The following is a 143,330-nucleotide window of genomic DNA, read 5'->3' on the forward strand; positions in this document are numbered from 1 at the left end:
CAGTACAATGCCCTGAATTTCTAAATTTTTCATAGCTAGAAGTGTAGGGCAGTAGCCATGCACATGAGCTGAATTCGAACATCTGAAGGTAGGCTCAGACTGCAAATGTCTGATTGCCTGATGTGCGCAGTTATGTGCTGCTCCATTGAGTTCCCTGCTTATGTGGTAGATCTGTTGACGCAAGCCTCTTGTAATCTTCTTATGTTGCGCAATGTAATTCCTGATCTCCCAGGGAACCTGTGGATCTGCCGTTTTGGTTGCCGCTGCAGCTTTTGCAAGTGTTAAGTTATCTGTTAGGAATGTGGCCTGGCGAAGCTGTAGCAGATTTGCTGTATTAGATGCAAGAAGGAGCGCCAAGGATTCAGCATGCAGCGGTGACAGAGCTATTCCGGATGATGCCTGGACAAAGATACTTGTGACTTGATGATCCTGCTGAACTTGACAAAACACTCCAAGACCTGTCGTTCTCCTTCCATCTGCTCCAGAAACTTCAGTTGTTTTCCACGCCGCATCTGAATATATCTTGGGGCCTTCTATTGTAAGATCCGTTGTAATTGTTGTGCCTTGTTTTGGTGCTTCTTCTTCTTCCATACGCTCCTGCTTGGAAGAGCCCAGAATCAGCCCTTTCACTTGGCCATGAACCTGCATAGATGAAAGTGATGTCCTGCATGTGTTGATTTGATTAGTAGGGGCTTGGCTAACATCCACCATCTCCAGGCTATGCTTTATCGCCTCCGCCATGTGATGAATCTGGTTAGGGTGGCTTTGTTTCCTGTTGAACAAATTATCGTTTCTAGATTTCCAGGTGCACCACATAAAAGTTAAAATATTGGATAAAGTGGCATGCGGATGGTTCATATTTAGCAGATTCAGAATCACTTGAGTGAGAGAGGTAGTATTTGAGATCAGAGCATCCGTTCTAATATACCATGGCTCAGTAAACCAAGCTGCTCTAATAAAATTGCAAGTAAAAAACAAGTGAATTTCAGTCTCTTCCATGCCACATCTGGAGCAAAGCTTACTTATGTGTTTAGAATACTTACCTGCTCGAGCACCTGTAGCTAGAGCTTTTCGAAGAAGCCTCCAGCCAAAAGTTTGCACTCTTGGAGTAACCTGCTTATTTTCCCAGATCTTGTTAAGCAGCTGGATTGTTGCAGGATTTACTTGTCTTGGTGTTGGCTCTCCATGTTCCTGCAAATTTTGTAGGCATGCGCGATATGCAGTCTTAGTGTTGCATTTACCCGTGGGTGTTAGTTTCCAGCATAGAATGTCTTCATCCTCTGAGCAAATGATTTGAGTGTTCTTAATTATGGATGCCATCGGAGGCTGGAACAAAGTGTCAATGAGTTGATTGTTCCAGGTTTGCTGATCTGGTATCCACAGATCTCTGACTTGGGCCGGATAGGTAAAGCTGCTGGGCTGAATGATAAGAGCATCATAAATTTGAGTCCAATTTTGACACCAAGGGGTACTCCACACTGAAATTTGGCCTTGTGTAATTTGGTAGAAAGAGTGGTCCTTGAGAATTGGTAGAATTTTGATGATGGAGGCCCAGAAGGCTGATCGAGGAGCGTTTGGATTTGGGCGCCAAATAGAAGAGTCTGGAAAATACTTGGATTTTAACACAGCATGGAGAAAGTCATTTGGATGCTCTGCAATTCTCCAAGCGGCCATGAGTATGAGAGCCTGGTTTGTGGCTTGGAGATTTTTAATGCCCAGGCCTCCTTCTTTTTTTGGTGTGCAGATATCTTTCCAAGCCCTGAGACAAAGCGATTTGGCACTTGCTTCTTCTCGAACACCAGTCCACCAAAATGTCCTGATAATGGCGATGAGCTTTGCAATAAAAATTTTGGAGAAAAGAATATTGGACATGTAATAAACTGGGATAGAGGCAAAGACAGATTTGATAAGAGCGAGTCTTGCAGCATGGGAAAGCTTGTCAGCCTTGTAGGTGTTTAATTTGGATTTGAATTTGTCGAAGACAAAATTGTAGGCTGAAGCTCTATCTTTTCCTGGTAAAATGAGGGGGTGGCCTAGGTGAACAAAGTTGTTGTCGATGAAAGGCACATGAAATATCTGTTTGATAGAATGAATGGTGGTAAGAGGAACATGTTTACTAAAAATTATTCCCGATTTGCTCCAGTTCGGAGTTTGTCCAGATCTTCGACAGAATTCCTGCAGAATATTCTTCATTTGGGTGGCTTCATGCATTGTAGCTTCCCCGCAAACCAGCAAGTCATCTGCAAATAGTAGTGAGTGGATCGGAGGGCAGTTTGGCCCTAAAGTTATACCTGCAAGACGCTTATCCGACATAGCTTCTTGAAGAGCAATGGACAAATCATTTATTGCAAGAACAAATAAATAGGGAGACAGGGGACACCCCTGTCTAATCCCTCTATGGCCATGGAATCTCGCAAACGGCTGACCATTAATAACAATAGAAAAAGTTGGCGAGGAAACACACGAGTGGATCAAATTTATAAAATGGCCATGCAACCCTTTACGATTAAGAGCAGCAACAATGAAGTTCCACTCAAGTCTATCAAAAGCTTTTGCCAGATCAATCTTAAGCATGAAACTTTGATTTTTCCAAGAGCTCAATGCAAAAGAGTGAGTGATTTCCTGAGCAATAATAATGTTATTACTTATCCGTCTACCTTCTATAAAAGCTTGTTGCGAATGATGCACATAATCCGGCAAGTGAGGTTTTAGTCTATTAGCCAGGCATTTCGCAATAATTTTATAGATGACATTGCAAAGACTAATGGGTCTATAATCAGCTGGAACAAGAGGAACAAGCTTTTTGGGTATAAGAGCGATGTGAGTGTCATTGATATGAGCTGGCATAATACCTGTTTGGAAGAAGTTCCTTACCAGCTGCACCACATCTTGTCCTATCCATTCCCAGGTTGCTATGTAGAACTCAACATTGAAGCCATCTGGTCCCGGCGACGCATTCCTTTTCATGTCCTTCAGTGTGTCAAATATCTCTTGGTTATCTGGAAGAGAGTAGGTGTAGTCATGTGTGTCTTGTGGTGGTTGTGTTCCCATGAATGGCCTGCCAGTGTTAGCATTCGTAGATGCAAATATGGATCTAAAATAATTGACAAACGTGTTGCTGATCCCATCTGGCATATATTGCATTACACCATTTTCATCCTTAACCGAAACAATAGTATTGCGTCTCTTTCTTTTTGCTATAGCATTATGAAAAAAGGAGGTGTTTCTATCTCCATCCTTTATCCATTGCTTTTTCGCTCTCTGCATATAAGAATCAGTTAGCTTAGTCATTGTCTGTTCATACCTTGCAACAAGAGATGCCTCTAGAGTGTGGTCTTGCAGCTCTAAAGGTTGAATCTGAATTTGCTTGATCTGTTCCTCCAAGTTGTTGAGCTCCTGATTCAAAGGTTTTTTCTTCTTACACCAAATCTTAAGAGTACCTGCAAGATGGTTAGTCCTAGAAGAAAAGGATTTGTTTCTGGTAGAATTCCAATCAGCTTTTGCACAATTTTGGAAATCCTGCTCTTTAAGCCACCAATTTTCAAATTTGAATGAACGTTTAACTCTACGAACAAGTCCTTCAGTTGAAAGCAAGATGGCAGCATGGTCACTAAGACTATGAATAATGGGCATGTTGTAGACATTTGATATAGGAAAAGTAGCACACCATTCACCATTAACCAAACATCTGTCTAATCTTTGAAATGTGGGTTTAGAGGCAAATCTTTTATTTGTCCAAGTGTAGGCGGGACCACTAAAACCCAAATCAAAGAGACCACATTGTTTTACAAAAGTGCGAAAAGCATACATGCGAGGGCGATTTATATTAGGGGAGTTCTTATCCAAATCATATAAAAGCTCATTCATATCCCCTATACATAACATAGGGAGGTTAGAATTATCATACACAAAAGCAGCAACCTCGTTCCAGATTTGGCAAGTTTGGCGATGATACGGATCACCATAGATACACACTAAGCCAAACTTCATATTACTAGTACTATGTACAACGGTAGCTAAGATAATATGAAAGCTAGCACTATGAACATGAATATGCAGATCATTGTTCCACATTAGCCAAAGCCCACCCTAGCGACGTCGTGAGGGAACTACTATAGCATTGTCCATGTTGAATCTAGTGGTGAGATCAGAAGATTTTACCTTCGAAGATTTAATTTCAGAAACAAATATAATCTGAGATGGCTGTGAGAGGAACGAGAAAGTAAAGTAGACAAACCGCGGGTAGATTTTTAACGGCCGACTAGGCAGGGATTTGCGTCTTACCCCACTGTTGTGTTGCAGCCACCCTTTTGAATAATCTGTACGGTCGCGTGCGCTCTCTGGAATTTTCTAGCTCTCTCACACGAGAGTGTGCATGCATTTCTACAGTAGCTAGCGGCCAACTAGAAATTAAAGCGACCGCGGTAATGGCGCAGAAAATATTAATTATGAGAAACGAAAAACATGAGAAAATCGTTTTAAATTACATGGAGCAGCTTGTATTTTCTTTTATAAATATGTCTTACTGTTATTGGATCTCGATTTTTTCTTTCGATTTTACAAATAGATTTTATATTTATAGTCTGAGCAATCGAACTTTGTATAGTTCTTTGATTTATATCCATGAACAACCTCCAAAGTGCAGTATTATTTTTGTTCTGGAAAACGAGGGTCAAGTTGCCATATTTCTCATGTTTTCTGAATAAAGTCATGTTTCCCACGAATATCATTTATTAGTAAGTGGAATGGCTCCATTTATCATATTTAAAATTAAAATTCTTAAAATTTAAATTTCTACAATACAAAATAATCAATGTTTTAGGTTTGTCCTGAGTAAAGAAAAATCAAATGCGACCAGATTTGTAGAAAAATATGTAAGCATCAATAATGTCAAACCTATAGTACTAAATATAATTTACAATAAATCTAATTAATTTAAATTGTCATTTATATATTGATATATTCAAGTATATACTCGGATAAACTTAAAGTTGTTTGGCTTTCGACTGTCCTGAAAATAAAATATTTTAAAATGGTGGAAGTAATATTTATGCGCATTTACTTTGACGATAAACTCCGTGAGATTAACATATCTAGGCACGTGTTAACAGAAAGCACTCGCAGATGTGAGAGTATAGTATTTATTATGCATCTTTCTTAAAAACTAAGTTAAATACTTTTAAATATCATCTATTTATCTCAACATGCGAAGCATGTACCCTTGACTAGTATAGAAAAAAGGCAAAAATGTGGCGGGAGAAAGTGGCGGGAAAATATGGCGGGAGAGGGGGAGAATATGGTGGAAGAGAGGTGGCGGGAAAAAGTTTGTCGAGGAAGGCGGGAGAGAATGGCGGGAAAACGAACGCCAGACTATTACCAGAGCACGACAATGCAGTGATCATGCATATTGTCGGAGCCTAGCAGGCCACTCGCCGATGGCTACGCCGATTGACAGGTGGGATCGGACTGCCGTCTGACGAGCTGTCAAGGACCAGACCGGACGACGGCCTGATCGGCAATCCGCCGGCCGATCGGGCGACTAGATAACCGACCGAGTTACATTTCTGAAATTTTCTGAAAATGTGTATCATTCCTGAAAAATATTAAATAATTCATATTGTTTTGAAAAAAATCACCAGCAACTTCATAGCAACAACGGAAATGATTATTCACAAAAAGGAAAAGGAGGAAAGGACTGACGTTGATGTCGCTATGACCAAACTGAATCAAATTATTGCGCTATGGACCTCTGGTTGCATGATATCTCTTCTGTACGCGCTGTTTGCTCACATTAGCTCGTTTCGACTTCGTTCAACAACCAGAGTCTAAATAAAAGTCGGCTCCCGTAAACTTCACAAGTCTAAATAAAAGTCGGCTCAAGTCGTAAATTTCACGAGTAGCTTGCTAAAAACTGTCAGCAAGCAACATATAAGAATGCATCATGCAATTTTGAGTAGCTCGTTATAGTTCACTTGTAGTTGTCTCCGAAACAAACTTGACATGGCTCCAGCACGATTGGCTAAAGCCTCCGAGAGCACTCAGCCTCACTCACGCTGAACACTCCAGGGACGAGACTCCTCGCATTGACCTCACAATGTATGCATTATCGATTTACCTTCCGGGATTTACGCCATGATCATCAGTCACAATGGATGGCAGAAGTACGAGCACTTTGTAAATGAGAAGAGGAAAGGCGGATGAAGAAATGTTGAAAATCAACCCAATATGAAACCAATAAAATGCTCACAAGCTAGAATAACATCTGGAAATCAGGAAAGCGGTCTTCGTTGGGCACTCTGCACCCCAGCCACAAATCTCTATAACAAGGTCTAATAAAAAGTAAAACCTCACAATGCAATCGTACTGCAGGCACTAGGCAGAACCGACTTTCTGTGAGGTGAAAGCAATAACACTGGTGTTTCAGCGTTACGAACAGGGTGCCAACTGTGATTAACCAGTAATGTCCATAAATGGCTCGTGAAGTGTCGCACAGCAAAAACACAGCGTGCCTAATCTGATATGGTATTTCTTCACTTGCCAAGTATCTTTATGTGCCCATCTTATTTTGGCTGTTCTCCTGCGCTACAACTCTTCCATGAGAATCCTGAGAAAAATATTGACATCCCAAAGGTTGCTAATTCTGTAAAACAGTTTAATAATCAGACACAGACACAGAATAACCCTGCACAGATGCTAACATGCTGTACCAAGCAATGACAAATAAAGGCTAAGGGCATTTCCTTTGGATTAACTAATCCTGGGGGGGGCGGGGGGTGAACTTTCCCGCACATGAGTGTAGTCAAACAACCCTAACTGCGGCAAGGTTTTTAACTCAGAAATCACATGAACCATATCATGAACTGGGTGAAATGGAGGGACTGGATTGCAGGGACATTTAACACTGGCATAACAAGATGGATTGTAGTGCACTATTTCATGAGTGATCAAACATCATAAAAACAGAAAGTAAAATTGTGCAGTGTGTATTAACAAGATGGTATTCAACTTGGAACTCTGATATCTAGTGGTGGACGGCTGAGCACACAGTACTGAGAACAAAACCTCCTGGGTTCAAGTATAATTGGTCCTCTAATGTGAGTGGCAGAGATCTTACTCGATTTTCCAAGTTGGGCATTTAACTCAGTTGTGTTATTTCCAAGCCCTAAACTGGAACTTTGTGTCTCTCGATTGCATAATATGATTTATATAAACCTAATAACATGCATACAAGTATAATATTCAACAATGAAATAAGCGGGTTTAACATTTGACATTGAACTCGTGGTAATTTGTATTCGACACTTACCACAGATTCTATTTTTTCCTCAGTAAGGAAGGATGGTGTGGGACTTGTGCAAGAAACTTAACAATCACTGCCTTAGATTCACTGTCATAAAATAGAATCTTGGTGTATCATAGCTCATTTTACTGGAAACAAATAGCTTACATCCATATGTTATTTTTTCTCTTCACCGTCAGAATCAGACTCTGCAAAGACAGTTTCTGGCTGAGTTTGAGCATATGCTGGCGCAATAAACTTTGGGTCATTTTTCGCAGCATCGGCATATTTCAGAATTGCCTCTCTTGGATCTTCATCCATCCAGGTCTCCTTGATTAAACCACCTTCCTGTAAAAATTAAATTGAGCGTGCTGTCAAGTTAAAGTAGGTATACTTTGGGAAGAAACACAAAAACACACTTAGGAGTACAAAAATAACCTAAGTTCGCCATACATATATAAGATAAGGAGCGATTAATATGTATATTACCTTCATGAGATACTGTGTCAGCAAGCTGCCTTTTGTTGTACCAATTTTACCACCAAATCCTGGACCATTAACAGGTGCTTCTGGCTTGTGCGATTTGAGGGGGTCTTTCATCATCTTCTCTCTCTGGCGTTTACGACTTGGTTGATCTCTGAATAGAGGCAGTGCATGTGGATTGTGTATTAAAGGTTGCACCTCATAATCGTCAACAGACTTTTTCCTCGGTGCTCTTCCGACACATACAAGAGCCCCCCTCTGACTTACAGATGGATCATACAAGATATGAGTCCCACCTTCCTTCTTGTCCCCAACTGTTGCAAATACCTGCAGAGATAGAGATGTTCAATAACTGAGTAATATCCTCAAAATGAATTCAGCCCCAGTAAATCTGCAAGTACTAAGCAATAACCTGATTAATCCTTGGATGCCAGAGAGACCTTATGACACTGTAATGTGGTGAAATTCCCACCCTTGATACAAGCTCTAGTTTCCTTCTATCAAAGAAGCAAAGTAGTCCTCCGTTCCTGCCATCTTTCTCAACAGAGGTTCCTGTAAAAACAAGCTGTTCGTCTGGGCTAAATGATGCATTTGTCTCTGCGTAGTTATTTGGCAGATCTTCGAACACTTTCAAAGGAGTCTTCATTTTCCTCAAATCCCATATCTACAAAATATTTCCAATGCAATTTAGAAATAATATATCCCAATAAGAGGAAGAGGACGGCAATGCTGCAGTGCTTACCATTATCATATATTCACATGACAACAATACAACAAAACAACACAAAAATAGCTAACCCAGTATATTAACTGAACACATTATGCATTGCTAGGTTGAAACTGAAGAACTAGTAATAATCATGGCTAGTAAACCTCCCTTTTAATCCACAAGGACATTACTCGCAATAATTCAATGCTTCAGGAACATAGCAATGTACCTCCACATCTATACCCTAACATGTACATTCAAGTCCTCAAAGAATAAACAAGTGGACAGCTCAAGTACTCAACTAAACCATGCTTGCTACCAACTTTCATTGTAAAACATGGAATATTCAAGATCAAGCAAACGTATATTTTTAAGAGGGAAATGTAGATGAAAACGCAAGGCTCGCTGGAATGATACTTAACCTAAATACCAATCAACTTTTTAGTGTGTACAGGTATGCATGGTAGGCCCATATCATGTTAAGGCAGTTCTGCGAAAAAACATTTGAAGCCTCAAAAGTTCAAATCCTAATAGGTGCAAGACAAATTACCTTTAGAGTACTATCCATACTTCTTGACAGAAGAATTTGCCCATCTGTAGAAATTTTGACCCCAGTGATATCTTCTGTGTGTGCTTTTTCAACATGGATATCCGGTCTACTTCCCCATCCAGTCTTTATGGTCCAGAGCTACAGAAGACATATCATTCAGGTCATAAAACATATTAACCAAACTGTCCGTCTAAACACAAAGTGATAGGGGAGTTAAAGAAATTTTGCAGTATATATAATGTACCTGAATGGAGCCATCCCCCACCCCAGCAACAATACGCTTGCCTTCATGATCCCATGCACATGAAGTAACTGGGATACGCATCGGTCTTTTTAGCTTAGGTTTGATGACCTGTTGAAAATGTAATGGGGAAGTTCAAGTATTCAATACTAGAGAGGAGCTGGGGCTTTAGTCATGCAGAATAACAAGTAATTCACTTTAAACAACTGATCTGGTGCAAAAATAAACAAAGGCGCATTTTTATCTAGTGAACAGAAAAAAATAGTTCAACTTACCTGCTTTTGACCACTAAAGTCCGAAACATCCCAGAGACGTAACGACCCATCTTCTGATGAAGTTAATATAGTTTCTTTTGACTTGGGATTCCATTCGCCAGCAGTTAGTCCAGAAATGTGGCCCTTTGTGTTCTTAAGATCGCGGATGTACATATCACCCTTCACAAACTCACCGAGAGAAAGCCCGTCCCGATCGTATATCTGATTGGAAGCATAATGTAAATGACATGTTATTAATCCTAGGGGGCGGCGGTTTTCGGAAATTCAGGAAGATAGCAAAAATGAATACCTTGGCTTGAGCTGAACCAGTGACACATAAGAATCGATCTGATGTTGGACTCCAGCTCAGGCTACGAACTTGATGTCCCTCACACGGTTCCAATTGCCTAAATGACTGTAGCTTCGAGTTCATGCCTTGGAAGTCATACATCCGTACAGTATAATCATAGCTGCCAGACAGCACTCGGGATCCTGTAGGGTCAACAGCAAGGGCTGAGACAACCTGCAAAGGAAATAAAATGATTATTACGCAGCTAAATACATTTGAAACTATAGCAGCGTGATCCGGACGACTCTGGATAGCATTACAGGAGGCACCTTTGAGGATTACACGAAGAACATGCTAGTCCATGTTCGATTCTAAATTTGTGGATGTATCCAACTTTACAACGGATTGAACATTCAACTACTACTAACTAACAAGAACCGGCAAGCTGGACAATGACCAAAAACTCATTCTGCTTGAACATATTTAGAGCTGGCATGGCATACACCAAATAGATTGGCGAACAGTAAAGAATTTCAGACTTCTATTCCTGCCTCCTTTGGGGTCTTAATGATAGAAATTCTCTAGAGAAAATTTATGTGGTATATGCATGTAAGACACATGTAGAGGAATGTTCTAAATACGTGCTGAGTGTGAATTTACACATTTTGTCTTCCCAAACCAGTTAATTTCGGCTATTAAGCGAAACAAATAAGAAATCTAAGAGCTGCCACAGGTATCCAGAAATTATAGAGCATTCGAGCAAAGCTAGCTGTAACGATTCCAAAGGTAAACCAATTCGATGTGGCAAAGGAAACAGTTTGTGCGTGCAGTTACCTTTGTGTGCCCCCGCAGAACAATTTCGTTGCTAAGAGGAATCCGGCCGAAATCCTCCCCATCATCCTCCATATCGTCATCGTCGTCGTCGTCGTCGTCATCCTCGTCGTCGTCATCATCTTCGTCCTCATCCTCCTCGCCCCCCTCCTTGGGCGGAGGAGGCCGAGGCGGCCCGACCATGTCGCCGTCCTCGTCCTCACCCTCCTCGTGCACCGTCGGCAGCTGTGCAGGCGGCCGGGGCGGCCCAATCATGGGTCTACTCTCCTCTTCATCCTCCTGGCTACGAGCTGAGTCCCTGGGCGGCAAAGGGGGGCCGACGAGGACGCCGTCGTCCTCCTCGACGGCGGAGGTGGAGGAGCTGGAGCTAGGGTTTTGGGGCTTGCGGAGGGTGGAGGAGTGGGACGCGGCGCTTGGGCGGGAAGGCGCCTTGCCGAAGGATGTGGGAAAGAAGGTGCGCATCATGGCCTCCTCGTCCATCTCGCCGCCGTCCGCCATGGGGGGCGCTCGCCGCCGGTGCCGGTGAGGTCGGGATGGGAGATTTACAGTTCGGGAGAGTTTTTTTTTCTTCCGGGAGCGCACCGGGTCTGCCTGGGTTTCCTGGTCGAGCCGCTGCTGCCCCGTAGGCCGTAGCCAAGGTTTCAAGTTCGAGGCGTCTACTCGAAAGAATTTTTGTACTCACTAGTAAAATGCCCGTGCGTTGCCACGGACGAAGGGAACAATACATATAAATAATTTAAATAAATGGCTTAAATATGAACTTCGCATCACAACCTATGGCTTTTTTCTACAACAAGAACCAACAGCATGAGATGGAATAGTGGAAAGGTGAGCCATGGTGTACTACGCAAGCGAAGGGAAACATAGATATCAAGTTGTATCATGGACCTTGACCTTTTACTGAATTAACGCTTGAGACGGCCAAAACTCCCTCACGGTCAAGCGAAGCACAAACATGGGCTGCTCCATTGTGAGTGGCCAAATATACTACTCAATAAAATGATATTAGCATGTCATACTATATAATACCCTTAAAAAATTATATAATTGCCTCATTGAGATATCCTCACACACCAAACTGATTACTTCATAAACCGTGTGACTCCCCCTCTAGTCCTCCCGTTCCAGCACATGTGTGTTGCAGCAACATTCTGCACACCTCAAATTTACAACATATGGAGAGCTCAATCTTGATGCCCTCTGGCTCCTTACTGGCATATAGTGTTACACATTGATTTGCTTATGCAACCCTCAATGTTGACAGCACCATGGCTTTGAATCATACATCCAACGGAAAGAGGTTGCCATCATTACAAAATAGAAGCTCCTCCTTGGTAAACATATGCATACTTTCCTCCTCTCTCAACTTCATTATGCATAGAAGTGAATGGAAGCATGACATAGCACTTTCTTGCAAAGGGCTCGAGGACAGACTGCATATTCTCAATTAAAGATCCCATGATGAAGGAATTCAATCATTACATTTTCACAAGTTCAAACATGAAAAAATTGGATCGAAGCACTATTTAAATACAAAACATAAAACAAAAGAGGACCAACTCAGACAGATGGATACAGTCCACCAGTGATGCCCATGGTCGAAAGCCTTGGCAAGCGCCCCCAAGTGAGGACTACCATAGAAAAGGAATTCTTAGTACTACAATGTCAAGTTGTACATACATCTCCTAAATTTATGCACCATATCAGTTGAGGATATTTAGTTACATATCTATTATTATTGTACCAAGGAACCCATCAGTGCACACTGCTACTAACCAGGGGACAGTATTTGCAAAGACATGGACCTCAAAAGTTGATTTTCCTACTACATAGACAGTCATCTTCAATAACAGGAAATTAATTATTAGAACTACAATGATAGAGTAAATACATCTCCAGAATTTATGAACCATTTGATATATGTACTACTCTCCGGTGCATCTATGAATCGAAGAGAGTATGTTTGGTCAAGATTTGGATAGTCCACAACAAACTTATTGGAAAGAACAAACAAAATTCTGGTGAGAAACCCACAACCCTGCGTGCGCCAACCCCCTGGCCTTGGCGCAGTACATCAGTTAGGCACAAAGCCTCCTCCTCCTCCTCTTCTTGCCGTCCTCAAGTCTCTCATTTTCTTCTGTACTCCCCCACCTCCGAGACCACGACATCTACCTCACTCGCCAAGCTCAAGGCAACTTCTCATGTTCAGAGTCATCCCCATCACAACCTCCATGTCCACAGATGGGTGTCCAACCATGTGAACCTGAAAAGGAGGTCCGACCATCATAATAATCAAATATATGTACTACTTCTAGGTAAAAAAAAAAAGTGCACTTGATTTGTTTTGGTACGAGCAACAAGTTTGCTCAAAACAATATCAGATCTAGAGCTCTCATCCTGTCACTTCACTATCTATCTTCTCACCTACAAGGACATCAGATAATCACTACTACTGCATATGGTTGGGGACAATACTAACTATGATGGCAGCAAGCTTTTTAAAACACAACATGAATGTTCTACAATGGCCTCTACTACTTTGTAAGAAATCAAATATTAATGATAAAGAATAATACTGGACCTCAGATATGTACCACTTGTCAGTAGCCAGTGGTAAAGAGAATTAGTCTGTTTCATATGAAACTACTAACAATTCAACATCATTGGATGATGCTCCCAACATGTGATAAATCAAAGCGAATTTTGTCTAGTTTCTACACACACGGAGAAGTTCTGGACCTGTATATGCAACATAATCAAAAACACTAAATTACTTGTGACAACTTCAGAATGAAGAAGAAACTGAATTGAACACAATAGGTGGATTTATATTTTGTTGACGAAATTTAGGATCAAACATTTTTCTTGAACTACGTGTTAGCCTAATAAACTGGTACGGAGGAAGTACTTTGTAAGAAATCAAATATTGATGATAAACAATAATACTGGACCTCAGATATGTACCACTTGTCAGTAGCCAGTGGTAAAGAGAATTAGTCTGTTTCAGTGTAATAAATGGCTCTGAAGATATCTCACTGGCAATTTTGGCAATTTTATCTGAAACTACTAACAATTTAACATCATTGGGTTATGCTCCCAACATGTGATAAATCAAAGAGAATTTCGTTTACTTTCTACACACACGGAGAAGCCCTGGACCAATACAGGCAACATAATCAAAAACACTAAATAACTCGTGACAAATTAAGAATGAAGAAGAAACTGAACTGAATACAATACGACCAACTTACCAAGCTGTGGCATCTTACCAAAAACATAATTAATCATCTCAATTTTCACTTTTGAGTTTTGACCCTGCAGTGCCCACAGCCCCACACAGATAAAAGAAAGATATCGTGCTATGGACTGCGGGTGCAAGATGCAGGAATGCAAGTACTGAAGAATACATCGCAGCTTATTTCTACATGGCCACCTTGTGCATTGAGCAGTATCTCTGTTTTGAGTGTATAAGGTACAAATATTCTCATTCCTAGTAAAATTAAGTCACAAGGAGATATTAGAAGATGTCAGAAATGAAGAATACATTATTTAACATTGATGGTGGATAAGCACATGTTCAAAACTTTTCGGTACATAACTCCCACTGTCAATCTTTACAAGTTCAAGATAATATCTCTCAGCAGTAAACATTAAGCATGAGGTTCTTAAGGCGTCACTACATGTCAGAAAAATTTACCAACCAGAACATATGAAAATTTTAAGCATTGTACTTGATGTACAAACCAAAAGCTTTGTAAGCATGCCTCTCTTATGATTAGAGTAGCCATGGTACAATCAGAACAAAATGTTTCAAAGCAAAGTACATAAGTTAAAGACCAAAATATTAATTGATTTCTAGCAGCATTGATTCCCTAAGAGGTTGACACTTACCCATGAAAACTGTCCACCATGGAATTTGTTGTCATTCCCAGCCAAGATCGAAGCAAGTGGACTGAGCTTCAGCAAGCTAGGTCTTGCCATCCTATTTCCCATCTTGTGCATAAAAGCAGTGCAAATGAACACCAAGTATATGTATGTCATGCCTAAAATGTACTTCCCATCATAGGTAACATCCACGTGAGTAGTTGGTGATCCAAGCTCAGGTAACACTGTCTTCTCCATTCTCGTCGATCATCTTTCCATCCACAGAACCAACAACAATTGAATCATTCCAAGTACTTACAGAGACTGGAAGTTGATCCCCTGTGATAACTGATGTCAGTGCGAACAATGCAGCACCAGTGACTCGGAGGAGCTACCCGCATCCCACCTGCAGAGCAAGTTATCATCCGGTCCCAAGAAGGTTGACTCAGAGGGTTCAACCTGCACGATTTTACTGTCGTTAGTAATGTCTCGCATCTTGATGTTAGTTCCATAATTCTGGAATCGCCACCCCGTGACAACCTTCCCGGTCTCAATGTCGACATGGTGGACGCTGTTGGAATAGGGAGCGCTCGTGTCTCCAGGACTCATGAGCAGCATCAGCACGGATTTCTTCGGCATGGAGTAGGAGCTGCCCTTACTACCACCGCAGCCGTCGGAGATCTTCCCTGAAACGCCCTTGCCGTGCACGCCGTGGTGGAAGTTCTGGACCACCTCTATCCCAGCGCCACTGACCAAGAACATGTTGTCGAGCGCGCCGAGCCTCTGGCTCTGGATGTTGATGTCGTCGCCAGCCTCCTCCTCGACCTCCTCGATCAAGTCCCTGGCCGGGGCGGCAGGCGGAAAGGGCTGAAGCCGTCCTCCACGCTCTCCCAGACGGCATCTATCTCTGCGAAGAAGGTGTCAATCTCGGCCAGCTTCTGGTTCGCTATGGCCACGGGCCACCTCTTCCTAGTCCCGAGCTCTCCGCGAGCTTCGCTGCTTCGTGACCCTGCGGCGTCTCTGCTCCTCTCGTCTGTCCCCAACCCGTCGACGCAGTCAAGCTTGGACAAAAAAAGAGGAGCAAGCCGCAACAGTGACGAGCCGTCGCGGATGTCACTCCCATATGATACCTCTCCGCGCGCTCGGCCGCACTGTCCATGTCGCTGGGTGCAGGCCTCCGGCACGGCGTCTGTGGGAACTGGGGGAGGCGGCGACAGGGAGATACGGTACACGGACTCAAGGCAGCAGCCGTTAGAGGAGGTCGTCGCGGGCGGCCGCGTAGAGGCTCGCGTGGTGGCGCGCGGTGCAGTTGAGGCGTGAGAAGCGGCATAGGCGGCGGCAGGACGGCGATGTGGGAGGAGGAGGAGGAGTTTTTGAGTGATGAGGGGCGACGGAATTTGAGGAAAGGTTGGATGGAGCGGGCGACGGGATCTGAGGAAAAGTTGGACGGAATGAGGACGGACCATGGTATTGTCTGACGACGGAACGTCTTCCCATTTTTTAAGTAGTAGAGATGTCAGATTCAGGTGTGATTTTGGTAGTGCACTCTCTCCAGAAAATGAAACAGGAATTTGATAAACTGCGAGGATTGTTGTTTAGATCGAATATGCAGACCAATAGTGAGAAGAAAATGCTCGATTATCAAATGTTGATTGATGCCTTTATGTTTGTAGCACTCTAAGACTATCGATCATCTACCCCTTCAATGCTCTTACCTTAGGACTGTTTACTAGTTTTAGATTCTCAAGAGGCTAAATCACGGTGCATTCCTTATTATGACAAGTGCCGCAATTTGGCCGGGATCTATTCAGATCCATGGAACAAAATGATCAAACTAGACTATACCTCCGTCCACAGTTCAAGAATCACACACCATTACACACGTATTTTAACTATCACATATCTTAATTGATAGACTCGATCACGCATATGAGCGGAACAATCGAATCTTCAAGAACAACAGTAGGTGGAACCTTGTGGGGTTTTATCTTATTTGTACCTTTAAAAGAGTTTGTCTCACATGATCCTTCTATGTAGTTGTCCATAACTTCTCAACATCTTTGCATATGAAAAAAAGATGTCCCTCATCCTCGAATAGTTTATTGCACACCACACATCTTGTATCCAGCTTGACTCCACGTCTAGCTATATTCATTCGTAGAGGGTGGATGTTGTGGGCAAAGCGCCACATAAAGTGTCGAACCTTGGCTAGGTAGTTCAGATTTCAAATAAAGTTTCATGTTTTTTCTCTCCACTGATGTCCGAAACTGCTCTCTTCTGTAATGGTATCTTTTCGCGCCATAACATTTCAGTATGGACACGATATGCTGACCTGATAGAGAACAAACCAAACCTTTCTGATCAAATTGTCATGCAATGAAGTTATCATGTTCCTCACTCATTGTGATGCTAAGGATGTCAGTAGCATCTCTTGCACTAAAAAAGTTTGCCAAACTAGTTGCTCGTCCCATGTTAAGATACGTGTGTAATGGTGTGTGATTCCTGGACTGTAGACAGAGGTCTAGTCTCGTCACTTGATATCCATGGATCTGACCAGATCCTGATATTCTCCCTGGATCCAACTCTCCCAATCATCCTTTCTTTAACTACCTCGGCACCCTTCAAAATACTACGCCACATATAACTCATCCTGGGTACTGCGGTAGTTTGTAATATGTTGCCATCTGGAAAATACTTTGCTCATAACACCTATGCACACAAGGAATATGGTGACCGGAGTAAACAACAAGCCTGCCGTGCAAGCATGGCAAGGTTAAAAGAATGGAGGTCTCTAAAGCTGAGTCCCCCCTTGTTACTTTGGCAAGGTCATCTTCTCCCAGCCTAGTCAATGCGAATGGTGCACATCGTCTTGCTGGTACCACCAGTAGCGATATATCATGTTGCTAGTCTCATCACACAAATCCTTTTGTCAAGTCAAAACAGGACATAACGTATGTCGGAATGGCCTCAGCCACAACTGCGGTTAAAATTTATTTGCCCGCCTTTCAAAGAAAGCGTTTCTTCCAGCCCTGAATGTGTGCCCAAATTCTTTCTTTAAGATAGTGGAAGCACTTTGCCTTCGGTCTCCCAATGTACATGGGTAGACCCAGATATTTCCCATCCGAAGTTTCATGCTACAAACCCAAAATATTCATCAACTCTTCCTTTCCTCTTCTCATTGTATTTTTGTTGTACAAAATCGATGTTTTAGCCCTATTTACCACTTGAACCGACATAGCTTCATAAGTATTCAGGATTTGGATCCCATTGAAATGTTTTCTAAGGAATTTTTTACGCATCTAAACGGGGTCTTTTACACTATATTTCATAGGAAATTGCAATCATTTAAACCTCTTGGTAAGAATCTTTTGCTTTTTCTACAATGGAATCAAACTTCGGCGCAAATGAAAACCTATAGAATCGGTACAAGCATGACATTAAAATGAAGGGTGTTTTCTATTTATAGGTTGGAATACTGCACATCAAAGAGCCGTATGCAGCTTAATGTTCTTAGTTTTGGGTCGAAGAGGGTGATGATTTAGATACGAACTTTGATCTTTGTTATTCGTCATAGTTCGCCCCACAAGTTAATTTCGAGATGATGTGTGCTAATTTGTTCCGTTCTGCTGACTGTTGCTCTATAAACACAAGATAAGAACTTATGAAGTAACAACCTGCGAAGATGGTGAACTTTACAAACTCAACAGAGAAGGTACCATCTTCACAGTTCTCGTTGTATAAATTATAAAATATGAAGCTCCAGGTTTTAGGCGGTAGAATACTACCACTGCTGGGTGTTAATCAGCAAAAGTTCTGATAAAGTTCTCAAAAAGATAGAATAGTGTCCGGTAGCCTCTCTCTAGGCACCTCGAGGGTCACTTGAACTCTTACTCTGCCTCGTTCCCATTAACAGTTGTGCCCTGCTGCAAAGGGTTTATCAAATATGGTGAGTCTTTGTACTTGGCATATTCTGGTAAATCTAGGGCTTTCTCTGCTATTCTCCCATCCTCATGAATCCTCTCTATCAAGCTCTCAAGCGATGGAAAGTTGGCCTAAGCATTTGAGAAGTAATGTCACAAGTTAGCCAAAATGAAACTTATTTTTGCCAGTATAAATGTCGTTTGGTCCTCAATCACCTCAGGTCGGATGTACCCAACAATAGCAAGGCGCAGCTCCTCTCCATAAAAGTCCTCATCAAAACCATGAAGCAACCATGGTTCCTGAAATTAATGCCATTTAGAACAAATTAATATAACTAAGCATGGAACGGCTTGTGTAAAGAACACTCACAATGGTCTTCTCTGTGTTGTCAAAATAAGGGTTCCAGCCAATGCTCATGACCATCTTATATACACCTCGCGTTGAAAGTCCAGCCCAGCCAAAGTATACACCTGATGTATGCTCTGACAGTATGTCGGAAAAGTTTTCTGCCGGTAAGTTCGCTACAAGACAGACAAATATAAAACTATCAGTGATCAGGAGTGTACTGCTATTAAAAAACCAAAAACGTGAACTAGAGTATATATTTAATTCCAACAGAACGTATTTCATCCAAGATATGATGAATTTCTCAGTGTCACAGGAGTCTCTTTTTACTGTGTGAAACCCTTTTCATACAACATTTCCAAAAAATCTTATCGAATAATCAGATTATGCATGCATAGTAAACTTGATTAATTAAGTAAACTCAGAAATGCATTATCATGAAAATAAAGGGACAAGTGGCTATATAACATCCATTTCATTTAGGTGCTATAAACCAGCATGAAACGATTGATGCATCTTACTGAGTCAGTTAGACTCTTAGAAGCATTGGTTTGTCTAGCGGCTTTTCAAGTAACTCAAAAGTCAAAACACATAACTGGTAACAGGAAGTAGGACAGCTAGAATTAAAAAAAAAAACGAATGAACAAAAAAGGTCCATGAATGAACAAAACGAATAACACAGTATCATGAAAAAACCAATTGTAGAAGTCGCATGTGAAGTCACGTTGTACTCTTCGGAGTCTTAAAACATGCTAGTGCAATTTATCTGCAACTTGCATGTTCTACCATACCTGTTGGTATTCCTAGTACTTTAGAACCACGGCCAAAACCTTTGATCACAGGTCCACCAATAAACCATGGTTCTATTGCCAAGGTACCTTCAATCCCTACGCAGAAAAATGAAAAACAGGTAAACTGAGTATGTCCATAATGTTGAGAATGATAGACAGATAGTCCAAAGAATTAGAACATACAATCATTGAAGGGTGGCAAACCCCACTTTTCAGGCCTTAAGTCAAGGAGGGAATTGATAATCTCATCAGCAGAGCTGAATTCATCAGTCCTTTTGGGTACTGAAGGTACAGCTATGACATGCATTCCTGCAGCTTTACCAGCAGGAACACCTGGCCTGGCACAGTCATTAAGTGACTATGTTAGAGTTATATGGTTTCTATGACACTGCAGGCTAAACTATAAACAGCGAAGCCAGTAATGCTAGTGCAGATCAGAAAAACAATACAATTATAAAGGTGGTGGATGTAAACCTAATATATCTACAGAATGAAGTATATGGAGCGCCAATCCATCTACATCTTTTAAAATTATCGGTGTTGCACACAATTTCTGAGATTTATAACTAATATTATTAAGTGAATTAATCAAGTAGTACAACTGTAGGCTGTTATGAATTATGATGTGGAAGACCAGTCATATCAGAAATTATCTCTGTCAAGTAGACGGACAAAGTTCTTTTCTTAAAAAAAAGCAAGAAATGCATTTCTTGATTTTCACAGAAGCTATCAAATGGTTACTGAAACTATATTTTCGTTGCACGCAGCCACACATGTAGCTTTCAGAAATGAAAACCAAATTTCCATGCCAATCAAAAAGTGTTCCACCAAAAAATGTCTATATTGCAGAGTGTGACATATTGTAAATAGGTAACCATTCCATGCACAGAACATTAACATAAATAACCGAAAGTTAGCCAAGGCTAAACTTACAAGGAATCCTCAATTACTAGGCAGTTCGAAGGGTCAGCGTTCATTCTTTTTGCAGCTTCCAAAAATCTTGAGCAGAACAGGAGCAACTAAATGAGATAAATATGACAAATCCATAGGGTATCAGCAATGAAAACATTATATAGCACATTCTCTTACATGTCTGGTGATGGCTTTCCTTTCTCTACTTCATCTGCACCAACAATTGCAGAGAAATACTCTTTCCATCCTATACATCATAAGAGTTATTTACTTGATATACCATTTCACTAAATACAAAGAAGAACATGAAGATTTCAGAATTCTCTGAAGCAGGGGAAACCGGAAAAGGGTACCTTGATGGCAGGAAATTTTGGAATCAATGTTTGATCTTGAAGAGTTGGAAGCTACAGCAGTTGGTACCCTGTTACTCTTCAAATGTTTTATTAACCGATTAGCTCCTGGAAGAGCTTTTATATTGCCCCATCTGCGATATGAAATTAAATATTCTACTCATTAATCTGAAGGAATGTGATAGCAAGCGGAAAATACATTGAGATTTTTTTCAGGACTATTTACACACATTACATCATGAGAAAATTTTACTGCTTATGTCATCATGCCCAATACCAATAACAACCTTACCAAAAGTGACTAAGAAAATCGTCATAAAGAGCTTTAAACATGGTTCATTACAATTAGAATGAGGATATTTTTTTTCCTTTCTACTGAAGTACTTTCTGCACTATACCCGGATTTCACTTCGTTGTTTAAATTGCATCGAAGGGGCTTAATTAAGAGCTACTACACGTAATTCTGCTACTCATTTGCAGAATTCCTTCGCCTGTGATTTGCCGTGCAATTTTAAAGCATACTAGAGATAAATGTGAAATTCCTTTTTTTTCGCATTGAAACCTCATAATGGTAGTACCAGATGCTTGCTTGTAGAGGAGCATGAAAGTAGCATAATATGCATGTACTAATAAAACACGGAGATATATTAAAGTCACAACCTATATAACATTGTATTATTATCGTTTCCATGAATTATTCAGTCCAGTACAGCCAAGCATGCCGTTGTTAATGCATAACAAGTGCATATGCAGATGCAAACACAAGAACATAGACACACCTCAGCACGGCATGATTTAAGATTTCTAGTAGCAGCATTTGAGATTTTTTTTTTTTTTCAAAAGTAGGCTACCAATGGTATTCGGTAACTCAAAAGAAAGTACAGGGAGAAAGAACATTGGCAATAAACATATACTTGCACAATAAAAAATTAACTAACCAATCTACTTTATCAAGTAAATGGTCAAATGCAGCCAAAATGGAATAAATGTCCCACTGCAGTTGCATGGTTAAAATATGCGGTTTGCAAAACATCGAGAAGTACAAAGGGGTTCCAGTGACATTACTGCTCGCTGAACATTGGATTTATCAAAGAAAGGAACTCTTCGGTGGAGTAAGGGAGTCCGTAATCTTCTAAAACAACTGCTGCAGCTTCAGAAGGTGTCTTCCCAATAAATTTGTGAGCTTTCTTACTGTCCCACTTTTTCCCATTTTTTACAAGAAATGGTTTCAGCACTTGGCTTACGACGCAATCTGCCAAATGGTACAAACAAGGTACGCAAAGATGAGACTTCAGAGTTTTAACTTGGAAAGATCAACTCTGAATACACGAAAACTTTGCAACTCCCAGTCACCTGTATTTAAGAGGGTGCCATCCAGATCAAGAATGACGTGAGAAATAAGCCTAGAAATGGGCTTTGGCGCTGCCATTTCCAAGAGCAGAAGAGCTTAATGTAGCAAGAGACCAGTTATTTGGGAAGACCAACCTGTCATATAGCCAAACAATTCAGTCACACACCACATCAATGGTCGTAAACTGTGAAGTGAGTCCAGCAATGCATTTAAAAACGGGTTTCATATCTATAAATAACTACATATATTATATTACAAAACACTGAACAGATCCTACCGTTCGCTTCTAAACCTGAACTGGAAATTATAAATAAAACCATTTCTTCATCCATGCTTTGGATAGTATAGAGCGCCATTTGCAAGAACATACACAGTTCTGGTGTTTGGATGGGTGTATCAGGTTGAATTTGGTAACCTCCTCCCAATTGGTGATGAAGTTGTCTCTACTCCCTCCGTTAGGGATTATAAGGACGGCGCGTATCCCTAGGTCGTAAATTTGACCAACGTGATACAAGGTATATATTACAAAACATATATCATCAGAAAGTTCAGATGTTCTACTTTCTAATAATATAATTTTTGTGATGTACAATTTATGTTATGTTGGTCAAATTGATGATCTACGAATATCCCTAACAGAGAGAGTACTTGTGTGAAAGGAAATACAGTAGGTTCCAAGGCTCATACTTACAACAGGATAGGTTGGCAGGGTGAGCGTTTCATCAAACAGTCAGTTCGCAGGCGCATAACACCTCTTATCAAATAGTTGGTGTGCATACTAATAATTAGAGCCGGCAGTAGAGCAGGCAAGCAGCACCAGTAACACAGTTGGTCAAACAGTCGGTGAGCGTAGCACAGGAGAACACAGAACAAGAACCAAACGAGAGGCGCCTCGTTCCAGTTGCCGATCGAAAGCGCAGGCTATGCCCGTGTTGCCCGAGAAGCGAGATCACCAACATCAGAAACTAGAAGGAGCTTACCAAAACTAGATTTTCAACGAAAATTGAAACTTAAACCGAGACAGGAACGAGCCAGGAGAGGAGGAGTACCGGGGCAAGAGGGGTTTTCCTTTCTCCGGCGCCGCCTGTCGGCCGCCGGCCTGCCGCGGGGCTCTGTGGTTGGCTGCTCCGAGCGCCACGGAAAGAGGGGAACAGCGAGTCCTATCGCGAAAGAACAATGATGTGGGGTGTGGATGGACAAATGGGACTAGGATTCAGGTACTTCCGTACTTGCAAACCTGGCCCCTTCTATCCAGCGTCCAATACACATCCAACGGTCCACAGCTACCTGCCTAGAACTTTTTATCTTTTTATACACTAGGATTCACTTTTATCTTTTTAGCACAAAAGATCCATAGTTACATGTGCATGTGCCAAAGCATTGGACGGAAATAACAAATACCCCTTCCGTCCCATGAAACATGTATGCAGTTTTTATTGGGAGATTGGATGAAACTTTTGAGGAGGAGCATATAGTGATGGATGATCCTTTGACCCAAACAATTTCATGTATGATCTTCAATAGGAAAGGAATATTGTGTGTATATGGTTTAAAAGTTTTCCATTTACTAAATACAAAGCCAATGCCAACGCACTATTTGTAAAAGAGATGGGCCAGATAAGCACAACAAATAATTAATTGGCTATTGCTCCGGTGTCCCCCCCCCCCCCCCCCCTAAACTTTGTTCTATTTAGATGGCTATGTTCTACTGATACCCCTTCGTGGATTGACTTAACATGTGTGTTTGGTTCATGGGCAAACATGTACAGGATGGGATGGGATAAAATATGTTTAATTAACGATTAATAGAAAAAGATAAATATGCCATTAACACACCGGTTAATAGTAATTAACGGGTCCTTTTTTTCTTTGTGGTGGAGGCCGGACCTAGCGGGCGGCCGCCTACCCGTGCCTAGCAAGGTCACTACCCGCACATATTTAGCGAGGCCGTTTTTGTTGACTGGGTGTGGTGCAGACGTAGCAAGCTCGTTGCTCGCCGCCGCCGAGCTAGGGAGCCACGTTGAAAATCAAGCCCGCCGCTTACCGCGCCCTGGAGGCCGCCGATGTCGAGCTGAGGAGCCACGTGGAAAAGCAAGCCCACCGCTCGCCGTGACATGGTGGCCGCCGCTGAGCTGGGGAGCCACACATACGACGGTGGCAGGTGTCGGAGTCGCGTCGACGGCCATGGATTCTCAGGCGGCTAGTGAGATTAGTCATGAAATTCACGGATCATATGGTCCAGCCTTTCTCAGAAATATTCGGCTTTTGGGATGGGATCATCCATATTTTCTGGTCACGAACCAAACACACGTTTACCACCTGAACGTCGTTCGTAGTGGGGGACACCGGAGCATAGCCCTAATTAATTAGATGCCACTACAGTTATTGCAGATTTGAGAAATTCAATTGCAATTTTCATTTTTTGAAAAATGCCACTGGAAGGCTGAAAGTAACACGTAATAATTGTAGTGGCATATATCAACTTAATCCGAAAAGGTATATTAGACATGCAAGGGAAAAATATGGAGAAAATCCTAAAATAGAAGTTATGCTTCTTTACAAGAATCTCTCTGACAAATTTCTCAGTTTAGAAATAAATGATGACTCCAAAGAATATTGTTTGTTGTTAGAAAATGCATTTGATTCCGTCGGTCCAAAGCTAGATTGTAAACTCAATGCATATACTAGTGCTACGAATGAACCAAGCAACGAACAAGAAAATGTTGACCCGAATATGTAACAAGCAACTTACTTTCTAAATGCTGCACAACAGAGGGATATTTAATCCAAAAAAAAATATGGAGAGAACCAAAAATTGGATTGCAAAGTTGTGAAAGAGAAAGCGGAAGTCAACATAAGCCACATCAACAACAAAAGGATCAAATATATGGTGCAATCTAGAAATTCCTATATGATCTTATCATTCATCCTACACTAATTATTTTATTTTTCATTGGCAAAAAAGAAGAAGAATGATGTCAACAAGAAAGGAGAAAATGTGGTGCATGAATAACACATTGTCATTTTAGCCCCAGATCCCACTTGTGATGATAGTCTTTATATATGATGGAAATCTATTCTAGTATCTAGAACTTGGTTAGTTAGGATTTTGGGGCTAACTTTAGTATTTTGTGAGTATTTTGGAGGTTAACTATGTTTTTTTTTATGCCAAACTGTGCAAGTGAAATGGCCTAATTGTGAAGCACACAGAACCATTATTCAATGATAGTTCTCGGTGGTACATATTTTAGTGGTATGTGCAAACTCCATTAGTGTCAAGTGTTGGAGAATTTCAGTGTTAAATTGTTCTTCGTATAATCTCTATTCAGTTTGAATGTATGGAGCATTCTTTTGTTGGGTTCAGTTTTGCTTCAGATCTGTATTTCAGTTTTTCTGCATTTTTTTTCTCTTGTATGCGTTACTGCCGGCGAAATGGGCGAGGTGCCGATGATAAACTGGTTTACCCCTGGCGGTTATTAAAGTGCCACCGGTAGGATGATACCACCGGCGAGGTGATCGCCGGAGAACAGAAATGCGCCGGCGGTAAGACAATTCCTAGTAGTGTGCTGGTTAGATTGTTAGAATCTGAAAGCTTGTTCAGGGGCAACATAGTTTAAATTTTTCGGTGTAAAAAACGGCCCTCATTTCCCCCCACCAGCTCTCACCGCTCTACAGTAACTGGTAGCCTCTCTCCCGCGGCCGGGCCGATCCGAAGCCTCTCCGCCGGAATAGCCGGCCGGAGACGGTGGAGGTGGTGCGCCGGAGTAGTCTAGGTTTAGTTTAGGTTGTTTTCTGGTGGCTTTGCGGCTGTATGCCGCCGTTTGGGGGCTCTCCCCGTAGTGAAGACGATGGCCGAGATCTCCGCCGCCGGATCTGGGCCAAGTTAGGGCTGCTTCTCCTTCTTCCTCTGCTCCGATGGCCGGAGGGAGGAGAGACGAAGAGCAGCAGCGTCTTCCCCAATAATCTGGTGGTTGAGAGCGCTTCTTCCCCCCTGGATCTCAACACAGGTAAAGCCTTCCTGGCCGGCCATGGTGGCGAGGAGGAGCTGGAGAGAGGCTGGCCGGTTTTGTCTCTGGTGGCGGGATCCTGCTCTCTCTGCTGGTGTAGTAGCTGCTCCAACGAGTCGCTCCGTTCTTCTCTGGCTCGCCATGGTGGCGAGAGGAGAGGTGGTGATCCGACGAGCTGGGACCCTGCTCATCAGCGCCTGCCTGCAGGGTGCTATGGTGCTTCATCGTCGAAGCTTGTCTGTGAGGAACACGCGTCGCTCCTCGTCGGCGGCACGATCTTTGGCCGGCATGGCGGCCCATCTGCAACCTCCAAGACGGAGGCTCTTCTTCGCTCTGTTCGTCGGAGCTCGTCGACTCTCCGCCGCCAAGTGGTTCGTCCCCAGTGGAGGAGAATCGGCCGGCGGTTCAGCAGCATCGCCGGAAGTATGCTATCGAGCATATCGGCATCGTATCTCGACGGCAGCGTCTCGAGGTCGCCGGCGGTTGGTGGTGGAGGAGCCCAGGGACCCGATTGCTTTTTTACTTTTTGTCTCGGGGTTCTTTTTGCAAATTTGGAGGGCCTTACTTCAAATACTGGTTTATCGGTGCAAGAGAAGCTAGAGGTCCTCTTTGTAATTATGTACCCACCACGTGTAATGCAATGATATCTCTAGGGCCTTCTAGGCCCTTTCCTTGTTCAAAAAAAGTTTGAAATTTTCATTCGGCATATGTATATACATGTTTTACTTTATGTTATGTTGGAATGCAGGTGCAATGTTTTTTTATTTTGCAAATGAATATTGTTGGACTAATGTTTGTAGACCTCACCTTTCCACATAATATATGTATCTAAACGTATTTCATTGTGTCTATTCACTCATTTCAGATCTTTATGCAGTCCACCTTAAAATATCCAAAAAAAAAAAATTGAAGAAGTATAATTACTTGGAGGTGGTGTTTTGGCTCATAGGTACATATGAACCTACTATTGAAAATGCATAAATATTACATCTCAAAAATATCAAAAAAACTGGAAGTAAAATTTCACGTGTACATATGGACATTCTATGTTCTCACACAAGCTTGCGCGGAAAACGAACATTTTGCATTGTTTGTATAAAAAAGACAAAAAAATGTTAAGTTAATAGTAATGTTGAAGCATCAAAATTTGTCTTTTTTACATGTGACACAAAAAATGTTATTTTTCCTAAAATTTGTGTGCCAACATAAAATGTCTAGATATACATGGGAAAATTTATTTCATATTTTTTTTACATTTTGAATTGTATTTTCACATAATAGGTTCATATGCACACCTATGACCCGAAATGCATTTCTCTAATTACTTGCACTATACTCATGACCACTATGAGACTCTTTTTACGATGATAATGTGGAGTTAGAGCGGGTGTACATGTATACTATTGATTCCCAACTTCTCCTTATTTGTTCCCCTGGCTGGTTTGTTACTTTGATCTTTCTTTACACCAACTTTTCTTTGCCTTCAAGAAATATTGGCCTCATTTTTTTCCTTTGGGCTTATGGCTTCAGCCAATTGCTCCTCTCAAGCAACTTACTATATGTACATACTTTTATTATATATAAAAAATAAAATAAAAATACACAGTGGGTTGCCTCAACAAAAAAAGTTGTTGCAGTGGCTTGATCAAACTAGTAGAGATAGGAAAAGAGAGATGATCTGATCTGATCTGGCAAGAGGTGGAGACAAATTGGATGTGGATCGGATAGTGTCCTTTCTATATCTGTTTTCATATTTTCACAACGAATACGATGCGGATACGGATGCTAATGAATACGAATTCGGAGCAGATGTTAATCTAATAGGAATATGGGTTAGATGTTTTCTCAGTTCGGAGGCGGATACGAATATGAGGAAATAATAAACGCGTGTCCTATAATGAGTCAGCTATAATGATAGAGATAAATATACTGATATAATATATGCATAGTAGTTTTTAGTTGAATCACATAAAATAACATCTGATCGATTTGTTAGTTTCTCTAGTTTAGTTAATTGGCATATTGGGGTCAAATTACTGAAATTATCTAACATAATCTTATTCGGATATGAATACATCCCGTTTCATATCCACATTTTCTTCAAAATGCAATACCACATTTGTACTTGTTTTCTAAAATGGATCCAGATATTTACCATATCCATTTCCACATACGTCCATATTCGGATATTACCACTTCACTTTTTGATTTCTCGAATACGAATGTCGGATAATATGGACTATCCACTACCAGTTTTCACTCCTAGATCTGGCAGTGCACTCCAACTGAGGTGTATTCTGCATCTTATGGAGGTATTAAACATGTCTTCATACCAGCTATGTGGAAGCTTAAGATACCACCTACGATTCAGTGTTCCTTTAACTTTTTTTCGCAAAACAAAATCATGACAAGAGATAACTTAGAGAAGGACACACTCTTTGGCCTTTACATGACCCAATATAGAAATGCAACGCTCCTGTGAAATTCAAGTTATTTGTGTGGAAAGTGGTGTGGAACCGTTGTTGGATGGGCGACATAAGATTTCGCCATGGCCTATCTAATGACGACTCTTGCACCTTTTGTCTTCAACACTCCGAGACAATTGAGCATCTTCTTCTGCAATGTCCTTTTTCGAGGAGCATTTGGTTTGAGGTCTTGTGAAGTCTAGCTCGGTCCTCTCTTGCCCCATCTGTCGTGGATGTGCTCCTTGTTTGGTGGTCGAGTGTGCTCAACACATGGCCCTCAAAAATCCACCCTCAAGCGCGGTCCTTTTTCCTCCTAGTGCTTCGATCTATTTGAATTGAGAGAAATAATTGGATCTTCAAGAACAAGTCAAGGACGGAAATGTTTTTGTTAGATGCCATCATTGAAGAGGCGGACAGGTGGAAGCTTGTGGGTATGTTCCCTTTTATTTCTAGTGATCTATGTCTGGGGAGTTGTAAGAGTGGATATTTTTATTTGGTTCTTCTCCTATCTATAAAAGAAAAATGCATGTTTTCTCGCGTGTTCCTAAAAAAAATCTCTAGATTTTGTTTTCTGCAACAAATTAGAGTCAGTGCAACATTTATTTTTTGAATGCGTTATAGCTAAACATATCCGGGGAGAAGTAAGAGTGATGTTTGGCTTAGTAACAAAAGATTTAAACAATTCTATGTTACTTCTACTGTTGTCTTGTGGGGAATTTGGCTTTTTTGAAATAACATGATTTTTGAATCTAACCAATGGATCGGTTTGCATTGATTTTATGCTTTAATGCAATGGAACGGGGGTTCAACCCCTGTTAATCTAGAAAAAAAAATACCGTGAAGCCATTTTTCGATATTTCAGTCCCTGTTCCACTGTGTAGAAATCCAGTTTAAAAAACACACAAGTAGATAATCGGAATCAGATGGAATGGCACTAGAACACTTGAAGTACATTATAGACAGTTCATGACGAAAATACCGCAATGACAGGTTGTCACTACAAGTGACCAGAGAACTATTTCCAGTAACAGGTGAAGAAACGCATCAATCAAATCAAAACTTTAGTTTTTAATTTGATCTGAATTTTTGTTTTTTTTCAAGTTTTTCATCCAACTTTGCTATCACTGAAGGACTGGACTATCCGGCGGCGCCGCACATTTGATTTTCCGTGCGGCGGTTCCCACTACTCACATGCATGCGTAATTAATTAGTCTCTTACACTTACATGTATGCAATTATTAGTCATCACACTCACATGCATGCCACTAATTAGTATTCACGTGGAGCCATCTCACCTTCGTATGTACGATGCATGCAAACAATGATGTCATGCAATATTCTCTCACTTCTCAAATTTTGAAATGTTTTATCTCGTAAATCATCTGCCCAATTGATGTTCTGTTTTCAGAATCGGCTTAGTTGCCACAAGATTTTCGAAACTAGATCTCATGTCGCTATGTTTTGATAATTTTTTTTCATCAACAATTGCCAGATTATTCTCTCATACTTTCCAGATTATCAATTCTCAGACTAAAAAAAATTGTTTATCGATATTTATAAGATCGTCACATATTTGTTGGGTTATGCATGACTAGATGCCGACAGTTGTTAGATTTTGTGATGTGTTTGTCATATTTATTCGCTACTTTATTGTCGGATTGAAATAACGTATTTGCCAATTTTATTACGCCATTCTACATGGATGCAAAATGCATGATACATGTTTTTTGTTGCATGGTATCATCTCCTAGTTGCTGGACACATTTCAAGGCTCGCTCTCTAAATTTTGTAGATCATTTCACTGTCTAAAAATATGGAGTATATGCACATAACTGTGATGGCAATTGTATGTTGATAATCTGGCAACCGTGTTAACATAATCTGAACCAATAAAAAAATTCATCCAAACATAACAATATGTGATCTAGTTTTGAAGCCCTCGTCGAGACGAATTTCGTGGTGAAAACGAATCACTAATCAGATTAATGGTTTAGGAGATAAATCATTTTCAATTTTTGAATCTAGTAATTAATGCGATGATGTCAGCGTTAGATTACTGCATGCATGCATGTTACGGCTCCTATAGGGAAAAACATCCAAAACCTGCCGTCGCACATGTTTGAGTTTGTGCGGCGCTTCTACATAGATTTTCCCTCATTGAATTTCAGTGATTTAGGTAGACATCAAAATAATTACCATTCGATCGAAACATTTTAGACCTCTCGGAACTACACATGGATCATAGCGAGAATTAGGACCTCTTTCCTACTTCTTGAACCACCAAATCCGCTTCTGCCAAGATTTTGAATATTTTTATAAGTTTTAAGAGAAAATTCTCAGTCCTCGCGGGCACAGCAGAGAGACCCTGCTGTTTGGGGCTGAACGGGTCTGCTAATCCCCGAGAGAAACTCTTGGCTTCGATTTGTTTCCTCGGGGAGTGGTACTAGTGTGAGAGTGAGGCCGTGAGGAGAGTCAAAATAGGGGAGAAATGCAAGGGGAGATGGATACTTTCAGCTGCAGCCAGTGATTTCATAGTGATAACTAACTGCGTTGGGCTGATCATCCGACTTCAAATAGTAAAAGTAACTTCAGAGTGAATTTATCCGTGCAAACCTCGACTCTGATTCTGATTCCAATTCAGAGTAATCACACAAACTAAACATTATTTAAACTGATGCGTTCCACAAATACGAACTATCAGCCAGTGATTTCATAGTGATAGGCTGATAGCTAACTGCATTGGGCTGGTCATCCGATCAAACCACTCAATAGTAAAAGGAACTTCAGAGTGAAATTATCCGTGCAAATCTCGATTCTGATTCCAATTCAGAGCAATTCAGAGCAATAATTTCAGAGTGAAATACCTTATTTTAACTGCTTAGAACACAAATACGAACTAACTCTGTAGGATAACAAGCTCAAGACGATCTTCTACAAACTACGGAGTAATATCTAAGATAAACTCCTACAGAGTAGGGAGTAGTAATCCGTGCGCTTCGCCAGATTGCGTATAGTAGTGGGTGGTGATCTAATAATGTTTTCTGTGACGTTTCCGTGGCTCACTCTGATCTCCTGGCTGCTGCTGCTGCCTTTCGACATGCCTCTTCTTCTGCTGCTGCTGCTGCGGTGGCGCCGCAGCCGTCTTCCTACGCTGATCACGCGACCTCTTCACCATCGCAGCCATTGCCGGAGTCGCGTAGGCCCGGGCCGACCCTTTGCTCTGCTTGATAGGCCGTTTGTACTCCACAGTCCGTGAGCGCAAACAGTCTCGTAATCCTTCTCCGTCTTCGTCTTCTTCAGCTTCTTCACATTCATCCTCGTCGTCCTCATCACTATTGTCTAACTCTAAACTAAGCGGTATGCTCTGGCTCATCAGCTGCATGCCGCCGGCGCGCTGCTGCCTGTGCGAGCTCATCCCGGACAGGAAGCATGCGCGTCCTCTGGTCTCGTACTCATCTCGGTCTTCCACGCGAGCGATAAGGTCACGCAGCTCGCCCTCCAGGGCCGTGAACGTACTGCCGCCGGACATCCGTACCGCCGAACGCTCGACGGCCTCAAGCCGGCGTCGCAGTATCCCTGCGCCCTCGGCATGTTCGTTGCGATCAGCCGCGTCCCGTGCCGCCGCCATGTCTTCAGTTGCAGCCACGCGCAGCCGCTCACGCTCGACCTCCACGGACGGCTCCTCGTCGGTCACCTCAACAGGCCTCTGGACCACGACATCGTCTCCAGTGACGTCGACCGCCTGCCCCGTAGCGGCGTCTCTGTAATTGCAGCTCAGCTTGATAAGGCCGGTGACGCCATCATCGGCTCCTGCAGCAGGTACGTCCAGGAGTACCAGAAAGCGCCTCTCCTCGTCGGCGTAGAGCTCGCCCACGTCCACCGAGGCCGCACGGCCACCGGCGTCCACGCGGTTGTCGTAGCGTCCGGACTTGACCTCCCGGACGCGCACGCCAGGATGTAGGCACGTCATCGCGATGCGGGCCTCCTGGACGGCGACCGTGAGGAGCCCGCCGAGGCACTGCGCGAACGAGTCCTGGAGGACAGCCTCGTTCTCGATGAAGGAAAACGTCCCGGCTGTCATCTCCGCGATTGTGTGCATCGCCGCAGCGTCGTGGTCGGCGCCGAAGCCAAACGTGTGGACCGCCGGAGGCCGGTTGCCGGCGCCGCTGTAGGTTAGCGAAGATGGCACAAGGTTGATGTAGTTAGCAGCGTTTCTATCATGTCTCATCCCGTAGTACGTGTTCGAGTCCTGCCCGTCGGAGAGGAGCATGATGCTGGTGACGGCGTTCTTGTACCGGCGCTGGTCGAGCACCTGGGCGGCCACTCGGAGGCCTTTGCCGATGTCCGTGCCCCCGTTCGCGAAGAGGGACTCCACGGCTCGCTTCGCCTCGGCCTTCCCCGCGTCAGATGTGCGCACGAGACGGAACAGGCGCCTCGCGTCGTGGTTGAACGTGACAACGGAGAGGCGGTCAGCGGATCCGAGGTTGTCGATGACGAACCCCATTGCCTGCTTCAGCAGCGCCAGCTTAGAACCGATCATGCTGCCGCTGACGTCGAGCACCGTCACGAGGTCGAGCGGCGCGCGCGGGGCCTCGGTGGCGGCCGCCGATGGCGCCTTCACGTGCACGAGCACCGCGAAGTTGTCGCGGGACGAGCCCCTCGCCACGGCCGGGCACTCGCAGTGCGCCTTGAGGACCATCGCTCCTCCGTTGGTGCCGGCTTCGGCATCCGCCTGAACGATCTCCTGCACCGGATCGTCATCTTCGTACGTGCGGCCGCGCACTTGCCTGGATGACGACGACGGCGGCGGAACCTGTTGGGGCGATGGCGGCGGCGGCACCCGTGGAGCGTTGACGGCCGGCAGGACGGTCCACGGCGCCTTGCAGAGCGGGCAGTCGTGGTTGCCGTGCGCGACGCTGGCGGAGATGCAGTTGAGGTGGAAGGCGTGGGAGCACTCCGCCGTGAAGCCCGCCTGGCCGCGAACCATGCCGCCGAGGCAGATGGCGCACACGTCAGCGTCGCTCGCGTCGGCCATGGAGCAGCGGAAGGATTGGATCTTGATGTGCGTAGCTAGGGATTTCTTCTCCCCTCTGGTTCTTGGATGACATCGGCGAGTGGGCGGCCGGGCGTATATATAGCGCCCGCCTCGGGTTAGGTCGGTTCAACGAGTAGTCCTGAAACCAAGGTGTGTAACCGCCACGGAAACAAGGCAAATACTACTACGTTACTCGTATTTCATTTCCATGTCCGAGTGGACTTTCCATCTCGACATGTTAGCTGATCAGAGCCCTTATTATCTGTAATTTACCAAGAATTTCAGGTTAGGTCATGTACAATGGTAGAGAAGACGAGTGTTCTTTTAGCCGTCCACATTATCTAGAACAATGTATTATCGCTTGTGTCATCTCTAGCAATTAATAAGAATTAAATAATTTTAGTAGGAAATTGGGTTGATAAGAGAAGACATATGGTATAATGGAGAAAATAGTATTCTCTTATTATCTAAGAGACCATCCCTTAGCTAAGAGAAGACAACATTATCTTATTTTATTCTCTCTTCTCTAATTAAGCAAAAAATCCGACGTGGTGACCGTAAGGGAAGGATGACGTCATCCTATTATACATGCCCTTAGCGAACTGCTGACGTATGCTATCAAGGAGTAGGGACCTATCTGGGAGTGTCTAATCTGCATATAATAGCTGATTTTCAATTCAGAACCTTCTAGATTTCTAATTTCTCAGCGCGTAAGGGGTCCACGAATTTGGGACAAAGAGACTTAAAAACCTAAATGGTACCAAATTGAAAAGGGATTTCTATTTTCGTGCCCTCGGGTCCTTAGTTGTGCTCAGTTTTTCCCAGCTCCTTAGTTTTTCCTCAGTTTTCCCCAAGTCCTTGTTTGAAACGCGCAGAATCAGCTCAGATGGCAGGATTCCCGTTTAGTTGACCGTTCCGTGCTGACGTGTGGGGCCGCGTTGTGTGGGCCCGCGTCGCGTGGGGCTGGTAGAAAGGGACCGCGTGGGACAGGACGAGATAGCGTTTGGTCGCACGTGAGCAGGAGCTGGGTTTTGTCTCTCTCGGCCCAAATTGGCATTTTCCCTTTTAAGAGTACCTTTTTCTGCCTCCTTCTCTCTGCTTTTTTCACCTAATTAGTATCAAATCTAGAGAAGCTTGCATTTCTGTCTTTCTTCAATTGTTATTTGTGCCTTTTGGCCCTCGTTGTTTGCCCAATATGGCAGCAAATCTAGTAGGGAGCCCAATCTAGTACTCCATCTGGTCCATATGTATGTAGTTAAATCTAGAAGCAAATCTACAGGAAATGTACGATAAATTTACAAGGTCATATAGTAGAATAGGGATAGATAATAGGGATCCCTCCCTATGTAATAAGCTGCATTCAGTAGCCAAACATAGTAGGGTTCGAGGTTCTTCACAGCACCATCATACTAACAACATAACAACGAGGGATCCCTAGCTAACAACAAAGGGATCCCAACAACAAAATGGAGGAGGCAGCAGCAGCACACGTCCAGGACTCCGCCTACCCCATCTGCCTCTGCCTCCACGTGTTGCTCCCCTTGGGAGCCTTGGGCTTGAGCGGAGGCATGCGCCCGGCGGAGATCTCCACCCGCTGGATGCTGCGGAGGTGCATGCCGAGCGTCATGTGCTTGGCGCGGAAGGAGTGGGGGTTCACCGACGCGCCGACCTTGGGGTTGGTGTTGCCGATGTTCTCGGCATGCGTGAGGACGCAGTTGAAGTCAGTGCCGCCGAGCCTCCTAGTGCAGAAGGGGCACCTGTAGACACCCTTGGCGAAGTAGGAGACGTACTGGCCGACCTGCAGCCTCCGCAGCACCTGACGAGTCTTGATGTCATGGTGCTCGTCGTCGCTGCCGACGTCGCTGCCAGACAGCTGATCCATATCAAACGGGAACTATTAGTGAATGAGTTGCAACGATGACTAACGTGCATGATAACAAAGTTAGGAAAAACAGAGGCAGCCTCAGTTAGAGTGGATACGATTATATGTCTACAGGGACGGTGTAAGCGAACCAAAGCTCATGCACAACAGATTTGTACACAGAAATGGTTCACTGAACCCTCCCTGTAAAAATCTGTGCCCACCGATTCATCATAGGCAAAGAAACATATTCCAGATCTGAACTTGAACACATTCCAGATTATTTGCAAAATTAAACGGTTGATATCTTTTGATTCGTGCATAAAATAACTGATTGAGATCCTATGATTACTTGCATAAATTAACTGATTGAGATCCCATTATTACTTGCATAAATTAACCGAACGGCCGAACCCCAAATCTTAAACGAAATCTAGGAGGGATCAAAGCAAAATGGAATAAAATCGGCGCAAATATTAGCCCAATACTCATCCATCCACAGATCCATCTACACTAGCAAAAATAGGGTTCAAAAAGGAATGGGGAACAAAAAAGGAAGCAAACCGTAGTTACCTCGTTCCATGGGTCCTCCATGGAGGTGTCGTAGGGGTTCGGGGGCGGGACGTACGGCACCTCCTCGTAGGGGTCCCATCCCGGCGAGATCTGAGCGCCACCGGCGGCAGCAGCCTCCGATGCACCGGCGGAGGAGGCGGCGACGTCCGTTGAGGGGACGGCGTCGAAGAGGGAGGCGTCGCGCTTGGAGCCGACGGCGCCGTGGACGATGGGATTGGCATTCTCCTTGTCCATCTCGCCGGCAGAGGAGAGGGAGAGGGAGAGGGTTTTTTGCTTTGGAGAAGATGATGGGACGTGAGAGAGGAGGCGTTGCGTAGGCGAGTGAGAGTGACAGAGATAGTGGGAGGAGGCGTCTATAAAGGCAAAGGGTGGTTAATGCGACCCGCGTCCTACGCGTCCACCGCTGCACGTCTGCACGTCTTGGACTTCTGCAATGCGACACGCGTCCACGATTGCACGTCTTCGACTTCTGCACCGCGACCGGCGTCTACGCGTCAACAATTGCACGTCTTCCATTTCTGCACCGCAACACGCGTCCTCGAGTCTAACCCTGGAAATTTAGATATACTCAGGTATAACCTTGAGTATTATACTAGCATTTTTTGTGTGCTCAGTTTTCCCCTTGAGTGCTAATACTGGCTAGTGCAATATGCTCAGTTTTACCCTCAAGTAGCTGGTCAACAGACAGTCAACAAATGGGATTAACTAGTTAAATGAGTCATTTAATGTGCAAAAAATTCCGAAAAATAGTGGCACATACTCATGGAGTCTTTACCACAAATTGCCAGTTCTCAAAACATTGATAAGTCATAGATAAATCAAGTTTTACCACAAATTGCCACTTCTCAAAGGCCTTCTCAAATCACCTAGTAGCTATGAAGGTGCATGGTTTTCCACAATAAGCCCTTCCCAAAACAGCTTTCCCCAAAACATACTTTGTCTAAATGAAGCCACAATTCTCACACTCATGTATATTTGTATTGCAAATAGTTTCAGATAGGCCAAGATGGATTTTATTGTACAAAACACGCATTTCCCATTTTTTAAATCTCATATTTGAATCCCTTAGTCTGTTTATTACATAGGTGCCCTTGGTTTCTTGATACTACTCAGTTTTGCCCTCTCCCTCCACAAATTCTCTCACACGTGCAACATTGCCCTGATTGGTCCAGCCCATGTCACGCGGATCGTGCCTGCCGACCGTTGATCGTATGATCTAACGGGCAGGATAACCCCTCTCTCTCTCTGTCGGCGGTTACCTTCCACTCTCTAAGTATGCTAAAGGGCGGTTTTCTGTATTCATTTTCACGCGCTAAAAATTATAAACTCTTTTAGGCATTACTTTTCACGCAAAAAATGATAAACCATCACCGATTTATTGTAGCCATTAATTTTCACGCAAAAAATGATAAACCATCACCGATTTGTTGTAGCCATTAATTTTCACGAAAAAAATGATAAACCATCACCGATTTTTTGTAGCCATTAATTTTCACGCAAAAAATGATAAACCATCACCGATTTGTTGTAGCCATTAATTTTCACGAAAAAAATGATAAACCATCACCGATTTGTTGTATCCATTACTTTTCACGCAAAAAATGATAAACCATCACCGATTTCTTGTAGCCACTATTCATGGTAAAAATGATAAACGAACCAATCTATCTATCTCTGTATTTGAAGTTTGGAAGGGTTCACCATCTAGTTATGTTAACTTTCGAGGTTTTGACCTAAAAACAAATGGGTATTATAAAGGGAAATAAAAGTTCAAAAAAATGTAAAAACTAAACAATCTACCTATCTTTGTATAGAAGATCGTCTGTATGATTTTTGAGGTCATTTAGAGAAGGTAGAAAAATCCCTTTTGAGAAGGTCGAAAAAACCTAACTTGTTACAAAAGCTGGTTTCAGTGAGACCTAACCAAATTTGGCATACATTATGCCATATCTATAACAACAAGGAATATCTAAAAGGTAAAGTTTCACAAAATTTGAAAATTATGGCGAAAATGATGCCATACATGATGCTGTTTTTCGAGGTTTTGACCTGAAAATCAATTGGTTATTATAAAGGGAAATAAAAAGTTCGAAAAATATAAAAACGAAACAATCTATCTATCTATGTATAGAAGATCAGCTGTATGAAATTTGAGGTCATTTAGAGAAGGTAGAATAAATCACCTTGTTAGAAAAGCTGGTTTCAGTGAGACGAAACGGCATGCGTTTAAGCAAAGTGATTTTTTCGAACATCTCCAAATGACCCCAAATTTGCCATACATGATGCCATACGTGTAACAACAAGGAACCCTATCTAAAAAGTGTCAAAAAAGTTTGCCCAACCGTATAGCTCTATCAAAAAGAACCTCACCATGGCGCTAGTATAATTTTGGGCTTAGTTACAAACTTTCGTTACCTAACCTTCAACACGAAACTTGTTTCAAATCACTTTTGGCGTACAAGAAACAAATCCCTCCTTGATTCGAGCACCACAGCCTCCAAACTTTGCCGATGCCGATATCGGCATGGTCAGAATGGCTATGCTCGCCGCCACTGCTAGGTCACCGTCGAGATGCACCCTCAATCCCGTCCCCTCATTCGATCACTGACACACCAGAGATACCGCTGAGGCCAATGCCGAACGTACATGCTGATGCCAATGCCGAACATGCATCCACGCCGATGTGGGCACGGCCACGCCGCCCCGCTATGCTGGACGCCACAGACCACCGCGAGGTCTTTCCCTTCGCCATCACACTCTTCTAGCACCCATCTATACACGCTATGTCGTGGATGTAACCACGGCAGATGCTACGGGGGGTAGCACTTCATTGATGCGAGGGGAAGGGAACATTGCCATCTACGGGTCGAGGTGCAAGAGACGCAAGGGTTTTACCCAGGTTCAGCCCCTCCGGAGAGTAAAAGGCCTACGTCCTGCTAGATCTTTATTGCTCAGTGGAGAATTACAATGGGGGGGGCTCAGTCGGCGGCTACGCCGAGAGCTTCCAGGGGGAGATTGGATCTCAAGTAAGGTGTCCTCTAGGGTTTAAGCTCGGGGGTTTATATAAGCACCCCCGATCTAGGGTTACATGGAGATAACTCCGAATCATATCAGTTGCTACTAATCCGGGATCCGCTATCCCCCTCGCAAGTAATCTTCTTGTCCAGCCGTGTGGACCTCCTCCTTGGGATCACGGCCCAGTCACCTTAGGGCCCAGTCGCTTAGGCGACTGGCGATCCACCCGAGCCTCTATCTTCATGGCGACTGGGACTGGCGACCCACCCCCTATGGGCATATCCCCATCAGTAGTCCCCAAGCGCGGTGGTGATGAAGCGCGGATCTGGAGCAAGTCTTGGAGAGGCGCGGTGATGGATCAAGATGAGTCGCCGCCGGGCTTCCAAAGATAAAGTCGCGGGTGCGGTGGCAGTCTTAGTCGCCAGAATTTGATCAGTCAGTCGGCGTGTGACAGTCGGCTCTGGCCAGTCGCCGTTTGCCAGTCGACGCGTAGTCATCATAGAGACACGTGGAGAGGCCAACGGCTAGATTTCACGTTGACCGAGGCGCACACCGTTTGCATGTTGTTGACCGTTGGGCTCGACGTGACCGCTAACGGCTAGTTTAACGGCTATTCAGCCGGTGACGGCGCAGATCTCGACCGTTGATTGCGGGGCGGCGATTCCGGGACGATTCAACGAACAGATTTCATCCTCAACCTGAGCGAGTGCGGGCGGTATAAAGGGTCGCCCCTAGGATTAGGGTTCAACACTCCTCCGCATTCATCCCCCATCTTCTCTTCATCTCATCTTCATTCCAAACTCCACACACATCCATGGCGGCGAAGGGTTGGGGCAAGTCGAAGGTCACGCGGGAGTCTCTCCTCCCGTACGTCGCCTCCGGGGTCATCCCGGAGTTTAACCAAGAGCGATGGCGGGTTCCGCCGGCGAACGAGACGGAGCCCCTCCCACGGTCCGGGGAGTTCGTGATCTTCATGAGCTTCCTCGATCGCGGGTTCGCTCTCCCCACCTCCGATTTCCTCCGGCAGTTGCTGGCCTTCTACAGCATCAAGGTTTCCGACCTCGGGCCGCACAGCGTCCAGCAGATTTCTCTGTTCGTGGCGCTGTGCGAATGCTACTTGGGCTGTCCGCCCTACTTCCCGCTGTGGGTGTCCATCTTCCATGGGCGGGCGACTCGGGCCAGCAAGAACAGCGAAGCACTCATCCCAAACGGGGGGATCACCTTCCGGTGAAGTCCGGGAAAGCTTCATCGACATGGCGCTCCCCAAGAAGGCGCGATCGCTGTGGCGTCGTTTCTGGGTTCTACGCCAAGGAGTACACTCCCCCGGGCGAGGTATGCATTCCCCAATACAGTCCCGAGCCGAGCGTCCCGCGGCGCCTCAATGTCCGGTCGCTGCCGCGCGAGCAGGAGAAGGTGGTGAAGGATATGCGCCAAGCGATCCAGGCGCTAAAAGATGACGGCCTGACGGCGGTCGACATGTACAACTGTTGGCTTGGCCGGCGGCTGATCCCCCTGCGGTGCCGAGCTCACCCCATGTGGGAGTACCGGGGACAGAATGACCGCACCCGGTCGACGGCGACCGAGTGGGACGAGGGCGAGTACCGGAAGGCGCTTGCCAAGATCACTACTGCCACCTTCACTTCCTTCGAAGACGGCTTGCAGCCCTACACCGAAGACACCCCAGCGCCTCAGGTAATGCTTCGCATGGCGACTTCGCACGGCCTGGCCGCGCTTCTTCCTTTCTGACTTGTCCCTTTGATTCGATTACAGCGTTGGCAGAAGATCGCGGACCACCTCCCTCCTCTCGCCGGGAAGGAACCACCGGAGATGACCGAGGGGCAGAAGGCACCCGAGGTTGAAGAGGACATCGTCGAGGAGGGCGGTCTGTCAGAGCCACTGAAAGAGTGCCGGTCCAAGGCCGCCAGGGACCGAGCCCCGCCCAGTGACGCCGACACGCGGACGGGCGAAGTTCCATCGACTGAGGCGGTGATGCGAGCGGACGGGGCGACCGAGTCGCGTCATCCGCCGCCGTCTTCATTGACCTTCACCGAGCTCCACACGGCGCTTGGCGAGGCGCATGTGGTAAGTGTCGCTGAACACGTGGCCTAGTCACCCCCAGTCCCCGAGGGTCGACTTGGTCTGAAAGGGCGAGTCGAGTCTCTTCTGATTTTCGTTTGTTGACCTTGGTATTTTTTGTTTGGTTTTCGCAGGCGGAGATTAAGCGGCTGACCGCGCTTGTGGAGGAGGCGGCGCAGAAGAACCGGAAGCTGATTGCCCTGGGCAGTAAGTCAGGCCCGCTCGCCGTCCTCAGTCCCCGTCACTGGCCCTGGCGTTCGTTCTCACCGTTTCCTTTTCTTGTAGCAGAGGCGCAGGCAAAGGCTCTTGCCGAGGCTCGGGAAGGGTTCGTCAAGGAGTCCTTCTACCGTGAAGCCGAGTTCCGGGCGCAGCAGGCCGAAGAGGCCCGGAAAAGGGCAAAAGCGGAGGTGGCGGAATTGACGAAGGTCCTGGAGCAGAAGGGCCGGGAGCTGGAGGACGTCATCGCCGAATACAAGGTGAAGCTGGAGGCCGCGACTGACGCGCGGGACTCTGCTCGTGGGGCTGCCGCGTCTCTGCGGGAGGAGGTGGCGGCCTTAAAGCAGCAGCACGCCAAAGAACTTGCTGCGGAGAAGGAGGCGTCCGAGGGCATCGTCCTGGCGGTGCAGGCCGAGAAGACCAACTTCGAGGCGTTCGTCGAGAGAGATGTCGCGGCAGATTCTTGGTAAGTTCTTGTCGTCGCACTTCTTGTTTATTTGCCGGGGGTTCGAGCATCCGAACACGGCGAGTCGGCCTCGGGGTCAGTCCCCGAGCGTGGCGAGTCGGCTCCGGGGGCCGATCCCGAGCGTGGCGAGTCGGCTCGGGGGCCAGTCCCCCGAGCGTGGCGAAGTCGGCTCGGGGGCGATCCCCGAGCGTGGCGAGTCGGCTCGGGGCAGTCCCGAGCGTGGCGAGTCGGCTCGGGGGGCCGATCCCGAGCGTGGCGAGTCGGCTCCGGGGGCCGCTTGGCGTTGAAGGGGAAGTTCTCATTTTCCCTTTTCCTTGTGTTGTTGACTGCAGTACGTGCGACTTCGTGGAGACGGCGACTCCGCGGGAATGCTGTCGACCGCGACCGCGCGTATCATCGCCTGCGCGGGGAGATACTCGCCGCGCTCCGGTACCTAAGCCCGCGGGAGGTGATTCCGCGGGACACGCCATCCGTCTTCAAGGCGGTGTCCAACATTCCGGCTGTTGTTGGCGGCTTCGCCGCTCTTCTGCCGCGTTGGCATTACCATGGCTACGAGTATGGTGCTGGCGCATTACTCTGAAGGGTTCGACGTGGAGGAGGTCACCGCTGGCTTCCCCTCGGAGACTGGCGAGTTCGATGTTGCCGAAGTGCTGCGGCTGATGGATGCGGTGCGCCCCTTCGCCGACCGAGTACTGGCGACCGCGGACTTGGAGACTCATATCCCCAGCCAAGCGGCACCTGGTGACGCGGAGAAAGAGCCGGGCCCGGTGGACTACCCCGCGGAGCGCCTCTTCCATGCCGCTGCCGCCGGCTCGTTTGTCGACATATCCGGTCGTGGTGTACACGCCGAAATTTCGTCACGGCGATGATGGCGTCGAGCCTGTCGTAGAGGGGGCTCCGGGTCGTCCTCGTAGTTTCCTGAGTACCTGTGTAGGAAGTGGCTGGATTTCCCGCGAGCGGGAGTTAGTTGTAAATAAAATGATGACTTTTGCTTAAATATGATTCGGTGGTTGCTTTTGCATTATTTTGAGGCGGCGATGCATTGGAGTTGGTTCCGACTATCCATGGCCTTCGTGCCGCCGCCTTGCGACCCCAATGAAGGCTATCGACTTGACTGTTTTCCTTTTCGAGCTGGGCGTCCCCAGTCGCAGTACGTAGTCATTATAGTACGAATAGCAGCCTCATGGGTGGAGTAGTGGTGAGTTGTATTTTGCGCTGTTCGGATGTAGCGCGCCACTCGTCGTGGCTCGGTGAGCCAGTCGCTAGGCGACTCCAAAGGGGATCATTGCGGGCGTATTTTCCTTGGCGAGCCGCGGGTCCGTTTTGCGGAGTCCCTAGTCGAAGTACTTAGCCGCACAATTCGCCAACCTAAGGTAGAGGAGGGCATTGGTGTGCTTTATAGCGTAGCACAAGGCGGTCGCCGAGGCCCGTGGGGCTGGCCGAGCGTGCGGCCCTGCTGTGGGTTCCAGTCGCCGTTTTCACCCGACGGCGTTAGAGATGGTGGGTGACCGGGCCTGGTGTTGCGCCTCGGTTACGCCGCCATCCCGTGTTAGCCCGGCTACTTGGCCGATCGTGGACTTCTCTCTTCCAGCAGCGGCGACCGGAGGTCTCTCAGCACCTAGTCGCTTGTTGCGGCGACTAAGCCGGTGTGTACCGGGATGAGAGATGGCGATATCTGGCGGGTGAAGGAGAGGTAGTCGGAGCTTGAGATCAAAAAAATGGTCGGCGATTTTTATTAACCTCTGAATTTTCGGATTACATTTTTTCCTTAGGTATAGAACCGCCGGAGAAGGTTGATGTTCCAGGGCGCTCCACCTCTTTAGTGAGCGGCTCGCCTTTGTCGTCCTTGCGGACGTCGATGAGATAGTAGGAGTCGTTGCCGAGCACGCGGCTGACGGCGAATGGTCCTTCCTGGGCGGGGACAGCTTGTGCATCCCTTTCTTGTCCTGGATTAGCCGGAGTACCAGTGTCGCCGACTTGGAAGGAGCGACTCGAACGCGGCGGCTGTGGTAACGACGGAGGTCCCGCTGGTAAATGGCGGTTCGGAGAGTGCGAGGTCTACGGCCTCATCGAGGAGATCGATGTCGTCTTGGCGAGCTCGCTCGTTGTCTTCTTCGGCGTAGTTGGCGACCCGAGGCGAGTCGTAGGCGATGTCCGTGGGCATGACGGCCGGCGCCATATACCAGGAAGAAAGGCGTGAAGCCGGTTGACTGTTAGGCGTTGTGCGGATGCCCCATAGTACCGAAGAGAGCTCCTCTGCCCAGCAACCGGCTGCGCGCTCTAGGGGCACGACCAGGCGTGGTTTGAGTCCGTGCGGGATGCTCTGGTTTGCCCTTTCGCTGGCCGTTCGACTCGGGGTGGGCGGCGAGGCGAGATCGAGTCGGATGCCCTTTTCTTCGCAAAAGTCAGCCATCTCCCCTTTGGCGAAGTTGGTGCCGTTGTCGGTTATGATACCGTGAGGGTAGCCGTACCGATAGATGAGCTCGCGTAGGAACTTTGTAGCCGTCTTCCCGTCGCACTTCTTTATGGGCTTTGCTTCTACCCACTTGGTGAACTTGTCCACCGCTACCAGGAGGTGAGTATATCCGCCGGGGGCCGTTTTGAATTTTCCCACCATGTCCATGCCCCATACGGCGAAGGGCCAGGTGAGGGGGATGGTCTTCAATGCCGATCCTGGCATGTGCGGGCTTGCATACTTTTGGCACCCGGCGCATGAACGGACAAGGGCGATTGCGTCTTCGTGGGCTGTTGGCCAGTAGAAGCCGTGACGAAAGGCCTTGGCGACGATTGAACGCGCGCTGCGTGGTGGCCGCAGTCCCTGCGTGGATGTCGCGCAGAATGTTACGCCCTTCCGCCGTGGTGACGCATCGTTGGAACACTCCCGAGACACCGCGCTTGTATAGCTCATTGTTGATGATGGTGAAGGACTTGCATCTGCGCACGATGGCGCGTGCTTTGGTTTCATCCATCGGCGGTGCACGGCTCTCGAGGTAGCTTATGTATGGCTCGGTCCAATCGGTCTTGTCGACGGCGAGTGCGACTAAGGTGGAGTCGGGAGCAGGTGGCTCGGCAATGTCCAGCTCGCGCGGTGCGCGCACCGAGGGGTGGTCTGAGGATGTCCGGGACGACGCCGGAGGAGGTTGAAGTCGCTTGGACCCGATTCCGGCTAGCGCGTCGGCTTCTTCGTTCTTGCGCTGTCAACCCACTCGACGACGTGACCGGCGAAGCCAGCGCCGGCTTGGTCGACGGCGCGTTTGTATGCGATCATGTTGGCGTCGTGGCGTCGCAGTGCCGGAAGTTTGGCTGGCGACTAGGTCGGAATCGCCGAGGCAGCGCAGCCGTGTTGCGCCCATCTCTTTTGCGACTCGCATGCCGTGCAGAGCGCCTCGTACTCGGCCATGTTGTTGGTGCATGGCTCGAATCTGAGTTGCGGGACGTACTTCACTTGTGTCGCCCTTTGGTGATGTGAGGACGACTCCCGCGCCTGCTCCTTCGAGGTTTTTAGAACCGTCGAAGTGCAACGTCCAATGTTTGAGGTCCGCGGGGAGCTTGGCTGCCGGGCCTCTTCCCGATCGGCGAGGAAGTCGGCGAGTGCTTGAGATTTGATGGCGTGGCGTGACTCGTAGGTGATGTTGTGGACGCCGAGCTCGACCGCCCACTTGGCGATCCGGCGATTGCGTCGCGGTTGCGGATGATGTCGGCGAGTGGTGTTGAGGCGACTACCTTGATGGGGTGCTCGTGGAAGTAAGGGGCCGGTCGCCGCTGGGCCCCGAGGACGGCGTACACCAGCTTACGGTAGTGTGGATACCGTTGCTTGGATTCGATTAAGGCTTCGCTGATGTAGTAGACCGGGCGTTGTACCAGTTGCTCCCTTCCTTCCTCCTTCCGTTCGACGACCATGACTGCGCTTATAGCGCGGTTCGACGCGGCGACGTATAGGAGCATGGTTTCTTTTGGCAGCGGGGCCGCGAGGATAGGGGCATTCGAGAGAGCATGCTGGAGTTCCTCTAGGGCCCGCTGCGCCTCGTCTCGTCCACCGGAATGATTCCGACTTCTTGAGCAAGCGGTATAGTGGCATGGCCTTGTCTCCGAGCCGGGGTATGAAGCGATCGAGGGCGGCGACTCGACCGGCGAGTTTCTGCGCGTCGACTAGGCATGCTGGCTGCTTGGTGCGCATGACCGCAGTGTCTTCTCCGGGTTAGGTTCGATGCCTCGCTTGGAGACGACGTAGCCTAGCAGCTGTCCCGATGGAACCCCGAAGGTGCACTTCAAAGGGTTGAGCTTGATCTTGTACCGCCGTAAGTTGGCGAATGTTTCGGCGAGGTCGCCGACGAGGTCGGTCTGTCGAGTCGATTTGACCACCACGTCGTCGATGTAGACATGCACATTGCGGCCGATCCGGCTTTCCAAGCAGCTGTTCATGCACCGTGTACGTTGCTCCGGCGTTCTTGAGGCCGAAGGTCATGGACGTGTAGCAAGGCGCCTAGGGGTGTGATGAATGCAGTCTTCTCTTGGTCTTCCTTGGCCATCTTTATTTGATTGTACCCGGAGTATGCATCCAGGAAACATAGCGACTCGGACCCGGCGACCGCGTCGATAATCTGGTCGATTCGCGGTAGGACGAATGGGTCCTTGGGGCACGCGCTGTTGAGGCTTGTGTAATCGATACACATTCGCCACGTCTTGTTCTTCTTTAGCACTAGGACTGGGTTTGCCAGCCATTTCGGGTGCTTGATTTCTATGATGAAGCCGGCAGCGAGTAGCCGGTTTACTTCTTCGGCGATTGCGCGTCGCCGTTCTTCTCCCACAGGCGCATTGCCTGCCTAACGGGTCGCGCGGTGGGATCGACATGTAATTTGTGCTCAGCAAGTTCTCTCGGGACACCCGGCATGTCGATGGTTTCCATGCAAAGATATCTCGATTCTCACGGAGGAACTTGATGAGCGCGCTTTCCTATTGGGCGGACAGGCCCGTCCCAATGGTAACTTGCCTACTTGGATCGTTTTCTACAAGATCTACTTGGCGAGTGCCTCGCTGCGGCCTTGAAGGTTGCTGCGGACGAGTCGAGCTCGGTTGGCTTCTCCAGGATGGCGGGGTCGTTGCGGTCGACTGGGTACTTGGCGAGCTCGGCGGAGTTGTCTTGTTCGTCGGCGATGACGGCGTCGGCGAGCTTGGCGCTGTCGTCCTCGCATTCCAATGCCATCTCCGGGTCGCCGTGGATGGTGATGACGCCTCGAGGCCCTGGCATCTTCATCATGTTGTACGCGTAGTGTGGGGTCGCCATGAAGCGGGCGAACGCTTGTCGGCCGAGTACGCAATGGTAAGAGCTTCGGAAGTTCACCACCTCGAACGTTATCCGCTCGGTGCGGTAGTTCACGGGCGTGCCGAAGGTGACTGGCAGCGTCACCTTGCCGATCGGGAAGGCCTTCCGCCCGGGGACGATGCCGTGGAACGTGACCTTGGTGTTCTCAAGGCGTGAGTCCGGCAGACCAAGCCGCTGGAAGGTGTCGTAGTACATGATGTTGATGGAGCTTCCCCGTCCATCAGGGTTTTTGGTAGCCGTAGTCGGCGACCTTGGGCCCGACGACTAGCGCCACTCGCCCGGGGTACTCGATGCGGGGGCGTGATCTTCGCGGCTCCAGGTGATGCTTTGCTCGGACCGGTTGAGCCACCGGGGTACGTCGGAAAGTATGACTGCGTGTACCGCCATCGCCCTTGCGAGGACCTTCTGTCCCGTCGGTCGGCGACCCCGGTGAAGGTGTGGAGCGAGTCGGCTCTGCGTCCGAAGCCCTGTCCCTTGTGCTGGTCTTGGTCTTTGGCGCGCTCTTTGTGCTGGTTGCCGCCGTCGTTTTCCTTGGCGCGGCGAGCTCTTTCTATCCGCTCTGGGAGTAGCAATTTCCCGTCGTGTGGTTGGCGGGCTTGCCCTCCTTGCTGTGATAGATGCATGGTGCATCTAGGAGGCTGCGGGCGTCGAAGCGCTTGGGCTGAGGCCGATCCTCCCGAGGTGCACGAGTGTCGCGCCGAAACGATTTTGGCTCGCGCTGCTCGTAATCGGTGGTAGCGACTAGCTCGTTGTGTCCTCCCTCTCCGCGGCGCTTGCCGTTGTTAGACCGGCCGGCGAACCGGTAGTCGCCACGCCGAGGCTCCGTGTGCGCAGGGCGGCGATTGCGTCGTTGACCGTACTCGTCGTCCGAGTCGACTGTAGGGTCTTCATCGGCGTAGCGGGTGGCGATGTCGAAGAGCTCGGAGATTGAGATATTGTCCCCGCCGACGCGCCGGAGCTTGGCGCTTAGCGGTTCATACCGGCAGCAGCGTCGGAAGCGATGGATTGCCGTGTCCGTGCCGATGCCGCCGGAGGTCGTCCACATGTCCTGCCAGCCGCACCCACCGGCGGGTCGACTCGCGCGCGGGCCTTGGACGCAGCGATCTAGGTCTTCTATGGTTGTGGCACGGGTGTATGCGCCGGCGAAGTGCCGGATGAACGCGGCGCGGGCTTCTTCCCGTGGAGTCGATGCAGTTGACGGTTAGGGTGTTGAACCAATGTCGATTGACGCAGTCCATCATGAGTGGAAGGTATCGCGCTGAGAGAAACTCGGAGTGGCACTCGATCCACAATGCCATGGCGAACCAGACGATCCACACACAGGGGTCAATGCTTGTATCGTACTTTTCGATGTCGCGGGGTCCTTTGAACCCTACAGGATACGGCTCGCCTCTAATCATCGGCCCGAAGCAAGCGGGGCCGATTCGGGTGAACGCGCTCTGGCGCGGAGCTTCATCGGCGTGGCGGTCGTTCAATCGATTGCGCGCCCGCCATTCTTGGTCGTTGACGATGTGGGTTCGGGCGTCAACTGGCTGCCCGTTAGCGGCGACCATCATCCGCGCGGGGCGCGGCTCGACTCGGTTGTTAGACGAGTGGGCCGCGCGCGGTGCGCGGCGGGCCGTTGTTGGCGTTGACGATTGCGCGGTTTGCCGCGTCTGACGACGCCGCGCGACTGGCGGATGTGCGCGAATAGAGTCGCCCCTGCGAGTCGGCTGCGGCGTGCTGCTGCTCCAATGCCTTGGCTACCAAAGCCTTGGCGTGCTGGACGAGGATCGCGCCGTCTCCCGTTTCGGGGATTCTTGCGAGGACGGCCTGCGCAGCTGCCACGTTATCGGCTGGAGACGAGTGCTGTGGTAGGCCGTTGGCGTCGACCTCTGCCCGAGGAACTTCGGGCGGTGGTGGTGGGGGTGGCGGGGGTGCTCCGCGCGCTGCTCTATCTGCAGCAGCCCGACTTCCTTCCGGGATGTCAGGGTTTTGGACTCGGGCGACCCGGATTTCTCCGTCTGGGTCGTCGAAGTTAAGGCGTGCGCTGGGAAAGTCGTTCGCGCGGGCGCGCTCCATGCGCCGGCGGTTTCGCTGCTGACGATAGTGGGACACGGCCCTTACTTCATCTTGCTCGAGGCGGAATTTCTGCCTTTCGGCGAGCTCCTTTTTCCTCTGCTCCTCGAGGGCCGCCCGGTGCGCCTCGATCTCGGTTGCGGTGGCGGTTGCGGGGAGGGGAGTGGTGAAGGCGTCGACTGGGAGCTCTTCTTCACCCCCTGCCATGAAGACTGCGGTCGGGTAGCGGTAACGCGGGGCCTCGACAGAGTCCGAGTCGTAGTCGCTGCCGAAGAGGGAGAGGATGGAGTCATCCTCGAAGCCACCTTCGAAGTCGCTCGGGTGGGAGACCAGGGAGATAGAGTCCTTGGTTGATGCTGTGGCGATGGAGCGGGCAGTCGGGGACGCAGCGGTGGATCCCGCAACCGACGTTGCAGCGATGATGTCGGTGAAGTCGGCGTCGATCGCAGCGATGACGGAGTCGATGGCCGGGATGGTGTCGGCGGAATCGGCGGCTGGAGCGGTGTCGGCGGTGTCGGCGACTGCCAAGGCAACAGTGGAGTTGGCGGTCGGTGCCACGACCGCCGACTCGGCATCGTCTTCCAGGGCCGCCTCGGCCTCCGCGTATACCTCGCCGGTGACCGGGCGAGTAGCAGTGAGGAGCTGCCCGGGCGCGAAGGGGTCGTGCGAGCGACTGGGGCGAGGCTCGAGAGGGTCGCCGACGCCGGCGAGCCCAACGAAGAGGTTGATGGAGCCGATCGGCACCATCCGTGCGTGCTTGAGAGGCGACGAGGCGGGCCGGTAGGTGCTTGGCTGGATGTGGAAGAAATTGCCGGTGGCGATCATCCTGCCGGAAGCAACCGGCCGCCGTATTGGCGAGTAGGGCCTCGCCGTAGCTCGAAGGCTTGATGTCCCATGCCCCACGGTGGGCGCCACTGTCGTGGATGTAACCACGGCAGATGCTACGGGGGGTAGCACTTCATTGATGCGAGGGGAAGGGAACATTGCCATCTACGGGTCGAGGTGCAAGAGACGCAAGGGTTTTACCCAGTTTCAGCCCCTCCGGCGAGTAAAAGGCCTACGTCCTGCTAGCGCTTTATGGCAGAGTGGAGAATTACACTGCGGGGGGGCTCAGTCGGCGGCTACGCCGAGAGCTTACAGGGGGAGATTGGATCTCAAGTAAGGTGTCCTCTAGGGTTTAAGCTCGGGGGTTTATATAAGCACCCCCGATCTAGGGTTACATGGAGATAACTCCGAATCATATCAGTTGCTACTAATCCGGGATCCGCTATCCCCCTCGCAAGTAATCTTCTTGTCCAGCCGTGTGGACCTCCTCCTTGGGATCACGGCCCAGTCGCCTTAGGGCCCAGTCGCTTAGGCGACTGGCGATCCACCCGAGCCTCTATCTTCATGGCGACTGGGACTGGCGACCCACCCCCTATGGGCATATCCCCATCACGCTAGAAAGGAGAGACACTAGTTTTCTCTACATTGCTCGCGTTCGTGTCGGACACGGTCAGTCAAAGTTTTGAGGTAGTCATCGATGTCGTCGACCATTTCTTCTCTTCTTTGCATGGTTAAACGCGTCTAGTTCATATCTATCTAATGCGTCTGGTCTCGCCTCATGCAGTTCTTTGTGGACGTCGATCTCATCTCGGCACCCCGCAGGCCATCTCCTCCGTGCCATCGCTGTAGAGCTCCGTTTAAAAATATATTCCTACCCGTGTATTGCCCCTTGTATCAGCGCCATGACCCACTTGTCATTCGATATACCGAAGACCCACTCGTGCGCGTTTTGGTCAGGGATACAGCGATGCTTACGGTCAAACAAAGATGGATGGTCTGACGTGTCTTTGCGGGCTCTACGTGGCCCCACTAGTCAAAAGATAACGGTCAACCGTCGGGCAACCGGCCGTAACAACATCTGTGATGGTTTCAGACAAGGTCTTGAGAAAAACTGAGGAAAAACTAAGGAGCTGGGGAAAACTGAGCACAACTAAGAAACCGAGGGCACGAAAATAGAAATCCCAATTGAAAATCAGCTAGATGTAACAAAGGTGTTTATTTATGGAAGATGGTGAGCGTTCCACGGGAGATTAGATTACGGAAACCCCAGGCCCTCAGCCATACGATTGAATCGTCCTAGACCATCAGATCAGGTCCTCCGTCCCTCTCTTTCACGTTGTTGCTGCAAGGGAGCAACAATCCTTTCAAGTGTAGCAAAAAAAGCCGATAGAAATAGTTTCCCGCGGTGGAGCACGCGCGACAGGGGGTGACCCCCCCTGCACCTGCAGCAGCCACTGCCGATGTCCATGGCGCACCTCCTTCGATTCGTGTTGTACCCACCTGATGGCCATCCGAACCACCTAGGTCCTCCTCCCATAGTTGCTTCGAGCTCTGGTTCAAATCCTGCTTCATGGAGACGACGTGCGCCCGATTCAGCGTTCCATGGGCGATTGAATATTCCTCATCAGGATCCCGAGATTGAACAACCAGATAAATGAAATATTTTCTTAACTGACAATACACACTCTCATTAGTTTGGTTGAAACGTTTCCCGTTGCAACGAGCAGCTCTAACTTTAAGTCCCCCTTGTGTTAGTAATTAATTTGTTCAAGTGACATGAGAACAACGTGCCATGAGCACCACGTTGAAACCATAAAACGATAAAAGAAGGGTACGGAGCCAATACACATGTATACTTGTCTCCTTGGGTATGCTTGGGTATACTTGTCTCCTTGAAATATTTTTGCCCCATTTAGCACATCGTTGCCCCCTCTAAAATGTTATCCTGGCTCCGCCCCTGGTATAAAAATGTTGGCTTATATATGCAAGTATAAATATGTTGACTTATATATACAAAGATCTGAGACATCGTAACATATTCAGGTAAAGAGTGAATCATACAATGTGATTCAAAGGTGAATTTAACATCAACGGTACTAGAGCATCCAAGCACACCCCTTGTTCTACCGGACATCGGCTTGTTAATATATTCAAGAGTACCTACAGGCTACATCAATAGAATTTGTTAACTGCATTTAGAAGAAGTACAAATACACTTGTATGAACAGATTACTATGATAGCCATGTTGTACAACTCAAGACATTTTAAGGACGGGTACAACTCAAATATGGGAAACATCACCAATTTTAGTAACCTCACACACTATGCATCTTCTTAATTCGCAGTCTTTCTAGCCTATAGCTAGGAGATACTTTCAGGCAGCAGTACATCATTCATTCTGCAAGATTGTACAAATAATAATGGCAAGTACAGATATTTGTAGCCAGGGAATGCATCAAACTCAACCCCTGGTAGAAAACCCGCGTCAAATAATATAATGTGGTAACTGTAGCATATACAGTTTGGGTGTTTTGTATAAACCTCTGATGCAATACCCCTATGTATAATTGATACCGTCGGCCCTAGAGGGAGCTGTGCGTTTACCCTCCAAACCCTATCTCTCTACTTGTTTTTTCAAGGTACCAAAGCTTACACGCTTGATACTATGTTCCATGGTTTACAGTTGAGACGTCCTACTATTGGCTCGGGCAAAATTTTCCAAGTCATAGAGGTAGTGCCTGTTGAATATAAAAATGCCCAAAATTCCAGCAGTGCCATCGACCTGGGCGTGTCAGGTTGTGGATGTTTGGAGGCTGATGAAGAATGGGCTAGCGTTGGGGGCGGAATTACAAAGAAGAAGGATTAAAGGAGGAGTCTTTTGTGTGGCATGCGGGCGGCAAGAGACAGTTCTTCACCGATTCTGGCATTGCAACCACTCGCAAAAAATCTGGCACCAAACTCGGCTTATATCCGGTGCTCTGGAAGCCTCTCCTCCTAATGATGTCCATAACCAACGTGATCTCATGAATTGGATGTTGGAATGGCTTGCCTCGGTGAAGGACTCGGAGATGGATATTACTCTAATGATTTTGTATCATGCATGGCTGGCTAGGAATGAGGCTCGTGACGGCAAGAAAATTGATGAGCCGGAGGTCGTTGTGAAGCGGGCACTCTACCTGCTGGAGGAGTGGCATAATGTGCAGGTACCAAAGCCAATTAAGGTGACGGGGCCTAAGGAGCGCTGGCTGATGTCTACGCACGCTTCTATTCCTGTAGACAGTATTGGGCCTCCAAGAGCAGAGGTTTGTAGAACAGGAGCAAGTTTCCCTTAAGTGAATCACCCAAGGTTTATCGAACTCAGGGAGGTAGAGGTCAAAGATATCCCTCTCAAGCAACCCTGCAATTACGATACAAGAAGTCTCTTGTGTCCCCAACACACCTAATACACTTGTCAGATGTATAGGTGCACTAGTTCGGCGAAGAGATAGTAAGATGCAAGTGATATGGATGATTATGAGTGGTAATAACAATCTGAAATAAATATGGCAGCAAGTAAACATGCAGCATAACAGTAAATAAACGGTGATTCGATATTTGGAAACAAGGCCTAGGGATCCTACTTTCACTAGTGGACACTCTCAACAATGATCACATAATAAAACTACTCTACACTCTCTTGTTGGATAACAAATACCATTCATTGTGTAGGGCTATAAAAGCACACCTCAAGCCGGAGTAAACAAGCTCCACAACATCCGGAGTTCATATTTAAATAACCTCTAGAGTGCATAATAAACCGTTGCAATTTAGACAGAGTACTAACATAGCATATACATTGTCAACAATAGCTATGAAAGGGGGAATAGATCGCATCAATACTATCATAGTAATAGTTAACTTCATAATCTACAAGTGATTACAATCATAACCTATGCCCAGTACTACATGATGCACACACTGTCAACATTACATCATGGAGGAGGAATAGACTACTTTAATAACATCACTAGAGTAGCACATAGATTAATAGTGATACAAAGCTCATGATCACATAAAGATCACACCATGGGAGAGAGAGATGAACCACATAGATACCGGTAGAGCCCTCGGCCTCGGGGGAGAACTACTCCCTCCTCATCATGGGAGACAGCGATGGCGATGAAGATGGCGGTGGTGTCGATGGAGATGACTCCGGGGGCAATTCCCCGTCCCGGCGGCGTGCCGGAACAGAGACTTCTATCCCCCGAAATGGAGTTTCGCGATGGCGGCGGCGTCCCTGGAGTCTTTCTGAAGTTTCGTCAATTGGTGTCGGGTTTTTAGGTCACGAGGGACTTTATAGGCGGAGAGGCGGAGTCGGAGGGGCAACAGGGCTCCCTCACCACATGGCGGCACGGCCAGGGTGGGACCCGCACCCCCCTATGGTGTGGGTCCCCCTTGTCCCCCCTCCGGCTCTCCTTCGGTGTTCTGGAACATTCCAGGGAAAATAAGGCCTTGGGCTTTTGTTTCGTCCAATTCCGAGAATATTGCCCGAACAGCCTTTCTGGAACCAAAAACAGCAGAAAACAGGAACTGGCACTGTGGCATCTTGTTAATAGGTTAGTTCCGGAAAATGCATATAATCATTATAAAGTGTGAGCAAAACATGTAGGTATTGTCATAAAACTAGCATGGAACATCAGAAATTATAGATACGTTGGAGACGTATCAAGCATCCCCAAGCTTAGTTCCTACTCGCCCTCGAGTAGGTAAACAATAACAAGGATAATTTCTGAAGTGACATGCTACTATCGTAATCTTGATCAATACTATTGTAAAGCATATGAGATGAATGAAGTAATTCGAAGCAATGGTAAAGACAATGACTAAACAACTGAATCATATAGCAAAGACTTTTCATGAATAGTACTTTCAAGACAAGCATCAATAAGTCTTGCATAAGAGTTAACTCATAAAGCAATAAATTCTTAGTAGAAAGTTTTGAAGCAACACAAAGGAAGATATAAGTTTCAGCAGTTGCTTTCAACTTCAACATGTATATCTCATGGATGTATATCTCATGGATGATTGTCAACACAAAGTAATATGATGAATGCAAATAAGCAAGTATGTAGGAATCAATGCACACAATTGACACAAGTGTTTGCTTCTAAGATAGAAAGAAGTAGGTAAACTGACTCAACATAAAGTAAAAGAATGGCCCTTCGCAGAGGGAAGCATGGATTACTATTTTTGTGCTAGAGCTTTTATTTTGAAAACATAGAAACAATTTTGTCAACGGTAGTAATAATTCATATGTGTTATGCATTTGACATCCTATAAGTTGCAAGCCTCATGCATAGAATACCAATAGTGCTCGCACCTTGTGCTAATTAGCTTGGATTTCCATGGATTATCATTGCATAGCATATGTTTCAACCAAGTGTCACAAAGGGGTACCTCTATGCCGCATGTACAAAGGTCTAAGGAGAAAGTTCGCATTGGATTTCTCGCTTTTGATTATTCTCAACTTAGACATCCATACCGGGTGAACATAGAAAACAGATAATGGACTCCTCTTTAATGCATAAGCATTCAACAACAAATAATACTCATAAGAGATTGAGGATTAATGTCCAAACTTAAACTTCCACCATGATTCACGGCTTTAGTTAGCGGCCCAATGTTCTTCTCTAACAATATGCATACTCAAACCATTTGATCATGATAAATCACCCTTACTTCAGATAAGACGAACATGCATAGCAACTCACATGATATTCAACAAAGGTGTAATAGTTGATGGCGTCCCCAGAAATGGAAGGGTTCCTTTGGTGGAGCATTGGCAGGGTTCCTTTGGTGGAGCATTGGAAGGGTTCCTTTGGTGGGGCATTGGAAGGGTTTCTTTGGTGGAGCATTGGAGAAGGGTTCCTATGGTGGAGCATTGGAGATGTGCAGCTATGTAAGCTAGCTTGGTGATGTACTAGCTCCATAGGGTGTTGGGAGCATCCTTGTGTGTGTGGAGCTCGCCCCAACCTTGTGAAGGAATCACCGCCTCGACCGGTGCCTTAGTGGAAGAGGGGGAGCACCTCCGTGGAGCTCTCTCGAGGAAGAAGGTGAGGCCTTCCTTCGTGGTGTGGCCATCTAGTCTCTTGTGTGAGACTAGCACCTCCTCAACGCAGACGTACTTCCTATTGTGGAAGGAACTGCGGTAAACAAACCTCGCCTCGTCTCCGCGCCCTCCGGTTGTCTCGTTCCTTTCTATTACTATCTTGTTGATTCCTTTACTTGTTGCACTTGTCCTAGTATCATTGTAGGAACACCACTATCGCTAAAGCTATCACCTTTACCTTCCGTTGCACTAAAATTGAAAAAGGTTAAAACTTGTCGTAGCGCCATTCACCCCCCCCCCTCTTGTTCGCTATGATCCATTCAAGTGGTATCAGAGCAAGGTTTCTTGCTCGGGCTTTACCGCCTAAGAAATGGCCGAACAAGAGGTGGTTGTGAATGGAATCCTTGCCCGTGAGCAATCATCTCCATCATCAAGTGCCGATAATACTCCGGCTACTTTGGATGACCTCAAGAAATTGGAGTCATCCATTGTATCTCAATTGAAGGCTACGATGATGGAGTTGATTACTCCGAAATCCAACCCCATCATAGATACTAAGAGAGGTGTCAATGTTTCCCCACCACAAGTTAACACTTTTCCTTGTGTTGAATTTGTTGAGCGATCAACAAATTCACATCGGGAAAAGGATCTTGAGGACATTGACACCTCATCAAAGGGGAAGGATGAATCTCCGGTTGCGGGACAATTAAGAGATACTCATGCGGTGTTTTCACCAAGTGATTGTGCCGTAAATGTCCCAATACCCATGCCATGCATTTTGCCTCATGGTTCACCACCACTACTTGAATATAATAGCTTTGGTGATTGGAAATTCTTAATGCGTTCTCATGTGCGCAATGCTTCTACCGAGCTTTGGCGCATCATTGAAGAGGGGTATTCACCACAAGACCCAATGAACTTGACAAGAAGGGAAGTGGTGGACGACCAACTCAATGCCATCGCCATCAACATGATTCACTTGGCCATTACTCCCAAGGGACGCGCTCATATCCGCTCGCTCAAGACCGATGATACGTCCAACACGTATCTACTTTCCCGAACACTTTTGCTATTGTTTTGCCTCTAATTTGTGTATTTTGGATACAACTAACACGGACTAACGCTGTTTTCAGCAGAATTGCTCTGGTGTCTCGTTTTTGTGCAGAAATTCATCTTTCAGGAAAATCCCCGAAATTAATGTCGAAGGGCTTATTTTTCCAGAAGATTCACGGAGCCAGAAGGGCAGGCCAGGGGGGCCCACGGCCCCCACACCATGGGCCGACGCGGCCTAGGAGGGGGGCGCGCCGCCCTATGGTGAGGCCGCCTCGGCCAGCCTCTGACGCCCCCCTCTGGACTATTTAAGGGTTTCGATCTAAAAACGCGGGAGGGGAAGTCGAAATCGCCAGAAGACATCCAGAACGCCACCACCATCGCGAAACTCCGTCTCGGGACCAGAAACTCCGTTCTGGCACTCCGCCGGGACGGGGAATTGGAGGAGATCATCACCATCATCACCACCGACGCCTCTCCATCAACCAACCATGTTTCCCCCATCCATGTGTGAGTAATTCCCCCGCTGTAGGCTGAAGGGGATGGTAGGGATTGGATGAGATTGGCCATGTAATAGCATAAGATTGTTAGGGCATAGTGCCTAGTGTCCGTAATTGGTACTTTTATGATATTGTTGCAACTTGTTATGCTTAATGCTTGTCACTAGGGCCCGAGTGCCATGATCTCAGATCTAAACATGTTATTATTTCATGATGATATTCATTGTTTTATGGTCTTACCTGCAAGTTGTATACACGTGTCACTGTCCGGAACCCGAGGCCCCAAAGTGACAGAAATTGAGACAACCGGAGGGGAAGGCGGTGATGTGAGGATCACATGTGTTCACGGAGTGTTAATGCTTTGCTCCGGTGCTCTATTAAAAGGAGTACCTTAATTTCCAGTAGATTCCCTAGAGGCCCGGCTGCCACCGGCTGGTAGGACAAAAGATGTTGTGCAAGTTTCTCATTGCGAGCACGTACGACTAAATATGGAACACATGCCTATTGATTGATTAGTACTTGGACACCGTTTTATTACTATCTGCAAATGCCCTACTCTGAATGTTACATGAGTTTCTCTCATCCATGCAACACCCGTTCATCCATCCCTGTGCCTACAGTATTTTAATCCTGCTGTTTACTATAATCACTACTGTTGTCTTTGTTACACTGCTGCTGATATTTCACTACTACTACTGCTATAAAACTGTTACTACTGATAAACTCTTGCAAGCAAGTCTGTTTCCAGGTGCAGCTGAATTTACAACTCCGCTGTTAAGGCTTTCAAGTATTCTTTGGCTCCCCTTGTGTCGAATCAATAAATTGGGTTTTACTTCCCGTGAAGATTGTTGCGATCCCCTATACTTGTGGGTCATCAAGACTATTTTTTGGCGCCGTTGCCGGGGAGCATAGCTTTATTTGGAAGTTCACTTGGATTGATATTGTTCGCTGCAAATTCTCCATCATGGGTAAATCTCGCGATCCTAAAGTCGCCATATTACCATCCACTACAAGAAAAGGTACAACTCTGAGTACCTCTATTCACCATCTGTGATAAGTCAACTTGTTTCACCACCACAAGCTTCACATGCTGGTACTTCTGCTGAATCTGAAAACTCTTATAATATTGATGATGCTTCTGTTGTGCTTGATGATAGTGGTTCATTGGGATCTTTTCTAGATGCTACAATTTCTAGGTCTAGGCAAATTGAAAATACTGAAACTCCTAATGAGAATGTTGCTACACCTGTTAATTCACCTGAGTCTGTTGAATACTCTAGTGATGATCCTGATGAGGATTATGTGGAACTTGATGATGATTTTATTGATAAATGCAATGCTACTACTGATGCAAGTAAAATTAAAAAGTTTCTTGCACAACATACTGTTAGATATAAGCTATCTCCTGATCCTAAATTTGCCACATCTCCTATAAACATTAAGGATAAGGATTATGATTTTTCTCTTGATCTATCTCATATAGCTATTGTTGAGAAAACACCCTTTTGTGGTACTGAAAAAGAAAGTATTGTAGAACACATGAATGAACTTTCTACTTTGAGTAGCTTGTTTTCTGATGATGTCAAGATGCGTACTTATTTTGTTGCTAAATTTTTTTCCTTTCTCATTAAAGGGTGATGCTAAAACTTGGTATAATAGTTTGCCTCCTGATTCTATTGATAGCCCAAGTGGTTTGCTTGATGTTTTCTTTCAGAAATACTTTCCTGCTAGTGCTCAACATATTGCTTTGCAGAAAATTTATAGCTTTGACCAGGGAGATGGAGAGAAATTGCCTAAGCTTGGGCAAGATTTTGCTCTCTTATCAGAGCTCGACCTGGACATGATCTGGAAAAGCATGATTTACTTGATATATTTTATAGTGGACTAACCATTGAGTCTAGGGCATACCTGGATAGTTGTGCTGGTTGTGTTTTCAGGAAAAGAACTCCGGACGAAGCTGAAGAATTATTGGCTAAAATAGGCCAGAATCACGATGATTGGGCTACACCTGAACCAACCCCGACGCCGATACTGAAGAAGGGGGTTTTGATTAAATTAAATGATGAAGATATGAGGGAAGCCAAGAAATCTCTTAAGGAGAAAGGTATTAAATCTCAAGATGTGAAGAATTTACCTCCCATAGAAGATTTATGCAAGATTACTCCCCCTTCATCCATGATTGAGGTAAACTCTCTTCAACGCTTTACTAGGGAAGATATTCCATATTCAAAACCTCCTGCTCAATGCTTAGATGAGTTTGATAATTATATTGTTAAGCAAGAAAATTTTAATATGAGAGTAGAGAATCATCTAATGGAAAATTCTCAAGCTATTAGTAAATTGCATGATATTGTGGAGAGAACCTCCAATGATGTTAAGATGCTTGTTAAACATTTTCATATGGTTCAAACTCAAATTGATCAACTCACTAAAGTGCAAAATGACTTGTTAAAAAATAGCTCTAAAGAAAAACATGCTTATGAAGTAACAACTAGAGGCGGTGTTTCTACTCAGGATCCTCTATATCCTGAAGGGCATCCCAAAAGAGTTTAACAAGATTCTCTACACATTGAACCTAGTGCTCCTTCTAAGAAAAAGAAGAAGAAACATAAAAATGTTGTAGAATCCTCTGAACCTGTTAATGATCCTAATAGTATTTCTATTTCTGATGCTGAAACTGAAAGTGGTAATGAACATGATAAAGATAATGATAAGAATGATGCTTCTGATAAAGAAGAGGTTGAAGATGAACCTGAAAAGCATGCTAAAAATAAAAAGTATACTAGAGAAGATTTTACTGCTAAGAAACATGGTAATGAAAGGGAACCTTGGGTTCAAAAGCAAATGCCTTTCCTGCTAAGAAACTAAAATCAAAGGAAGAAGAACACTATAATAAATTGTGTGATTGGATGAAACCCTTGTTCTTGCAAATCCCTTTGACTGATGCTATTAAATTGCCTCCTTATTCAAAGTATATGAAAGATATTGTCTCTAACAAAAGGAAAAATCCTAATGAGGAGATTTCCACTATGCTTGCTAATTACTCTTTCAGTGGCAAAGTTCCAAAGAAGTTGGGCGACCCAGGTATACCGACTATTCCTTGTTCCATCAAGAATAATTATGTTAGAACTGCTCTATGTGATTTGGGAGTAGGTGTTAGTGTTATGCCTTTTTCTCTCTACAAGAGACTTTATTTAGATAAGTTGATACCAACTGATATATCTTTGCAAATGGCTGATAAATCTACTGCTATTCCTGTTGGTATATGTGAGGATGTTCATGTTCAAGTTACTAATAACTGCTTGATATTAACTGATTTTGTTGTGTTGGAAATGCCTGAAGATGATAATATGTCTATTATTCTTGGGAGACCTTTTCTTAACACCGCAGGGGCTGTTATTGATTGCAATAAAGGAAAAGTTACTTTCAATGTTGATGACAAGGAGCATGCTGTTTATTTTCCCAAGAGGATTGATATAGTATGTGGAGTTAATACAATTTCTAATGTGAGAACTATCAAAGTGGGAACTATTGATTGTCCTATATATGAGCCTAAAGAAGGATATCAAAATATTATGATTGGATCCATATCAATACAATTCAAGGTAACATGATTGATTTGAGGTTTATTTCTTCTGATGCTATGTAAAATTTCTTTGGTGGCAAGACTTGATCAACCTTGTTAACAAATACATTTTATATGCATAGAGGAGCTAAACAACATCTCTTTCTTCCTCCACTTGTTCTACTTGCTGTAGCACTTTTTGTTTTGCAAAGTTCTTTAGTTAATTAGAGATTTCAAAATCTTTTTCTGCCCAGTAATAATAAATTTAACACCCAGAAATGTGCATTTTTCAAAGTTTTCAAAAATTCACAAAAATTATACCGTTGGTCTTATTTTTCGAAGAGGAATCTGGGAGCACCTGGGGATGACCAGTGGGGCACCCCAGGGCTGCACCCCACCAGCTGGTGCGGCCAGCAAGGGGGGCGCGCCACCCTGTGGTGTGGGCCCCTCCTGACAAGGTATTAACTTGTCAATGCCTATGGATTGTAGGCTAGGGTTTAGTTGGAAGTAGAGGGCAAGTAGATCTCGAAGGTTTCAGCCGAAAAGTACTCGACGATTATGAAAACTAGGGTTTGTAAACAATGATTCGATGCCTTCCTCGTCCCTCGACTCCCCCTTTATATAGGAGGCGGAGCCGAGGGATTCGTGTTGTACAAGTTTACAGAGTCCGGGACGGTTTCTAACTCATCCCGCCAGATTACAAATAACGCTTCCTATTACAACTCTAACTTTCCTTAATAATATCTTGGGCTTCCGAATCTTCTTATTCTTCGGGTAGTGGGCCTTCAGTAAACCCCGGGTAATATCTTCGGCAGGCCCATTTGGGATGCCTATGTCAGTAGCCCCGAGATTTTGCTTGAATCGTAGGGTCAAGGAAAATCTCCACTGTTTATTTTTATTCGACAGCTTTGACTTTTCTATATTTTCCTCATAAACATCTATATTGTACAGGGATAATGGTAATTGGGGCTAGTTCATCTGACGGATCAGGTACTAGTTAACTGCTCTAGTGGCAATCCGCAAAAACCTACTTCAAGATCACGTCCCTGGACATGACCTCGGGATACCGGTGTAAACTTCGACAGGTGCCGCTTAAGGTCTTACCATTCTGTCGAGTCCCAGTAAAGTTTATCGGGTACCTAACGCGTCTGTTAGGATTTTTCTTCGTATCTGTTGATACGGATAAAAGTAGCAGAGCACAGTCTTCGGCGATGCCACGCCCAGCAGAACGGATCTGGGGTCTTACCTTCGCAAATTTGCGGCATTCAGAAATTGATCACAACTTTGGCGTTCTGAGAATATATTGTCGAGTGCTTTTTCGGCTGTTGGAATGGCACATTTTATCGAGTCAAAGATGACTTATACTGTTCTCCCGATGGGAGTATATGTAGAGTTAGTTTTAACTCGAAATATACTCTTTTGCTCTTCTATCTTTCTTTTTCTCTTTCTTTTCTTTCTTCTTTATAATTTCATCGGGCACGCGAGCAGCGTTCCCGATGGGAGTAGCCCCCGAGGCTACAGCCAAGGACTTGTTCTTGGTTGTAGGCTCCACGCCTCATGCCGCTATATTCTCTTTTTATCTCCCGAAGTTTTATAATTCCTCGGGTGCGCGAACAGCGCTCCCGATGGGAGTAGCCCCCGAGGCTATGAACAAATATTTGTATTTGGTCATAGGCTCACGCCATTTCTATTTTGTCTGTCTAGATCTTTTTTCCTTTTTTCCAAAGTAGCCCCCGAGCATTTGATCAAAAACTTGTATTTGATCAAAGGCTCAACATTATTTTTCCATGTCGCCTTTTATGAAGTTGTGTAGTCGAATTTTTCCTTCTGCCAAGGTGACGTTATTGCTGACGATAGCCACGATTGCTAGTCAGAATTTTGCGACAAGCCTGTTCTCGCTGCCATGCGGGCCTAATTGATCCACTTTCCTGACACGTCGTGCAAGTGGGGGACACACGTCCTCCGCTTTTTCGGGCACACGCACCGTAACTTCCCCAACGTTAAGTTACTTTTTTACCCTTGTTGCCACGTGGCTATCATCTGTCACACATATTCCTTATCCAACGGTTCGTCGTTTCGCCGCACCTTTATATAAGATCATCATCTTCCTCCTTGAGCACTTCCGCTCGCGCCGTCCTCCTTTTCTCATCTGCAAATTTCCCCTTGCGATCCACAATCTCCTAAGCTCCTCGCTTCCAAGCTGCAAACCCTGCGCCATTGTTGATGCCACCGCGTCGATTGACGAGGCACAGCACGCCGGAATCCTCCATGGCCGCCGTGGATCTTGGAGCGGCGGAGTGGGAAAGATCCAAAATTTCCACTCAAGACGTCAACATGCTGAAAAAGTTGGGGATCAGCAAGAAACCCAAAGCATTGTGCTTCCCCAGTGAGGAGAGCTACCCAACCCCTCCAATGGGGTACCGGGTAAGTTTTGTCGACCACCTCATCCGCGGTCTTTCCGCCCCTATTCATCCTTTTCTCCGCGGACTGCTTTTTGTCTATGGTTTGCAACTCCACCACCTCACGCCAAATTCAATTCTCCACATCTCCATTTTCATCACTTTATGCGAGGCCTTCCTTGGCGTCCAGCCTAACTGGGCGCTATGGAAGCGCATTTTCTTCTGCCGCCGTAATGGCTCGCCCAGTGTCGCCTATAATATAGGCGGCGTTGTAATTTCTGTTCGGCCCACTGTCGACTACTTCGACGTCAAGCTTCCTGACTCAGTTCAAGGATGGCGCAAGAAGTGGTTGTACATTCAGGAGGAGAACCATGGATGTGCGGAAGACAACATCCCTCCTTTTGATGGCGCCGAGAAAATCTTTCGCCGCCGCTCATGGGACGCGGAGGCCACCGAAGAAGAAAGGGCGTCGACAGAAACCTTGATGGCTCGTATCCATGAGTTGCAAAATACTCGCGGCAAAGAATTATCAGGTATTCAAATCACTGCATACTTCCTTAGGACTAGGGTGCAGCCGCTTCAGGCTCGCAAACATCCTCTCTGGAAATATGCCGGCGACAAGGACGTAGATCGGCTGTCGGTGAATTTGGAGGTCAAGGATTTAGAAAGACTTGTCCGAAAAATTTCATCTCTCAGCAAAAAAGATGCTGTCCCTTCTTCTTGTCGTGTGACGCCATTCAGCGCCGCCAATCCACTTCCCGAGGTAATCTTTGTCTATTGTCTTGTTGTTGCTTTGCTATCTTTTTTTGTAACTTTATTTCTGATATCGCTCCCTGTTTTATTTTGCACAGAATCATCCAGACCTTGTCTCGCTTCCTCCTCTCCCCGAAGGTGGAGAAGTCGAAGAAAGGGCCATTGTCACCGATGACAATCAGAAGCTCCATCTTTTGTGAATGAACCCGTGGATTCTCGAAAATCTGCGGGTTCTTCCGAAGGTACTGCGTCGGCACAATCTCCTCCTCCCGCTGTCTCCCCGAAAGGCAAAAGGAAGAGGAATGATGTCGAAGACTCCGGCACTTCCAAAGCCGAAGAAGTTGATCCTTCACATCAGAAGGCAGCTTACGATCCTTATCTTGAATCCCTCGTCAGCTCGTAAGTCATTTTTATTTCTCCTTATTTCTGTACTCAAAATGTTTGTTTTGTCTTGCTTTTTATGCTGTCGATTTTTAATCACAGCGATGATGAGGAAGAAATACCAACTGTTGACGTGGCTCCTCGGACGAGCACGTCACATACTTTACTTGCCTCGGATACGCTAGTTGAAGGAGAAGAATCTTCGCCTCCTCAACGAAACGTCGTCACCACTACTCCGCCATCAAGCCCCCTTGCTCCTTCACCAAAAAGGACAAGGATTGAAACGATCATTGAGCCTGCCCCTCAATTGGGTAGCTCTTCTACTCTGCTCTTGGATGATGTAAGTTTTTGAATTTTCTTGCCAATATCTATATTTCCTCTATTTTGCTTTTTCATGCCTTCACTCTTTTTTCATACCGATGTTTCTCTTTCTTTGTTCTTCTTTGACAGCCCATGATCAAAGAGCTTATCCGCATCGGATCCCAATTCGTTGGGTACCGTGAGTATGCCAGCAGAACTGAAGGTAATAACTTTTTTTTTGCTATCGTTGTTTCTGACTTCTTGCTCCTGTCGTTTGTCGCAATTTTTGACCTTTCTTTTTTATTTCGACAGAGAAACTTGCAGAGGCCAACAAACGTGCCGACGCACTTGCTCAAAAACTGGAGCAAAGTGAAGCGGCCCGCAAGAAAGCCGAACTTGTTGCTAGCGAAGCCAAAGCAGAAGCTGATGAAGCCAAAGCAAAAGCTGCTAGTGTCGAGGAGCTGCAGAAAAAACTTGAGGATACCGAGGCTGCACTGAATGAGCACAAAACCGCGCAGGCTGCTCGTGAAAAGGGAATTCTCAAGCGCCTGACTTCGCAAAGTCGGCGCTTCAAAGGTAATTTTATCGATCTCTTCTATTTTTTGTAGGATCTGCTGTTTCTTGTTTTTGACCAACGTTTAATTCCTGTGGCAGGCCAAACAAACCAAGAATTTGATCTGGAGAATCCCGACAATGATCCTCTCCTTGACGCACTTTCTTATCTGGAGTTACATGGATCCGAAATTCGTGAAGGCGTGGCGAATGCTGACGCAGGACTGTCGCAGCTGTTCCCCTACTTCTTCCCGAAGAAAGAGGAGCCCAAGACTTTCCTTGCCCTTGCCCAGAGCTTCAATTCATCAGAGGACCTTGGACTGAAAATGCGCCAGGAGAACATGAAGATTGCTGTCGAGAGCACTGTTGCTTTGGTCGCTGACAGTCAACAAACTGTTGATTGGATGAAGGTTGGCGACACCGATCAGATAGAGCAATCAAGATGGAGGTCGTTGATTAAGGCAGCCAAGCCCAACACGAAGAAAATCCTGGCCTATCTCGGGATCAAACCAGCTTCAACTCCTAGCTCATCAAGGCCGGAGGTCTAGTTGCATGCCTCTTTGTTTTTTGCTTTCTCTGTCTCTTTTGCCACTGTCGCCAATTTAGCTGTGGCGACAATTATCCTGGTAGTCCTTTTGAAGAAACTTCTTTTGTAATGTCTATGTAATTTTTTCTAGAAATTAATGAAATTCCCTCTGGCACTATCATTGATCCTGACGCTTTCTTTTCCAGTTAATATTTGATAACTATTCGACCAATCCTTGCTCTGCCGATGCTTCGCCTGCTTCTTCTTTCTCGAGGAAAATGCTAATCGATGACAACCCCCTCGAAGGTTCTTCAAGCAAACATTTGTCGGAGGATTTGCAAGAACTTCGACAACAACTTCAATCCATGAAGAAACAAACTCTTGCGATGATGGAAAAGTCTCGACAAGCGTCCGAGAGAGAGAAAATTGCGCTTCAACAGGCAAGAGAAGCCATCGCTGCGAAGGATGCTGCTGTTGCGGAAGCTGCTGAAACTTCTTCTCGCGAGAATTATATGCTTCAGCTAATGACTGATGCCAGTTTGGATATGACAGGTATGTTTCCCGCTCGTAACCGTGTTAGATATTGTTCTTCGCTATTCGTTCCTTGATTTTTTGTTTGATGTGTCAGGCTCGTTTCTGGATGCTGCTGCCGAAGACCAACGTGTTGAAGCTCGAACCACTGTTTTGCTGAGACTGGCTGCGCAACATGGGTCTAACTTTTGGGTTACTCCTGAGCGCACCCGCCAAATCGTCAGATTTCAAGATCGCGCGGCTCAGGTCCGCGAATTCCTTGATTTTTGTACGAAGACTTTATTCTTAGTTTATGGAACCATGTTCCCTCGGAACAAAATGCCAGAGACCCTTCCAGCTTTAATGGAAAAATTTCGAGATGCTCCTTGAATCCATGGCTTTGTGCGGGCTCAACTTTCTGCTGGCGCAAGATTTGCCATGATGATGATAAAAATTTGTCATCCAAAATTGCCCATAGATCAAATTGTTCCTACTTGCTTGGCGAAGATGGCAAAGAAAAAGAGAAATATGGGCAAGATTGACGATTTGGTCACTCCTGTTGCCGAATATATGATGGATGAACTTCTTCGGATGGATTCTGAGTTCTTCGTGAAGGGAAGCTATGCTGAGCATAGTACCCGTCCTTCTACTGAGCGGATAACCATAGATCATGTGCTAGGTTTCCCTTGAAAACTTTTTCCTCTTCTTTGCTGTATTTCTATCATTGATATATCTTTGTGTATTTGTAAACACAATCTATATTGTAAAGCTGTATTTTTTCTATTTTTGATCACTGAGCCCCCGAGCTTTTAGCTGGAGTTTATACTGTTTTACTATCTCGATGGTTTTCCCTCCTGTCATAATAAGATATCTCTGTTTTTTCATTGATGGGTTGGAAGCCCCCGAGTGTTGTGGTGTCGAAGTTCTATATTTTTGTTTGCGAGGTTCTTGAACCAAGGCAATAAGATTTTTGACGTGTACACTATATTTATAATTTTGTTAGCTTTCGATATTTGGCGAGGTATTTAGTGTACCAAGGCGAAATATTTTGGTAAGTCTAATTTGTCTATCTTGTACGTATTTTGAGACTTGAAGGCGTTGAGCCCCCGAGCGTGTCGAAAAATAAGAAATATATCTCCACTATCTTTATTATATTGCAGCACCGCGAGCCCGCCTCATTAAAAACCTTTCCGGCCCCACTCGGTGCCCCGAAAAGGAAAAGAGTGCGTCTGAAAACTCGCGGGCATTTCAGTACATTGTATTTTTACAGAGAAGGACTATATTTTGACTCTAAGCGTAGAACCGCCTGAGCTGTGCCACGTTCCAGGGGTTTTTCTCGGGAACCCCTGTCTTCTTGTCTTTTATCCTGTACGCTCCTCCTTCAATTACTTCCGTTATGACGTAGGGGCCAAGCCATGGCGACTCGAGTTTTTCAGTGCGCTCTTGATTGAGTCGCAAAACTAAGTCTCCGACTTGAAAAGATCTTGGTCTCAAACGTCGACTCTCTCTCGCGAAAAAACTCGAACCAGCTTTCTCTCACTCACATTTTTGCTCAAGAACTCGGGATTTCTCGATCTTGCCCCACTTATCCATCTCTTTCTCCCATCTCACTCTCTCTCTCCCGAAAAAACTCGAACCAGCTTTCTCTCACTCACATTTTTGCTCAAGAACTCGGGATTTCTCGATCTCTTTGCTCTGCCCAGATTTCTGTCTGAAATTTAGCACATTTGCTCTCCGGTATGTGACTCCTCCGATTATCCAAATAGAATTTTGTTTGGTTGAGTATATCTTGAATATTTTGCTGCTATAGGTAACATGTTTAGTGAGCTTGCATGCTTGTTCTAAGTTGTAAAAATTAGTTTTGATGCATGCTTAGTACTCTAGCAAGTTCCTATGGTAGTTTCCCTCAATTATATGTCACCAAATCAACTTTTATAATGTTTGTTGAAAAATTTCAGAAAATGGAGTGGAATAAGAACCAACTAAACCAACAAGAATTGGAGGTGCAAGAAGTCATGAGAGTTCACCGCGAAGAGGGAGTATACCCCTCCTACTACCCATGCGTTGATTTTATGAGGAGTGCAGGAATCTTGCGGGATGTTCAAAATCTGATCTCCAATGCAGGGTTGGAAAGTTTTGTTGTTGGTGAACCTTACCAATATGCAAAACTGACCATGTCAGTGGTGCAGGATTTTGAATTCAATTGGTCTCAATCTAACCCCATGGTTCGATACAAAATTTATAATAAAACTGTCAACTTGCCTTTTGATGATTTTTGTGAAGCAATTAGAGTGCCACAATGGGGATCGTGCGAGAAGATAAGGGGACTGCCACAGGGGCTCTTGAGTCTCTACAAGATGATTTGTCAAGGGAGAAGCTTCTCAGATGATAGTGGTAAAATAAGTAGTGTTCAACTCCCAGCTATTTGATACTTTGCTTATTTCATCACCAAGTGCGTTCTTGCTAGAAAGAATGCAAGTAAGTTATCTATCCAGGATTTGGCTTTTCTAGCTGCTGCATTGCAAGGTGATAGGACTTATAATTTGGGTGCTTTGATAGCCTATAGACTTGCTACTAACCGTGAGAAGGGAGGAATTTGTGGAGGTCTCATCGCCTCTCGTTTATTAGCTATGCATGGCGTAGAACCTCACCATCGTGATATTCAGCTCTCCATGGAGAAACTTGACATTATCTCCATGATTAAACATGAATTTGTTTCTGATTTGTCTAACTTGAGTAACCTGTCTTACAAGATAACATTTTACAAGAAAAATTGGAGAACAACTAAGAAAACTGAAAAGCTAGTAGGATTGCCTGCACCTGCTTTGTTTAACCTTGATTCCAGGCAAAATTGGTCGGTCACGGAAGAAGAACTGAATGCATACATAGAGGGGAATGGCCATCATGCAGGGGACGGCACGGAGGAGGCCGAGGAACACCTCGACTTGTCATCCGATGCAGCGAGTTCTTCGCATCAGCATTTTGGGCATGAGGATCCTTCACCCTTCTCTTCTGCACCGGGACCTTATTATGACTACGCCATGTATGATCCACCGGCGTGGAACCCTGACCCTCGCTGGGGTTGATCTCCACTTAGGCCAAAAGCCTAAGCTTGGGGGGAGGTATACCGGCATCACTCATTCTTTGCATATTATAGTTGCTGGATACTTGTACATACTTGTTTAGCTTATTAAAGTGGTTTTCTAATAAGAGGGAGATGATATTTGGGGAAGTGCTGCCTGAAAACAGATTCTGGACTGATACCAAAAAAATTCTCAAAAACAGCCAGAACGTTATTTTGCGAAGCCAATTTTTGTGCATGTTCCCCAGGTTGTTATCTAACTTTCATTAGTTCAACACTTTTCGATCTGAGCAGCGGAAGAATTTCCTAAAAATCGATTATTGTACTGCTATCAAGTTTGACGAATTCCTGCTGCTTTGTGTTTATGTGACTCTTCTAGTTTTCATTTTCTTGTTTTTGCTTTGTTTCTTTCCTAAAACACAAAAAGACCAAAAATATTTCTGTTATTTCTCTCCAACATTTGTTTATTTTGGTTTCTTGCTTTCATTTTGCTTAATTTGCTATCATTGGTTTGCTATAAGAAAATCCAAAAAGATTTTGCTTTGTTTGCTTGTTTCCTTTTGTTCTTGTTTCCAATTCGAAAACACCAAAAATATTTGCTGTTCTTCTTTGGTTTTGTAAAGTTCATTATGGATTTCAATGGTCTTCGGTGGCTGGAGCATGGTTTTCATTCCATATTATTCAAGCTACACAAGTGAAAGGCAATAATGACGATCTACGACGATTCGACTGTGGTGAGAGGCTGGTATGAACTCTATTTGTTTTCATTTTTGTACATATACTCATCCATGTGAGCATGCTTAGTTGGTTCATGTGAGGTATATGTCATTTATAAAAGTCTAGTAGTTCATGATCTCTCATGTTTAGATCCAATTTATTAATATGAGTAGCATGTCATAGATATTTGCTTGCATTGTTTTATTCATAAATAGGTATGACATTGTGGTATCCTCCTCTGAATAATTCACTTGAATTGACTTGGCACATGCTCACACATGCATATGACTGAACAAAAGTCAATTAAGCCTCGATGATTTACTTTGCCTCAGAGTTCTTGTATCACTTTTATGCCTCCGTTAATTTATTTTGCCGCAAGCATGATTATGACAGTTACTGCTCTCTTGATTGTCGCTCCCCAGTCTATTGCTTGCCTTCACTTGTACTGAGCGGGAACGCTGCTCGTGCTTCCAAACCCCTGAAAACCAAGTTATTCCAAAGTGTCCACCATAAATACCTATGCATGACATTTCAAACCATTCCAAGTAATTTCTCATGCGCTACCTTTAAACCTTCAAAATGCTTCTCAATTTGTGTTAAGGTTTTATAGCTCATGAGGAAGTATGTGGTGTTTATCTTTCATCCTTGTCATTTACTCTTGACAGACTTTCATAATGGACTAGTGGCACATCCGCTTATCCAATAATTTTGCAAAAAGAGCTGGCAACGGGGTTCCCAGCCCCAATTAATCAAACTTCATTAATAGTTCTCTTCACATGTTTTGCCCTGATTCATCAGTAAGCAACTTAATTTTGCAAATAGACACTCCTCCATGGTATGAGATTGTTGGAAGGCACCCGAGGATTTGGTTAGCCATGGCTTGTGTAAGCAAAGGTTGGGGGGAGTGTCATCCATAATAAAACTAAAGTACGTGTGTAAACAAAAGAGAAGGGGGATGATCTACCTTGCTGGTAGAGATAACGTCCTTCATGGGAGCCGCTCTTGAAATTCTGGTTGACGAGGTAGTTGGAATACCCATTACCATTCGTTGACAACAACAAACACATCTCAAAATAATTTTACTCCTGTTTTAAAAATAAAGAGCTCTAGCGCATGTTAATCCCTGCTTCCCTCTGCGAAGGGTCAATCTTTTACTTTTACATTGAGTCACCATCCTTTATTTGAGCACTTTCTTGAGAGCACAACTGTCATTCTTAGTATAATATGCTTGTCCCAAAATGTGATTAATTGTGGTATAACTTTGATGCTTTTATCTTTGACAATCTCTACTTCTAGTCTTTCCATGAACTTCAAAGGTGCCCGAGCATTTATGTTTTGATGTACAAATACGGGCAAGCGAGATACCACTTTATCATATCCTTTTATGAACATTGCAATCCTGCTGATAGACATGATTCATGATGCTTATTATTAATTTGTTGGTACCTTTTCCATGATTGACATAGCTACTAGATGATTTTATTTGCATGTATCTTATTATGAATTGCCTAAGTACTTGCCCATATGATACGTCTCCGACGTATCGATAATTTCTTATGTTCCATGCCACATTATTGATGATATCTACATGTTTTATGCACACTTTATGTCATATTCGTGCATTTTATGGAACTAACCTATTAACAAGATGCCGAAGTGCCGATTCTTTTCTGCTGTTTTTGGTTTCAGAAATCCTAGTAAGGAAATATTCTCGGAATTGGACGAAATCAACGCCCAGGGTCCTATTTTGCCACGAAGCTTCCAGAAGACCGAAGAGGAGACGAAGTGGGGCCACGAGGTGGCGACACCATAGGGCGGCGCGGCCCAAGCCCTGGCCGCGCCGACCTAGGGTGTGGGCCCCTCGTGATGCCCCTTGACCTGCCCTTCCGCCTACAAATAGCCTTCGTCGCGAAATCCCCAGTACCGAGAGCCACGATACGGAAAACCTTCCAGAGACGCCGCCGCCGCCAATCCCATCTCGGGGGATTCAGGAGATCGCCTCCGGCACCCTGCCGGAGAGGGGAATCATCTCCCGGAGGACTCTACGCCGCCATGGTCGCCTCCGGAGTGATGTGTGAGTAGTCTACCCCTGGACTATGGGTCCATAGTAGTAGCTAGATGGTTGTCTTCTCCCCATTGTGCTTAATTGTCGGGTCTTGTGAGCTGCCGAACATGATCAAGATCATCTATTTGTAATTCTATATGTTGTGTTTGTTGGGATCCGATGAATAGAGAATACTTGTTATGTTGATTATCAATTTATATCTATGTGTTGTTTATGATCTTGCATGCTCTCCGTTACTAGTAGATGCTCTGGCCAAGTAGATGCTTGTAACTCCAAGAGGGAGTATTTATGCTCGATAGTGGGTTCATGTCTCCGTGAATCTGGGGGAGAGACAGAAACCTCTAAGATTATGGATGTGCTGTTGCCACTAGGGATAAAACATTGGTGCTATGTTCGAGGACGTAGTTACTGATTACATTACGCGCAATACTTAATGCAATTGTCTGTTGTTAGCAACTTAATACTGGAGGGGGTTCGGATGATAACCTGAAGGTGGACTTTTTAGGCATAGATGCATGCTGGATAGCGATCTATGTACTTTGTCGTAATGCCTAATTAAATCTCACTATACTCATCATAATATGTATGTGCATGGTCATGCCCTCTTTATTTGTCAATTGCCCAACTGTAATTTGTTCACCCAACATGCTGTTTATCTTATGGGAGAGACACCTCTAGTGAACTTTGGACCCCGGTCCAATTCTCTATACTGAAATACAATCTACTGCAACTGTTCTACTGTTTTCTGCAAACAATCATCATCCACACTATACATCTAATCCTTTGTTACAGCAAGCCGATGAGATTGACAACCTCGCTGTTTCGTTGGGGCAAAGTACTTGGTTTGTGTTGTGCAGGTTCCACGTTGGCGCCGGAATCCCTGGTGTTGCGCCGCACTACATCTCGCCGCCATCAACCTTCAACGTGCTTCTTGGCTCATACTGGTTCGATAAACCTTGGTTTCATACTGAGGGAAAACTTGCCGCTGTACGCATCACACCTTCCTCTTGGGGTTCCCAACGGACGCGTGCTGTACGCGTATCAAGCTCTTTTTCTGGCGCCGTTGCCGGGGAGATCAAGACACGCTGCAAGGGGAGTCTCCACATCCGAATCTCTTTACTTTGTTTTTGTCTTGCTTAGTTTTATTTACTATTTTGTTTGCTGCACTAAATCAAAATACAAAAAAATTAGTTGCTAGTTTTACTTTATTTGCTATCTTGTTTGCTATATCAAAAACACAAAAAAATTAGTTACTTGCATTTACTTTATCTAGTTTGCTTTATTTACTGTTGCTAAAATGGGTACTCCTGAAAATACTAAGTTGTGTGACTTCACAACCACAAATAATAATGATTTCTTATGCACACCTATTGCTCCACCTGCTACTACAGCAGAATTCTTTGAAATTAAACCTGCTTTACTAAATCTTGTTATGCGAGAGCAATTTTCTGGTGTTAGTTCTGATGATGCTGCTGCCCATCTCAATAATTTTGTTGAACTATGTGAAATGCAAAAATATAAAGATGTAGATGGTGACATTATAAAATTAAAATTGTTCCCTTTCTCATTAAGAGGAAGAGCTAAAGATTGGTTGCTATCTCTGCCTAAGAATAGTATTGATTCATGGACTAAATGCAAGGATGCTTTTATTGGTAGATATTATCCCCCTGCTAAAATTATATCTTTGAGGAGTAGCATAATGAATTTTAAACAATTAGATACTGGGCATGTTGCACAAGCATGGGAAAGAATGAAATCTTTGGTTAAAAATTGCCCAACCCATGGACTGACTACTTGGATGATCATCCAAACCTTTTATGCAGGACTGAATTTTTCTTTGCGGAACCTATTGGATTCAGCTGCTGGAGGTACCTTTATGTCCATCACTCTTGGTGAAGCAACAAAGCTACTTGATAATATGATGATCAATTACTCTGAATGGCACACGGAAAGAGCTCCACAAGGTAAGAAGGTAAATTCTATCGAAGAAACCTCTTCCTTGAGTGATAAGATTGATGCTATTATGTCTATGCTTGTGAATGATAGGACAAATGTTGATCCTAATAATGTTCCGTTAGCTTCATTGGTTGCACAAGAAGAACATGTTGATGTAAACTTCATTAAAAATAATAATTTCAACAACAATGCTTACCGGAACAATTCTAGTAACAACTATAGGCCATATCCTTATAATAATGGCAACGGCTATGGTAATTCTTATGGGAATTCTTACAACAATAATAGGAACACACCCCCTGGACTTGAAGCCATGCTTAAAGAATTTATTAGTACACAAACCGCTTTTAACAAATCTGTTGAAGAAAAGCTTGGGAAAATTGATATACTTGCTTCTAAAGTCGATAGTCTTGCTGCTGATGTTGATCTTTTGAAATCGAAAGTTATGCCTAATGAAAATCATCATAATAAAATTACTACTACAGCAAATGTCATCCAAGTTAGAATTAATGAGAATATAAGATTGATGGCCGAATTGCGTGCTAGGTGGGAAAGAGAAGAAAATGAAAAAGAAGATAATATAGCTAAAGTTTGGACTATTACCACCACTAGTAATGCTAATGCTACACAAGTTGCTGCACCTCCTACTAATAATAATAAAAGAATTGGTGTTAGCAATGTTTCCACTTCTAATGCAAAGCGAGAAACCGCTTGAAATCGCTAAAGCTGCTGAAAGCGCACGTGATAAAGCTGCTGAAATTTTTTCCAACATTGGGGATGATGATCCCATTGCTTTAGATTATAATGGTTTGAATTTTGATGATTGCCACATCTCTGAAGTTATAAAGTTCTTACAAAAACTTGCTAAAAGTCCTAATGCTAGTGCTATAAATTTGGCTTTCACAAAACATATTACAAATGCTCTTATAAAAGCTAGAGAAGAGAAACTAGAGCGTGAAGCCTCTATTCCTAGAAAGCTAGAGGATGGTTGGGAACCCATCATTAAGATGAAGGTCAATGATTTTGATTGTAATGCTTTATGTGATCTTGGTGCAAGTATTTCTGTTATGCCTAAGAAAATTTATAATATGCTTGACTTGCCACCGCTGAAAAATTGTTATTTGGATGTTAATCTTGCTGATCATTCTACAAAGAAACCTTTGGGGAAAGTTGATAACGTTCACATTACCGTTAACAATAACCTTGTCCCCATTGATTTTGTTGTCTTGGATATTGAATGCAATGCATCTTGTCCCATTATATTGGGAAGACCTTTTCTTCGAACTGTTGGTGCTATCATTGATATGAAGGAAGGTAATATTAAATATCAATTTCCTCTCAAGAAAGGTATGGAACACTTCCCTAGAAAGAGAATGAAGTTACCTTTTGATTCTATTATTAGAACAAATTATGATGTTGACACTTCGTCTCTTGATAATACTTGATACACACTTTCTGCGCCTAGCTGAAAGGCGTTAAAGAAAAGCGCTTATGGGAGACAACCCATGTTTTTACTACAGTACTTTGTTTTTATTTTGTGTCTTGGAAGTTGTTTACTACTGTAGCAACCTCTCCTTATCTTAGTTTAGTGTTTTATTGTGCCAAGTAAAGTCGTTGATAGTAAAGTTCATACTAGATTTGGATTACTGCGCAGAAACAGATTTCTTTGCTGTCACGAATCTGGGCAAAATTCTCTGCAGGTAACTCAGAAAATTATGCCAACTTACGTGAGTGATCCTCAGATATCTACGCAACTTTCATTCAATTTGAGCATTTTCATTTGAGCAAGTCTGGTGGCTCAATAAAATTCGTCAATACGAACTGTTCTGTTTTGATAGATTCTGCCTTTTATTTCGCATTGCCTGTTTTGTTATGTTCGATGGATATTTCGATTCCATTGACTTTCAGTAGCTTTGTGCAATGTCCAGAAGTGTTAAGAATGATTATGTCACCTCTGAACATGTATATTTTGATTGTGCACTAACCCTCTAATGAGTTGTTCTAAGTTTGGTGTGGAGGAAGTTTTCAAGGATCAAGAGAGGGAGATGATACAACATGATCAAGGAGAGTGAAAGCTCTAAGCTTGGGGATGCCCCGGTGGTTCACCCCTGCATATATCAAGAAGACTCAAGCGTCTATCCCCTTCTTCATCGACAACATTATCAGGTTCCTCCCCTGAAACTATATTTTTATTCCATCACATCTTATGTGCTTTTTCTTGGAGCGTCGGTTTGTTTTTGTTTTTGTTTTGTTTGAATAAAATGGATCCTAGCATTCATTGTATGCGAGAGAGACACGCTCCGCTGTAGCATATGGACAAATATGTCCTTAGGCCTTACTCATAATATTCATGGCGAAGTTTCTTCTTCGTTAAATTGTTATATGGTTGGAATTGGAAAATGATACATGTAGTAATTGCTAAAATGTCTTGGATAATGTGATACTTGGCAATTGTTGTGCTCATGTTTAAGCTCTTGCGTCATATACTTTGCACCCATTAATGAAGAAATACATAGAGCATGCTAAAATTTGGTTTGCATATTTGGTCTCTCTAAGGTCTAGATAATTTCCAGTATTGAGTTTGAACAACAAGGAAGACGGTGTAGAGTCTTATAATGTTTACAATATGTCTTTTATGTGAGTTTTGCTGCACCAGTTCATCCTTGTGTTTGTTTCAAATAAACCTTGCTAGCCTAAACCTTGTATCGAGAGGGAATACTTCTCATGCATCCAAATACTTGAGCCAACCACTATGCCATTTGTGTCCACCATACCTACCTACTACATGGTATTTATCCGCCATTCCAAAGTAAATTGCTTGAGTGCTACCTTTAAACAATTCAAAATTTATCACCTCTGATTTGTGTCAATGTTTTATAGCTCATGAGGAAGTATGTGGTGTTTATCTTTCAATCTTGTTGGGCAACTTTCACCAATGGACTAGTGGCTTCATCCGCTTATCCAATAATTTTGCAAAAAGAGCTGGCAATGGGATTCCCAGTCCCAAATTAATTAGTAAAGATAGACACTCCTCCCTGGTATGTGATTGATTGGACGGCACCCGAAGGATTCGGTTAGCCATGGCTTGAGAAAGCAAAGGTGGGGAGGAGTGTCATCATAATAAAACTAAAATAAAAAGGCACTCCTTCATGGTATGAGATTGTTGGCAGGCACCCGAAGGATTCGGTTAGCCATGGTTTGTGAAAGAAAGGTTGGAAGGAGTGCCACACAAAAATAAAATAAAATGGGAGCCGCTCTTTGAAGGTTTGTCTGGCAAGGGGGTTAGAGTGCCCACTACCATTCGTTGACAACAACAAACACCTCTCAAAATTTTACTTTTATTGCTCTCTATATGTTTTCAAAATCAAAGCTCTAGCACAAATATAGCAATCGATGCTTTCCTCTTTGAAGGACCATTCTTTTAGTTTTATTGTTGAGTCAGTTCACCTATTTCTCTCCACCTCAAGAAGCAAACACTTGTGTGAACTATGCATTGATTCCTACATACTTGCATATTGCATTTGTTATATTACTCTATGTTGACAATATCCATGAGATATACATGTTATAAGTTGAAAGCAACCGCTGAAACTTCATCTTCCTTTGTGTTGCTTCAATGCTTTTACTATGAATTATTGCTTTATGAGTTAACTCTTATGCAAGACTTATTGATGCTTGTCTTGATGTACTATTCATGAAAAGTCTTTGCTATATGATTCATTTGTTTACTCATGTCATTTACATTGTTTTGATCGCTGCATTCACTACATATGCTTTACAATAGTATGATCAAGGTTATGATGGCATGTCACTCCAGAAATTATCTTTGTTTATCGTTTACCTGCTCGGGACGAGCAGGAACTAAGCTTGGGGATGCTGATACGTCTCCGACGTATCGATAATTTCTTATGTTCCATGCCACATTATTGATGATATCTATATGTTTTATGCACACTTTATGTCATATTCGTGCATTTTCTGGAACTAACCTATTAACAAGATGCCGAAGTGCCAGTTGCTGTTTTCTGCTGTTTTTGGTTTCAGAAATCCTAGTAAGGAAATATTCTCGGAATTGGACGAAATCAACGCCCAGGGTCCTATTTTGCCACGAAGCTTCCAGAAGACCGAAGAGGAGACGAAGTGGGGCCACGTGGTGGCGACACCATAGGGCGGCGCGGCCCAAGCCCTGGCCGCGCCGACCTAGGGTGTGGGCCCCTCGTGACGCCCCTTGACCTGCCCTTCCGCCTACAAATAGCCTTCGTCGCGAAACCCCCGATCGAGAGCCACGATACGGAAAACCTTCCGAGACGCCGCCGCCGCCACTCCCATCTCGGGGGATTCAGGAGATCGCCTCCGGCACCCTGCCGGAGAGGGGAATCATCTCCCGGAGGACTCTACGCCGCCATGGTCGCCTCCGGAGTGATGTGTGAGTAGTCTACCCCTGGACTATGGGTCCATAGCATTAGCTAGATGGTTGTCTTCTCCCCATTGTGCTTAATTGTCGGGTCTTGTGAGCTGCCGAACATGATCAAGATCATCTATTTGTAATTCTATATGTTGTGTTTGTTGGGATCCGATGAATAGAGAATACTTGTTATGTTGATTATCAATTTATATCTATGTGTTGTTTATGATCTTGCATGCTCTCCGTTACTAGTAGATGCTCTGGCCAAGTAGATGCTTGTAACTCCAAGAGGGAGTATTTATGCTCGATAGTGGGTTCATGTCTCCGTGAATCTGGGGGAGTGACAGAAACCTCTAAGATTATGGATGTGCTGTTGCCACTAGGGATAAAACATTGGTGCTATGTTCGAGGACGTAGTTACTGATTACATTACGCGCAATACTTAATGCAATTGTCTGTTGTTAGCAACTTAATACTGGAGGGGGTTCGGATGATAACCTGAAGGTGGACTTTTTAGGCATAGATGCATGCTGGATAGCGGTCTATGTACTTTGTCGTAATGCCCAATTAAATCTCACTATACTCATCATAATATGTATGTGCATGGTCATGCCCTCTTTATTTGTCAATTGCCCAACTGTAATTTGTTCACCCAACATGCTGTTTATCTTATGGGAGAGACACCTCTAGTGAACTGTGGACCCCGGTCCAATTCTCGATACTGAAATACAATCTACTGCAACTGTTCTACTATTTTCTGCAAACAATCATCATCCACACTATACATCTAATCCTTTGTTACAGCAAGCCGGTGAGATTGACAACCTCGCTGTTTCGTTGGGGCAAAGTACTTGGTTTGTGTTGTGCAGGTTCCACGTTGGCGCCGGAATCCCTGGTGTTGCGCCGCACTACATCTCGCCGCCATCAACCTTCAACGTGCTTCTTGGCTCCTACTGGTTCGATAAACCTTGGTTTCATACTGAGGGAAAACTTGCCGTTGTACGCATCACACCTTCCTCTTGGGGTTCCCAACGGATGCATGCTGTACGCGTATCACCATATCATGAGAATATTTACATCATATGAACAAATGTGTTCGTGAAAGTTCTTTTATCGCACTCAGTTGTTAACTGAATTGCTTGAGGACAAGCAATAAGCTAAACTTGGGGGGAGTTGATACGTCCAAAACGTATCTACTTTCCCGAACACTTTTGCTATTGTTTTGCCTCTAATTTGTGTATTTTGGATACAACTAACACGGACTAACGCTGTTTTCAGCAGAATTGCTCTGGTGTCTCGTTTTTGTGCAGAAATTCAACTTTCAGGAAAATCCCCGGAATTAATGTCGAAGGGCTTATTTTTCCAGAAGATTCACGGAGCTAGAAGGGCAGGCCAGGGGGGCCCACGGCCCCCACACCATGGGCCGGCGCGGCCTAGGAGGGGGGCGCACCGCCCTATGGTGAGGCCGCCTCGGCCAGCCTCTGACGCCCCCCTCTGGACTATTTAAGGGTTTCGATCTAAAAACGCGGGAGGGGAAGTTGAAATCGCCAGAAGACATCCAGAACGCCGCCACCATCGTGAAACTCCGTCTCGGGACCAGAAACTCCGTTCTGGCACTCCGTCGGGACGGGGAATTGGAGGAGATCATCGCCATCATCACCACCGACGCCTCTCCATCGACCAACCTTGTTTCCCCCATCCATTTGTGAGTAATTCCCCCGCTGTAGGCTGAAGGGGATGGTAGGGATTGGATGAGATTGGTCATGTAATAGCATAAGATTGTTAGGGCATAGTGCCTAGTGTCCGTAATTGGTACTTTTATGATATTGTTGCAACTTGTTATGCTTAATGCTTGTCACTAGGGCCCGAGTGCCATGATCTCAGATCTGAACATGTTATTATTTCATGATGATATTCATTGTTTTATGGTCTTACCTGCAAGTTGTATACACGTGTCGTTGTCCGGAACCCGAGGCCCCAAAGTGACAGAAATTGGGACAACCGGAGGGGAAGGCGGATGTGAGGATCACATGTGTTCACGGAGTGTTAATGCTTTGCTCCGGTGCTCTATTAAAAGGAGTACCTTAATTTCTAGTAGATTCTCTAGAGGCCCGGCTGCCACCGGCTGGTAGGACAAAAGATGTTGTGCAAGTTTCTCATTGCGAGCACGTACGACTAAATATGGAACACATGCCTATTGATTGATTAGTACTTGGACACCGTTTTATTACTATCTGCAAATGCCCCTACTCTGATTGTTACATGAGTTTCTCTCATCCATGCAACGCCCGTTCATCCATCCATGTGCCTACAGTATTTTAATCCTGCTGTTTACTATAATCACTACTGCTGTCTTTGTTACACTGCTGCTGATATTTCACTACTGCTACTGCTATAAAACTGTTACTACTGATAAACTCTTGCAAGCAAGTCTGTTTCCAGGTGCAGCTGAATTGACAACTCCTATGTTAAGGCTTTCAAGTATTCTTTGGCTCCCCTTGTGTCGAATCAATAAATTGGGTTTTACTTCCCGCGAAGACTGTTGCGATCCCCTATACTTGTGGGTCATCAAACGCCAAGGAAGCTTAGGACGAACTTGACATGCTCTTCCTCGAACATGAGATTATCCAAAGCTCTCTCTTTAATGAAGTGAACAACATGGCCATGACGAAGTCAATGGCCATATCTAAGAAGAATGCGGAAGACCATGTTGCTCACACTCACAATACCCGCAAGCTCAACCTTGTATTGAAGATGAAGGACTATGGAGCTAGTGAAGGTAATCTGAATCTCATTGAGTGGTGTCCGGATGATCTCAAGGCAGAATATCATGAACACATGGTTCTTGCCGCCAAGAGTTTTTGGAATGGAAGCAAGAGACGAAGCTCAATACCATCTTGCTACAATTGTGGCGACACAAGGCACCATGTTGCAGAGTGTACCTATGAGAGAAGGAAAAGATCGTCTTGCTACAATTGTGGTGACAAAAGGCACCTTGTTGCGGAGTGTATCTATGAGAGAAGAGATGAACATGATGGAATGCTCGTTCGCAAGAGCGGGTTTAGATCTCTCTCCAAAGGGCTCTCCAAGCTATCCCTCAACAACGACATCACCAAGATCTCCTCCACCGAGAAGCCTAGATTTAATATTCTTGGAGATGAAGACCATATGGTGGAAAATGAAGGGCTTGAAAAGAAGAAGGAATTGGAGCTTATCTCTCTCACCCAAGCTTATGAGGAAGAAGTGTGCATGCGTATGACTCTTGAAGCTAGTGCTCTTATTCTTGAAGACTTCAACAATTCTCTCATCTCCCAACTCATCAAGGACCGAGATTATGCTCTTGGTTGGTTGGACAAGCTCAAGGCAAAGAAGGATTATCTTGAAGAAAATCATGAATGGTCAATTGAGGATGTTGCAACCTTTGCCAAGAAGAAAGAAGATGAAGGTCCTAATTCATGTTGTGACAAGCTCCTTGACGAAGTTTGCTTCTTGAGAAGACACAATGCAAAATTCTTGGAAGTCATCTCAACTCAAGAGGACGCCTTGGATGAATACTATCGCTTGAGTAAAGAAAAGGTGCAATGTTGTGATCATGAAGAAGAGATTGCCACTCTAAAGAAACACAAGGCCAAGCTAGTTGAAGTGAATGAGAGGCAAAATGAATCCTTGTTGGAGTGGATCCGTTTGAGCAAACAAAATGTCACTTGTTCTAACCATGAGGATGAAATTGCTTAACTTAAGAGAAGCCAGGACAAACTTATGGTGATCAAGCTTATTCAAGATGAAGCCATAGAAGAATACAAACGCTCAAGCAAGGATTACATTTGTCGCAATCATGAAGACGACATTGCCACTTTAGAGAGACACAAGAATTCACTCTTGAGAAGAAATTCTCTTCTTGAGGAAGCTCTATTGGAACATGAAGATGAATCTAACCACTTGAAGTCCGAGATTGAGAGTCTTCAAGTCCATATCCAATTCTTGGGAGGAGTCATCGATGCCTATGAGGACTTATGCAATGAAGGAGAAGTGGCAATTATGCCAAAGAAGATCGAGAGAGAAAGAGGGATCAATGAAGAGAAGAATTCGAAGATAGGGCCCATTGTGAAATGGGCTCCTATTTCTAACTCTTGATCCATGGAAGTCCTTGCTTTCGGAGGCGCTTATTGGATGGTCAACAAAGCCACAAGTCTTATGTCCGGAAGCAAGGAATTTGTTGTCGTCATCAAGTCCTTATCTCTATCTTCCTCGTGACGACAACACAAGCAAGCTTAAAGGTATTGGAGCCTTGGTGGTGATCAAATCCTACCTTGTCAAGACTCTTACATATGTACTCTTTGTTCATTGCTCTACACTCTTGGGTCTTTGTACCTACTATTATGAACATGTAGTGGTTCTCTTGTGGAGCTAGTCTCTTCAAGAGGCCACGGCCTAGGACTAATGGAATTTGCTTTTTTTTGTAGAGATTGTGTTTTGTAGGAATTGTGTTGAAGGAAATGAACCATGATGAAGTTTCTCAAACAATTTCAATACAATTTCTATGACAAAATCCTTGCAAGAAGAAGCAACAATGGAACGGAGTTTGTGCTCAAGATCTTGGATATCTTCATTGGCAAAGAAGGAATCCACTATTTGCTCCTAGCCATACTCTTACCCTAACCTCATAGGGTAGCCGGAAGTGAGAGACAAACCTAAGAAGACACTCAAACATGATGATGGAGTATGAGTCTATTGTGTGGTTTGTGGTATTGAGTGATGAGACATTTCGATGGATATGATAGTTCTTTGGAGGAGGCAAAGTGCTTCTTGTGAGAAAGGAGATGCAATTCCCCCGGTTACCATAGGAAGGATGGGTGTTGGTACTCGCCGATCTCAAAAGCTACCTTCTATGAGTACCGGGGAAGGATGAAGTTCCACCTATGTGGAGCCATCTACACCACAAGGCCAAGTCTTTTCCATTGGACAACCAAGTGCTAGGTCACCTCTTCCACAACCTCAAGTTCGGCATCAACAACAATGAGGTCATGGCGAGGACCCAAATCATGATGAAGATCAAGGAACCTCACAAGAACCTATCCTTTTGATCTATTATCGCCGGGGTGCTAAAGCGTCAAGACTCCTTCATAATTCAAGCAAAGCACAAGACATTCTCAAGAGAAAGATATGATGGGGTCCAACGGTATAGCAATCCCAAGTATCAATTCTTCCCAAATGTGCCCAACAAGACAATGGACTCACTCTCTATCGATAATCGTCAAGGTTTGCCTCTCTACCTTTGTGCTTCTCATCCGGACATTGTGTCATAAGTGGATACTTATACCACTCTTGTGCCATATGTCTAGATGTAAAGCACGCATGAACATAGGGGGAGTGCGGTTTAAATTTATTGAGCTATCCCTCCCCCCATGATGCACAAAGAAACCCAAAGCATATGCTATTTGTCAATCAAGTGACTATGAGCTTCATGTTGAGTTGTAGTCGTGAGTCCTAGGTCTCTACGCGACCTCACACTACTAAACTCTTACAAGGTGGCTTCGGCCACCAACCTCCTCCTTGAGGAGTTTTTGTTCTTTTGTTTTCTTGTTTTTGTTTTTGTTTTTTGTTTCTTCTTTTCTCTTTGTTTCTTCTTGGGAGATTCACCCAAGCTTGGCTTTTCTTGCCTTGATTCTTGCAAGCTTGGTTGGGTAGTACCTTAACAGTTCCGTCATCTAATCCTAAGCCATCATCTATCTCTTGAGCCAACTCAGTCTAAAAGCACAAGTCTACACCAAAATCTGAGTGTTTTTGCGTTTGGAAGCCGGTACTACCGCTTCTCAGGCCGGTACTACCGCTCTGGGGCAGTTATCTGACGAAACTGAACATTATCCCCAGAACGGCACTACCGCCCTAAGTACCGGGTATGTACTGGTAAGCGGTACTATCGCTTTTACGAGCGGTACTACCGCTTGCATCTTTTGACTAGAGGTACCGGGCAGGTCGTTTTTCCCAAAATCACCACAAATCCCCTGCCCACCTCGAACCAAAGGAGCTCCCAACCTCAAGACCTCGAGGAGACCGGCCCCGATCTCCTCCTCCGGCCGCCGCCGGCCAAATCTCCTCCGTGGAGAAGCTTCCCCACCTCCTTCTCCGCCATGTCCTCCGGTATGAACCCTAATATCTCTCTCTAGGGTGTGTTGAACTCCCTAGATGCATAGGCTAGGGTTTGATGGAGATTTATGGTGGAGAAGCCTTCTTGGAAGCTCTACATGTGCGGGGATACTAGCTAGCAACAATGTGTGACACTAGGATCTACTTTGCCATGTCCTCAATCTCGATCTAGATGTGCTGAGCTTGAGCGGTAGTACTGCTCGTTCACGAGCGGTACTACCGGTCCAAGCGGTACTACCGGATCGAAGTTGCGGTACTACCGCTTTGACTAGTATCACCAATGTTGCTTGTTAGTGTCCTTTTTGATCCTTAATTTCTCGGCTTGTGCACTTATCCTCTATTCCCTCCCAAATCTTTGCTATTCACAGGTGCACCTAAGACCCGTGGTGGTAAGGTCAAGCCATCCTCTCGTCGTCATCGAGATGAAGACGAGCAAGAGGAGATCATCCCGGCAAGAACCACCAAGAGACAGAGGGAGGCAGCATCTAGAACCACCCAAGTCCCTCAAAAATCAATGGTTGATGTCAAGAAAGCCCAATTCTTGGAAATACGAGGGGCCAATCCGTATTTATTGCCAAGGAATGCCCGTCAATGCCCCAATACCTACTTCCATCATGTCAATTAGGAAAGGATCTACAACGAAGTCTATGGGGCCAAGGAATTCAACTGTTGCCCCCAATACTCCATCAACATGGATAAGCTCAACTCCAACCTCGAGTATTTTGGAGAAGCTCTTGAGATTTGTGATGAACAAGGGCTAATACCTCTGATGACCTTCTCTCACAACTACTCCAAAGAGGTGATATGTCAATTTTATGCCACGGTTGTTTTTCTTGAGGATGAAGGAGGTTTTCTCTCATTGAAATGGATGACTAGAGAGCATGTGATGGAGGCCACGTGGGAGGATTTCGCTAGGGGCATTGGATATGAGCTTCACGGCTATGACACCAACGTCTTCAAGATCCACCTACAGCCCAAGCCAATGGCCAAAGAGAAGATGGCCAACCTCTACATTCCCGGAAGGATGCTGTGTGGGAGTGCTTACAACCTCCTCCCCATCTATGACATCATGAATCGCATCTACCGCAGCACCATCAACCCCAAGCACACCAATCATGATGAAGTGCACGGATTTCTTGTAAACCTCTTCGTGCGCACTCATGAGTTGAGGGGCCGCGGCAAGCAGCTGGACGTCATGGACTATATTTGGCATGAGATGCGTGACTGTGCTTTTCTTCGCAAGCTCCCTCAATATGCACCTTACATTATGAGGCTCATTTGCTTAAAGTTGGATCAAGAGGGCCGTGGAGATCTTCTTGAGCAATGTCGCCCCAACATCACTATTCATAAGGAGAAGAGTCCTCTTGTCAAGAAACATGACCCTCCAAGGTACAGCAAGGGAGCTCCCAAGGACAAGGATGAAGACGAAGCCGATAGTGATGACTCCGACTACGTGCCCAACTCCGTCAAGACCAAGGGCCTCTTTTCCAAGCTCACCGCTCGCCTCAAGAAGTCCTTTTGCTTCAAGAGGGACCTTGAAGATAGGATGTATCAAGCTCATCACGATAACAAGAAGATCCGCCAACGCCAAAAGGCGATGATGAGGCACATGCAGCTTCCTGTCTCCGAGGGCTCCGAGGACAACATTACTCCTCCCGGTGAGTGGAAGTTGAAGCTTCTTTGGTCAAGCTCCGAGGACTCCATTCCCGAGCCACCTCATGGCAAGGGTCTTGCTCAAGAGGAAGACGATGATGAAGGTGAAGAAGAAGAGGAGGAGGACATTGAGGATGAGGGTGATGAGAATGAAGATGACGACGATGATGACGAGGATGATGATGACGAGTGATCTCTTTGGGGCGTTAGTATGCTCCTTCTCCCTTTTTGGTGTCTCGAAGCCAAAGGGGGAGAAGTTGATCTATTAGGACGGGAATTTGCATGGGGATGCCAAGGGCTTGGTGCTTCGTTTTGGTTCTTTCGGCCTTGGCATCAAACCTTCCCCTAGTTATTTGGAACTTTATTCGTATGTGTGTTTGCTACTCTATTTGTGGATCTCCCGATCCCCCGTTTGTATTAAGACTTAATTGTTCGTAGCTCAATGGTCTTCATTAGTTATCCTTTGATTGGCTACATCAATTCTATGGAGGATCTCATTGTTATGAGTTTGGGTTTTCACAAGGCAAAGGTATGAAAAGGTTCACCCAAACTCTCCTATATGCACTTATACTTGCCTCCATAGTGTGCTTGTGCTACATGATCTTGTTATGTGTTCTTGTTAGCACTTGTGCTTGGTTTGTAGAATCTGGGGGGAGTTTCTCTCTAGGATGTGTGCATTTGTATACAAATGCATATTCTAAATATGCACACATCTAGGGGGAGCTTCGTCTACTCTTGCAAACCAAATACCTTATCATAATATCCTATGAATTATTGCAAATTCGTGTGTTGTCATCAAACACCAAAAAGGGGGAGATTGTAAGAGCAAGATCTATATCCCTTGTTTTGTGTGTTTGATAACAACACTCGAACAATTCTAACCGTGCACAAAGTTTGTCATTGATAGGTTTGCAAGGTGTACAGTGCCCTCGCCGAACACATTATGATCAGAAGACCGAAGTGTAGTTCTTAGGCTTTCTGGTTTTGTGTGTGTGTCGCGAGGTAACATGGTAGGAGAGGAAAAGAGGAAAAAGCTGTTTTAGCCATAGCGGTACTACCGGTACCAGGAGCGGTAGTACCGCTACCCCTACTGGTACCGCCCGAGATACCGCTCTGAGGATTGCACGCGAAACTGTCCCACAGAACAGGTTACGGTACCTTTACGGTACTGTCGAGGGTACTCCTCGCCAATGCCCTCCGATAGGGGCTTAGGGCTGATGGAATCCTGTAGGCTGACACGAGACATTGGTTCACAGACAAGCGGGGAGAGCGATTTACCCAGGTTCGGGGCCCTCGATGAGGTAAAACCCTTACGTCTTGCCTGTCTGTTCTTTGATTATGATGACAATGGGTTACAATGGGGTGCCGAATACTTCGGCTGAGATCTAGTCGAGATTGCTATTGCTAGGGTTACCTAGCTCTAAGCTTTTCCGGGCTAAGATTGCTAAGATTGTTCGTGTCCCTCGGCAGCCCCTCTCCTGGCCTTTATATAGGAGGCCAGGTCTCAAGGGTCCTAACCGAGTACGACTAGGTTTACAGTACTTTTTAGATCTAATCTTTCCTTGCTGACTGCTTCCTTGTCTTGCCCACCAAGGTTTCCTCCGGTGCGTTGTCCAGGTGGCCCATCTAGCCTTCGGGTGTCTTCATGGGCCTCCAATTAGTCAATACAGGATAGGGCAACGTCGGTTACTCGAAGGGTAGTGCCCACGTCAGTAGCCCCCGAGTGTCTAGCCGAAGTTAATTCGGGTAGAGACTAATGCATGTCTTCTCATGATATTTTTCTCCTTCATTGTTCTTGTTCATCTTGATTCTGCTTCATCTTCTTTTTATCGGGTGCGCGTCAGCGCTCCCGATGGGAGTAGCCCCCGAGTCTAGGTACGGATGCTTGCAATCCGTGCGTAGACTCAAGTTGTACTACTCGAATACTTTCCTCTGCCGAGTTTTCTCGCAGGTCTTCATGGGTCATCCGATACATTTTCTTTACGCAAAGGATAATGAATAACGTGCCCAACTTTTGTTGGTTAACTGCCGATGGAAAAACAACGTTACCCTACACAGAATCAAGTCCCCGGGCATGATCCTGGAGTGCAAAAAACTTTCGCTGGGTGTGCATCATGCATTCCTGATGGGAAGTGTTTGGGTGAACTCGCTTGTAACCGAGTGCAGACTCTTTTTCTTTCGACTGCTCATTCTGTCGAGTCTTTTATCGGGTGCGCGTCAGCGCTCTCGATTGGAGTAGCCCCCGAGTGTAGGTACGGATGCTTGTAATCCGTGCGTAGACTCAGGTTTTTCACCCAACAACTTTTCATGTTTCCTTCGAGTGCTTCTAGTTTCTTTTTTTTATATGACGTCATGGTTGTGGGCCGATTGACGGGATTTGACTTGACGTGTAACTGCCGTGGGCCAATTGATAGGACTTGACCTGACGGGCCCACCCTAGCTCTGCGCAGGCAGTTTTTAGGTCTTGACTAGTGCACGCACGGCGATCGAGACGTCTCCTCAATTTTTGCGCGACGTGGGAATAATGGGCCGCCGGTTCCACTCCTTTAAGCGCCACGTGTACAGTCAGATCTGCTCCTCCCCCCACGATGTATTGTGGAGTTATGGCCACGTCGGGGCTCAAATTCTTATGGAATAAATAGGAGGCCCCCTTTCTTTTTTACCTTTTACCCCGTTCACTGCTCATCTTCTCCTTCAAGCCTCCTGTTCTTCCTCCTCTCCATCAGAAGCATCGTTCACCATGGGCAAAAAGAAGAGTGGCAGCACATCGGAGGCGGCCAAAGTTAGCCGCGACTGGAACGCCTCCGCCATTACCAACCGCGACATCAACAAACTTCGCGCCCTCGGCTTCATGTCCGCATATGAGGATGACATTCGTCTCCCAGGTTCGGTTTCTCGCCCAAGTCCCCCAAAGGGCTTCACCGTCATGTTTGTCGCTTTTCTGTTCCGTGGCCTCTTGATACGTCTCCGACGTATCGATAATTTCTTATGTTCCATGCCACATTATTGATGATATCTACATGTTTTATGCATACTTTATGTCATTATTATGCGTTTTCCGAAACTAACCTATTGACGAGATGCCGAAGGGCCAGTTGCTGTTTTCTGCTGTTTTTGGTTTCAGAAATCCTAGTAAGGAAATATTCTCGGAATCAGACGAAATCAACGCCCAGCATCTTAGAATCCCCGGAAGCATCCAGAACACCCGAGAGTCGCCAGAGGGGGGCCACAGGCCCACCGGATGGTAGGCCGGCGCGGCCTAGGGGTGGCCCGCGCCCCCCTATGGTGTCGTCGCCTCGTTGACCTTCTGACGCCACCTCTTCGCCTATTTACGGGTCCTCGACCTAAAACTTCGATACGAAAAAAAGCCACGGTACGAGAAACCTTCCAGAGCCGCCGCCATCGCGAAGCCAAGATCTGGGGGACAGGAGTCTCTGTTCCGGCACGCCGCCGGGACGGGGAAGTGCCCCCGGAAGGCTTCTCCATCGACACCACCGCCATCTTCATCAACGCTGCTGTCTCCCATGAGGAGGGAGTAGTTCTCCATCGAGGCTTGGGGCTGTACCGGTAGCTATGTGGTTAATCTCTCTCCTATGTACTTCAATACAATAATCTCATGAGCTGCCTTACATGATTGAGATTCATATGATGATGCTTGTAATCTAGATGTCATTATGCTAGTCAAGTGAATTTTACTTAGGTGATCTCCGGAGACTCCTTGTCCCACGTGTGTAAAGGTGACAGTGTGTGCACCGTGTGGGTCTCTTAGGCTATATTTCACAGAATACTTATTCACTGTTATGAAGAGCATAGTGAAGTGCTTATTTATATCTCTTTATGATTGCAATGTGTTTTGTATCACAATTTATCTATGTGCTACTCTAGTGATGTTATTAAAGTAGTTTATTCCTCCTGCACGGTGTAATGGTGACAGTGTGTGCATCGTGTTAGTACTTGGCGTAGGCTATGATTGTGATCTCTTGTAGATTATGAAGTTAACTATTGCTATGATGGTATTGATGTGATCTATGCCTCCTTTCGTAGCGTGAAGGTGACAGTGTGCATGCTATGTTAGTACTTGGTTTGGTTATGTTGATCTGTCATGCACTCTAAGGTTATTTAAATATGAACATCGAATATTGTGGAGCTTGTTAACTCCGGCATTGAGGGTTCGTGTAATCCTACACAGTTAGTGGTGTTCATCATCCAACAAGAGGGTGTAGAGTCTAGCATCTATCTATTTATTCTGTTATGTGATCAATGTTGAGAGTGTCCACTAGTGAAAGTATGATCCCTAGGCCTTGTTCCTAACTGCTATCGCTGCTTGTTTACTGTTTTACTGCATCTGTACTGTCCGCAATATTACCACCATCAACCAAACGCCAGTCCTGGGCAGCAAGCACTTTTCTGGCGCCGTTACTACTGCTCATACTTATTCATACCACCTGTATTTCACTATCTCTTCGCCGAACTAGTGCACCTATTAGGTGTGTTGGGGACACAAGAGACTTCTTGCTTTGTGGTTGCAGGGTTGCATGAGAGGGATATCTTTGACCTCTTCCTCCCTGAGATCGATAAACCTTGGGTGATCCACTTAAGGAAAACTTGCTGCTGTTCTACAAACCTCTGCTCTTGGAGGCCCAACACTGTCTACAAGAATAGAAGCTCCCGTAGACATCAAGCACTTTTCTGGCGCCGTTGCCGGGGAGGAAAGGTAAAAGGCACTCATACTCCGGTTCCAGGTAACAGTACTTTTCTGGCGCCATTGTGTTTGTGCTCAAAGCTATTTCCTTTAGATCCTGCAATTGCATCTTTTTGTTTCTTGTTTACACTAGTTAGGCATAATGGAAAACAACAAAAATATGAGAGATCTTTATGAACTTTATCTTGAATTAGGACATGATGTGTTTGAAGAGAGAATTAAAAAACCCATGGAACTTTATATGCATGCTAATGGGAATGTTATTAATATGAATGCTTTGAACACTATTGTTGCTAATGCTATGGAAAATTCTAAGCTTGGGGAAGCTGGCTTTGATGAGCATGATCTTTTTAGTCCCCCAAGCATTGAGGAGAAAATTTTCTATGATGATACTTTGCCTCCTATTTATGATGATTATAATGATAGTAGCCTTTTGGTGCCGCCTGTTATGGAGGATAAATTTGATTATGATTACAATATGCCTCCTATATTTGATGATAGCTACTTTGTTGAATTTGCTCCCACTACAACTAATAAAATTGATTATGCTTATGTGGAGAGTAATAATTTTATGCATGAGACTCATGATAAGAATGCTTTATGTGATAGTTATATTGTTGAGTTTGCTCATGATGCTACTGAAAGTTATTATGAGAGAGGAAAATATGGTTGTAGAAATTTTCATGTTACTAAAACACCTCTCTATGTGCTGAAATTTTTGAAGCTACACTTGTTTTATCTTTCTATGCTTATTGCATTATGCCTACATAACTTGTTTATTTACAAGATTCCTTTTCATAGGAAGCATGTTAGACTTAAATGTGTTTTGAATTTGCTTCTTGATGCTCTCTTTTTGCTTCAAATACTATTTCTTGCGAGTGCATCATTAAAACTGCTGAGCCCATCTTAATGGCTATAACGAAAGAACTTCTTGGGAGATAACCCATGTGTTTATTTTGCTACAGCAATTTTGTTTTATATTTGAGTCTTGGAAGTTGTTACTACTGTAGCAACCTCTCCTTATCTTAGTTTTGTTGCATTGCTGTGCCAAGTAAAGTCATTGATAGTAAGGTTCATACTAGATTTGGATTACTGCGCAGAAACAGATTTCTTTGCTGTCACAAATCTGGGCAAAATTCTCTGTAGGTAACTCAGAAAATTATGCCAATTTACGTGAGTGATCCTCAGATATGTACGCAACTTTCATTCAATTTGAGCATTTTCATTTGAGAAAGTCTGGTGCCTCAATAAAATTCGTCATTACGAATTGTTCTGTTTTGACAGATTCTGCCTTTTATTTCGCATTGCCTGTTTTGATATGCTTGATGGATTTTTCAATTCCATTGACTTTCAGTAGCTTTGTGCAATGTCCAGAAGTGTTAAGAATGATTATGTCACCTATGAACATGTATATTTTAATTGTGCACTAACTCTCTAATGAGTTGTTTTGAGTTTGGTGTGGAGGAAGTTTTCAAGGATCAAGAGAGGGAGATGATACAACATGATCAAGGAGAGTGAAAGCTCTAAGCTTGGGGATGCCCCGGTAGTTCACCCCTGCATATATCAAGAACACTCAAGCGTCTAAGCTTGGGGATGCCCAAGGCATCCCCTTCTTCATCGACAACATTATCAGGTTCCTCTAGTGAAACTATATTTTTATTCCGTCACATCTTATGTGCTTTGCTTGGAGCGTCGGTTTGTTTTTGTTTTTGTTTTGTTTGAATAAAATGGATCCTAGCATTCTTTGTATGGGAGAGAGACACGCTCCGCTGTTGCATATGGACAAGTATGTCCTTAGGCTTTACTCATAGTATTCATGGCGAAGTTTCTTCTTCGTTAAATTGTTGTATGGTTGGAAACGGGAAATGTTGCATGTGGTAGTGTATAATAAAATACTTGTAGAACATTGAGCTTTGATAAATTGATTCTTTGCAAATGTTTTGAGGTATTTAGATGGTAAGGCTTGCTGGATAAATAAGTTAAAATTAGTAGTGGATTGTTGTCTTTAAGCTTGTGCCGTACTACAAACTCTATTTAAATAGTTGAAGGCGTAGTTGGACTTGATAGCTTTCCATGTCTGAGAGTTCATCGTAATAACTAAGTTGTGCTGAAGGTCGAGGGAGCTAGCGGGGTACTTGTGCCACCGTGAACGGCCCTCCTTGGAGTAAATTTTAATCATGCTCTTAATGATGAACCTGCTAGTTGTTTGCAATAAGCTTGTGAGTTCTTTTTGACTAATGTTAAGCTACGGTTTTTGGCACTTCCACCATCCAAATTTGCTAGCCTCTTCGGTACTGTGCATTGCCTTTTGCTCACATTGAGAATTGTGCATACTTCGCCGGTACATCCAAACCCGTGGGAGAACTTTCTCTTGTTCTCCTACACATAAGCCCATACATCTCCTCAAAACAGCCACCATACCTACCTACCACAGCATTTCCATAGCTGTTCCGAGATATATTTCCATGCAACATCCATTTTTACATTACATGCCATGTTGTCATTTATTATTTATATATTGCTTTGCATGATCATATACAGCTGATGTGTGGTTACCCATGTTACGCTAGATCATTGCACATCCTGCTACACTGGCAGAGGCATACAGTTTCATACATCATGTTTCATTCTTTATGAGTTATTTGTACCAAAAAGTGTGTTTTCATATTAGGATGTTGCCCCTAAAAATGAAAAGAGCCGTGGAGGCCATCAAAAAGAAAAAAAAAAGAGAAAGAAAAAAATGAAAAGAAAGAAAGAAAAAAGAAAAAGAAAAAAAGAGAGAATAAAGAAAAAGGGGGCAGCATTACTATCTTTTATCCACACTTGTGCTCATGTTTTAGCACCTGCATTATTCATAGTCATCATTTGTGCTCATGTTTAGCACCTACATTCATATGAGAGAGTTTTCATGTTTTACTAGTATAACTATGTGGGGAATTTACACTATAGAACTTGGGTTGTATATTCCAATGATGAGCCTCCTCAAAAGTGCTCTAGGTCTTCGTGAGCAACCAAGTTGGATGCACCCCCACTAGTTCCATTGGAGAACTTCATAACATATAGCTCTATGTGCATCCGTTGCATGGCAATCACTACTCCTTGCATAGCATCGATCATAAGGCTTCCTCTTGTCTAATGGTCATTTACAGCTTTGCAAGCCTTTCTTCCATTTGGCCTTCCAAACCCCCATTAACGTTCTTTATGCCATAACATCCTGGTGCTAATACCAAATGCTTGCGCTCACCGGTTGAGTAGACTTCAAAACAGTTGATTCATGACGTTCATGTTTATGTTTACTTGACTGAATCCTTCTTATGTTGTGAAAATTTACTTGATGCTTGGAATGAAGGATAGAACTTCTATGCTGAATACTTAATACATCCTTAATGAACTTTGTACGGTTGCATGTCTTTAAAGCAATAGTTCATGAAAACTTCTAGCTTGTCTAACTCTTGCATTATCATCTCTTATATCAATATAGATACTTGCTTTGAATGATTTGATCTCAGCTCAAATGCTTTACAATAGTATGATCAAGGTTATGATGGCATGTCACTCCAGAAATTATCTTTGTTATCGTTTACCTGCTCGGGACGAGCAGAAACTAAGCTTGGGGATGCTGATACGTCTCCGACGTATCGATAATTTCTTATGTTCCATGCCACATTATTGATGATATCTACATGTTTTATGCATACTTTATGTCATTATTATGCGTTTTCCGGAACTAACCTATTGACGAGATGCCGAAGGGCCAGTTGCTGTTTTTTGATGTTTTTGGTTTCAGAAATCCTAGTAAGGAAATATTCTCGGAATCGGACGAAATCAACGCCCAGCATCTTAGAATCCCCGGAAGCATCCAGAACACCCGAGAGTCGCCAGAGGGGGGCCACAGGCCCACCAGATGGTAGGCCGGCGCGGCCTAGGGGTGGCCCGCGCCCCCCTATGGTGTCGTCGCCTCGTTGACCTTCTGACGCCGCCTCTTCGCCTATTTAAGGGTCCTCGACCTAAAACTTCGATACGAAAAAAGCCACGGTACGAGAAACCTTCCAGAGCCACCGCCATCGCGAAGCCAAGATCTGGGGGACAGTAGTCTCTGTTCCGGCACGCCGCCGGGACGGGGAAGTGCCCCCGGAAGGCTTCTCCATCGACACCACCGCCATCTTCATCAACGCTGTTGTCTCCCATGAGGAGGGAGTAGTTCTCCATCGAGGCTCGGGGCTGTACCGGTAGCTATGTGGTTAATCTCTCTCCTATGTACTTCAATACAATAATCTCATGAGCTGCCTTACATGATTGAGATTCATATGATGATGCTTGTAATCTAGATGTCATTATGCTAGTCAAGTGAATTTTACTTATGTGATCTCCGGAGACTCCTTGTCCCACGTGTGTAAAGGTGACAGTGTGTGCACCGTGTGGGTCTCTTAGGCTATATTTCACAGAATACTTATTCACTGTTATGAAGAGCATAGTGAAGTGCTTATTTATATCTCTTTATGATTGCAATGTGTTTTGTATCACAATTTATCTATGTGCTACTCTAGTGATGTTATTAAAGTAGTTTATTCCTCCTGCACGGTGTAATGGTGACAGTGTATGCATCGTGTTAGTACTTGGCGTAGGCTATGATTGTGATCTCTTGTAGATTATGAAGTTAACTATTGCTATGATGGTATTGATGTGATCTATGCCTCCTTTCGTAGCGTGAAGGTGACAGTGTGCATGCTATGTTCGTACTTGGTTTGGTTATGTTGATCTGTCATGCACTCTAAGGTTATTTAAATATGAACATCGAATATTGTGGAGCTTGTTAACTCCGGCATTGAGGGTTCGTGTAATCCTACACAGTTAGTGGTGTTCATCATCCAACAAGAGGGTGTAGAGTCTAGCATCTATCTATTTATTCTGTTATGTGATCAATGTTGAGAGTGTCCACTAGTGAAAGTATGATCCCTAGGCCTTGTTCCTAAATACTGCTATCGCTGCTTGTTTACTCTTTTACTGCATCTGTACTGTCCGCAATATTACCACCATCAACCAAACGCCAGTCCTGGGCAGCAAGCACTTTTCTGGCGCCGTTATTACTGCTCATACTTATTCATACCACATGTATTTCACTATCTCTTCGCCGAACTAGTGCACCTATTAGGTGTGTTGGGGACACAAGAGACTTCTTGCTTTGTGGTTGCAGGGTTGCATGAGAGGGATATCTTTGACCTCTTCCTCCCTGAGATCGATAAACCTTGGGTGATCCACTTAAGGGAAACTTGCTGCAGTTCTACAAACCTCTGCTCTTGGAGGCCCAACACTGTCTACAAGAATAGAAGCTCCCGTAGACATCACCTCTCTCTTCCGGCGCACGAGTTCCTTCGTTCCCTCCTTTTCTTCTACGGGATTCAGCTCTGGCAGCTGACCCCAAATTCCATCCTCCACCTTTCCATTTTTATCACCGTCTGTGAAGCCTTCCTTGGCATTGAGCCCCACTGGGGCCTTTGGAGGAAGATCTTCTATGTGAAGCGTCATAATGATAGCAACGGCCCCCCCGTTGTCGGCGGCGTTGGCTTCGTTGCCAGGAAGGAGGTCGACTACTTCGACTATCCGATGAAGGAATCCGTCCAGGGCTGGCGCAACAAGTGGTTCTACCTTCGGGACCCTGCCGTTCCTGGGCGGCGTTCAAATCTCCCTCTTTTTGACGATGTCTTGGTGGCTCACAAGAAGAAGTCTTGGAACAACGCCCTTTCTCCCGAAGAAAAGGCGACAGCCGATGAGCTATTCAAGCAAATTGTCACTTTGAAGAATTCAGGAGGCATGACGATGTGCGGTACTGAAGTAGTTTCAGTGTTCCTACAACATCGAGTGCAGCCGCTGATGTCTCGCCCTCACCAGCTGTGGCTTTTCACTGGCAAAAACGACAAGTCGAGGGTCAACTCTGCCGACCTATCGGCAGATGAGCTCCAGAACGAAGTTCGTCGCCTAACATGCCTCAGCACCAAGGACACCATTGTCTTGACATCGGCGCGCCCTCCTTATGATTTCAAGCATCTTCCGTCCGAGGTAACCTTATCGTTCTTCGTTTACTGTCATTACTTCTTCTTTCTGTTTGTGCCTTACACGTTTTCTATCCTTCCGCAGGTTCCCGCTGTCGCCCAATGTTATCCTCCCTCACCCGAGAGCCGAGTGGTATTAGAGGATGACGATGACGATTCTGAGGGAACCGAGGATGCTCAGCACGCCCTTGAGGACAGCGATGTCCAAGAGGAGGAAACTGCTGAAGATGACGCCTTTCTCAAGAGCAGACGTCGCAAGCAGGTACACGATGATCTTATCACTTCGGCTGAATCAAGTCCTAAAGGAGGAGATAATGATGCCGACGAAGCTGCTTCGCCTCCTCCTGCTAAGAAGGGTTCAACAAGTTTCTTCGTGGACGAGGATGATCTGGACCTGTGAGCATTTATACTCTTTGTTACTTTTATTTCTTGTCACCTTGTATGCTAACTGCACGCTGTACTTAAACAGCTCCGCCGATGACGATGACGATGTTCCTCTCGCAAAGAGGGCTAAACTAGCTTCTGAGAGAGCAGCATCGGCTAAGGAATCAAACCCTTCTCCTGCCAAGTCGACACCTCCATCCCGAACGGGTGTAGAGAAGGTCCCATTATCGAGAGTTATTCCTCCTGATGATGCTCCCACCCCGCCGGCTGGCCGCGATCACGTAAATACTTAATCTGTCTGGCTTTGCTGAATTTCCATCACCTGACTCCTCTTGATTTTTCCTGGCTGCAGCCAATTTACGCTACAGTCGATGCTGTGGCGGATTTTGCTCAACAATTTACTCGCCTAGAGGCCGAAAATGCCCAACTTCGGAAGGCTGTCAAGTCTTCGGCTGATCAAGCGGTCGAAGCCAACATGATCGCTGCCGATGCCAAGAGTGAGAACGCCTTGTTGAAGGAGGAGGTAAAGAGGCTGAAGCGTCAGATGAAGGATGATCAAGATGCCAGGCGTGCAGCGGCGGCTGCAATTGACGAGAAGGAAGGTGTCCTCCGCGAATCCATCAAGGATTTACTGGGTAAAAATCCTTATGGTGTTCCGCTCCTTTCTTGATGCTTTCTCCATTGATTACTGATACATCTCTTTTTCAGAGGCCGCCAATTTAATCGTCGGCCCGACGCCATCAGCTTCGGGAGGATTCCACAGCCGACGCTTTGTCACTTGCTGCTGAGTCAAACGTCCAGATTCTCAGGTTACTGCAGAAGTCCAAGGGAGCTCTATCGAAGTTATACTCGATGATCTTCCCAAAGGAGAAGCTTGACAAAACTCTCGACGAAATGGTGGAAGCTTTCCTTGTCGATCCTTCCGAGCCTGTAGAGGTACTGAAACGTCGCAGCCGCTTGATGGGTGCAGTTCTTACTTTCCAGTTGCTTATGGGCCACGGGATGGGGTCGAAATTGGAAGAGTTCTCTAAGACGCTGCCTGCTGATGATGAAAATCATCTAGTCAACCTTGAGCCTTACAAGAGATCGGCAATAACTTGCACCAACCGGCTTCTGAAGTTGGTGGATGAAGCACAAGCCGAGCCTATCCCTGAGTCAGCCCCCGGTTCAACGTCGGCGAATCCTTGAACCATTATTTGATTTGTTGTACATAAGATTATCGTAACTCTTTTTAAATTCGGCTCTGTTGCCAAACATCCTTTTGCCTGTATGATGTACACTCAATACTCCCGATGGGATTTTTTATATTAATGCTTGGTCTGAACTGAGGACGTACTGCAGATTCCTTCATCTTCTTCCCGTGCCGAGCCTTTTTCGATTTCTTCGGGAAATGACGAGTCAGGTCTTGTTCGTCAGTTACGTGACCAGGTGTCTAGTCTGAATAAAGACATTACTTCCCTTCGTGCAATGGCTGCCTTGGTGAAGAAGAAGGGAGAAATAGCGACTGCCGTCGAACAATACGCTCTCGATGGTCTTCATGTTGCTTCCGAAAGCCTAGGCTGTGAGTGTTTAGTCTATCTTCTAATTCCGGGTATAGCTTGAATGTTTTAACATTCGTTCCTTTTCCAGTCGTAGCTTCGAATGCAGCTGAAGAGGACAGGAAGATTCATGAAGAGGTTGAGGCGATGACCGACGTTGCGCACCCAACGCATGGTTTATGGCTGCATTGTCCGAAGGCCGTCATCATGGCGAAGTTTAAGTATCGGGTGATGAAGGCGCATTACTATTTTGATAAATACTATGCCCTTCTTACGATGGTTTGGCACACCTTGTTTCCCCTGGACCAGGCACCCGAAACCTTGTCTGGTTTGTTCACTCGATTCAAGTCTCCCGAGAGGATTCGGTTGCTGGTGCGGAAAGAGCTTCTAGATGATGCTGAGCTTGCCTTTGCTTCAATATTGGCATGTCATCCATCTTTGGATTTAAGAGCCGTGGCAAACACTGAAAGGGATTTAGGCCAGTACTATGATGTTGCTCGAGGTCCTGCTCACACCATTGTTTCTCGGATGGAATCATGCCTCGTAAAGGAACTGAAGGCCCATTGGGACCGGGGATCCCGATTATAAATGAAATAACCTTGTATTCGCATAAGATTGTTTACTGCGTACGTTGTACGCTTATGTTATTTTGATTGATATTTTGTTGTCGAGTGCGGCTGAGTGATCAGTTCAACCTGCTTACTCGACGACTTCGTTGTATTTTATGCAATGTTATTGCGAAGTCGATATATAATTTATGCAAAAGTTCGGCTTCGTCACACGGTGCACCGGTTTGAGCCTTATCTTAATGTAACCATCGACTGCAGCACTCGCGTATTTTTCGAGGCTTGGATTGGTTGTTTTTGTGTGTCATTAATCTTAGCTCTCGCTGAGAGTATTTGATTAATGTCATCGTGTGGGCCAGTGCTCCCGATGGGAGTTAGAGCCGATGGAAAAAAGGTTCCGAACGTTACGTTCGGGTGCCAAAGCCTGAAGCAAGAAAAAGGGTAACAGAAATCTGATTAGATCTTTATTCATAATGTAAGGCAACCTTGTAGGCCGTTAAATGAAAACAATCGTATCCTATGTATAAAACCGTCGCAATTGCGCGATGTTCCATGGATTCTCGACATCTTTTCCTGAAGCTGGATTTTTGAGCCGATAAGCTCCTCCTGGTATCACTTCGGTGATGATGTATGGTCCTTCCCATGGAGATTCTAGCTTCAGAGGTCTTTTTTGCTTTAACCGAAGTACCATATCTCCAACACTGAAATTTCGACTGCGTATCCGTCGACTATGATAATTTCTCAGTGCTTGTTGGTAGACCGTTGTTCTTGCCAAGGCGACATCTCGTGCTTCGTCAAGGAGATCGACAGCATCTTGTAGCGTGATATTGGAGGAGGACTCTGTGTACGCCGTTACTCGAGGCACTTCAAATCGGACGTCGGCTGGTAGAACTGCTTCGGCTCTGTACACCAAGAAGAATGGAGTGTATTGAGTTGACCTGTTGGGGGTGGTACGTAAACTCCATAGCACAGATGGTAACTCTTCAACCCAGGCTCCGGCTGCACCTTTAAGGCGTTTCTTTAAACCATCCCCTATTAAACCATTGATCCTTTCCACCTGGCCATTGGTCTGGGGGTGAGAGACTGATGCGAATTTCAATTTGATTCCCCCATCGTCACAAAATTTCCTGAACTCCTCGGAATCAAAATTGGAACCGTTGTCTGTGACGATGCTGTGGGGCATACCAAATTGACAGGTTATTCCTTTGAAGAATTGAACCGCCGTTTCAGCCTTTTGATTTCGCACTGGTACTGCCTCGATCCACTTGGTGAATTTGTCGACTGCAACCAGTAAGTACGTGTGTCCTCCGGGTGACGATCTTGGCAGCGGTCCAACTTGATCGAGTCCCCATTGAGCGAACGGCCATGCCAAGGGTATTGTCATTAAATCCGTTGCAGGAGCGTGTGGTTTCGACGAGAAACGTTGGCACGCATCGCACTTCATGACTAGATCCCTGGCATCCGATGCTGCCGTTGGCCAGTAAAATCCTGCCCTAAAGGCTTTCGCCACGAGGGCTCTGCTTCCTGCATGATGCCCACAGGTTCCTTCATGTATCTCGCGTAACAATGCTTTTCCATCGTCAATGGCGATGCACCTTTGGAAGATCCCTGAGATGCTACGCTTGTAAAGCTCGCCATTTATCACCGTAAAAGCCTTTGATCGTCTGACGATTCGTTTAGCTTCCACAGGGTCTTCCGGCAGCTCTTGCTTCGACAGGTAGGCTAGGAATGGTTTGGTCCATAGTGGCTCGAGGAGGAGAACTTGTTCGGCAGGGAGGCCTGGGGATTCTTCAGTCGAAGGTTTTTGTAATGAGCTTTTCTCCAACTCTTCAACCGATGGTTTTGCAGACGGCTTTTCTTTGATTGATCTTTGAGTGATCACTTCGTAAAAAACTCCATCTGGAATAGGGGAGCATGTGGACCCGATGTTCGCCAGAGTGTCGGCTTCCTCGTTACTGGCTCTGCCGATATGCTTAAGCTCACATCCTTCGAATTTAGCCTCCATATTCTGGTACAGCTGCCGATAAGCAACCATGTTGTCACTGACTGCATCGCACAGGTTCATCGACTGCTGGACCACCAGGTTTGAGTCTCCGTAGATTTCTAGGCGCGTAGCACCACACGCCTTCGCCATTTTCATCCCGTGTAGCAGTGCTTCGTATTCTGCTTCGTTGTTTGTCGGCAGGGAGAAGTTCATGCGTAGTATATACCTCATCTTGTCTCCCTGTGGTGATATCAGTACCACTCCTGCCCCCGCGCCTGTACTCCGTTTTGACCCATCAAAGTACATCACCCATGACCCCGACATGTCGGATGTTGCTGGTGTTTGTGACTGGATCCAATCTGCCACAAAATCTGGGAGAATTTGGGATTTTACTGCCGTTCGGTTGACGTAAGTTATGTCGTGTGGTGCTAACTCGATGGCCCATTGAGACACTCGACCCGTGGCTTCCGGATTTGTCATTATGCTCTTCAGGGGTGCTTCGCTCACAACTTTAATCGGGTGCTCCGTGAAGTAGTGCCTCAGCTTGCGAGCCGACCTCCACACTGCATATGCCAACTTCTGGTGATGAGGATACCTCTGCCTCGCGGGGGTGAGTACTTCACTGAGGTAGTAAACGGGCCTCTGCACGCCATGAACTCTCCCTGCTTCTTCTCGCTCGACAACCAAAACGCTGCTGAAGACTTGAGCTGTGGCGGCTATGTACATCAGCAGTGTCTCCTTTTCGTGCGGGGTCACGAGCACCGGGGAGGTCGATAGGATTTTCTTCAAGTTGTCGAAGGAATCTTGTGCCTCCTTTGTCCACTCGAACTTTTCTGACTTTTTCATCAGGTTGTAGAAGGGCAAAGCTTTCTCCCCTAGTTTTGCGATAAACACGCTAAGTCTTGCCAATCGGCACCTAGCTGCGCACTTGGTGCAGATTCTTTGGCGGCTCCATGTCGAGAATGGCTTTGATCTTCAAGGGATTAGCCTCGATCCCTCTGGCTGATATGAAGTACCCGAGTACTTGCCCTCCTGGCACTCCAAAGAAACACTTCTTGGGATTTAGCTTAATTTTGTATCTGTCCAGATTGTCAAAGGTCTCCCGCAAGTCATCGATGAGTGTGGCTGCGTGCTTTGTTTTCACCACGATATCGTCGATGTAGACTTCAATGTTCCTTCCAATCTGCTCCGCGAGGCAGGCTTGCATGCAGCGTTGGTAGGTAGCTCCAGCATTTTTTAACCCGAAGGTCATGACGTTGTAACAGAAAACGCCGTGTGGAGTGATGAATGCGGTTAGCTCCTGGTCCTGCTTCTTCAGTTTGATCTGGTTGTACCCGGAGTACGCATCGAGGAAAGAGAGACGATCGCACCCGGCTGTAGAATCGACTATCTGATCTATTCGAGGCAGTGGGAAATGATCTTTCGGGCAGTGCTTGTTAAGGCTAGTGTAATCGATGCACATGCGGAGGGCGGTTGTGTCCTTCTTCGGCACCATGACTGGATTAGCCACCCATTCAGATTCCTTAAGCTCTCGGATAAATCCCGCCTTGCGGAGTCGATTAACTTCTTCGCCGATTGCTCTTCTTTTAGGTTCGGAGAATCGCCGCATCGACTGCTGTACTGGCTTGGCCGTCGGGTCAACATTTAGGGCGTGCTCAGCGAGTTCCCTGGGGATACCTGGCATGTCGGATGGCTCCCATGCAAATATCTCCCAGCGCTCACGGAGGAACTCGATGAGCGCGCTTTCCTATGCGACATCTAGGTCAGCCGAGGTGTTGACCGTTTTCTTCGGATCAGTAGGGTGCACCTGCAGTTTCTTGGTTTCCTTTGCAGTATCGAACTCATCGGATCTTGCGTTTCGATTGTCGGTTGGTGGCTGTGTGTGATCTGTAATGGCATCGATCGCGTTGAGTTCTTCCTTGGCTCCAAACTTCGAGGCGATCTTCTGAAATTCCCTGTCGCAGTTGTCTGACCGAGCGAAGCTGCCGTGAACGGTTATTGGGGTCCCGTTGTTGCCTGGCATCTTTAGTTTCAGGTATGCATAATGAGGCACGGCCATGAATTTGGCAAACGCAGGTCTGCCGAGGATGGCGTGGTACTGAGATTCCCAGTCGACTACCTCGAACTCAACCCTTTCTTTCCTGAAATTACTGGGCGTGCCGAAGACTACGTCCAACGATGTTTTACCCAAATGAGTAGGCGGGTCGAGTCGGTATAATGCCGTGGAACCCTGTGTCGGATTCTTTTAGCATGTCGACTGTTAAACCCATTGCCCTCATTGTGCTGGCGAATAACAGGTTCAAGCCGCTTCCACCATCCATAAATACTTTGCCCATATTGTATCCTCCAATCTGTGCTTCCAGGACAAGGGCCGCGTGACCGGGCCTTGGGACGGCCTTTGGGTGATCCGCCCTGCTGAAGGTGATGCTCTGATCTGACCAATCGATAAAATCCGGCGTATCAACCATGGCAACTTCCGCGTATTTTACTTCTTGGGAGAACTTTTTGATTTCTCTTTTCGAAAAGCTGGTTTTGTGGATCATGTTGATCTGTCCACGCAGTGCTGGGAATGCCTCGACTGGTTCATATTCGTCTTTTTTCCATTGGCTCGTATGGTTCTGGTACATATGGCTCTGGCTGATGACCATAGGACCTTGCTTTCTCTTCCATTATGCGAACTCTTGATGTGGCTTCAGCTCTAAGATCGTCGCAGAACTGCCGAATCTCTAGGAAGTGTCGGCAGTTCCTTAACAGATGGCTGGACTTCTCCCGACCATCCTTAGGATCGAAATAAGAGTGGAGATAACATGGCGCTTCAAGTTGCTCTGTAGCTGAGAGGTGTGGAGAACGGGTGCGTCCTCTGATTGATGACATGTCATAGCATCGAGAGTGGACTACTGTTCTGCCTTCCTCTTCACGGTGCGAACTCCTTCGTCTCTTTCTTTGTCCAGCTGCGGCGTCGAGATTTTCCCGGTTGCTCTCTCGTATGCTTCTGGGCGAAGCCTTTAGGGTTGCTGCCGAAGGGACACCCTCCTGAGGCACAGCCTTTGAGTGGGACGCGCTGGCCCCGGGGAGGCGAAGAAAACCTCCGGAGTCGATGACGAAGTGGACGCCACCGAAAACAGCTTCCGTGTTGCGAGACGATGCCATAGAGTTCGGGTGAAGCTCTTCGCGGCACGGCACGAATTCGAAGGATCCGCAGGGGATCGGATCTCTTGACTTTGCTGGCGTCGGTGACTCGAGTAAGAACGCCGCGGACGTAACTGGTGCTGCCGATGACCTGCCTTGTGCCGACAGATTTCCCACATACGGCGCCAATTGTCGAGGGTACTCCTCGCCAATGCCCTCCGATAGGGGCTTAGGGTTGATGGAATCCTGTAGGCTGACACGAGACATCGGTTCACAGACAAGCGGGGAGAGCGATTTACCCAGGTTCGGGGCCCTCGATGAGGTAAAACCCTTACGTCCTGCCTGTCTGTTCTTTGATTATGATGACAATGGGTTACAATGGGGTGCCGAATACTTCGGCTGAGATCTAGTCGAGATTGCTATTGCTAGGGTTACCTAGCTCTAAGCTTTTCCGGGCTAAGATTGCTAAGATTGTTCGTGTCCCTCGGCAGCCCCTCTCCTGGCCTTTATATAGGAGGCCAGGTCTCAAGGGTCCTAACCGAGTACGACTAGGTTTACAGTACTTTTTAGATCTAATCTTTCCTTGCTGACTGCTTCCTTGTCTTGCCCGCCAAGGTTTCCTCCGGTGCGTTGTCCAGGTGGCCCATCTAGCCTTCGGGTGTCTTCATGGGCCTCCAATTAGTCAATACAGGATAGGGCAACGTCGGTTACTCGAAGGGTAGTGCCCACGTCAGGTACCATGAGCGGTAGTACCGCTTGTAAGCGGTAGTACCGCCCACGGTACCGCTCAAGTACCGTAACACGTTACGGCCGTACCGATGTGGTACCGATGTGGTACCGCTTCGAGTCCAGTAACGTTTGGACCCTGTTGTGGTACCTCGAGCGGTACCGCAAGCGGTAGTACCGCGATGTGTCCATGTGGACAAGTTCTGTGGGGATTCGAACTCAGAGCGGTAGTACCGCTTCCCAGAAGCGGTAGTACCGCTTAGGCAAAAACAGCACATAACGGTTGGATTTGGAGGGACCTATATAAATGCCCCTTCTTCTCCAGCTCGATTTAGCTCTTCTCTCTCTCTCCTCCATTGTTGCTGAGCTCAAAATAGAGGGGATCTCCCCATCCACCCAACCAATCTTGCTCATACTTTGAGGGGTGGTGGAGGAGACCCCGATCTATCATTCTACCGAGAGAAAGTTCGCCAATTTGTGATACTCCTTATTGGATCTTGGTGGTAGGGTTCCTTTGGTGGAGCATTGAAAGGGTTCCTTTGGTGGAGCATTGGCAGGGTTCCTTTGGTGGAGCATTGGAAGGGTTCCTTTGGTGGAGCATTGGAAGGGTTCCTTTGGTGGAGCATTGGAGAAGGGTTCCTATGGTGGAGCATTGGAGATGTGCAGCTATGGAAGCTAGCTTGGTGATGTACTATCTCCATAGGGTGTTGGGAGCATCCTTGTGTGTGTGGAGCTCGCCCCACCCTTGTGAAGGAATCACCGCCTCGACCGGTGCCTTAGTGGAAGAGGGGGAGCACCTCCGTGGAGCTCTCTCCAGGAAGAAGGTGAGGCCTTCCTTCGTGGTGTGGCCGTCTAGTCTCTTGTGTGAGACTAGCACCTCCTCAACGCAGACGTACTTCCTATTGTGGAAGGAACTGCGGTAAACAAACCTCGCCTCGTCTCCGCGCCCTCCAGTTGTCTCGTTCATTTCTCTTACTATCTTGTTGATTCCTTTACTTGTTGCACTTGTCCTAGTATCATTGTAGGAACACCACTATCGCTAAAGCTATCACCTTTACCTTCCGTTGCGCTAAAATTGAAAAAGGTTAAAACTTGTCGTAGCGCCATTCACCCCCCCCCCCTCTTGTTCGCTACGATCCATTCAAGAGAAAGATAGAGATGAGTGACTTGATGACGACAATGAATTCCTTGCTTCCGGACATAAGACTTGTGGCTTCAAGATTAACCACCCAATAAGCATCTCCGAAAGCAAGGCCCTTCATGGATCAAGAGTTAAAAATAGGAGCCCATTTTTCAATGGGCCCTATCTTCACATTCTTCTTTTCATTGATCCTTCTTCTTCTCTCGATCTTCTTTGGCATGATCGCCACTTCTCCTTCATTGCATAAGTCCTCATAGGCGTCAATGACTCCCTCCAAGAATTGGATTTGTACTTGAAGACTCTCAATCTCGGACTTCGAGTGGTTAGATTCATCTTCATGTTCCGATAGAGCTTCCTCAAGAAGAGAATTTCTTCTCAAGAGTGAATGCTTGTGTCTCTCTAAAGTGGAAATGTTGTCCTCATGATTACGACAAATGTAATCCTTGCTTGAGCGTTTGTATTCTTCTATGGCTTCATCTTGCATAAGCTTGATCACCATAAGTTTGTCCTTGCTTCTCTTAAGATAAGCAATTTCATCCTCATGGTTACAACAAGTGACCTTTTCTTTGCTCAAACGGATCCACTCCAACAAGGATTCATTTTGCCTCTCATTCACTTCAACTAGCTTGGCCTTGTGTTTCTTTAGAGTGGCAATCTCTTCTTCATGATCACAACATTTCACCTTCTCTTTACTCAAGCGATAGTATTCATCTAAGGCCTCCTCTTGAGTTGAGATGACTTCCAAGAATTTTGCATTGTGTCTTCTCAAGAAGCAAACTTCGTCAAGGAGCTTGTCACAACATGAATTAGGACCTTCATCTTCTTTCTTCTTGGCAAAGGTTGCAACATCCTCAATTGACCATTCATGATTTTCTTCAAGATAATCCTTCTTTGCCTTAAGCTTGTCCAACCAACCAAGAGCATAATCTCGGTCCTTGATGAGTTGGGAGATGAGAGAATTGTTGAAGTCTTCAAGAATAAGAGCACTAGCTTCAAGAGTCATACGCATGCACACTTCTTCCTCATAAGCTTGGGTGAGAGAGATAAGCCCCAATTCCTTCTTCTTTTCAAGCCCTTCATTTTCCACCATATGGTCTTCATCTCCAAGCATATTAGTTCTAGGCTTCTCGGTGGAGGAGATCTCGGTGACGTCGTTGTTGAGGGATAGCTTGGAGACCCGTTTGGAGAGAGAACTAAACCCGCTCTTGCGAACGAGCATTCCATCATGTTCATCTCTTCTTTCATAGATACACTCCGCAACAAGGTTCCTTTTGTCACCACAATTGTAGCAAGATGATCTTTTCCTTCTCTCATAGGTACAATCCACAACAAGGTTCCTTGTGTCGCCACAATTGTAGCAAGATGGTATTGAGCTTCGTCTCTTGATTCCATTCCAAAAACTCTTGGCGGCAAGAGCCATGTGTTCATGGTATTCGGCCTTGAGATCATCCAGACTCCACTCAATGGGATTCACATTACCTTCACTAGCTCCATAGTCCTTCATCTTCAATACAAGGTTGAGCTTGCGGGTATTGTGGGTGTGAGCAACACGGTCTTCCGCATTCTTCTTAGATATGGCCATTGACTTCGTCATGGCCATGTTGTTCACTTCATTAAAGCGAGAGCTTTGGATGTTCTCATGTCCGAGGAAGAGCATGTCAAGTTCGTCCCAAGCTTCCTTGGTGGTCTTGAGCGAGCGGATATGAGCGCGTCTCTTGGGAGTAATGGCCAAGTGAATCATGTTGATGGCGATGGCGTTGAGTTGGTCGTCCACCACTTCCCTTCTTGTCAAGTTCATTGGGTCTTGTGGTGAATATCCCTCTTCAATGATGCGCCAAAGCTCGGTAGAAGCACTGCGCACATGTGAACGCATTAAGAATTTCCAATCACCAAAGCTATTATATTCAAGTAGTGGTGGTGAACCATGAGGAAAAATGCATGGCATGGGTATTGGGACATTTACGGCACAAACACTTGGTGAAAACACCGCATGAGTATCTCTTAATTGTCCCGCAACCGGAGATTCATCCTTCCCCTTTGATGAGGTGTCAACGTCCTCACGATCCTTTTCCCGATGTGAATTTGTTGATCGCTCAACAATTTCAACACAAGGAAAAGTGTTAACTTGTGGTGGGGAAACATTGACACCTCTCTTAGTATCTATGATGGGGTTGGATTTCGGAGTAATCAACTCCATCATCATAGCCTTCAATTGAGATACAATGGATGACTCCAATTTCTTGAGGTCATCCAAAGTAGCCGGAGTATTATCGGCACTTGATGATGGAGATGATTGCTCACGGGGAAGGATTCCATTCACAACCACCTCTTGTTCGGCCATTTCTTAGGCGGTAAAGCCCGAACAAGAAAACCTTGCTCTGATACCACTTGAATGAATCGTAGCGAACAAGAGGGGGGTGAATGGCGCTACGACAAGTTTTAACCTTTTTCAATTTTAGCGCAACGGAAGGTAAAGGTGATAGCTTTAGCGATAGTGGTGTTCCTACAATGATACTAGGACAAGTGCAACAAGTAAAGGAATCAACAAGATAGTAAGAGAAAGGAGCGAGACAACCGGAGGGCGCGGAGACGAGGCGAGGTTTGTTTACCGCAGTTCCTTCCACAATAGGAAGTATGTCTGCGTTGAGGAGGTGCTAGTCTCACACAAGAGACTAGACGGCCACACCACGAAGGAAGGCCTCACCTTCTTCCTCGAGAGAGCTCCACGGAGGTGCTCCCCCTCTTCCACTAAGGCACCGGTCGAGGCGGTGATTCCTTCACAAGGTTGGGGCGAGCTCCACACACACAAGGATGCTCCCAACACCCTATGGAGCTAGTACATCACCAAGCTAGCTTCCATAGCTGCACATCTCCAATGCTCCACCATAGGAACCCTTCTCCAATGCTCCACCAAAGGAACCCTTCCAATGCTCCACCAAAGGAACCCTTCCAATGCTCCACCAAAGGAACCCTGCCAATGCTCCACCAAAGGAACCCTTCCAATGCTCCACCAAAGTAACCCTACCACCAAGATCCACTAAGGAGTATCACGAATTGGCGAACTTTCTCTTGGTAGAATGATAGATCGGGGTCTCCTCCACCACCCCTCAAAGTATGAGCAAGATTGGTTGGGTGGATGGGGAGATCCCCTCAATTTTGAGCTCAGCAACAATGGAGGAGAGAGAGAGAGAGAAGAGTTGATTTGGGCTGGAGAAGAAGGGGCCCTTTTATAGGTCCCTCAAATCCAACCGTTATGTGTTGTTTTTGCCTAAGCGATACTACCGCTTCTGGGAAGCGGTACTACCGCTCTGAGTTCGAATCCCCACAGAACTTGTCCACGTGGACACATAGCGGTACTACCGCTCGCGGTACCGCTCGAGGTACTGCAACAGGGTCCAAACCTTACTGGACTCGAAGCGGTACCACAGCGGTATGGCCGTAACGTGTTACGGTACTTGAGTGGTACCGTGGGCGGTACTACCGCTTACAAGCGGTACTACCGCTCATGGTACCGTAAAGGTACCATAACCTGTTCTGTGGGACAGTTTCGCGTGCAATCCTCAGAGCGGTATCTCGGGCGGTACCAGTAGGGGTAGCGGTACTACCGCTCCTGGTACCGGTAGTACCGCTATGGCTAAAACAGCTTTTTCCTCTTTTCCTCTCCTACCATGTTACCTCGCGACACACACACAAAACCAGAAAGCCTAAGAACTACGCTTCGGTCTTCTGATCATAATGTGTTCGGCGAGGGCACCGTACACCTTGCAAACCTATCAATGAAAAACTTTGTGCATGGTTAGAATTGTTCGAGTGTTGTTATCAAACACACAAAACAAGGGATATAGATCTTGCTCTTACAAGAAACATGGTTACCGCTCAACAAGCAACTTATAAGAAATAAGATACATAAGCTACATATTCTTTACCACAATAGTTTTTAAGCTATTTTCCCATGAGCTATATATTGCAAAGACAAGGAATGAAATTTTAAAGGTAGCACTCAAGCAATTTACTTTGGAATGGCAGAGAAATACCACATAGTAGGTAGGTATGGTGGACACAAATGGCATAGTTTTTGGCTCAAGGATTTGGATGCACGAGAAGTAATCCCTCTCAATAGAAGGCTTTGGCTAGCAAGGTTGTTTTGAAGCAAACACAAGTATGAACCGGTACAGCAAAACTTACATAAGAACATATTGCAAACATTATAAGACTCTACACTGTCTTCCTTGTTGTTCAAACACCTCACCAGAAAATATCTAGACTTTAGAGAGACCAATCATGCAAACCAAATGTCAACTAGTTCTACGGTAGTTCTTCACTAATAGGTGCAAAATACATGATGCAAGAGATTAAACATGATCTATTTGAGCACAACAATTGCCAAGTATCAAATTATTGAAGACAATATACCAATTACCACATGAAGCATTTTCTGTTTCCAACCATGTAACAATGAACGAAGCAGTTTGAACCTTCGCCATGAACATTAAAAGTAAAGCTAAGAGCACCAGTGTTCATATGAACAAGCGGAGCGTGTCTCTCTCCCACACAAGCATGAATTTATTCAGAGAATGAAAATAACAAAACGAAAATAAAAACACACAGACGCTCCAAGTAAAGTACATAAGATATGACGGAATAAAAATATAGTTTCACTAGAGGTGACCTGATAAGTTGTCGATGAAGAAGGGATGCCTTGGGCATCCCCAAGTTTAGATGCTTGAGTCTTCTTAAAATATGCAGGGATGAAAACTTCCTCCACACCAAACTCAAAACAAACTCATTAGAGGGTTAGTGCATAATCAAAAATTCACATATTCAGAGGTGACATAATCATTCTTAACACTTCTGGACATTGCACAAAGCTACTGGAAGTTAATGGAACAAAGAAATCCATTCAACATAGCAAAAGAGGCAATGTGAAATAAAAGGCAGAATCTGTCAAAACAGAACATTCCGTAAAGACGAATTTTTTTAGAGGCACTTAACTTGCTCAGATGAAAAAGCTCAAATTGAATGAAAGTTGCGTACATATCTGAGGATCACACACAAAAATTGGCATATTTTTCTGAGTTACCTACAGAGAGGCCTACTCAAATTCATGACAGCAAGAAATCTGTTTCTGCGCAGTAATCCAAATCTAGTATCAACCTTACTATCAAAGACTTTACTTGGAACAACAATGCAATAAAATAAAGATAAGGAGAGGTTGCTACAGTAGTAACAACTTCCAAGACCCAACAAAACAGTAGCAAAATAAAAACATGGGTTATCTCCCAAGAAGTGCTTTCTTTATAGCCATTAAGATGGGCTCAGTAATTTTAATGATGCTCTCGCAAGAAATAAGAGTTGAAGCAAAAGAGAGCATCAAAAGCAAATAAGAAATACTTTTAAGTCTAACCCACTTCCTATGAAAAGGAATCTTGTAAATAAACAAGTCATGTAAGCATAACGCAACAAGCATAGAAAGGCAACACAAGCGCAACTTCAAGATTCTCAACAAAAAGAGAGGTGTTTTAGTAACATGAAAATCCCTACAACCATATTGTCCTCTCTCATAAAGATTTTCAGTAGCATCATGAACAAACTCAACAATATAACTATCACATGAAACATTCTTATCATGAGCTACATGCATAAAATAATTACGACTCCCAACATAAGCATAGTCATTCTTATTAATTGTAGTGGGAGCAAATTCAACAAAGTAGCTATCATTATTATTCTCATCACCATAATCATCAAATATAGGAGACGTAGTACAATCATAATAAACTTTATCCTCCATAGTAGGTGGCACCAAAATACCACTATCATTATAATCATCATAAATGGGAGGCAAAGTATCATCAAAGAAAATTTTCTCCTCAAAACTTGGGGGGCTAAAAATATCACAACCAGCTTCCCCAAGCTTAAATTCTTCCATAGCATTAGCAATAATAGTGTTCAAAGAGTTCATGCTAATAACATTGCTACAACTATTTTGCAAACAAAGTTCCATGGGTTTTTTAATTCTCTCTTCAAACACATCATGTCCTAATTCAATATAAATTTCATAAAGATCTCTAATTTTTTGTTGTTGTTTTCCATTAAGTCTAACTAGTGAAAATAAAAATAAGAAACAAAAAGATGCAATTGCAGGATCTAAAGGAAATAGCTTCAAGCACTCACACATCGGCAACAATGCTAGGAAATAGCTTAGTAGTCGGAGGATGTGAATACCTTTTACCTTACCTCCCTGGCAACGGCGCGAGAAAATAACTTGATGTCTACGCACGCTTCTATTCCTGTAGACAGTGTTGGGCCTCCAAGAGCAGAGGTTTGTAGAACAGCAGCAAGTTTCCCTTAAGTGAATCACCCAAGGTTTATCGAACTCAGGGAGGTAGAGGTCAAAGATATCCCTCTCAAGCAACCCTGCAATTACGATACAAGAAGTCTCTTGTGTCCCCAACACACCTAATACACTTGTCAGATGTATAGGTGCACTAGTTCGGCGAAGAGATAGTAAGATGCAAGTGATATGGATGATTATGAGTGATAATAACAATCTGAAATAAATATGGCAGCAAGTAAACATGCAGCAGAACAGTAAATAAACGGTGATTCGATATTTGGAAACAAGGCCTAGGGATCCTACTTTCACTAGTGGACACTCTCAACAATGATCACATAATAAAACTACTCTACACTCTCTTGTTGGATAACAAACACCATTCATTGTGTAGGGCTATAAAAGCACACCTCAAGCCGGAGTAAACAAGCTCCACAACATCCGGAGTTCATATTTAAATAACCTCTAGAGTGCATAATAGACCGTTGCAATTTAGACCGAGTACTAACATAGCATACACACTGTCAACAATAGCTATGAAAGGGGGAATAGATCGCATCAATACTATCATAGTAATAGTTAACTTCATAATCTACAAGAGATTACAATCATAACCTACGCCAAGTACTACATGATGCACACACTGTCAACATTACATCATGGAGGAGGAATAGACTACTTTAATAACATCACTAGAGTAGCACATAGATTAATAGTGATACAAAGCTCATGATGACATAAAGATCACACCATGGGAGAGAGAGATGAACCACATAGCTACCGGTAGAGCCCTCAGCCTCGGGGGAGAACTACTCCCTCTTCATCATGGGAGACAGCGATGGCGATGAAGATGGCGGTGGTGTCGATGGAGATGACTCCGGGGGCAATTCCCCGTCCCGGCGGCGTGCCGGAACAGAGACTTCTGTCCCCCGAAACGGAGTTTCGCGATGGCGGCGGCGTCCCTGGAGTCTTTCTGGAGCTTCGTCAATTGGTGTCGGGTTTTTAGGTCACGAGGAACTTTATAGGCGAAGAGGCGGAGTCGGAGGGGCAACAGGGCTCCCTCACCACATGGCGGTGCGGCCAGGGTGGGACCCGCGCCCCCCTATGGTGTGGATCCCCCTTGGCCCCCCTCCGGCTCTCCTTCGGTGTTCTGGAACATTCCGGGGAAAATAAGGCCTTAGGCTTTTGTTTCGTCCAATTCCGAGAATATTGCCCGAACAATCTTTCTGGAACAAAAAACAGCAGAAAACAGGAACTGGCACTGTGGCATCTTGTTAGTAGGTTAGTTCCGGAAAATGCATAAAATCATTATAAAGTGTGAGCAAAACATGTAGGTATTGTCATAAAACTAGCATGGAACATCAGAAATTATAGATACGTTGGAGACGTATCACTGGCTCCCGCCGGAGATTGACTGGATCAAGGTAAACACGGACGGAGCTTGGCACAAGGCTTCAGAGAAGGGTGGTGGAGGAGTGGTTGTTCGCGACCACGATGGACGCTTCTTGGCCGGAGCGTGCCATTTTTTCCCCTCCTCGCCTGATCCTGAAGCGGCGGAGCTCCAAGCCTGCATGCGAGCCATGGAGTTGATCAAGCAATTCAAGCTGAAGAAGGTAGTGCTGGAGTTGGACTGCGTGAACGTGGTTCGGAAGCTTAATGGAATGGAAATGGACCGATCAGCAAAGCTCGGTTATTGAAGATTTGAAACAGGGACTCAAAGCGCTGGATGGCCATGTGGTCAAATGGGTGAGGCGATCAGCCAATTCGGTTGCTCACAGATTAGCGAAGGAAAGCTGCGATTTAGAATTGTGTAAAACTTGGTTTCTATTTTCTCCAGATTGTATTGTGGATGAGTTAGCTCAGGATATGCCTGGGGCTTAATAATAAAGGCAGCAATTTCCTCTAAAAAAAAAAGACTTACTCCATGTTGTTCATTTTACGAGATTTATTTAGTATGCGTGACTCACATCACCGGAAACTCCTATGTGGCCATGTTCATGTACACACGTTTTGCTTAATGAACGATGGTTTTTCGTGAGGCTTTTCTTGATCGAATCAGTGACCAAAATTACCGGTTTCGTTCTAAATACCTTTGTTCTGGACTCTTAGATTGATTCTCAGTCAATACGCCCACCCCTAAGCAGAGGTGTGCTGGTTACCATTAAAAAATAATCTAACCTCCCATGATGTGCTACTTAATGGGATTTTTTTTCAATCGAAGGAGCATGTGTACGTAGAATCTTACTTTACTTTAAGATGATATATATATATATATCCTACTAGTATTAATTGCTATTTTCAAACTATAATATAGTTTATTTACGAAAATGTCAATTCAATTACTGATCTGTCTTCACAATTCAGTTCATCTAGGGGAGGGCTTCAAAACAAGATGCTTGATGATTAATTTTCCGTCGCCGCCATTTGTTTGATTGTGCTCTATTCGTCTCATAATATAAGATGTTATTACAATTAATATATAAGTATATATTTAGTTGCAATAAATTCTTATATTATGTGATGCCTGGGGTAGTACCATAGTGCCATGTTACAACGAACGAAACCAGACTATGGCCAGCCGCCCAAGGGATTTCAGCTATTTATTTGTTATAAATTCAGCACACTGATAGCGCATTTTACTCTCCTTAAGCTTATTACTTAGTTCTCCTAGAGCTATCACTGGTGGCACGATAGCCTCACACATGGTGGCGACAAAAGAAATTCATGAATGCATGATATGGGGTTGAAGTTCTCGTCAAAGATGGAATGCTAGTTGTTGAATTAGAATAACAGCTTTGTCTTGTGAGAAATTATTTTGAATTTTCAGAACTAACAAGTTAACTCTGATGATGTAAGCATGGTCTGGAATACATGGGTGCTACGATTATTTTTCACACGAATGCCAATTAAATTTCTTGAGAAGTGAGATCTGTTTGTTCATTTTCAGAACAAGAAAAAAAAAAACTCTATGGTCTGAATCCTATAGCTTGACAAGAGGGTATTTTCTAGACCATGGTCGACAGGATTTATAGTCCACGTGATAGGGGTGAGAAACTTGTTGATCTGATTCAAAGAGATGAGAAAAATACTTTATAAGGATCACGAGCAAATGTCAGCTCCTTTCATAAAATAAAAACCCAATGACCCAATGACCACAACGGATAAAACAAGACATCAGAGCTGACATTGGCCTCTCAGAGCAGAAAGACAAAACATCACACACCAACAAGTTAACTCTGATGATGTAAGCATGGTCTGGAATACATGGGTGCTACGATTATTTTTCACACGAATGCCAATTAAATTTCTTGAGAAGTGAGATCTGTTTGGTCATTTTCAGAAGAAGGAAAAAAAAACTCTTTGGTCTGAATCCTAATCTTGGTGGGTTCAATAGTTTGCGCTCCTTCGCCGGTCCTTGCTCCTCAGCTCCCGCGATCTCCGCGATCGGTCCAGCATGTCCATCATCGCCGGCGTCATGTACGAGAACGACGCTGTCGACATCTGCGTCGTGGCACGGCCGGACTCTGCTCCGCGGCCCGCCGTCTCGCCGTCGCAAGACATCTGCCGAGACGTGGCGCGCTGCTGCGCGTGCGAGCTCAGCCCTGCGAGCACGTACGCCCGCCCGGACAGCTCGTACCGCCGCCGGTCCGCCACGCGCGCGCGCATCTCCTGAAGGTCTCGCGACAGCTCCACGCACATGGAGTCCCCCGCCCGGGCCGCCGCCGAGCGCGCCACGGCTCGCTGCTTCTTCCGGAGTATCTCTACCGCCTCCTCATGCGCGCCCCGCTCCGCCGCCGCTCGAGCCGCGGCGATGCCGTCCGTCGCCTCCAACCGGACGCGCTCCCGGTCGACCTCCGCGGAGCGCTCGAGGCTCGCCGCCCGCGACGGCCTGAGCACCACGGCGTCCTCGCCGTCCACGTTGGTTGGCAGTCCGGTAGCCATGTCCCGGTAAGCGCAGCTGACTTGCATCAGGTGGGTGACGTCCGAGGTGACGCGCGCTCTGGGCACGTCCATGAGCAGCAAGAAGCGCCTCTCCTCGTCCGCGTAGAGCTCGCCGACGTCGATGGATGCGGCGCGGCCGTCCTCGTCGATGCGGCTCCTGTAGCAGCCGGAGCTGACCGACCGCACCCGCACGCCCGTGTTCGCGCACGCGACGTCGACGCGCAATTCCTGCACGGCGACGGAGAGGAGGCCGCCGATGCACTGCGCGAAGGCGTCCTGGATGTCCGCCTCGTTCTCGATGAAGGAGAAGGTGCCGCCCGTGGCCTCGGCGATGGTGTGCATGGCCGCCGCGTCGTGGTCGGTGCCGAACCCGAATGTGTGGACCGGCGCGGACCGGTAGCCGTCGCCGGTGTACGCGAAGGAAGGCGGCACGAGCGCGTCGTAGTCGGCGTCCTGGCCGCGCCTGGGCACCGTGTACGTGTCCTGCCCATCCGACAGGAGTATCACGCTCGCGACGGCGTTCCGGTGGAGGCGGTCATCGAGCACCTTGGCGGCCTTCCGGAGCGCGGCGCCGATGTTGGTGCCGCCGCCGGCAGCGAGCGACTCCACGGCGCGCTTCGCCAGGGCCTTCCCGCCGTCCGACTCCGACATGCGCGCGAGCCGCATCAGGCGGCTGGCGCCGGAGGAGAAGGAGACGACGCAGAGGCGGTCGGCGGGGCCGAGGCTGTCGACGACGAAGCCCATGGCCTGCTTCAGCAGCGCCAGCTTGCTCCCCACCATGCTGCCGCTCACGTCGAGCACGGTCACCAGGTCGAGCGGCGCCCGAGCGCGCGGTGGCGCGTCGGCGATCGACATGCAACCGCTTCCCGGAGCCCTCGCGTGCAGGAGCACGGCGAAGTTTTCGTGGGTGGCGTCCCGCGGGAGAGACGAGTACTCGCAGTGCGTGTTGAGAGCCACCGCTATCGACCCGCTGGACGACGTTGAGCCTGCTGCGCTATGGTGTCGGTCGCCGAGAGGCCGAGGCGCTCGGACTAGCGGGTCGTCGTCGTCGAACACGCGCGGCTCCTTGGGCCGGAAGAAGGGCTGCGCTGGCACGCGCGACGCTGGTGGCGACGGCGTGCTCTTGGAGGAGCGGAAGGACGGCAGCTCGCGGCAGCGCGCGCTGCAGAGCGGGCAGGCCTGACTGGTGCTGCTCGCGAGGACGCAGCGGAAGTGAAATTGGTGGGAGCAGTCGGCGGTGAAGCCGCTGCCGCCGATGCCACGGCGCATGTCGCCATTGCAGATGGCGCAGGTGCTGATGTTGCTCTCCATTGCCGTGGTCTGACCGTGGACACAAGAAACTGCTGTGGGTGTGGGGGAGAGGTTTGACAACTAGAGGATGACAGCGATTAGAAAATGCATTCTCGCTGTTATCGCGCGTACGCTCCGTGTTGAACACGAATTAAATTCCCAAGCAAGTCATCGTTTGCTGCGAATTAATTACTACTACTAGTACTAGTACTACACTAGAAGAAGAATCCATCGCTGCAGGCCTGTAATGTAAAAGAAAATTCCAATCCTGATTTCGTCTTGGGGAACAAGGTCAGCCAATTGTCATGCCAGAATCAAATGGTTATGGAACACTGGATCTTTTTCGCACGTTGGATCTGAACCCACCGGCATTTCTTTAACTACACTTGCACGAAATCAGGATTGGAATTTTCTTTATCTTTAAAATAATCCAACGCTGAGAACCATAGGGTCAGTGAAAACCAGTTTGATTCTGGCATACAATTGGCTGACCTTGTTCGGTTGTTCCCAATACTCAATGGCCGCATATTTTCTCTTTTGATTTCAGTTCAGGATTTGATTCAGTCTGAAGATGAGCAGCAACTTTCTCACTTCCCTTTATCTGTGGAGGCCTTCCAGGAGGTAAATGGTTTTCAGCAAGTTGTTAACGGTTTTGATCTTCACCAACTCAAAGACACTTGAAATACCCATCGGGGATTACTATTCTGTATCTAAGCCGTGTCTTTCACTGGCAGCAGGAATTCCAAAGCCATTTAAAAGTAGGGGAATGATGAACTGGACCTTGAAAATATTTGTACCGTTTGCTTGTTGTGTAATAGAAGCTGGATCGGATGATATTGGGAACATGTCTAGGGAAATGTTGCTGGATCAAATGGCTTCTGGCTTCGATTACACAACTAGGGAAATGTTGCAGAGCAAACTTTCTTAATCCCAGATTATTCTTGCATAATGTGTGGCTCTTACATCATCTTGAAAAACAAGGATCATCTCTTCCTTTCTTGCACTTTTGCTTCTTTAAGAACATTTCAAGCAGACTCTAAAGGCCGAAAACTATTGTATTATTTTATACTTTCTCCATTTCCAAATAGTTGAAAGTTCTAGTTTCACTTTGGACCGAAATAATTGAAAGTATAAAAGAGGCGGTCCTACGATCCTTCTCATGCCACGATGAAGATCTGCTTGATGCATGTCTTCATTGATCTGGACAGAGTCTTGAGTTTCGAAAGACTTCGTCGGCGAAATTCAATAGACGACATGCTTGGAGGTTGCTGGATCGGATGATATTGGGTCGCGCGCAACCATATTTTTTTTACCGTTTGCTTGTTGCGAAGCTCTGCATTCTATTATCATCGTGGAACATGTCTTTAATTCCACATGATGAAGTTAGTTGCGGAGAATGGCATGATAGCTAGATGGTAGAGTCCTGGTGGCGAGGTGATTAGTGACTTGGAGCAGCGGGCATCAGCAAGTGGGGATGAGAGAAATTCAGAGTCTAACTTGTTGGCCTTAATTGGTTGTGCCCAGCAATAGCTTTATTAAAGACATTATTTTGTGAACGTGGATGTATTTATGGGTGAAAAACTAACGACACTTGTGCACTGTTTTCTTCTAGAAGACGTTGATTTTGGAGAAGATGAATTTCGGGTGTTGTCTTGGTGGTGTTTAGTCTACTGCTACAAGGAATATATCAATCTAGTGGGACTTTTCTTTTTTGTAATTTCTTTTTTTACGTTGCATCCGTATTGACATTAGAGCAAGTACAATAAGATACAATCAGCTGGCTATAAGAAATAAAATATTATAAGTTTGCTTAGTTGGAGAAGAGAGATTAGGAGAGAGAAGAGAAGTGGCCTCTTATCTAAGACTAGTCACAATGAGAGTATCATAGGTAGTATCATGCATGCCATGTAAACAAAAATCTGATGTAGCACATCAATTAATGAGAAGAGAGGTGAGAGTAGTATCATAGATAGATACTGTATCATAGCACGTAAAACTAGAAATTTTAGTGCCAAGCAGATCATGTACACATATTTGCATTGAGATTCTACAAAACATTAAATATGATGGAACTATGATACTAATTCATGATATTATGCATTGTAGGCGTAGTATCATAAACTAGTATCTGCTAGTCTATGATACTTCCCATTGTGACTAGTCTAATAGTCAGCTCTAGCACGTGCTCCTATGCATTATGTGAGACTAAAAAGTGGGTCATATATCGTAAAAGTACTACACTTTTATAGCTTACTATTGTACATGCTAGCTATAAGTTGACTACTACCTCCATCCCAAAAGCTTAAGGCCTATTTTTTTTTAGAAAGTCAAACGAAGTAAAGTTTGATCAAACTTTTAGAAAAAATTATGAACAAATATGATATTTTATAGGTACCATATAAAAATATATTTTATTATCTATCTAATGATATTGATTTTGTACTTTTCATGTTAATAATTTTTGATAAAAACTTAGTCAAACTTTACATATTTGAATTTCTGAAAAAAAAAATATAGACCTTAAGCCTTGGGATGGAGGTAGTATAGATTAGGTGGCAAATTGTTATAGCCGGCTACTATTGTTCATGCTCTTAGGAAACTGTGTTGTTGCAGAGGCTAGATGTAATAAGTATCGCCGCAATATTAATATATTCCCTTTATGGAAAAAGTCATCCTTTAGACACAAAGTTCCTAGTAATAAAGGAACCACTACGCTTGTGCTACGCTCAAAGATAGAGTTTGCTTAATTACAGATAACTTTGCTACTCCCTCCGATGAACTAAAACCACAACATTTATTATGGATCCAAGGAAGTACTGAACTCCCAAAAATTAGAAATACTTGTTTTTAACATAAATTAGGACGAAGAATAGTTTCACATGCGACACATAAGTTAGGAAGTTTCAATCGTTGAATCCAGACAGCCGGACTTTTGACATAGCAAAATAATTGGCAAATATCAATCCCATCTGTCCCAGTGGGTTCTTTACAGGGGGTGTAACAGATAGACTGAAAGGAACTACTGACCGGATTTGACGAATATTACGCAACCATAGTCCATGACATAAGAACACTCGTCTGATGCAACTGCGGTTCTTTACAGGGTTGTGTCGGGCAAAACTTCAACCAGTATATCTATGGCTGCTCAAAGTTTAATTCTCAAGTAGGAGGGAAAAAGATCCTGAACTAGTTTGTGCATACAGTCAAATGTACAACTATTTACAGGGAGACATACATAAACTTTTCAAGTCAAACTGTGAGTTTTGCTCGCTAGCCATATTCGAACTGTACGATCATCACTTGCGGAGGCCAACATCTGGGGCCTCTTAGGGTTCCAGCTTACACAATTTACAGTCATTGAGTGCCCATATAGGACCTTTATTGGCATCTCCATGCATCTTTGCCAAATGTACACCTGCTCCGATTGTTTCACATTCAGTATCAGGTTTGATTTAATATCTCTACGCATTAGCAAAAGGGAAAAATTCAACAGGAGCACAAGAAAACAGATGTGAATTCTTCCAATGGTTTCACATTCAGTATCATGTTGATGTTTATATTCCTATAGATGAAGTCATTCATCAGGTTAACTTAAATATCAACGTGTTTAGTCACAAAAAAATTGTGTTTGTTTGTTTATAGTGGTCCTCTAAAACTGTACATGCCAACTGATGTGTCTGCTTCCACTAGTTCATAGTGCTGATTTAGCAAAACTGCAAAACAAAAGCTATGCCATGCCGTCTGCTTGGTAACACCAACATAAAATTAGCAGGTCCGGAATCTTTAGCATTAATGTTAGTATTTCAGGTATAGAAGAATTGTATTTATGGCTCTGTTCCATATTAAGGACATTATTAGCGAGTCTGCAATGTTCAACATCACTCCTCACAGAGATGGTACAGTACAAGAGCATAAGAACTCCAAGCCCATGGTATTGCTTTATTCCAATCAGATGCCATACCACCTAATGGGGCCTTGTACGAGAGGTTGGTTACACTGCATATGTATGCCCATTAATGGAATCTAAGCAAGAAGTTGAAATGCAAGCAGGCTAAGATTTCTTCAAATGACAGCTAGTCTACCTTCACAGCTAACTCTAACCCTGTCAGGCTTAGTTTCGTTTTGTTTTTTGTTCTGATTCTTCTTTTAGCTTTGTTTTGACCTTGCTTGCCCGCTTTGTAGTTTGCTTCGTTACTTTGCGCCTTCTCGGTGTTCCTCTCCTAATTCAAAATGACATGCAATGAGTGTTCGATAAGAAAAAAGTCTTTAAGAGGGTGTACCTGTGAATCCTCACTGCCACTAGCAATGAACAGAGAGTCTGATCCCCCAAAGCAAGATCTAATAACAAATTTTCCTTGCTTGTGCCCCTTGAATTTATCTGGGTCACTCGAACTTCCATTGGTTTTCCACAGATGAATTTCCTGGCTATTAAGGTTGACAATCATTGACTGTCCATCACCTGAAAGAGAAAGAGATGAAATTGTCTGCCGTTCAGGAATTTTCCATTCCCGCCCCTTCCGAAGTTCTCGGATCCAGATTTCATTTGGACATACACAAATTAGCTTTTGGCCATCAGGTGTCACAGCAAGATCACTGACTTTAGGTATTCTCTCACCAGCCCACATTTCCAGTTCTCGACCTTCTAGGTCACAAGTGAAGATCATATTTGGAGAACTTTCAGGTTCAGAGCTCGCACATACTATTTTCTCTGAATTCGGAAACCATGCACACGAAGAGATGATGTGGTCAACTGAAGCCCCAAATTTAAGATTGCATTCACCAGTATCCATATTCCACAATTTTAAAGATTCCCCATTACCACAAGTGAGCAGCATTCTGTCATTTGGACTCCAGGCGACAAAAGATATTGGACTTTTGTGACCCTCTAGGCAGTACTTCTTGGTCAATGTATCATCTTCTGCAACCTAAATCACCTCTGGGGGGGGTTAGATATGACAATTGACAAGGATTTGAAGTTCTAATACAAGTGTGAAAATGAAAGTTAACATAGGACAGAAATTATATAAAGATTAAATGTGGATGCCAATAATAGAAAAGAATGTACTCGTGGACTGAAACATGTGATTTTGCAAAAGTGGTAACAGTATTCGTATACAAATCGCCTTTGCTACCTTTAAACGAGCTGTAAAATGATTAAATAATCAAAAGGGTGCATAGTCAGAACTCATAACCTCACACCTTATAGCGATTCCGCTCATGTATATTTCACTTTACATACTTACACTCTCATCTGTCCACTAGCTTAGGATATGAGACATCAATCAATGATGATTTAAAAAGGGGACATAGGCAACACTCCTAGTCCTACGCTTCTGGCACATCTTACAATGTGTACACAAGACTAGCTATCCAATACCATCTACTTCTTCACTCAAGATGTACATTGTACATGCGCCCCTTGGACAAATGAAGTTTAATTAGCACAAATAGATAAATTTATAGGATCTTTTATAAGGCGCGTAGACTTCAGTTTTATTAACGTATGCATGGCCTTAAGCGCAGATGTGTATGACCCTATTAAGTCTTCACAGTTAAAATGAAGCAAATGAGCAAACCAGAAAGAAGACCAAGATCTCACATGAGAAGCATGATCTTCCCAAGCCCAGGTTTGTATCACTATTCAGTTGAATACAGTCCCGTCTGCCTATCATTGAATAAAAATAGGAAGAGAGGATTACAGTTAATAATCTGAAGAGATGTAGTGTGGTAATAAGCATAAGACAATGATGAATCATGGGGATGTTACCAGAGGACGGCAGAAAAGGTCGCAAACGAAAGCAGTGAGTATGAACAGAGAAGACTACTGCCACTTGTAGTGTGGAAATCAATATTGTCTTCAACATTTATCTTTTCTCATAAATATCCATACCATTATAAAAGAATGGAACTCTAAGAATACTATACTATGGATGCGATTTTCATGACTAATTCAACAATGTCATCTCATAAGAGAAATAAAAAAGATTGAACAAATCAGTGGCTAAAATTCAGAAAGGTTTGACTACGTGTACTCTAAAATATGATGTATTTTTTAAATATGGACTAGGCTTGTTCATGGATGGCCCAGCCTGGTAGCACCAATCTGATCTCCCTGGCTCGGGTTCTGGAATTCCAATCTATGCCTCGGTTCCGAAAAAGAATTAACTAAATAACTACATTGGGATATAATTAAATATAAGCTTTAATCAGGGAAATTGTATTAGGGAGATGATAAAACGTTTCCTAAGAAAAACTTAGTTATCCTTTCTTAAGCAAAGAATAAGAAAAATCAGAAGCCCACTTTTCTTCAACCAGACCGCCTCGCATAGCCTTCGCAGACAACATGGGGGATGCGCCCCTGGCTGGCAATCAAGGGGTAGGGCCCTATAATCGTTATTTGACCCTTACCCAAGTGGCACATGACAATTTGGAAGATAGCAATGCATACTAGATCAAGTCCGATTAGCGGACATGCTAAAATATAGTGGAGAAAATAGTAAAGTTGATATTATCTTGACAATACAGATTCCTCTTTTTCCTCCCCAGAATAGAGCACTACAGACAAAACAAACTTCTATAAGTTGGTTCTCATATACTGCATCTTTGTGCGTTTAGCCAAATGAGGAAAACAGCTATTATTTGCTGCCAGCGTCTACTCCATATTATTTCCCAAGTTAGAAGGGTCACATAGCCAACATTCTAGGCAGTCCTGATTCTAGGTTGCTAGGTGCTTCCTAGGAGCCAAACAACAAGCAAGGGAAAGATGCATATTTCTCTTATATATTTTCTTCTCTCTCTGCACTCAATCAGACTGTACTTTTTGTGTGGAAATGTTCTAGATATCCAAGTGACTTATCCAGCAGTTGCCAATTGGCGTAGTTAATCACTAAGAGGTGCTAATTGATCAATGACAACTCGCAAACCTTTACAAATTAGTTCATTCCCAGGGTCCATAACTGAAGGGTCTGATCTCCTTCAAGAAAATTTATCATCATAAATGAAGTTTCTGGCAATGATCAGCCAACACTATATGTAACAAGGATATCAGAAAGGCTTGACAGTGTGTAGAACTTCTATTCATAGTCATAATCAGCAGGGGTAAGGAGCGTTCATCATTTAAGTGTGTCGTGGTGATGCCTCCAAGAGTTCAATTGAAACAATACCTCACCACAGGTAGTACTTAATGCACTAAGTTTGGGCAATATTCTATTCATAGTCATAATCAGAAAGGCTTGTCTACAACTCTGGCCAGTTTGACTCGAGATGTGTACTGCTAAGGTTGGGCAATATTCTAACAGTTAAATATTACTGTCAGAGTGAAACAGTGTATTCACTTTATCTGTTAGTAAATGATGTCACACATAGCTGGGAACAGAGCAACAAGACTATATATTGTGGTCTGAATCTGAGGTTCTGCTTCAGAAGTAAGTAAAATGATAAGATTATATATCATCGACAACGAGTTGATTTCTAAACCACTATGAAAACAAGATATAGTCTTAGTATCAGCTAGTAAAAGCAACATGGCACATAACCTTTGCAGGTCATTATTAGGTTGTGTAAAACTATACCTTCCATATGATGGCCGTACAATCACTTGAAGATGATGCAAGGTAGTTTCCATCATTTGAGAACTTTACAAACCAAACTTCATTTTTATGAGCACACAATATCTGCAAACAGGCATAGAAGTTTCAAGTATCCATCTCTGCAATACAGCCCCAGCACCTACGCATGGAATATGTCTAGTCATTTAGGATACATAAAATAGTATATGTTGGCCGTCCACTTTTGACAAACAAAATTAATAGTCTTATGGGTCTTCCTTTAGAAATATCAAAAATTATAACTATGTCAAGGATGGTTGAAAAATGTCTTGCCAGAGGAAACCTCTTAAACAGCAAGTTTTATGCCAATTAGCAAGGCAAGGTTATATTGGAGAATTTGTAAGACAAACAAAGATTTACAAAAATTCGCACCTGCGTGCAGCTAGAAGGGACCTGCTCGTCATGGCAATTGTGATCCTCAAACAGAGTGACCTCATCCGGCAGGTTATGATATATACAGGAAGCAACCTGCTGAATAACAGCGGTCTCCACCAAATGCTCAAGCCGCCCGCTTGGCACTCGGAACCATGGCGGCAATGCCTCAACCAAATCCAAGAAAAGCCCGATCCTCCATTCAGCAACAGCCTCCGGCGGAACCGCCCCCTCACACGAGACCACTGCGCGCGCCAGCCAGTGCACGCATTTCCTGTTGATGCCAAGGGGAGCGATCCGGCGCCAGAGCACCTCCGTTGCGAGACGCACGCCATCGTCCCCGGTACCCAGCAACTCCAAGAAGTGCCCTCTCCACACCAAGAACTCGGCAACCGCCCGGTTCCTCTCGCTAATGCCGGCAAGCGAGTCAATGGTCGCAGCGCACGCGTCCCATCGGCCAGACATTACGTCGAGCAGGAGGCGGTCGTGCTCCGGCGGGTAGAGCGGCACGCCGGACTCGGCCTCGAGCGCGGCGGCCGCCTTGGGGTAACCAAGGGAGTAGAGCGACTGCGCGATGACCCGCACGAGCTCCTCCCGGTCGACGAGGCCGAGGCGGCGTGGGGCCGGCCCCGTCTGGGCCGCGGCGTGGGAGGCAGAGCTCTCGGGCTGGTCCATGGACACGCCGGATTCGCCAGCTTGAGGGATTTTGCGTCCCCCAAGCAAGAGCAGAACCCGAGAAAAATCTCAGCTTTGGAGAGAGTGATTCGTGGATTTGGGGGGGAAGACTCTCGGATCAAAACGGCCGGGAAAGAAACGAAAATTCGGCAGTTGGAGGGAGTAGAGAAGACCAGTTGATCAAAATCGGCGCAGTTGGACGGAAAAATGGGAGGGAAACTTGAAATTCCGGGAGTTTCTTGGCGTGATTACGCGATGTTGGAAGAGGTGGTGCGGATTTTGAAATGATCAGATCAAAATTATGGGAGGGGTTTGGTTATGATGTGGATCTGTGGGCCAACGGAAGTGGATATTTTGGGGATGTAATACAGGTCGGTCGGTGGTTTTGGAACGGGGTGGGCTCCACGGTTCAACTACTCCTGTGCGCTGGAAAGCTCCTGGCCGTCCATTTTACATTACATTTGAATCTGAGACGCTTGAGATCTCTGGATGAGGATAAGATCGCCGGAATCGATCGATCTCTTCTCTCCTCTTTGTTTTTTTTCTACTGTAGATTTTTTCTTTCTCTGTATTTGCAGAACATTTCTCAAGCCCACGAAGCACTGGCGCGAGATCGGCCCGGTCAGAACTAACATTGCGTAGTGCAAAGCGACCCAACATATAGCATAAAACTAGGATGGTGAAAATAGAGCGGAAAGTTTCGGGCTTTTCTGCAAAAAGATGGAAAGTGAAAGCCGAAACCTAGAGTTAATCTAGAACTAACTTAATTCCTAGTTAACCTAGAGCTAGCAAAAGCATTTCCCTAAAAAAATGATGTGATTCATACACATGGGAATCGCACATAAGATGGATAACTGCGTATATCTTTCCTAGCTGCATATGGGTGTGATGAGAACTAGTCACGTCCAAAGAAAAAACATTAGCATCAGATCTCATGGCAGGGCCTAAATCATCTCATGTGATGTCGCTCTATAGTTAACATTTGGGTGGCATGCATGCATTCATGGATCTAGGATTTTTTTCCAAGTCTTGGCAAACTTGTTTAAAATTCAGAATCAATATGCATAGTTGCATATTGCAAGCATATGTGCCGTCGGAAAGGCTGGGCAGCTAACTGATTTGGAGGGATGTGAGATCCGCCGCTACATGCCTACATCGTGACGGTGATGGAAAATTTAGAAAAGAGTAAAGTGTGTTTTAAACCCTGAGTTTGTAGGGGTTATCAGAATCAAACCTTCAACTTTTTCAATCCCTGAATTTAGCACCTTAAACTTACATTCCCGATCATTCCTAGCCCGTTGTTCCTTTCCGCCAGGATTTGATGATGTGGCGGCGGTCAACGCTGGGACTGCTGAATCGACAAATATGAACAGAGAACATGCAGTTCCTCTTCATCATCTTCACAAGACCGACGAGCATTTGATTGAGAACACCACAAGCACGAACGAGTACGTCTTGGTTGCACACAACGTTACCCCTGCAGGTTGCCGCCGATTTGCACTACGTGGACATGTGGACCACGCACTTGCGCCGGTTCTTCATAGATTTGGTGCCCACGGTGCAAGCCTACATGCACACCATCTCGGGACTTCCTTCGGTGGTACCAGGCCAAGATCTTGTGTTCTTTCCGCACAACGCTTGTCTCTTAGCCCCCGCCCCTGTCAACGCGAGAGGGCTCCATTGCTTGTATAAGTGTCGGTCCGGTGGTTCGGCGAGGCCATCGCTCATTTCAAGTAGTCACACCACCGACGTTGTTACATGTGACATGTCCAAATTTCATAGCATCATTTTCTTCGTTTGCGTGGGCATCAAGTGTGCTAAAATTCTTGGTGAATGTGAAGCTGCATACTCTGGCTTGAACTTCGGTAGAGAAAAACAGTGAAAGAAATTTTGAACTAGCAGGAGGTTAGGAGCTAATCATTAAGGGGCTTTTTGGTTCAGTAGCTATCCACTAGATGGCGAGAGATAGCAGATTTTTTTATGGTTGAGCCCGCGTTTGATTTTGGAGGATGAGGCGGATAGGGATAGCAAGATTCTAGGAATGTTCCACTCAAAAACTGGTTGAGCACATCCGGCAAATGTGGAGGATGAGGGCAACCACTTCTCGTTAGTGTCCCTCCCTAGCCTCACCTCTGAGTTGTTTTCTTCCCTAACTCGCTCGTTCACCTTCCTTTGCCCTATCTCTTCTCGTCGTGTTTCTCTCTCTCAGACCGTGGCTAAATCGGGTAGTCACCAGTGGCTGGACCTAGTGAACAACGAAGGATCAGATGGGCAATTTGAGGCTACCACTCTACTCATCCACTCCTCATCCTTTCAAACAAATAAAAAATGGCTACCACTGACCACCTCTCATCCTACACAACCAAACCAACAATGGCTATCCTTACCCAAGTGGTTGGGGGTACCCTCATCCCCTAAACCAAATAGCCCCTAAAGTGACAACATCATGTTGCAGTTAAGCACATGAGTCTTGAAAGGCCTCATCAGCATCTTACCAAGACCACCACAACACCACGATGTTGGGTGTGACCATGGACAAGAAGGCGTAGCTCTACGGGACGTGCTACCATTGCGCGCGGTGGGAGTGCCTCTCATACCGCTACTCCGTGAGAAGCGCTGTCGTTGGTCGGTAAGGGGTGGATTATTATGGTCATAAATTAAGAGGGGTGGGGTATAAAGATGATAGATATGACATGCGGGTCAGAGATGTCAACGATGGGCAATCAAACAACCATTTTTTTTTGCGAATCATCAAACAACCATTTCTGCATAAGTAATCGTGTTGTTTGGCAACAACCTAAATTCCCCTTTAGGCCAGAACACTAAGTTTGGGGTGGTGATTCCTGGGATTGGGAGTCCAGGGTTCGATTTGACACCCTCTATAAAATTAAGATTTATTTCAGACTTTAATCTTTAAAAAAACAAAACGCCACGTGGAAATTATCATGGGCCACACCAAAAATTTCCAGGCAACTTCTTCCTCATGTCACGGGGAAAATGCGGCCACCTCCGCCGTATACGAGGGTCCTTGTTTTTTTAGCACTAGATCTCGACCCCTCTTGATTTTTGGTATATGAATAATGTAGGTACTTCTGTACAGGTCTATTTATAAAGGTGTGTACACGGTTGAAGAACATGGTAATGGATTTTTCTTTGTTCAATATTTATGGCAGGGTTATCTACTAATTGGCCATCCAACATCTTAGGAGTCGTTATATTTATTTGAGGATTATTTGTATTGAATCTTATTTTATTTTATCTCTTTTCGTTGGACTTGTGCGATTGTGGGCAACTGGGCATCATAGTTATGCAGTGGCGGCCGAATGTAACGATTAAATCATTTTAAATAACAAAGCGTGTTTATGAGAAAAAAAACCCTTTCTTCCATAAAACATATTTTATTTTTTTCTATATCTTTACTATTATATGTGAGTTCATACGTGCACGCGTGCTTTAATTGTGCCCCCTTGAATAGTTTTTCTGTTACCCCAGAGAATTAGTGCAGCTTATTTATAGGGTGCACAATAAAAGCATATACAAAGGTTGATAAGACTGTCTTATCTTAATCCTGCCACGTAATCTAGATATAAATAAAATATGATGTATAATAGGTTATTTTTTAGTCTAATCTTTTGTAACAAGACATCCTAAATTTATGGTGAGAGAGATTGTGCTAAGAGATGATCTCTTAGCTAAGAGAAGACAAATTTTTTTTATCTTTCTCTTTCCTCCACCTAAGCATTTATCATACGTGGCACCGCTAAGATGTCACCATTGTACATGCCCTAATACCGCCAGATTTTTTTACGGGACTCTCTAAGTCAGCAGGAAAGATTACGGACCGAATCTAGGCGTGGACTGCACAAGTAATTCTGAAAAACGTGTGATTACTCTAGGGTAAATTCTTCTATAACTACCAAAAAAATAATAGGAACGCGAGCCCTCTGTGCATATGTGGAGTTAATTTGTTAACGTACTAATTCTTCTTGCTATCCTTCGCACGGGTGCTTCTTCTTTTCAATCGAATAGTCGATCTACTTCCTCTGTCCTTAAAGTAGTAGTGTATATTTAGCTTTAACTTTGTTCATAAAAGGTTGTACATCTATTTTTCTAATACTAAAGTAGTAAAAAGTATTCTTCTTTCACCGCACGAAAATTAAATCCAACTATATTCACCACAAGTTATCTTAATTCCCTACATGTACTTAGCTCACTAAAAGTGAAAAAAATTAAAAAGAAAAAAGATATTGGTTTGCATCTTTTAAACGCAAATTTCTCTTCACTTTATAATATGTCTTGAAAATCCCACGTCCACTAAATTGTGGAGGGGAGGGAGCGAGTATTGTTTTCGTCGTTGTCCCCTATGTGTGGAGCCAAACCAAGGAACCTAGCCACCTAGGAGGAGATGAGGCGAGCCCGCCCATGCCCCCACCAACGGACCATGGACATGGACCCCGAAGGATTGACTCTCGCACCGCCAGCCCGAGCTATCCCACAAACAAGGTAGCAGACTTTGTGGGTGAAGCAAACGTCGAGCAATGCTATCAGGCACGTTGAACTGCGTGCGGGGGAAGCACATGCAATGTGGCCGCTTGTGTCCATCTCCCTGGCACAGATGAACTCACAGAGGACGACGTTGACGGCCTACGCCTCCGCACTACTTCTTCTTCGAAATAGGCTTTCGCCCCGCTTTATAAATAAAGCTGCAACGGCCGAACCGATACAAGGTGGAGAGAAGAACCTCTTACAAAGCAGATCAAAGATAAAACAAAAGAAGAACACAGAAAACCTAAACTTGCCACTGGAGACAGTTGCACGAAACCCAGTCGAGTCCGGACTCCACAACTACTGACGACCTCAAGAAGTTGAATAGATGGCTGAGGATTAATTGGGAAACGTTAGTCGGCCGGGCCCGCCAGGTTGCGCCCGCCACAGCTCCACGATCTTTCAGCGCAGCTCCGTGATCTTTCAGCGCAACTGCATTGATCGTTGCTTCTTGGTACGTTTCCTTGGTTCTTGGTCTTTGCATGAAGATTTTGTGTGCTTTTCTTGCAGTATGATTCTTTCCTTATATGTTAGATTTAATAGCGTGAAATATGTCTTACTGATAGTTCATGATTTTATTTTTGAGAATGACATGCGTTGGACTTTTAACTCATCGGTTCCAAAATTTACCGCCACAATGGATCTTGAACTGGTTAACCTGGTTTGTGCAGCACGGGTTACGTAGAGCCTATAGAGTGTTATTCTATTAGTGAATTTTTGTTGCTCATGTAGTCGTGACCCCACACATTGTCTTTAAACAAGAGGAGTGTCCGGATGAAAATGGTGAGACTATAATAACTATATTAGATGAAAATTGACATTGATCATGTAATTTTAGTACAAATAAATTATATTTTACTACAGTTTTTAGCAACAATATACTTTTCTTTTCTTTTCGTGAATTGGAAATTAGTGGAGAGCTAAAATAATATTTGCGATATATACCCTTTGTTGTGTTTTATTTAGGAGTCTCATCGTGTCCATCCAAGGCTCCACACATCAGCTCAATCCACGATGACGCTAACACATGAGATCCATCTAGGAGCAACAAAGACCTTTTGCTGCCGGTTGCACGCGTTAGTCCGCTACCACGACGATGATGGCAACACAGGCAATGAAGTTACTCCATCTCACGCTACATAACACGCCCACCATGGACCATTGCGGCGTGCTCAACATCGAGAGGGTGGCCCTCTAGCGCGTTGGACGGGGATGCATTGGGTTGGAACACTAGAGAATAGATTGTCGTCGAGGTGGAGACAACATAGGGGAGAAGAACTGGAATAACTATTTTCATAGGAAGACTAGCAATTTTTTGTGTACATTTCATGTTTACATGTGCGATATGTGGACCGATATTCTTTCTAAAGGTACCGTAGCAACGCACGGGCATTAAACTAGTTTACATGTATGTAGACACTATTTAGCATCTAGATGCATCTAAATTTAGGCAAATTTGAGAGAAGTTTCATGAGATGGACAGAGTGGTACTTTTAGGGCCCCTCCAACAGTTTAGTCAAAATTTAGATACTCAAAATGGCCATGAGTTTAGGGGAGAGAAGATATGATTAAGCACAATTTTTGAGGCTTTTCCAACCTACTCTTATTTTGAGTACAAAAATAGGTTGCCCATTGTGCTTAATTCTTCATCAAACGGACTCATCTACACAAACAAATCAAATCAAATCAATACAATATAGCAAATAGATTTATATTAGTCTCAAACAAACAAAAAACATATATTTTAGTGGCACTTTGTTTGACTAGGATCAGTATTGGACTAGGGCGTAGTCAAAATTGAGATTTTGGTACTCAAACTCTGAGTAATGTATTAATCGAGTAAAGTATACTTGCTTCTGATTAGCTGTGTCCAAAACCTGTATGCATGTATCCATTTATGCTGCAGTGCTATCATTTATGCTCCTCCGTGCTTTCTATTGTTATTTCCCTGAATTGTGCTCTCCTTCTGAACTGCACAGTTCTAGGGTGTTCCTCCTAACGTATCGTACTCAATAGCCAGTTTACATTTACATAAAACCCCTATGGGTAGATCATAAACACAAGCAATCTTTTTATTGGGTAATTTACCAATGTACAATGAACTTTGGTTAGATGATCCAAGGCTGATGAATTTTTGGGTAAATAACCAATTGTCCCTAACTTGGAACAAAATGTTGGGAACAACTCAATACCTAAAAATGCCCTCCCAATACCTGCTGGAGATGCTTGTTGCTCTTTGGATATGCGGAATTCATGGTTACAGATCCAGACTCACAGTTCTCGGAAACAAGAAAAAAAGAACGGGCTCAAAATTGACAATCTGAGGGCTGTCAGCCCTGCACCGATACTGCGTCGTCTTCGGTGGTCTTTTGCCGCGACCGAGGAGGCGAGGAACCGGCATCGCTCATCCGTTCCACGAACACGGCGAACCGGCTCCAGTTCTCCGGCTGGAACAGGTCGGGACCCATGCGAAGGTACGTGAACGCCACCATCTGCTCCTCCTGGGCGGTGGCCACCACCTGGTCGTGCGCCGCCTCGTCGTACCGGGGCAGCGCGTTCTCTCCGGCCAGGCCGACGCCAGCCTCACGGGCAGCCGCGGCCACCTGCCGCACCAGGCACTCCGGCTGGCAGCGCGCGTCCTGCGGCTGCTCGTGGTCGCGCATCTCCACGCAGGTGAAGTTGAGCACCGCGCCGTGGCGGCCCAGCACGAGCGCGATCGGCAGGTACCCGTCGCGGTGCTGCGTGTTGTAGTACCCCGCGGTGAGCTCGGGCGCGTGAGACTCTGTGCCGTAGTGCCAGTGGATGCCGGCGACCTTGGCCGAGAGGTGGACGCCCGGCGCGTGGCCGAACACGGACGCCGCGCCGGACAGGACGCGGTCGCCGTGCTCCAGGAGCATCCGCGAGTACCACGACATGAAGAACTGACCGTACTCGGTGCCCCAGCCGCCGCCGTCCTGACGGAAGAAGTCCGTGTCGTCCGGGCAGCTGTTGTAGTCGCCGGCGTCCGTCGGGCCACCAAGGCCCCAATCCGGATTGCCGGCCGTGGCCGCTGCTGTCGCCAGATTGCTCAGCATGTACTGCGAGAGAAACATGTCAATCAAACACGTTCCAGATGCGTTCTCAGCATTTGAATCCAACCGGAGCTGAAATACTACCTTGTCGTAGCATTGGAAGGCGCCGATGCCGGGGAACTTCCAGGTCTCCTCGCTCTCCGGGTACGACGGGTACCGCAGCTCGCCGGCCGGGCCCATGCCGACTTGGATTTCCTGTACGCGGACAGGGCAAATTGGCGACGGCGCAAAACAGAGAAATTTAATGGACTTCTTCTGGTCTGTGGGGAACTCACGACGATGGTGTTGCCGAGGAAGGCGGCGAAGTGGTCGCGGAAGGCGCTCATGAAGTCAGTGTAGCACTGGACGGGCGTGCGGCCCTGGAGGACGGGCATGTCGTCGCAGCCGAGCGACACGTACTCGTAGCTCCGGCGTCCCCATTGGTCAGTGTAGGCGAGATCCTGGTCCTTATCCATCTCCTCCACCACCCACTGCGGCAGAGGAATGCTGCCACCGCCGACAACGACGGGCGCCCAAAATGTCACCAGTTGAATCGGGGAGAAGCGAGAAAGGGCATGGGGATCGGAAGAAATGGGGCCTCACTTGACGGTGTCGCCGACGTTCCCGCCGCACTGGTGGAAGGACATGACGGCCTGGACCTTGAGCCCGGCGTCGCGCGCCATCCCGACGATCTTCATGTACCCGTCGAAGTTGTACATCTCCGGCTCCTCGCCCTCCACGATCCCCCACCACACGTCCACCATGATCCCCTCCACGCCCGCGCTCTGGAGCGCCGCCAGATCCCGCGCCATGGTCTTGCGGTGGTTCAGGCCGCTCCCGCAGCAAGGCTTCACCGTGTCCAGCGGCATCATCACGAACACCGGCACCCCGGACTTCCTCGCCGCACACTCCGCCATCAGCTTATTACCACGCAACACAGAGCGCCACTATTGATTTTGTGATCTGATTCCTATTTGTGGAACCGCTTCTTCTTTGCGTGCGGTTGTTGACTTCCTTACTTTTGTGATTTAGGGCCTACGGCTGTACTCTAAATAATTAAGAGCATCTCCAGTCGCGTCCCCCAAACCGTCCCCCAAAGGGATTTGGGGCGCGCCGGACAGAAAATGCGTTCCAGCCGCGTCCCCCAAAGCCCTTTTTTGTCCGGCGCGCCCCTATACGGTGTCCGGCGCCCCGAGCCCGTCCCCGTCCCATTGTGGGATGCTCCGGGACGCCGGACACAACGAAAAGCGAGGCCAACCGACGCGGGGCCGACCGTCACACGGCAGTGGAAAATTCGTCTCACACTCCCGCCAAATCCCGCCGCTCCCGCCAAATCGCGCCTATACCGCCGCGCACAGGCCTCCCAAAACATATCCCGCCGCCGATTCATTTCTCCTATCCCGCCGATTTCTTTCTCCCTCCCGCCGTCCACCCGCCGCCGCTACCCTCTCCCCATTCCATGGCGCCGCCGACAGCCCCCAAAAAGATGGCGAAGAAAGCGGCCAAGAAGCCGCCGGGCAATGCGACGATAGGGGCGAAAGCGCCGTTCGCGAAGCCGCGGAAGGCGCCGGCTGCGAAGAAGAAGCTGAAGGAATGACCGAAGATCAATGGCAAGCAAGATTGCTGCGCCGGAAGCTATCGACGGCGGAGCGGAAAGGACGGAGGGCGGTGGAGCCGGAGAAGAAGGCTCGGGCGGCGCGCGCCAAAGACCGCACGTAATGGCCGGGTGTATCGCCGCCACCAACGCGAGCCCATGGAGTACGTCCATGCCGGTGTACGTTCCGGAGTGATCTCTCCGTCGCAAGCCGCCTTCTACAACGACGGCCCTCCGCCACTCCCGGGTGCGTGACGCCTAACTTGTCGCCGCACTACCGGGATGCGCTGCCGCGCACGGCGACTTCAACCCCAACAACCTCTACTCCCCGGCGTACGAGCGGCGCGAGCAGGACCCGGTCCGGACGGCGACCCTTTCACCGGCCGCGAGGGTCCGCTCGAATACGACGGCGCCGGTCTTTGAGGAGGACGACGGGGTTGAGGAGGAGGACGACGAGGACGAGGAGGGGGTGGAGGACGACGAGGAGGACGACGATGAGGACGAAGAGGGCGGCGACGACGAGGACGACGAGGGTGCCGGTGACGAGGATCTCGTGGAGGTAGACGCGGACGGCGTGAGGACGAAGAAGAAGAAGAAGAAGGCGTCGGGCACACGAGGCCCGAAGTGGACGCCTACGGAAGATCTTTGTCCGTGCGAGTCGTGGGCGACGGTGAGCCATGACTCCATCATCGGCGCCAACCAAAAAGGCGGGAAGTATTGGGCGAGGATCAAGGCCGAGTTCGATGAGCGCAAGCTCATCAACGGCGACTACCGTAAAGTGACAATGAAGAGGAGCCAAAAGGCAATGTCGACGCGATGGGCCATCATCCGGCGTCGGTGAACTCCTTCCATGGGTACCATCACGACTTAGAGACCAGAGGCGACAGCGGCGCCGACGTCGCCCAACCGGTACGATCGTTTCTTCCATAATCCGTAGCGCCCACATTGTGTTCGATGAAATTACTACTGCTTCCTTTGGTTAGTTTGATCGGGCCATGGATTTGTACGCCAAGAACTCGGAAGGTCACAAGTCTTTCGTGCTCATGCATTGCTATGGCAAGCTCAAAATGAATGAGAAATGGCGGCCGACGCGCTTGTCGCTGTCCAAGGAAGGACGCCATTGATCCGGACGCGCCGCCGGCAGCCGACAGTATGCCCCATCGGCAACAAGGCTGCCAAGGCCGCCTTGGCCGACGCTGCGTCGTGCGAGAAGACGCAGCGTCGATCACGAAATGCCTCGCCGACGTCTCCTCGACCTTTATCTCCCGCGACAAGAAGGCCGACCAAAGGTGGGCCGAGCTGCTCAAGAGGCAAGAGGAGAAGCTGGAGCTCAAGAAACGCAGGGACGACATGTCCCTGCTGAGAACGTCGACAGAGGGAATGTCTCCCCGGACGCGAGCGGCGCACAACTTCTTCAAAGGCCAGATCCTCGACGAAATCGAAGCCAAAATGGCGGCGGCGGACGCGGCGGCCCTGGCAGCGGCATCGGCATCGGCGGCAGCGGCAGCGCAGCAAGAGCAGGCTGACGCGTCTTCTACTGCTACACCTGCGTCGGCCTCCGCGTCGGCGACGGAGCAGACGCACCATGCACAGGAACAGGCAGATCGCGACGAGGTCGTCGTGCTCGACGGGCCTGCGTCGACTCAGGACACGACGCCGTCGACCAACCCCTTCTTCTAATTTGCATGCACCACCGGTCTGTAATATGATCGCGCGCCCAGTACTTTGATCGATCGCCGCTACTCTGATCGCGACGAATCGGCGGGAACGATCTCTTTTGAATGCATCTATTTGAATTTCTGATTGGGGGCGGCATTTGGGGGACGCGGCTGGGGAGCGACGTCCCCCAAACGCGGCACGAACAAAACACGTCCCCCAAACGCTCGATCCGGCGCGGTTTGGGGGACGGTTTGGGGGACGCGACTGGAGATGCTCTAAAGTACACATGCACGCTCATTTCATCAACGAAAGGTACAAAGAACAGCAAAGGTATCTATAAAAAAAGATAATAAAAATTATAAATAGGTGTTTGCCCACTTAGCGAAAGAATAGGAGCATTGGAACGAGCCGAAAGTGCCGCAGTTCTAGCCCCTTCGTCACCGAAGCCGAGCAAACCTTATCGAAGTAGAGTTGTAATAGATGGATAAAATAAGTCTGTCGTATCAAGGCTTCAAAAAAGGACCAACACATCAAAGCAGCAACCATCACCAATGCTAAGAACATCGATCAGAAGAGGCAATCATATCACAACACCGACGAACACGAAGACGGACTAGATCCTAGGAGATCCGTCAGACACAAACCTCCACGTGCCCTCTGCTGGCGCTAGAGGCGCCACCATAGCGAGGATAGGGTGGGAGGACCTTTGATAGGGCAAAGGCACCCTCTTTTGATGAGATGAAAAGATAATTCAATTTTTTTGTGTTCTTCCTCCATCAGGATGTAGCCAACGCATCATCATCCCGAAAAGACACTGAAAAATAATGTAGAAAAGAACGAGAACCCTCCCGCCCGGTGATTGTTCATGGTCCGCCACACCTCAAAGGCCATAAGGCCACCGAAGGCTAAGCAACCCAGCAGCATCGCCGACAAGGGGACCGAACTCCAGATGGGTTTCACAGTGGCCTCTTCCCCTTACATACTGGTACAAAGTACTTCATTTACATATGAAACCTAACATTACATGTACTTTATTTGGCATTTTGGTTTGCAAAAGCACAACCGACTGTTGCACGTTTCAAAATCTAAAGTTTTGTATTAAAGGTGCAACTAGCGCATATGTGCAAGAAAATTTTCCCGGTTCATTTTTTCTAGGATTTTTACCCATTTTGGTCCAATTTACCTTAATTTGGTGCTAGAGGCGTTGATAGTAAAAATGATTGGTGCTAGAAGGCGTTGGTAGTAAAGAAGAATTTGACTTGCACACAAAAAGTGTAAATCAGTCCTGAATACATGGGTGAACTTAGAAAATAGTAAATCCAATTATATCTCTTTTCTAGTGAAAGCATGTAAAAGCTTCCCAACATTTCAACTCCTAAACTTTGTCTATCCTTATTAACCCAGGACAGGTTTCAAATTGGAATAAATCTGGTATTATATTCAGCACAAAATTCAGTTTGCAGGTTAAACAAGACATCAAACTGATTTCCCTTGTGCCACACATATTGATAGCAACATCATTCATCTTGGTCACCCACTCATTCTCCAAGTAAAATATAGATCTATGGCTTATAACTTTGGTTATGATAACTTCAGATCAAAATTAAGTGTCTATAAAGCCAATAGCCCTCATGCTCCTCAATTAAAACTTATCAAATGGTTTTCTTCCATACATCTCTACTACATGTCCAAATTTTCTTTTGAAAGCATGTTCTCGTAAGAAACTTTTGGTGGAGGTTATAAAGAAGAACCTCAAAATTAAAGGTTTGTACCTTAGGGCATTGGCTGCCATTTGCACCGATGAGAAAATTGGTGGATTTGGTATTAAGAGCATGCAAGCAATTACTGAGGGACTCATCCTTTCGGCTGTTTCAAGTTTTGGAAAGGATCAACCAAGATTTCTATGTTCCTTAAAGCAAAGTACATCAATGACATGTCCATTTGTACCATGCATCTCTGGTATTTTTGTTTTGTGGAATTAATCAACCTAAACATTGGTGTTTTCTGCAAAAAAAAAAAAAAAAAATTGAGTTGTGGTTTTCTCCAACAAAAGCTCCAAGAGTTGGTACTATGTGCAATTCCCTCATTGATAGCTCCCCCTTTCAAAAATACATAAAAGCTCATGTTGTCGCTCGGTGGTTGTTGTCAAGGGCGGAATCGACGGGAGTTTTGGTGGCAGTGGCAGAGTGGCCTCCTAAGAGCAAGTATAGTTGATGTGGGTATTACCTTTTGGGTATCCGACATTGCTACATCCGGTACAGATTATGCAGCTGGACCTACAAGAAATATTAACTTGGACTACAAGAAAGAAGACTCCAATACGAATTCTACTAGGACTCTTGTAAACCCTAGCCTGGTTGATATATAAAACCAGGCAGGGGCACCCCTTAGAAGATAGATTCAGAAACAGAAAACATAGACGCGATACGCCTAAACATCGCAACCTGCAGATTAGAACTAGACTAGATACAAAACTCCGCCAATGGCGGCCCCCTGTACACATATACTCATATAGTGGATTGCTAGCAGGACGTAACGATCCTCCATCGCGAGGATGTGAACCTGGGTATGTCATGTGCCTTCTCGCTCCCGGAATGTCCATTGTCGCCTTCCGTCAACCCTAAGCCCCCCATGGTGGACATCGCTGATACGTCTCAAACGTATCTATAATTTCTTATGTTCCATGCTACTTTATTGATGATACTCACATGTTTTATACATACTTTATGTCATATTTATGCATTTTCCGGCACTAACCTATTAACGAGATGCCGAAGAGCCAGTTGTTGTTTTCTGCTGTTTTTGGTTTCAGAAACCCTAGTAAGGAAATATTCTCGAAATTGGACGAAATCAATGCCCAGGATCTTATTTTTCCACGAAGCTTCCAGAACACCGAAAGGGAAATGAAGTGGGGCGACGAGGCGCCCACACAACAGGGCGGCGCGGCCAAGGCTTGGGCCACGCGGCCCTAGCGTGTGGGGCCCTCGTGGCGCCCCCCTAAACCTATCTCTTCGCCTATAAGAAGCCTTCGTCGATAATAACTCCAGTACCGAGAGCCACGATACGGAAAACCTTACAGAGACGCCGCCGCCGCCAATCCCATCTCGGGGGATTCAGGAGATCGCCTCCGGCACCCTGCCGGAGAGGGGAATCATCTCCCGGAGGACTCTTCACCGCCATGGTCGCCTCCGGAGTGATGAGTGAGTAGTTCACCCCTGGACTATGAGTCCATAGCAGTAGCTAGATGGTCGTCTTCTCCTAATTGTGCTATCATTGTTGGATCTTGTGAGCTGCCTAACATGATCAAGATCATCTATTTGTAATGCTACATGTTGCGTTTGTTGGGATCCGATGAATAATGAATGCTATGTTATGTTGATTATCAATCTATCATCTATGTGTTGTTTATGATCTTGCATGCTCTCCGTTATTAGTAGAGGCTCTGGCCAAGTCGTTACTTGTAACTCCAAGAGGGAGTATTTATGCTCGATAGTGGGTTCATGCCTCCATTAAATCTGGGACAGTGAAAGAAAGTTCTAAGGTTGTGGATGTGCTGTTGCCACTAGGGATAAAACATCAATGCTATGTCTAAGGATGTATTTGTTGATTACATTACGCACCATACTTAATGCAATTGTCTGTTGTTTGCAACTTAATACTGGAGGGGGTTCGGATGATAACCTGAAGGTGGACTTTTTAGGCATAGATGCATGCTGGATAGCGGTCTATGTACTTTGTCGTAATGCCCAATTAAATCTCACACTACTCATCATAACATGTATGTGCATGGTCATGCCCTCTTTATTTGTCAATTGCCCAACTGTAATTTGTTCACCCAACATGCTATTTATCTTATGGGAGAGACACCACTAGTGAACTGTGGACCCCGGTCCATTCTTTACATCGAATACAATCTACTGCAATACTCGTTCTACTGTTTTCTGCAAACATCATCATCCACACTATACATCTAATCCTTTGTTACAGCAAGCCGGTGAGATTGCCAACCTCACTGTTAAGTTGGGGCAAAGTATCTTGGTTGTGTTGTGCAGGTTCCACGTTGGCGCCGGAATCCCTGGTGTTGCGCCGCACTACACTCCGCCGCCATCAACCTTGAACGTGCTTCTTGACTCCTACTGGTTCGATAACCCTGGTTTCTTACTGAGGGAAAAACTTGCCGCTGTACGCATCATACCTTCCTCTTGGGGTTCCCAAGGGACGTGTGCTTTACCGTCACAAGCAGCAAAGCTTTTTCTGGCGCCGTTGCCGGGGAGATCAAGACACGCTGCAAGGGGAGTCTCCACTTCCAATCTCTTTACTTTGTTTTTGTCTTGCTTTACTTTTATTTACTTCTTTGTTTGCTGCATTATATCAAAATACAAAAAAATTAGTTGCTAGCTTTACTTTATTTACTGTCTTGTTCTCCATATTAAAAACACACAAAAAATTAGTTATTAGCATTTACCTTATTTTTGTTACCATGACTAGTCATGTAGTTGTTACTCTATCACCCGAGGAATCGATCTTCACTTTTAAACAAGGTGGTGAAGAGGGCTTTAAAGAAGCTTGGTCTAGAATTTTCGATTCATATAATAAAACTGAACCTAAAATGACACTAAGTTTGCTTCTTAGTAATTTTTATTTTGGGCTTATTCTTCGTTATAGATATGCCTTAGATGCTGTAGTGGGAGGAGATTTCCTTCACTGTGATGGGGATCAAGCTTTTAGTGCCATAAAGAAATTGGTTGCATCATCTAGCTCCGCTAATAATTATGATCCATCCCTTGTTAGCGTTTATAATAGATTGAACACTCTTGAGACACATGTATCTTGCTTGAAAGAAGGGTATGGTCGGATTCGTGAGCATTTTGATTATGTTCCAATAAACTCTGAACCATCAATGTGGGACCCCACTATTAAAGTTACTATTGATGGTAAAAATTTTGATGCTCGTTCTGATATTATGACTGAATTTTGCCTTATGCCTGAAAGTATTTATAAATCTTTGACACTCTGGGGACTTACTGAAGGAGGAGAAGGAATAACTCTCACTGATAACTCTGTTATAATTCCTAAGGGAATAGCTGAAGGAGTATTCACAACCCTTCTTGGAAAAACGGTATCCACTAATTATCTCGTTATTGAATGTGTAGGTACAGGACAAATCACACTTGGAAGATCCCTGCTGAAACTCTTCGGAGTAACCATAGATGTGGAAAAAGGCACTCTAAAATCCTCCATACCTGGATGCAATCATATATTCCCCAAACCAAAGAGTAAGAATAAGAGTAAGAAGGGTAGG

The 143,330-nt window shown here is 45.6% G+C and overlaps 7 protein-coding genes and 1 pseudogene across 11 annotated transcripts; 1 reads left to right on the forward strand and 7 right to left on the reverse strand.

Moving 5' to 3' along the window:
• Positions 1–6,226: 6,226 nt before the first annotated feature.
• On the reverse strand, positions 6,227–11,249 carry LOC127299497 (uncharacterized). Of its 4 annotated transcripts, none has more exons than XR_007850469.2 (9): positions 10,640–11,248; positions 9,827–10,039; positions 9,538–9,738; positions 9,266–9,373; positions 9,022–9,159; positions 8,175–8,426; positions 7,769–8,089; positions 7,307–7,627; positions 6,227–6,604 (listed from the first exon to the last, which is right to left on the reverse strand). XR_007850469.2 is itself a non-coding variant. In XM_051329482.2 (9 exons), the coding sequence occupies exons 1-8, from the start codon at positions 11,132–11,134 to the stop codon at positions 7,457–7,459; spliced, it is 1,899 nt and encodes a 632-aa protein (XP_051185442.1). In that variant the 5' UTR covers positions 11,135–11,249; the 3' UTR covers positions 6,227–6,604; positions 7,448–7,456. The 4 variants fall into 4 exon arrangements, 2 of the variants coding, with proteins under 2 accessions (XP_051185442.1, XP_051185436.1); XR_007850468.2 differs by having other exon boundaries at positions 6,227–6,640; XM_051329482.2 differs by having other exon boundaries at positions 7,448–7,627; positions 10,640–11,249.
• Positions 11,250–14,425: 3,176 nt separating this feature from the next.
• On the reverse strand, positions 14,426–15,415 carry LOC127332743 (protein CYPRO4-like; annotated as a pseudogene).
• A 2,744-nt stretch (positions 15,416–18,159) lies between these two features.
• Positions 18,160–23,371, reverse strand: LOC127299520 (bifunctional riboflavin kinase/FMN phosphatase). Its single transcript, XM_051329493.2, has 11 exons — positions 23,220–23,371; positions 22,173–22,304; positions 21,885–22,071; positions 20,823–20,953; positions 20,647–20,716; positions 20,491–20,556; positions 19,741–19,895; positions 19,558–19,653; positions 18,791–18,942; positions 18,637–18,720; positions 18,160–18,552 (listed from the first exon to the last, which is right to left on the reverse strand). Exons 2-11 carry the CDS (start codon positions 22,246–22,248, stop codon positions 18,388–18,390), a joined length of 1,182 nt encoding a protein of 393 aa, XP_051185453.1. The 5' UTR covers positions 22,249–22,304; positions 23,220–23,371; the 3' UTR covers positions 18,160–18,387.
• An 8,139-nt stretch (positions 23,372–31,510) lies between these two features.
• On the reverse strand, positions 31,511–33,725 carry LOC127348332 (E3 ubiquitin-protein ligase WAV3). The gene has a single exon (XM_051374415.2). It carries the CDS (start codon positions 33,675–33,677, stop codon positions 31,671–31,673), a length of 2,007 nt encoding a protein of 668 aa, XP_051230375.1. The 5' UTR covers positions 33,678–33,725; the 3' UTR covers positions 31,511–31,670.
• Positions 33,726–39,940: 6,215 nt separating this feature from the next.
• LOC127332753 (uncharacterized) lies at positions 39,941–41,888 on the forward strand. The gene is made up of 4 exons (XM_051359088.2): positions 39,941–40,042; positions 40,897–41,208; positions 41,337–41,409; positions 41,488–41,888. The coding sequence occupies exons 1-4, from the start codon at positions 39,941–39,943 to the stop codon at positions 41,886–41,888; spliced, it is 888 nt and encodes a 295-aa protein (XP_051215048.2).
• A 74,515-nt stretch (positions 41,889–116,403) lies between these two features.
• Positions 116,404–118,639, reverse strand: LOC127299532 (E3 ubiquitin-protein ligase WAV3-like). Its single transcript, XM_051329499.2, has one exon. It carries the CDS (start codon positions 118,545–118,547, stop codon positions 116,682–116,684), a length of 1,866 nt encoding a protein of 621 aa, XP_051185459.1. The 5' UTR covers positions 118,548–118,639; the 3' UTR covers positions 116,404–116,681.
• Positions 118,640–121,536: 2,897 nt separating this feature from the next.
• On the reverse strand, positions 121,537–127,547 carry LOC127299541 (WD repeat-containing protein WDS homolog). 2 transcript variants are annotated; one of them, XM_051329511.2, is made up of 5 exons: positions 126,506–127,547; positions 126,098–126,199; positions 122,807–123,451; positions 122,609–122,746; positions 121,537–121,941 (listed from the first exon to the last, which is right to left on the reverse strand). In XM_051329511.2, the coding sequence occupies exons 1-5, from the start codon at positions 127,178–127,180 to the stop codon at positions 121,771–121,773; spliced, it is 1,731 nt and encodes a 576-aa protein (XP_051185471.1). In that variant the 5' UTR covers positions 127,181–127,547; the 3' UTR covers positions 121,537–121,770. The 2 variants fall into 2 exon arrangements, with proteins under 2 accessions (XP_051185471.1, XP_051185477.1); XM_051329517.2 differs by lacking the exon at positions 122,609–122,746 and having other exon boundaries at positions 126,506–127,542.
• A 6,367-nt stretch (positions 127,548–133,914) lies between these two features.
• On the reverse strand, positions 133,915–135,803 carry LOC127299556 (beta-amylase 1, chloroplastic). The gene is made up of 4 exons (XM_051329529.2): positions 135,379–135,803; positions 135,072–135,282; positions 134,881–134,991; positions 133,915–134,802 (listed from the first exon to the last, which is right to left on the reverse strand). Exons 1-4 carry the CDS (start codon positions 135,690–135,692, stop codon positions 134,056–134,058), a joined length of 1,383 nt encoding a protein of 460 aa, XP_051185489.1. The 5' UTR covers positions 135,693–135,803; the 3' UTR covers positions 133,915–134,055.
• Positions 135,804–143,330: the final 7,527 nt, after the last annotated feature.

The sequence above is a fragment of the Lolium perenne genome, chromosome 1 (assembly GCF_019359855.2).
Source record: "Lolium perenne isolate Kyuss_39 chromosome 1, Kyuss_2.0, whole genome shotgun sequence".
In the NCBI taxonomy this organism is placed as follows: domain Eukaryota; kingdom Viridiplantae; phylum Streptophyta; class Magnoliopsida; order Poales; family Poaceae; genus Lolium; species Lolium perenne.

Coding starts and splice junctions, on each gene's coding strand:
- LOC127299556 (XM_051329529.2), bottom strand. CDS start 135,692: ATGGCGGAGTGTGCGGCGAGGAAGTCCGGGGTGCCGGTGTTCGTGATG. Junction 134,992..135,071: donor TCCTCGGCAACACCATCGTC/GTGAGTTCCCCA, acceptor GTCCGCGTACAG/GAAATCCAAGTCGGCATGGG. Junction 134,803..134,880: donor CCTTCCAATGCTACGACAAG/GTAGTATTTCAG, acceptor TTTCTCTCGCAG/TACATGCTGAGCAATCTGGC.
- LOC127299541 (XM_051329511.2), bottom strand. CDS start 127,180: ATGGACCAGCCCGAGAGCTCTGCCTCCCACGCCGCGGCCCAGACGGGG. Junction 126,200..126,505: donor TCCCTTCTAGCTGCACGCAG/GTGCGAATTTTT, acceptor GCCTGTTTGCAG/ATATTGTGTGCTCATAAAAA. Junction 121,942..122,608: donor GGTTAGAGTTAGCTGTGAAG/GTAGACTAGCTG, acceptor CAATCGGAGCAG/GTGTACATTTGGCAAAGATG.
- LOC127332753 (XM_051359088.2), top strand. CDS start 39,941: ATGGCGGCGAAGGGTTGGGGCAAGTCGAAGGTCACGCGGGAGTCTCTC. Junction 41,209..41,336: donor CGCTTGGCGAGGCGCATGTG/GTAAGTGTCGCT, acceptor TGGTTTTCGCAG/GCGGAGATTAAGCGGCTGAC. Junction 41,410..41,487: donor GAAGCTGATTGCCCTGGGCA/GTAAGTCAGGCC, acceptor CTTTTCTTGTAG/CAGAGGCGCAGGCAAAGGCT.
- LOC127299520 (XM_051329493.2), bottom strand. CDS start 22,248: ATGGCAGCGCCAAAGCCCATTTCTAGGCTTATTTCTCACGTCATTCTT. Junction 19,896..20,490: donor CTAGTAATTGAGGATTCCTT/GTAAGTTTAGCC, acceptor TGACTGTGCCAG/GCCAGGTGTTCCTGCTGGTA. Junction 18,721..18,790: donor ACAACACAGAGAAGACCATT/GTGAGTGTTCTT, acceptor CATTAATTTCAG/GAACCATGGTTGCTTCATGG.
- LOC127299532 (XM_051329499.2), bottom strand. CDS start 118,547: ATGGAGAGCAACATCAGCACCTGCGCCATCTGCAATGGCGACATGCGC.
- LOC127348332 (XM_051374415.2), bottom strand. CDS start 33,677: ATGGCCGACGCGAGCGACGCTGACGTGTGCGCCATCTGCCTCGGCGGC.
- LOC127299497 (XM_051329482.2), bottom strand. CDS start 11,134: ATGGCGGACGGCGGCGAGATGGACGAGGAGGCCATGATGCGCACCTTC. Junction 10,040..10,639: donor TTCTGCGGGGGCACACAAAG/GTAACTGCACGC, acceptor TTTCCTTTGCAG/GTTGTCTCAGCCCTTGCTGT. Junction 8,427..9,021: donor GTATGGATAGTACTCTAAAG/GTAATTTGTCTT, acceptor AATATTTTGTAG/ATATGGGATTTGAGGAAAAT.